General features: G+C 41.9%; 1 protein-coding gene across 1 annotated transcript; it reads left to right on the top strand.

Annotated features, from left to right (window-relative positions):
- The first annotated feature begins 5,506 nt into the window (after positions 1-5,506).
- Positions 5,507-76,795, top strand: KCNK13 (potassium two pore domain channel subfamily K member 13). Its single transcript, XM_054200018.1, has 2 exons — positions 5,507-5,878; positions 71,615-76,795. The coding sequence occupies exons 1-2, from the start codon at positions 5,539-5,541 to the stop codon at positions 72,505-72,507; spliced, it is 1,233 nt and encodes a 410-aa protein (XP_054055993.1). The 5' UTR covers positions 5,507-5,538; the 3' UTR covers positions 72,508-76,795.
- The last annotated feature ends 48,979 nt before the right edge of the window (positions 76,796-125,774 follow it).

Here is a 125,774-nt window from a genome sequence, read left to right as displayed (position 1 = left end):
GATGTGCTTTTTTCAGCAATTAGTGATACGTTATTTCCTTGTACTTTCTTCTGCTAAGGCTTTATCCAGCCTGTCTTCCGGTAAACAAATACGAACAAAGCGACAGAAATAACTGTGCACAAAATTCCAGGTAAATGAAAATTAATAGCGCTCGATACCAAGAACTAGATATTGAGATCAGTAAATTAATGTAATATATAGATAGTCACTGTGACATTATCTGGCTCTCCAATGTGTGTATTTGAAAAAGTTAGAATGGAGATGTAATGTTCTTTATAATGCTAGATGCTACCTAATTCTGTAGATATTCCTGTTGACATCAATAAAGTTTCTGACATCTTACAGCTGTGGAATTAATCACTGTGACCCAGGATGTCAGAACTGTAGCCGAACACTAACAGCAGTCACACTGCTCCCTCTCTCTTATCTCTGAGTTTCTTTTAATCTGAGCAACTGGCATCCTGAAGGGCAAAAGAAAGAAACATAGCAAAAAGTACTGGAGGCTGAAAGGAGCTGTGTAAATCCGGAGAAGTAAGTTCTTATGTTAATCTACAGTCCTTATATCCTTGGCTTTTTTTTTTTTCCTTTTTGTAATAGACTAGCTTTTCTGCTTCTCCATTTATCAAAATTTTATCTCTACTCAAACTAATTCCCAGTTACTGTTTTCTGAATGTTGCTGTAGCGCTTTCAAGGTATTGCGACCCCATTTTATTAATCAGAGTAAAAAGTTCATCCGGAGGTTGAAAGTATTTTCCAGTGCTTAGAATGAAGAAATGCAAGGGGGCTCCTGGAATCTTTTACTAACTCTCTTTTTTGACTCCAATCTGACTTTATACAGGTTGATTCATGTCTCTTGTTTTCTCCCTTAACATACAAACCACCATGGCACACAGTTCTAGTACCAACGTGAATAAGCATTAACAAACAAAAAACTTTGCTCTGAATTGTGGCGCTTTGTTATGCAGTTTGGAAAACTAAGCTATCAACCTGACCGTGGTTTCCTTACCTGTTGAAATGCTAGAAGATAAACAGCATAAAAATGCAAAGTGGCTTCCAAAAGTGGAAGTTGTTCTTGAGGGCAGCTCCTCAGGAGTCCCTTGCAGGGACTTTTAAGCCCAGTCTATCTCTGTCTCACTTTCCCAATTGTAAAATTTAATTTGCAAATATCTTCAAATAAAAATACCCCTATAGGGTATTCTCTAAGTAGAAAAGAAATATTGTCTTCCCCAAGAAGACTGGAACACAATTATCTCTATCAGCCACATTTTAGTAACTGATGCAAAAAATATGGAAAAAGTTTTCACATTTCTCATTCCTGAACGTTTCTTTTATACAGACAGGTTTAGTCATCTTTACTGCTACGCATCTTCTGCTTTGTGAAGGATGAGTACACTAGATAAACGCAAGAAGCGTTCTGGCTGAATATGAGCCAGCAGTGTGCCCAGGTGGCCAAGAAGGCCAGTAGCATCCTGGCTTGTATCAGGAACAGTGTGGCCAGCAGGACTAGGGAAGTGATCGTCCTCCTGTACTTGGCACTGGTGAGGCCCCACCTCGAGTACTGTGTCCAGTTTTGGGCCCCTCACCACAAAAAAGACATTGAGGTGCTGCAGCGTGTTCAGAGAAGGGCAACAACGCTAGTGAGGGGTCTAGAGCACAAGCCTTACGAGGAGCAGCTGAAGGAACTGGGATTGTTTAGTCTGGAGGAGGCTGAGGGGAGACCTTACTGCTCTCTACAACTACCTGGAAGGAGTGTGGCAAGGTAGGGGTCAGTCTCTTCTCCCAAGTAACAAGTGACAGGACGAGAGGAAATGGCCTCAAGTTGCACCAGAGGAGGTTTAGATTGAATATTAGGAAAAATTTCTTCACTGAAAGGGTCATGAAGCATTGGAACAGGCTGCCCAGGGAAGTGGTGGAGTCACCATCCCTGGAGGTATTGAAAAGACGTATAGACGTGGCGCTGAGGGACATGGTTTAGTGGTGGGCTTGGCAGTGCTAGGTTAACGGTTGGACATCATGATCTTAAAAGTCTTTTCCAACCTAGATGATTTTATGATTCCTTACTTCACATTCAGGAGGGCTGCCCCAGATATGCAATCTCTTTGGAACTCTTAGTAAAGCAACATAGATGTTGAAAAGTTTAGCCTATTCTAGATACCCCACGTGTCACGTGTTCATGAAGTTTGGGATTTTTTTTTGTCCAAGTAGTTTGTCAACATCAAGGTTACTAAGTTCCAGAAGAAGTTTTGTTCGGTGTCAAAGGTAATAGAAGGCTGGTTTCTTTGCTCCTCTAGCAAGATGTTTTACTATGTATAAAATTGCTCAGAAGTAAATTGCAGCTCTTCCAGAGCTTCTCCAAGGATAAGCAGTGCATTTTAGTTAAGTGTACCAGCTTATCACTTCCAAAGGAGGTGTTTAATTAAAAAGTACTGACGCTATCAATGAGTGTAACTAAATCTCTGCATGAGTCCTCCAAGTAATTTGCTGATGCATTAATAATAGCTCTGTTCTCACCAGATGTTTGTTGGTAATCGTTACTAGGGTACTCAGTGACTTTAGCTTTCTTAATTACAGGGTTATCATGTAACGTTATCAACAGAACTAGTAAATACATTGACTTTTTTCTATTACTTACAACCATGCTAAGCCTCACCACCACCAATCTTTTTGTCACTAACTACCTGCACGAGGGAGCTGCGTGCTTGCGGTGCAGAGGGGCAGGGCAAACGTGGCAGGTTTCCTGATGGTGATGCCCCAAGTGACCGCACTGAGCTTAATGGCAACGCATTCAGTGTTCGGGCTCACAAGATGTTAACTTCGATTTGGGGTTAATTTAAATATCAGCAACATGTTTAACCATTTATGGTTTTTTACCCGAAACTAAAAGATAACTTTTTTTTTTCCTTATGCCAGCGAGCATGTTGCGTTTCTTCATTCAATTCATTCTTCATTCATTTCTTCAAGCTGAAATGCTCTGAATGGGCAACTGCATCATTACGCTGTTCGTGCTCTCCACACGCTCAGGTTTGTCCAGCTATCTACCCAAGAGCAATGGGAACAGTGACCTCTTTTACAGAAAGTATTCTTTAGGATAAGAACCTTAATTAAAACAGGGGAAGTAAAGGGAGAAAAGGAGCTTAAAACAATAAAAGGTGCCACACCTGTGATAATTTGTCAGCCATCTTCTCATTTTGAACTCACACTTGCTCTATCCCTTAAAAGGGAGCATCTCCTTTAAAAGCCGCTTTCTCAAGAGATTAAATCACTGCACGTCCTTTATAGTGTTTTAGTTTGGTGAAGATCAGATTTGACAGACTAAGAGAACTTGCAATTTTTGATGCCCAGTGACAGCAGTATATTTCATTACCTTTCAAAACCATGCCAGATGTTCCTACCTGCATTAATGTAATGCTCCCTCAACACCAAAGACCAACACAAAAATAACTACTCGTCACTAACAAAATAAATATGTAAATAATAAGAAGGACTCAGTATCTTTGAATAATTTTCCTTGGATAATTCTTTGGATAACGTGATTGTTCTTCACAGTCCTTTGGGCAATCACATCGATGCCATGGCTGCAAGCAGCTAAAGGCTCCCGTTCCCACGGTGCCAATCCAAGCCACCCAAGAACAACTTTGATGGATGGAGACGTCACTGGGGACTGAGGGGGCTCAGTCCGTTCTGCTGCCTCTGCTGGCTGGGAGAGCGCTGATTTAGATCCACCTTCTTTCTGGCTGGCAAAGACTGGCAAAGCAGGGAAAGACAGGGGTTTTCTTCCTCTAAGAGGAACTATCAATAATTTTAAAGATACACCAGCATTTTTTTACGGAAGCGTGTGCTTACCTTTAGCACTTGGCACAGAGTCTGGTTAGTTTGACTGGCGTCTCGTCTTCCTCTTCTTTTGGCTGTTTGTTTCCCAGCATTGCTGCTAATTTTAATTGCCATATGTCAGTCTATGCTGAAGACTAATGAGGAGGGAATAAAATGCTGCAACACGGTGCGTTGCCTATCACCTGTGAACAACAACAACAAATAGGAAAAAACAAAGAGGAAGCGTGAGTCCCGTTCATCCTCGGCTGTTGGTGTACTGTGTAACATGGGAAAAGGACTTGGCTTCTCTCTGTGCCGTGCAGATTCGCTGCCGTGTCGTTGGTGGTCATCTCTTGAACATCAGCGCAGAATTGCCCACAGGCCACCCCCAGGAGTCAGACCAATACCCAAAATACAAACACACCCCAGGCTGTGAGACCATCAGTTGCCCTTACACTAAGTATACGATTATCTACAGTTAAGGGAGATTTGTAATTACTAAGATATTACTGTTAGTTCCCATTGCATTTTAACTGCAACATAATTAATAGAAAATGGGGGGAGGGGAAGTAAATGTTGTAGTAGTACCTCATTAACCTGCTTTCTAAAACAAAATACATGTAGGTTGTCTTTCACTGGAAAGAATGTTTATACACTAATATGTTTTACAGAGCTGAATTCTAGCTCCCAATCATTTTAAAATAGAATTCAGCACTGCAGTGATTGCCAGATATTGTTGAGTTTAGCTTTTTCTTTTTATAGTAACAATGATTTTTCCAGAAGGTTTGGATGGAGAGCTCCTTGACCCTGAAAACAACGCGTTTTTCCACCACATTGCAGCCGGAGAGCCGCCGCTGTCTTCCGCACACAATTCCCCTTCGACTCCCCAGACTTGGAGGGTGGAGATGGTCGAGGCGGCGATCAGCAACCGGACCTGTAGGGAGAGAGGTGCCCTCTTTTGGCAAAAGGGGGTAGTTTTTCTTGCTTCGCCAGCAGGGGCATGTCACCACCTGTAGATTTTGACTCGTTGACTCCTGGTGGCTGCCAGACGCCCCGTCACCTTGGGCGGAGGGGGCCGGGGGCGGACGGCAGCCCCCCGCGGGCGGTCGGGCCTCGGGCCGGCCCTCTGAGGGGTGGAAGCCGCGGGGCAGCCGCCCTCCCCCGTCCCGCCCCGCCCGGAGCCCCGGGAGGACCCTCGGGGGCGGCGGCCGCGCCTCGAGCCGAGCTGCCCTCGGGTGGCCATGGCGCGGCCGGCCCGGGGCGAGAGGAGGGCGGCGGGACGAGCTGCGGCGGGGCGAGCTGCCGCCGGTCCCGCCTCGCCCCCTTCTCCCCCCCCGGCAGGCAGGAGGCGCCTGGCGGTGCCTGTTCCTGCGCCCCGCTCCGACGTGCTCGGGGCGGGGGAAGGAAGGGGGATATGAAACCGGCGGAGACGGCGGGGCTGAGGGGGCTCTGCGGGACGGGACGGGCTGTTCCCTCGCCCGCAGGATGAGCCGCAGTCCCTCCGCCGCGGGGCCGTGCCGGGCGCGGCGGGGCAGCACCCAGCCCCCGGGGCGGAGGTACCGGCCGGCTCCCTGGAGCGCCGCTCGCCGCCGCCGGCCTCGGCGGCACCCTGAGCTCAGCGCCCGCGGCCCCGCGCACGCCTGGCGGGCGGCGCCGTGATGCCCGGCGGCGGCGGGAGGGCCCCGACGTAGGGTGGCGGCGCGGCGTCGCGGTCCCGCGGGGCGGAGGATGGCGTGTGGCGGCGGCTGCTGCTGCTCCAGCGCGGGTCGCCTGAACGCGGACAACGCGCGGTTCCTCCTGCTGGCGGTGCTGATCGTGCTCTACATGCTGTGCGGCGCCGCCGTCTTCTCGGCCATCGAGCTGCCCACGGAGCGGGAGGCCAAGGAGCGCTGGGAGGAGCGGCTGGAGAACTTCACCCGCCGCCACAACCTCAGCCGCGCCGAGCTCCGCCGCTTCCTCCGGGAGTACGAGGAGGCCAGCGTGGCCGGCATCCGCGTCGATGACATCCGACCCCGGTGGGATTTCACCGGCGCTTTCTACTTCGTGGGCACCGTCGTTTCCACGATCGGTGAGCGGCGGGACGCGCTGGCGGCCGCGGAGGGGCGGGCGGGGGTCGGGGCGGCGGCGGCGGGGCGAGGGCGGCCGGGGGTGCGCAGCCCCCTCTCTCCTGCCCGGCTCCCCGCGTTGGCAGAGGGCTTCGTGCCGGTGCCGGGCACGGTCCTGTCTCCTCGCTGCTCCTTTTTCCCCCCTTCCTCCCGTCCAAGAGGGAAGCGCTACGCTTGTGAAAGCGCTCCCCTGTTCAGCGCCCCAGAAGCGCTTGGAAGCCCGAGGGCTGGTAGCCCGGCGGGATGGTCGCCCTCCGGGAGGGCAGGGCAGCGGCTGACAGGCTTTTCCCCGGGAGTTTCGCCTGCCTGAGCGGAGGAACCTGGCTTCGGCGTGCGGTGGCAGACTTTGTGAGAGAACAGTCGCACCCAAAGCCGAAAGCTTTAAACAAACGCTGTATTGTCTTTAAATTCTGGGAAGTCCCTTAGATCTGGAGGTAGGTGGCTTCATAAGGCTGTAAGCTCAGAAGGGACCTTTCTGAGGATCTAGTCTGGTCTTGACAAGAACTGTAAAATAGATTTTGTAGCGTCCAGCTGCAAAGTGTAGAACTTGGAAAGGCTGCGTTTCAAACCACTCACCTTTTCGCTCTTCTGGCTTTCTGAGGCAGAATCAACAAGTCGGCGGGCGCTGCTTATTTCGGTTCTGAAAAAAAAACCCCAAGTTTGTTCAGGTTGAAGGAGCCCTCAGGGGAAGGTGATATTGAATAGACATTCCGGGAGGGGGGGAGTGGACGAGAGTACATGGAGATGAAAAGGGACAAGCACCAGGAACTGACATAAGCACCCCAGAGAGCCCGGGGGTGTCAACAGACAGGCTTCGTTGAGGCGGCTGCGGACAGCTAAAAGCCCCGGAGAAACGGAGATTGCTTTCTTTAAAAGACAGGCAATCTTCTGTGCATTTACCACTGTGACAAATGGGGTCACTAAGTCTTAGTGATGGTATCTCCAATTCACATCAGTCTCCCTCGACGTGTGAAACTAATTACCAACTGCAATTCTTCGGGAAATCTCCGTTGACGCTTGTTGCCTAAAGAGGAGGTTTGAGATGCCTGGCTGTATGTGGGACGTGTGAGAGTTTGTGCTGTCCTGCAGTTTGTAGAATACCTGATGCTTTCCGTTCGTTCTGCTCAACCTCTCCCCAATACTGAGTTTCTTAGGTCTGGAGTTAATTTTCTTGTGAAAGGTGTCATCAGGCTGCTTTTTTATTTCCTCGGGGCATCAAGATTTGTGTGTTTTTATGTCCTTACACCTTAAGTCTGTCAGACTTAAGAACTATGCTTAAAAGTTCTGCTGATCTGGTAATTTAAAGTAACTTATAACTTTGTTTAGCTCATTTTTGCGAACTGCTGTAGTTTGTTTGCCATTGTAACATGGTGTCCTTCTTGTATGATCAAAATACAGCGTTGGTGCTGACATTTGCTACAGCCATAAAATCGTAGTAAAGAGAGCTGGGACCAGATCTCCAAAGTCTACCTGGTCCACCTCTGTTCTTAGAGGAGGTCAATTATATGTGACTTTTTTTTTTTTTTCCTGATAGATGTTTGCCCAAGCTGCCACTTTGAACCTGCACTGTCGGAGATCCCACAACTTCCACAAGGAATCCAGCCTTGTGCATTATTATCCTCACCAGAAAAAAAGGCTTTCCTGCCGTCTACCTGTCCTGGTTTGTCATCGTTTTTATTGTCCTCAAACCAGGACACTACCTTACTGCAGTTCAGTGGCTTGCCTTTTTTTTGTCTTACGATCCTTCATACCTAGAGAAGGGCCTCTTAGGTACTCAAAGGCCGTTGTCCTGTGTCCCTTCAGGCTTCTTTCGATTCAGAAAGCCACAATGTTGTAACCTCCCTTTGCGGTACTTCTCACATGTGTTAACTGGTATCAGTAGTTCTTAGCATTAATATTTATCTTATATACGTGAGATTGTTAAGGGGAGAAGAGTATCTGTGGTCTTATTAACCGTATCTGCTTGCAAACACAAGCAATCCACTTACCCACGCACACTTTCTGGTAATTTCTCTGGTTTTACCGATTTCCGTTGCCCACAATTTAGAGCTTCATCAATGTTTCTGCAGAAAATGTTTTCAAGAACCCTTTTCCCTTCAGTTTGTGTATGGTCTGGAGACTTTGGGGATTTACATCTTGTCCCTTCTTTTGACCTGACCTTGCTCTTTCTTGGCCTTATCAATGGTGTCACTTTCTCAGTGTCTTTTATCAATTCCATCGTGCTTTCTTAATCCCGTCGGTGGCATTGCACATTTTCAATCGCGGCATCCCTCTTCCTTAGTCTCAGTAGTGTTGCTGCTTTGTGGGACTGATTGTGCATTTCGGGTCTTTATCTTGGCGGGCTGGGCCCTCCGGACATTCACAAAACTGCTGTTCTTTGGCCACGTCCCCTCAGCTGTGCCAGGCAGGGGTGTTCTGCAGGCTCTGCAACCACACACTCGTTTTTATCAACCATTCTGAGGTCCTAAGAATAGATTTTGTTTTACACATCTCAAATCAATATTTTTGCTCTCTTCTTGGCCCCTTTCCGAATGGTCCACATCTTCTTTCGTGTCCCAGTACAGTGCCCCAAAATTAATGTATTACTCCAGTTGCGACCTTGCTAGTCCTGAGGAAAGTGGAAGGATTATTTCATGTGTTATTTAGTCAGTACTTCTGGTGGCTATATACATTTCTACAGCTAAAGAAAATTTGGTGCCTTCAATTCAAAGCACTTGTTCAGGAATACGTACTTTTATGACATATTCCTAATATAATCTAACCTTCCACTCTCAATACTATATATTGGTATAGAAGCTTTTGATCTAGCAGCTAAACTGTTGTAAAAGCAGTCATCTTTTATTTCTTCTGTAAAATTTATATTTTTTTTTCTCTTTTACATAGTGGAAATTATTTTGCTACTCTACCAGAGTATTTTTTTTTCCTGCAGTAAATAAGGTGAACTTAACCACTCCGATATACTGCTAAAGCATTACTCAGACATTACCTGTAGCATCAATTGCCTTCTGTACTCTAGCTAGTGAGAAATACTATCACGTATTTTTGGCTTTGGGAGGAAAGAAGAGAGCTTTGCAATACCTAAGGGAATAATACTGTCTTTTTAATCAGGATTCACGTAAAATGTTTGTCACCTAGATATCAGAGCATGATATGAGTGCATCAAGTCAAGAAGTCAAAACTATATATAACCAGCCTATTTTCATTTGTCAAGAGAATACAAAGCTAAACAGAGCTTAACTAACAAAGAAGAAATAACTTGTCTTTTTTTCAGTTCAGTAATTCAGATTTTGTTCCATAAAAGTGTTTATTCCTATCACTGCTCAGTCTGTACGGCCGAATTTAGATGTGCCGTTTGCTTGGTGTGATCCAGCAGTAAGCACTAAGTTTACCTACGATAACTGGAAACATCAGGAATGTAAGAAGGTAGCCACAAATACTACCTGCCCAACCGGGAGACTACCTTGACTAGGTAGTGAACCAAAGGAAGAAGACAGGGTTGAAGCCTCTTCATCCCATGGAGGCAGATGCCTAACTCTAACCCGCAGGGAGGATCTCGATGTGTGTAAGCGGGCTCCTCTGTAAGCCCGCTTTGGTTTCCGATTAGCCCTTCGTCACATAAAATGGTGTCCCTTTTGCGTAGAAATGTGCTCATTGCCTCTTGTGTTTTCTGTGTGAGCTGTTTATAAGCAGTGAGGCAAAGGAGGAAATTCTGCCATCTTTGCAAAACGAGGTACATTTTCTGGAGAAATTATCAACATTTGCATCCTTCTTCTCTGCGGGAAGCTGCAGCATGTTGGGCTGGGGCTATAAAGTCTTGGTGCAAGGTGAGAAAAGAGATTTGTCCACCGATGGACAAATCTGAGGCCCAAGAGGTAAAATTTCCTGGAGCGAAGGGTGAGATTTTTACTGTAGAGCGTGACAAGCAGCCACACGGCGTATTGTACAGAAGGGGCAGAAGGAGTTGCAGCATCTCCTTTAAGCAGCCTGGAGAGGGTTGCTGAGGGGCGCGTCGTTTGCTTACAGGGAATTCTTCACAGGGTGAGGCAGCCGCACTGCCCACGTTACAGCGGTCTGGCGCGGAGCGAAGGAGGGAGCGCTGATCAGTGCCGGAGAAAGGGCCGGTTTCCCTCATTTTCACCTGTGTAAATGCAGTACCTGCTACGGAGTGGAGTTACGGCTTGTGTGGAACAATGCCCAGCAAACCACCAGGGAGCTGGGCTACTGCATGTAGCCTTCATCTCACCTCGTCTTCACCATACGTGGAGTGAACAAAGGGTGGCAGCTGTGCTGAATGTTCCACCCGGGGCCAAGGGCCTGGCTTACTCCTGGTGTCACAGAGACCAAAGGATGAGCCATTACCTAACCGTACCATGCCTGAATTATTTGAACTTGTACAGCACAAACTGCGTTGTTCTCCTAGCTAACATTTTTCTTCTTTAAATATTATTTATGCTGCAAGCAGCCCTAATAATTCAAAACGACCTGCTTTAGCCACTGAGCCATAACCAGGCCTCTGTAATCCCAGGTGGGACAATGAGATAAGCTCCCAGGAGCTAGCATTTTCTTTTTCATGGATTCATTCAGTTGCTGTTTTTTTCTAATCATAGATTCTGGTCTTCTCTTTCCTCTTGGTGAGCTGACACTTCAAGAAGGTCGTACATATGCGGCAAGTGTGTCCTGCCATTTAGAGGAAGGCAATACAAGTCAGTGCTTTTAGTAATGCTTCTAGCTGTGCCCCTCATTCATTAATAAAGTGTAAGTGTCATCTCTCTGCTTTACTTTATCCAGCCCAACAGTGAGAATAAAACTGTTCTTTGACTCAGAGAGGTTAAGCTAATTTTTATGCCCATAAAATGTATTGTCGTTCTTGTCCCTGTCAGTTGCCTCATCGTAAACTTCAGAAGACACCATCAAACCCTGAATCCTGTCCCAGATGCAACCCCCTGTACATTTGTTTTAAAGAGATCCCTCTTTTCCTTAAGAACAGTGGTGTGCAGCTGTTGAATAAAAGCATAGTGCTTGAAGTTCTGCCACAAGAAGGGGAGTTTGGGTTTTGATTCCCTGTAGTGACCACGGCTCTCACATTCTGGTGGTTCTTGATGAAGGCTGCATTTAGTGGAGGGCAATGTGTACATAATGTTCAGTTTTATGGATCCTTTCCTTATGCCAAGATGCTTGTCACCAAGGCTACTCTCAGTGATGGAGACATTCCTGTGAAGACCTCCTTCTGAGGTGCCTCCCTTCTCCCTGGTATGATGTACGGAATCAGAGCACGCAAGGACTGGATCACATTCCTGGAGCCACTAAGCCTCTTGAGTCCTTTCCTGGATATAAAGTCCATTTTGTTGTCTTGCCATACTCATCAGCAGAAGAGCAAAGATTGCACCAGGATGTTCAGATTCTCTTTCAGATAAACAATTAGGAAGAAAACATTTAGTTCCAGCAAGCTCTGTTGGAGGTAACGTATTGATGGTTTCCATGTTTTCTTCTATTGTAAAGTGGCCAAAAGTATAGGAATACCCCAAATATCAATGCACGTCATGACTCCTTGAGTTAGTGTGACACCCACTCTCTCTTTCCCTTTAATGTACCACATCCTGCAGTCTCTGACTTGACAAGCATATTCTACTTGTAGCCTGAAAAAGTGGAATACAGGTTACTGAATGTCATGTCTGCTTTTGGGATACCTTAAAAATGATAATTAGTTTCCACGATGACAAAACATTCAGAGATCTCTAGTTTCAGTGCAGAAGACTAGGAATTCTGATGGGCAGAAATAGTATACAAGAAAACTTCATAAAAATGTCATTGCAGTAATGATGTATCGACAACTGTATGGTGATAACTTAAAAGTGAAAAGTGCATCTGGCTGAGTAACCAACGTTGAGCAAGGAGATGAAATTTAGAAGGGAACATTGTGCTTTGAAATATTTCACAGATATGCAAGAAACAAAATGAAAAAAAAGTATGTTACCCTGATTGCTTTGGAGGCTTTTTTTCAGAAGGTATTGAAACAATCCTGCTGTCCTTCGTTGTGTAAATAGAACAGAACAGGGTTAATTTTTTTTCCAAATAATGTAGCATTTGCCTTAAGAGGACTGCACAGAGGATTTTAATTAAAGATGAAAAAAATATGTCTTATAGGAGAGGAGGAATAGATGTCTTAGGACGTCTGTCTGATGTTCTCCCACAATAGGAGAAATAGATGTCTTAAAAGTGGAGCTAGAAAAGAAAGAGGAACAACAAGGCTTGCCCCGTGCCAACAAGAGGAAACAGACAGCAGCCAGAAACAATGAAATTAGGGGCAGCGAAGAACAAGGAGGTTTATTTGACCTGCAGGGAGCTGGCACAGTGAAAAAAGGAAAAAACGGAAGCATGTTTCCTCTCTCATTTTGATACTTTGATACTGTGTTTGCCAATAAGGGGTGCTTAGGCTGATGCTTTAGGGAAGTTGCAGGTTCACTATAAACTTTACTGAAAGGTTTCTGTAATATATGACAGATCTGTATAAAGCAAAAATGTAGGAAAAAATGCGAAAAGGAGAACGGCGGTTATAATGACCAGATGGCCACCAGTCTCCGCTATACGCAGAATGAAGTAGAAATCTTCAAAGTAAGCCATGTAATAATAAAAAGGAAGTACAGAATTAAATCAACCTGGAAATCCTTTTACAAGCAAGATCTAGAAAAGGTACAGGAGTGATAGCCTAGCATGTTCTCTCTTGGACAGTGGTTAAAACACAAGGTTAAACCACATGGTTGTAACCCACCAGGTTAGGGGAAAGGCCAAGTCAGTTCTCCCATGTAAATTTTATTACTTCTGTTAGTGCAAGAGTCTTCACATCCAATTTTACAGAAGATATCTAAACCAGGTCGGATGAATTCATACATCCTAATGTGTCTGTTCCCCTGCCCTGACCAGAAAAAAAAAAGCTGAGGTGCCAAGTGCAAAGGTAGATGGTTATACTGCTGGTGTCAAAATTTAGGTGAAATAAATCCCACCCTAGAAATCTGGAGGTGGGCACCCAGGCAGTAGCAGAACCAAGTCAGCACAGCACTTTGCAACACTGACTATAACTTCTCTGCCACAGGTTCTCTCTCTCTTAAGTGAGGTCAGTAAGTAATTAAAAGCACTCTGAAGTCTGTAAAGGAAATTATTTTAACAGTTACACCTTCTCAAGAAGATTTGGATTAGGTTTTTTGTGAAGAGCTGGCAAGATTGTCCAGGGCATGACTTGAACATAATAGGGGGTTTATCTATTTACAGGTGTATGCACTGGGAGAGGAGCACAGGTTCTCTAGGAAGTTTTTGAAAAATAAAAGCAACTTCCTTAAAAGGAAACCTTTCTGGATTTGACTCTATCCTAGTTTCAGTGGAAGTGCAGAAGGCAACTTCTGTGACCAGAGAGCGGCAGAGTTCATTATTCTTTAGAAGAGGAGGAAGCACAGAAAACCAGGGGATTTCAAGAGAAAAACTTTTAATCAACTTGGAGATCTGCAGTGTGCCATCTCAGAGGAAGCAAAGCTAAAGAAAAAATTAGTAAAGGCAGGCTAGCAGTTTTCTGGACGAAAGATATGAATGATGCTGGCTCAAGCGATCCAAATGTAGAAGGAGGACAGGAACTGTAACAAAAGACCAACATGTCTAAATTTTAAGTGTTCTTGATTTGAGTCACAAGAAGGAAGCATATAGGAAGTGGATAGAAAATGAGATTGGTGAAGACAAGTGAAAGGAATAATATGGAAATGCAGGAACAGCCTCTCAAAACGTGATGCTATTAGCAAGGGGTTTCAAGGGTGATGTGAACTCACTCATTCATCAGCATAATACTGATGAGAAAGACTAAGAAAAATATTGGTCTGCTGTATAGAAAAGAGGAAGAGCTCTCAACTCCTGATTCCAAGAAGGCTAAAATGTTTAATGCCTTTTTCTGCATCAGTCTCCTTGAGAAGGTCAACTCTGAACTGAGGTGTGGTACAATTAACACTTGTGATAAAGGGGAAAGTAAAAGAGGGGGTTAGAATCCCTAAATCTGTCAGATCTTTTCAAATCATTTAAGCCAACTCAATTGCATTCTGAAATATTCAAAGAAATAACTAAAGCGATAAGGAGCTCTTTGGCAACTCATAGAAGGGGCTGAAATTCCAGGCAACTTACAATGGCAACTGTTTTGCCAGTTTTTCAAAAAGGCATGATGACAGAAGGAATTTAAAAAGAAAACTCTAGCTCAAACAACTTAACCTCAATTCACTGAAAATTACTTGAATGGGTTATCAGATCAACTATTTGTAAACATAAAAATGGAAACAAGGAGTCAAGTAATGATCAACATGAAATTACCAAAAGTAGATCTTGCTAAATTTAGTTTATTTCATTGTATGACAAGGTAACTAGCCCTGTAGATAAGAAATAAGCAACTGATATCAGATATCTTGATTTTAGCCTAACTTTTGACATTGCCTCACATTTGATAAGCAACCTGAGGAGATGCGGTTGTGATGAATTAGCAATGGAACCAGCTGGGAATGGTATTCATTGGCTAGTTTTCACTGGATCTCTGTCAGAATAGAAGGATGTCTCATGGGGTCCTGCAGGGACCTGCCGCCTGTGTCTGGTCCATAACTGTTGCTATGCCTTTGTAAAAAAATTTAAAAAAAACCCACATTGAAATGTATGAGGAAGATTGCAGCTTAGTATTTCCACTGTATGCTGTACTGGGAAGCATTGTCTGGAATACAGTTTTCAGATTTGGGCTGCTTCACTTGTAGAAATGGGGTCTAGAAGGAAATGACTGGTATCATCAGACATCTAGAAAACAGAACTTACGCAGAAATTGGAAAAAAAATCAAGGAACTTGCACAGCTCAAAGAAGGGCATCAGTGAGGGAGAACATAATATATGAAAATACGACGCAGGAGGGATTGAATACACTATTCTCTAAGTGCATGACAGCTAGGACGTAGGTTATTTGGCTTAAATTGCAACAAAGAAGATTCAGGTTGTACATTAGAAGAAGTTTCCTAACACTAAGTAAAGTGAAGCAGTTGTGCAGTCTCCCGAGGAATGCTGTAGAGACTTTATCGTCAGCGTCTTTTACACCCAGGTTAACCAGACCCCCCGCAAGAATGACGCTGGAATCTTTAGTTCCATCACTGGGCAGTGAATGGACAAGACGACGTTTTTTATGCCTCTGTCAGAGCTTTTTTCCCCCAGGCTCTATGGTAGTATGTATTCATTATCCCTGTTATCCTCAAAAAAAATAATAATCCTTCAGCACACTGCATATAGAGTCTTGTTCTTTGGCAATTTTTCACCTGTATTTTTAGAAAACAGATAAAAAAAATTGTGACAAATTTACAGGTAACTTCATAGATTTTATTTTTTTTAAACCTTCAGAAAATCAAAGCAACGCTTTAATATTAGGATGAAACAGGCTTTGACGTGTGCAATTATGTTACCCTGCTTAGCATACATCTCAAATTAAATAAACTTTTAAACAGCCTGAAATAGAAATGATCGTGCACTGAGAAGCAATTAAAGCAGTGAAATCAGATATAACAATATCTTTACTGCCGCTGGAATGAAAAAATACAACGAACAACTGGGTGCCAAAAGATCCATCAAAACCATAGCTAAAAATAAACAGATCTTTACTTTGAAGAACTGTACGGAGATAAGTAAGGAGCTAAGTACTTTGCTGGAAGTGTCTAGTTTGGCAGTTGTAATTAATCGTACCTCCTTCTGCTAGTGTCATATATACCAGTGTGACTTAGACACAAAGAGCAGGAGGGAAGTACTGTTATCCGTCCTCAGCAGATGAAGAATTGAGGCAATGAAATTCCATTTAAACTGGGCAGTGGATATTGTCCACTGTGTCCTCCAGTCCTCCCTTCATCTGACACTTGGTCAAAAGAGAGGCTTCACAAAATAAACCACTGCTCACTTTGGGGCTCTACACTTGGCATTGTTTTCCTGAAAAAACAAGGGGAAGCCATGGGGGGAAATAAAGGGAAGAAGGTGTCCAGGCATGCCCAGACCTTGCCTTCATAAGAGCGGGACGTGTCTGAGACCACTGCTATGAAATCCCACCTTTCAGACACAGATAAGTCTCAAAATTTGAAATTATTGAAAGGCCTAAATTATTTGGATGGCCAAATCCTATATTCAGAAGTGAATTAGCACAAACTTTCTAAAAGTCCATATACTCCCAAGCCAAGGCATTTTTTGCACAAAGCATGGCTGAAAATGGAGCACAGTCCTTCAAGTGGGCACGCAGCAGGGACCTTTGCAGGATATCTGTGTGTCCGAAGGAGATATTTTGAGTTCGCTAGGGGAACATTGGAAGGAACGTCGCAGGCAGTGCTGGACTGCCCAGCATCCATCCCCAAGCTATTTACACTGCAGCCCTTTGCAGAAAGGCGAGTAGATGAGGAAATGCACCGTGCTCATGGCTGCTTTTGCAGCTCCCTGGCAAAGACTGAGCATACAAATACCAGGCAAAGGAAAGCTCTGGTAGATGTTGGCTTTCTCCCAGTGGGATGACTGGCGAATGTGTCTGTTTTCCAGATAGGCCACTCTCCAGTCTGCTCACCTTGTGAAAAGATCTCCTCCTTGGTATAGGTACTAGGTACTTCTGCCTAATACGTACTTCTCATAGAATGGTTTGGGTTGGAAGGGACCTTAAAGATCATCTAGTTCTAACGCCCCTACCATGGGCAGGGACACCTCCCACTAGATCAGGTTGCTCAAAGCCCCATCAACCTGGCTTTGAACACTTCCAGGGATGGGGCATCCACAGCATCTCTGGGCAGCCTGTTCCAGTGTCTCACCACCCTCACAGTACAGAATTTCTTCCTAATACCGAATCTAACTCTGCCTTCTTTCAGTTTGAAACCATTACCCCTCATCCTATCACTACATGCCCTTGTAAAAAGTCCCTCTCCAGCTTTCTTGTAGCCCCCTTCACATACCGGAAGGCCACAATAAGGTCTCCCTGGAGCCTTCTCTTCTCCAGGCTGAACAACCCCAGCTCTCTCAGCCTGTCCTCATAGGAGAGGTGCCCCAGCCCTCTGATCATCTCTAATTTTCCAAGCCAGAAGTTTCCTGAGGAGCGTGCCACAGGCTGAGCTGGAGATTAATTCTGTATGTTAGAGCACAGAGCAAATGAGGGTTTTCTGACTGGTGACACATGCAGTACTAAGATTTCCTATTTCCTGGAGGGAAAATTACTTTTTTTAATTGAAAGCAAAAGCATTATCAGGGCTGAGAACATTAGACGTGCCATGAAGTGGGATAAGTTGGGGGCGGTTAGGCTAGGTGACGTTTAAAGGTCCCTTTCAACCCCAGACTATTCTATGATTCTGTGGTAAGTTGGATGGAGAAAAGGAAAACACTAATTTAAACAAATTAGTTGCTGATTATGGGAGCAGTGTTAGTTTGTCCAGTGGATGAATGCCAGAAGTAAAGAGGGTCCAGGTATACCAAATCGTGAGATTGTTCAAAAAAAAAAAAAAGAGACAGACTATGTTGACTTAAGTGATTAAAAGCTAGTTGGTTCAACTAATGATTTATATTATAGTTATTCATATACAATAATTATTTTAACTTGGATTGGCCCACTTACGTAAAAAGAATGTGAAAGTTTTGCTAATTAAATCATAAACACTGGGATGAAGGGCTGCAAACTTAAATCCCAGTATTAGCTGACTGTCTTAACTGGATTTTAGAATATTGTAGTCAAGATATAAAATACTGAAAATAAAGGCTTTGATTACTGTTTATGTTTGCTCATATGGATAAGAGTATTTATTCAGCGGAATTATTTCAGCTGATAAAGTGAAGCACTTGTTCAGGGGATTGATGCACCATCAGTTAATATATTAGAGCTTTTTCAGCACAGTAAAAGATACTTCAAAACAGAATTGTTTCAATATTAAAAGTAAAAAAAATACTTTTATATATGAACAGTATTCTTTGAAATATTATTGTATTATTTAGATAGACAGAAAAAAAATATTTAGGATTATAAGATTGGGATTTTTAGAGAGTTCATGTGGCGTAAGTGTTCCATTGATTCACACTGCCATCCCTGAAGGAAGAATATAGCCTGTGGAAGTGTTTCGGTCTTCTTGACTTGTGAAAATTCAATATATCAGAAGGCGCTGTCGATTGCAAATATAGCCCAGGCTTCTTGCAACCTCAAACCAATTTTGAGTTTGAGGTGATTTTGTTCTTGCAGTAAGAATGTTAATAAGACCCCCGATGTGATTTTATTCACACAAAAGAAATGATGACTATTTTAAGTGTGACACTTTTTAATAAAAAGTAGTTCTGCTGAAAATCTGATAGTCTTTAGTTATTAGAAAACTAAAGAAGTGGAAAGTATGTATTGCTTCAGTGTAAAACTGTAACATCATAAAAAAGCAAAACAAGTAGCAAAACATTACGTTTAAATGTACTAAAGATGCAGACTAAAAAAGTTTTCTATTTTAAGCATGTATTTGCATCCATTTTGTACTTTTCTGCAACACTCTTTTGCCGTAATTAGTCAGAACTTCACAACAACAGCTGTCCTGCCTTCTTGCTAAAATAGACTGTTCCTTGTGTACATCCGTACTCATGGTTCTCTTATTTATGCCAGCAGTTTATGTGGAGCCTGTACAGACAGCTGAGCTTTGCCCATTCTCTCTGGTAGAGGATCATACTTACCACCAAACAGGCATGATAACTGAATTCCGTGTTCTTAAGCGCATACATAAAGTTACTTGTATAGTCAATCTCAAAAATCTTAAAGGTAGTTAGGGCAAAACTGGCATGTTCCGTGAATTGCTTGGAAAATAAGGAGATGTTCTAGTTCAGTTAGAAGCAGAAACTGATTTTTTTTCTGAAGTTATTTCTGTAAAAATATAAACGGGATAGTGCTGTTAGGGTTGACTCTTCTCTTTAAATGCAACTTTTCTTTCATATTGCGGATTAATTCCTTTCTTTTTTTTTTTTTCTGTTCCTTTCTTTTGTATTCTCCCTACATCACATCTCTTTTTCCATTCCCTGTATGCTGTGCAGTGGCACTGTGGTGCTGTTTCTTGTAAGAAAAATTATATTTTGTAATGGCCAGTTTCTCTCTTTTTCTAAGTAGGAGTTAATTTTGTTATACAGGCTGCCCTTCTTCCTTTCATCTTTTATGTATAATGCTTTAAATAGGAATTTTCATCTGCCCAAAGAACTACAGTGTGCATTGTCCGTCTGAGGCTGTAATATTCCTCGTTCATAGAGTAAACAGGTGCAAGCCTGGTCTGTAGCTTAATGAGAAGGTTCTTAAGACTGTCCTGCGTGCTCCAGGGAGCAGTACTGGCCGTTCCTTCCTCTGAAGTGCTGCCTCACCACAAATTCAAACACCCTTCTGCTGAAAGGGATGCCGCCAGGTGGGCTGTAAACCAAAGCCTCGTGTCATTGGAACCGTCCTGGCACCCTCTGTAAGAGTAAGACTTTAGGCTTGCCCATATTCTAATTTGGATGCTCCCCAGTACAGGTACGTAGAAGGAATTCTCCCCGCATTTGCAGCTGGACGCTGTATTCTGATGCCATTCTCTGATACCTCATGGGTTTTTGTTCACTGTTGCATTACAGCCTTGTTTTATGGCAGGACTGCAATAGTTCAGTGCTGGTGACAATATCCTAGATAATCTAAAAAAAAAAAAAGATTTTGGAAGGAAATGTGTTTCAGAAGTTATTAGTATTAAAGTACTGCAAAGAAATGAAACATTTACTCTTGAGGCTCATTTGCTCTTGAGGGCCATTGGTGACAATTTCAAGTTTCCCCACATTTGCTCCTTCCAGTTTCTTTCTTTGGAATCTAAAAGAGCAGAGGAATAGGAGGTAGCGTGTAACAGTCTTGTCATAACTAGATACTAAATACTTTGTAATTTATGGAGCAAGAGCTGGGTTACTGCTTTGCAAATTGTCCTTTTACAAGAAGACCCGCTCCTGTTTGTTAGCAGTATTTTTTCTCTGTCGCTCCCCCCGAAAGAATTGTCTGCAGCTTAGAGAACTGATTCAGGAGGGTATTGGAAAAAGAAATTAACTGGGTGAGGTTTTATTGCAGAAACTTTGGAACTGCTTTCCTGCTGTATTTGAAGTTGAGCATGGAAATAACAAGGTGGGTGAGTTTGCAATCAGTTTAAAAGCCGTCTTTTGCAGTGTATTTCTCTGTGGATTGTAAAGTGTTTGGCTACTCAAATCAAGGACAAAATACTGTTTTGTGAAATAACATTTTATTTAGTCTACAAGTCTATGTCATAACTTGAAGAGGCTGCTGCACTGAAGGGCGGATAATTTTAAGGTTAATTTTTTGTCTTACTAGCATTCAAGGGGCTGAATTCAATGTTTTATACCACCTGTCCACAGAGCATTCTCACCCTAAAGAAAACACTGGCACAACTCAAAATACACACAGAACAGATCTGCTCTGTTTACCAGGGGATTTCAAAGTCATGTTTCAGAGCAGACTTGCACTTTAAAAATCAACTTTTGCCCCCATTGAATAAAATGCATAAAATATCATCCATTCATACTAGTTTATGTATTTGCTCTTCCTAAAGTTCTTTTCCGTTACTTCCGAGTCTCATTAACCTACATCCCCCATCAGAAAAGAAGATGGAAGGTCCTACATTTAATCTTCCGTCCATGCTGAAAGGCAGAGCTGCAGTCAGCTGGGTATCACCACTCTTCAGAGCAGGTGCCTGGGCAGCAAGAAGGCAGAGATGAGGGGGAGGTGACCAGCAGAAGTGATCAAGGCAACTGCAGAGAAAAAGGACCTCCCCGTAAGGGGCTAGTGGGCTGGCAAGCGTTGAGGATGAGGGTCACAGGCTTAGAGTCACTAGCAGCAGCACAGGTATCACTGCCCCTTGCTCAAACTGAAGCAATCTAGCTGTCTACTAGTGCCACCGACTATTATTCAGGCTAAATGCCTTTGTCCCTTATTTGCAGGCATTCCAGATACTTTGAAGACATCCATCTGGCTAAAGAGCATGTTAAATGTAGACACTTGACTGTCAACAATGAAGCTATGCTCCAAAGTCTTTTGGCTTGCTTGTTCCTGGACTGGCTGCTTTAATGAGTCCTAAGGTAGATTTCGCCCCTTGCACATGACAATTATGGCATCACACAGCTGCTCATTCCTACGCCATTTCATTTCTTCATTAAGGACTTAGAGCTTGAGCCTTTGTTGATAACTGGCATATTTGTAGTTCCTGAAGAGGAAAGACCTTTAGTGTAATGAAAGGGTCCATTCATTAATGCTGTCTGTCTGTTTATTTCACACAGGGAATGCCTGTTTTTCTTCTCACCGCCTCAGTGGAAAGCATTTTAATCACTCTGAGCATTTGTAGAAAATATAGTCACCTGGAGTGGGCACGGTTGGTGTGTTCTTTTGCCTGTGGCAAAGGCTTAAAATTTGCGTAGTCTCATCCTGATCAAGTGCACAGAAGTTAAAACTTCATCTATGTGTATGGATAGGGATGGGACCCATCCTGTGACCATTGTAAGAATTCCCTGAATAAGGAACTAACGTGAACCAGGAACCTAGTTAGAGTAAAAATGATCTCTCTATATACATTGCTTCCCTCTGTCTCAGCTTCAGCCTGGCAGTCCTGCTCAGAACCTTCTCCCATGCTGTCCCAGCATGCCAGGAACCTCCCCAAGGATTTAAAAAGTTACGCAGATTTCTGCAGAATCCTTGCTGCAGAGACCTAGATCACATCTCTATAGCTGCGCCGTGAGTGCCGCTGACAGGACCTACCTTGGTGGCAGAAAATTCTCCTGCAGGATAAGGAGCCACGTTGCTCCGAGAGAGTCAGGTTGGTGATTAAGCAGTCACCAAAGCTGGCTGAGGAAAGGGCAGAACAAGTGTGTTAACTGCCACTGATTCGGCATACTTTTGGGGCATCCTTTCTCATAGTCTCTTGTGCAATCCTAGCTGGAATTCAAAACTGCTCTAATTCAATGGGGTCCCTGGGGTGATCCTGCTGCCGTTCACACACAACTCCCCCCACCCAGTCGCTCAGGAGAATGTTCCCTTGCAGTAGAGCAAGGTCTTTAACTATCTGGGGTATAACTGTCCATACTAGGGTAAATCAAGTGCTGGCTAGAATAAAGTAGTGTTTCTTAATCTATGTTTGGTTTTGGTTTTTTTTTTTTCTTAGAGCAATGCATTATATCAGCACTTTCAGTTGCACATGGATCATTTTTTCCATGACAGAACATGTTGCACAAGAAGAGTGTAATAGGGAGTAGCCCAAATCTAGCATGAAAATGAGCAGCTCAGAAGCATACAAAAATATCGGCTCAGTTTCTGATGTGTTTATTTGCTGCTAGAGCTGTGAGATACAACAGTCTCATACCTAGAATTGCCTCCCCGGCAGATTGAAGGGGGAGCATTGGCAAGTGTTTGCAATCCTGACAAAATCACGTCAACTCCTGACATAATGAGTAATAATAATAATAATAAAAAAAAAAGCACGAAACACATTTAAGTGTTAGTTTGAGATATCTTAGAGTTGACAGAGAATCAGCACCTGATCAGCATAGAGAAAAATCAAAGCAAGAAATCTGGGTGAGAAGAAGAGCTGCTCTGACTTGTTGCCTAGAGAAGTTGTGGATGCCCCACAGTGTTCAAGGCCAGGCTGGATGGGGCTTTGATCAGCCTGGTCTAGTGGGGGGTGTCCCTGGCCAGGGCAGGGGGTTGGAACTAGGCGATCTTGAAGGTCCCTTCCAACTCAGCCATTCTGTGATTCTATAACTTTGTAAAGCACTTCCCAGCATGTGCTCCCAGTGCAGGCCAGTGGTCCGTGGTACGACTATCTGCAGTGAGGAGGCAGTGGGCATCAGAAGCCGGCTTTTTGCCTTGTTGTGGTATTAGAAAGGTTGGGTGACTAAGCTGTACGTTAAAATAGCTATGGAAGAAAGGAATATAAATGTAAAGGGGTATGAATTTACAGGAAAACAGTAAGTATCCACAGCAGGGGAGTCTCATCTGATTGGACTGAAACGTTAAAACCAGATCATTTATTTCCCTTTCATCTTAAACAGCGTCTTGGTTGGAAATGCCATCCCCTTTTCTCTCCCTGTGCTGTTTTGACAGTTACCCTATTAACCAGAACCCTGCCCAAATTCTGTAACTGGAAAAACTGAACCTTTATGCCTTGATTGATGCCTACAATTTGTCAGAAGGAAGATGCTCTCAGCAAAGCAGTAGGTAGAAGCGTTTATCTAATACTGGCTGCTGTAAGAGTCTCCGGTAACCAGGGATGTGGGATCTGTCTTGCTGTCCCACAGTATCGAGCCCACTATTCTGCCACTGCCAGGGGATTGCGCCTCTTGGCCCGTGGAAGGACTTGCTTTCTGCAAAAATATTTTATCCCTCATTCTTCCATTTTGTTCTGCTAGTCTTAGATTCCATGTAATGCCTAGTGAGCCCTAGCCCTGTATCCTGCTGTAATGCCAAAATCATGGAGTGCAGATAACCAGCTACAAAGAGGTGGATATTAAGGGGGCAGTCTCCTCCTGAATCCAGCTGAACTTCAGCTTCTGACCAGGAATAATGTAAATCCAAACATTTGGTCATCATTTTATCTACCCTTAAAAGATAAATTGGTCTGTAGGATATCTGTGACTTCGTTTCTGCAGCGTTACTGCGTAATTCAGAATTACAGACCCAGTTATAAAATAAGAATGTGTTTCTTAGCAGAACTGTTTGCAAAACAGACGCTCAACTTTATTAAGGAAGAAACTAGATAGTAATTGGTGATTGGCCCACTGAATAAATGCTGGAACTCTGGAACTGTCGCAGGACACAGTGTTAGTGCTCGATTAAGAGTGCTAGAGGATGGTTCGCAATAGCAGCATGTTCAAAATAGGGGCAGCAGGTGACCCGGTGCAGCTGGTTCAGGCTCGAGAGACCATTTGCACAGAGACTCCAAAAGTTTCTACAGATCATATACAAAAAGCTGTCTGCAGGAATATTTTTTTTCCCCTCTCGTTTTTCAAAGCAACATGGAGCAGCCAGATATGTAATGTCAGGGATTTCACACCCTGCCAAGTGCACCAAGGACTCCGCTCGCTGAATCTGAAAAGGAGAGTGGTTTCTGGAAAGTTTCTGGCCTTGGGACAGTTGGAGACCTTTTCCCAGAATAAGGGCAGTTCATCCCCATGCGGAAGGGAGCCCGAGAGCCACCAGTACAGCCAGGCTGTCCTCAACCTCTGGCTCCACAACAGGTTGTTTTGGGGTTACAGGTCCCTTGGCACCAGACAACCCACAGCGTGGGGCTGTCTCTCAGCCACATGCAAGGAAACCAGGGCTCTTTGGCAGACCACTGAGGAAGATGGCTTCTCAATTGCCAGAATCCTGTTTCTGTTTTGGGAAAAATATGTAAAAACCATAATGTTTCTGTGGAGTGCTTGGGTTTGATGCTTTGTTAGTTCCCTGTGAAAAAATGTTTTGTTAGAAAATTCCTATTTAATTCAACTACACAGAAACAATTAGAATATAAGTAATTTTCTTTCTTTGTTCCCTTATTGTTTTTCATTTTTTTAAAAGATATTCTATTTTTAAAATTAGAAAAGAATCAAGCATCTGGCAACATGGGCTTTTCTTCATGTCAAGTAACTATTTTGGGACTTGGTAAGCAGTCAGTTTGTTCTGCCTGGTGAAGTTCATCTGCGGTGGCCAACAGAATCTTACTTGAATCCAGAGAAAACAAGCAAACTTTTTTGTTCCATAGAGGATGTCAGAAACCTCTGCCCTAACCACAGAGCCAAATTCAAATTCTTGTTGGCAAAAAATCTGACAGTGCCGATTGATGTGAACGTAAGAAAGTGAAGTGGGCCTTCTCCACCGTTTCCGAGGCTTGTGCTCTTGCAGGGCTCTGACTCAGAGAACAGATAACTCAAATCCGTGAGAAAACGTGGATTTAGCCCTGCAGAGAGGTGTGTAGCTCCCTTTCGTGGCTTTAATGAGGCTTTGTCCATAGCAAAACAGAATCCTAATGCGTTTTCAGTCTTTTGTAGACTTCAATTGGAAGAAGCATCCTGAGAGACTTGAGTTACGCAGACATTTCAGTTCTTCCAATTTAATTGCCACTTAATTAAAACGTTAAAATGGAATAACTTTACTGATTAATGCTCCCAGCAGCAGTAAGGCAGAAAGGCAGAAAATGGTAAGGTTACAACATTGTGTTAACATGCAAGAAAAGTTAAGTGGGTATGACAGCCTTTAACAATATGCTTTGTGTCAGATGTAAATACAATTGGTTGTCATTACTTCATTAATTAGGAAGTGATCAAAAGACTTAATAGATAGAAGCAAAAGCCTCAATTACATAAAATACCACTTTGTAGTACTTAGAATAGGCAAAGAGTTTTGAACCATGTGACTATTGATTTTCTGGTGATTTACTGTCTTTAGCGCTTGCCCTTTCAGAACACATCCAAAAAAGTAAATCTATGCAAGATCCCACAAAGCTAAGCAATGTAATAGAAAAAAGATACTCAACAGAATAGATGGATAATTAAACACTGCACAATTAGTGCTATAAGGTGGGTCAGGCCCTGAAATACCTTGAACTGCTTAGGTTTTGTTTTCTAAAATCATGAATTCAGTTTTGGCCAAATAGAAGCAGTAGCAGTATGGTTTTTAGGTTCAGCAGTTTATTTCTAAAGTGGAGAATGTGGTGTTTACAACTTGTCCATTCAGAGAAGTGTATCTCCCTCAGAGCCTCTCTGGGTCTTGTTTTCTGTTTCAGGACTCCGTAAAGCTGTAGGGTCTGATGACAGCAAGAGTCCAACAGATACCAGTTTCATTTGGATGCTTTTTCCACTTTATATAAAATCGCTTCCAACTGCCACAGACTTTGCACCTGACCTTTCGTGTTTTCCCCCGTTTCTTTCCCTATTGTCTACTTGTTCATTCGTTCCTGACCATTACCTTGTCCCTGATGACAACACAGGCGTGACTGAGGCTTTCAGGCTGCGTTGGGATGGATCTTGTCTTTTCTGAAGAGTGCTCTTCTAGGACAGAGCCCTGGAGAAGCCCCCAGGGGCCTTTACCTGAGCCAACTGTCCAATGTGATAAGCTAAGGGGCTGACAGGAGCAGTTTTTCTGGCAGCAGATTCGTCTAAAGAATCTCATTTTCATAGGGCAGATACGAAAGGTGAGCCCTTAACAGCATTCATAAGTGGTGACAATCAGCGTCAGGACTTTGCTACACTGGTAAAATAAAAAAAGTAGATGTGACACAGTCATTATCTTCCCTGGCAGCGTCTATGTCCACGGCTCTACGCCGTGACCCAGGTTCCCTAAGAAGGGAGAGAAAAGGCTCTGTCTCGGCCTTGTGTTCAAGGTGGTGGTTCAGATACTGCTCTGGGGAATGAGAGCAAGGCATGAAACCTCCCTGTGGCCAAGGAGGACTTAGTGTTGAAGCTTCTGACTTCCCAGGTGATAGGCTACTTCAGTCATATGCAATAGAATTAGGCACCGCCACTAGTGATTTTGAACATAATTCATAATTGCCAGTGCCTATTAAAGTCAGCAAATGTAAGGTGAGAGACGTAAAGAGAGTTCAGACATGTCTTTGCATGACTCCTGGAATGCAAGTGTTGGCTGATCAGGCTGAGTTGCTGTAGAGTGCTCATGGCAAGTCATATTGAGGTGCTTCGGGTACTTTGTGGAGCAACGACGAGGTTGCTGACTCCAATTTTGTAAGTCAGGTATCTGCAAAGGGGAGAGAGTCTGAATAGCGCTCTTGAACTTTTGTGTTGAAAATATGCCTAAAATAGATGGTGCTGTAGACAGGTGTCTGACATACAATCCAGATTTATGCTCATGCTTTATCTTACACATCCTCAGTAATCACCCTGAAGTAATGGAACTACTTACTTTCTTATTCTGGGCAAGTAGTACATATAAACTTGCAGATATGAGTTTTAGATTTTTCTTCTGCAATTACACATAAAACATCTAATGAAGGTATGGGAAATTTCTTTTTTGCCTTTTGATCCCACAGGACAGTGAAGTATAGCTAGTTTTCTTTGTACTGGCATTTGTTACAGCAAGGTGAAACAAGAGCAAGTGAAGTCGTCTGTAAAACCACAAACAATTCTCAGAAGGGCAAAAGGGAGCTATTTTTTAGATTAATTAGATCTCAAGTTTTTAGTATCCATTTAATTTTACATTTTAAATTTTCTTTTTAAGGTATTATGACAAAAATATGTAGGCTTGAAGCTCTGATGTTTGAAGTAAAAGAATAAACCCAATAGTTGCTGTTGAATAAATCCTCCTGCTATTGATCCGAGGACTGCAGAATCTGCCAAAACTTCTCAAAACAGCACCATGGGAACCTCTGAAAACATCAAAGGGTTCAGCAATTACTGTCAAAACTTGCACAAATTAGCAATAAAAAAACAGCAACCCTGCAGCATTTTAGAGATTATTATCTCCTTTGAACCTCTCTGTACTGTAATTGATACCAGTTTAGTTTCACTAAGTTAAGAGCGCTTTGTTGGGAAAGCAATCTTGGTCCCCTTTGACATAACGTACTGAACCATGACAATACCAGTTTCGTGGTCGTTAGTCCACTGTATGCTTGAAGTGTGAAACCTAAACTGCGTGGTTTTTTGCCCTTAAATCACAAGGTCTGGGCACAAGATGCTGCGCTGCCAAGGGCTGCCTTGACGTGCCGCCAGGAACCTGACTGCCAGGGCCATCGTGCCTACGAACTGTGCTAATCCGCGAGTGCAGGGCTGTGATATTACCTTAGACTTGGGTAGAAATTACTTTTTTTGCAGTGCAACGGCACTTAGAAACAAAGGTTTCTAATCTTACAGAATGCTTCCTTTAAAAGGTACGGAGAAGGGCTGTCCAGGCTACTGGGACATCTCTATGTGAACATCTCTGTCTGGTGCAGAACGTGTCACGGAAGACCTGCATTCATTTGCACACTTACACACAAGCACGTGAAATAATAAACAGAAGTTAAACGTATCCGCAGAGTTTTTCGCAAGTGTTTGGTTTGGGATTTTCATCTTTTCACACCAGTAGAAACCACATATAATTTAGCTGACTGTTTATTACTCCTGTAATGAGCATAGGGCTCCGGAGAGACCTTATAGCAGCCTTCCAGTACTTAAAGATGGCCTACAGGAAGGATGGAGAGGGACTTTGTACCAGGGAGTGTAGCAATAGGACGAGGGGTAATGGTTTTAAACTGAAAAAGGGGAAATTTAGATTAGCTATTAGGAAGAAATTCTTTACTGTGAGGGTGGGGAGACACTGAAACAGGTTTCCCAGAGAAGCTGTGGCTGCCCCATCCCTGGAAGTGTTCAAGGCCAGATTGGATGGGGCTTTGATCAGCCTGGTCTAGTGGGAGGTGTCCATGCCCATGGCAGGGGGGTTGGAACTAGATGGTCTTTAGGGTCCCTTTCAACTCAACCATCCTATGATTCTATGATTCTATGATCAAAATTTGTGTATCTAACCAAAGTCATAGAGGAGACCAGTGATGACTGTGAAGTCCAAGTAGAGGAAATGAGTCTAGGGATGGTTTTGGAGATGGTTCTGTCTGTACCTGGTGCGCTCACACATCTGGTAGTAACCTCCAGAAACAAAGCTGAGGTTATAACGGGTTTCAGCTGAACTGTGAGCGTGTAACTTCCCAACTGGCCTAGAAGTTTGTGAGGATCTATTGACACTTTATTAAAATTGTATCCATTATATTTGATTTTTTATTTATTTGATTTTTTTTACTTTAACTCCGTTTCCTTGACTTTGGTCCTTTTATTCCCTCAGCCACCTCGCTCTACAGTAACCGTCGGGTGTCTTCTGATCCCCTTAATCTCACAAAAGTCACCACATGCTGTGTCTTATCAGGAGCTACATTGCTAAATGCTGGGAAATGTGTATGTGCTGATCGCTGTCAAACAAAACATATAGAAGTTTTTTCACGCTGCTCTTGTTTTAGAATAACATGAATTAGCATCTCTCTCTGCTACCCAGACTCTTTTTGTCAGAAAATCTGTAGGGTCATAATTATCTCAGAGGCAGTTCTAACTCTGTTTCAGATATGACAGAGACTGATGAACGGTTCCAAAAACTACTCAAGCAGAATATGACTGACAGACAATCAGAGAGATGGGCAGGTGGGCACATAAGCTCCATTTCATTGCAGAGCCCAACTCAAAACTATATATATGTGCTTATTTCTTCAGTTGCTATCACTACTAGACTTTCTAATGTCAAGCCTTCCTTTAGATTTCTGAAAGCTTTGAGCTTCACAACATGTCTGTGGGTGTAATTGCTTTGCAGTTAATTCCTGGCTAGGCATAGTAAGAATGTTTTTGCATTTGCATGTTTTATGTGTGCATACGTAGGTTCAACAGAAGTACAGAGGGCTTCTCGTAGCAGAATTAGGCAGTCCTGGATCTTTACAAAATAAAGTCTTTGCCTAAAAATGTTTTTGCTTTGTAAATAATCTCTAAATAAACTAGAATGTAAAGGATGAGCTGGAAGGATACAGACCATGGACGTTCACACACTTGGATTAAAACTTAAGCAACTTCCGAGCAGCATATGAAAATGAGTAAGGCAAAACTGAAATCTTTTATGAAAATGAGTAAGACAAAGCCTTACTTTCATCTTTCAAATACTATAATCTGACATCATTATTGTTACATCCGCCGTTTTTTTCTGCTGAAAAATTCCTTTTCTCCTCATTGCTGTGGCAATGAAAGAACTTGCTGGGCAAAAATGGAACAGCCATGTTTCCTCCCCCCCGCCCCTAAAATCCAGTGAATCATCTTTGACTCTTACACAGTGCTTATGATGACATTTAATGAAAATCAGGAGCATGATGGATGTTCCTCAGCAGCCTAAGACAAGAAGAGTTACTGGAGAAAGCAGCCTTTGAGTCAGTTGAAGAAAATTCTGCAGGGGAGATTCTCACTCTTCCATCCCCCAATATAATCCTGGGGCTCATAAATTATCAGAACTTTCAATACCCAGTAAGGAAAATCCAGGATGAATAACCAGCCATGAAATGCAAATAATGGAAACCATCCGCTGATTCACTCAGGTGTTTATAACTTTAAAAATGCGGAACCATCGTTTAGAACCAACATATAGCGCCAACTAGAAAGAGCAGTATCGCAGACACAGGCAAGAAAGCCCGCTGTCCTGATAATGTCTGTTAGTTGCTAGGAACATATGACTGCTAATGCAGTCCTGTACCCATGGCAGTATGAGTTTATGAAACTGAGTTTGCAGCTCTCAGGTTCTTCTGGTTTCCGTATTGAAATGCAAATCACGCTAAGACTTCTGTCCTCACTTCAGGCGGCGTATAGCAATGAAAGTAGTAGCTCTGCCATTAGGAAAAAAAATGGTGATTGCACATTTTACAATGCTAATGTTCTTGCTTAGCACATTGGGATGTGAAACTAGCTGTTACTGTTGATTTTAGTTCCTCGCTGACAGAGGCAGCACCACTGATTATTGCTGGGAGCTGAATGTGCTTTGAGCCACAGGTTTGCTGTCTTAGATTAGAGCCTGGTGGGAATTATCTAAGTCCAGAAAGTCCTGAATTTGGAAACTCAGCAACACTTTTATTTCTTGGTAGTCAATTCGTAATAGGGAAGGAAGAAAGGAAAAGGAAATGTTATCACGGTTTATCACCTACGCAAGTCTGGATTACGTATTTTTTCACTTTTACTGGATACCTCTAAACTTTCTACTACTGGATCTGTTCCTTGAGAAGTGGTGTTTTGTTCTTAAAAATAAATGTGTGATCTGGAAGGAAAAAATGGCTTTAAGTGATGGATGATTTAATGTTTTCGTGGTGATGCATCCAGTTGGGTTAGTCGTAGTGAATGGTATTTAATCCCGTAATATCATAAGATTGGATCAGTGCTTTGGAATGGGAAAAATCAGCAAGCTGTGCTTGCCAGGTAGTGTGGAAAGATCTTTACGATACTTTACAATACTTTACGACTGAGATCTTTACGATACTGCAAACAGTGTCATCTTGCAAAAGTGCCTCCCTTGACAAGGTATTTTAAGTTGAAAATTAGAATAAATTTGTCCTTTTGGACTATATGGGCTTGGTATGAAAGGCTAGACTCTGAAACTAGTTTTCACACTTGGACAGATGTAGCAGCCAAGGTGTTGCTGTCGATTTGTTACAGGTGGTCTTGAACATTAAAATTGAAGTGGACACTGCTGTGATCTGTGTTTCAGACAGCTCAGAGTTCCCATTTGTATAAATTCAAGGATGATTTGCAAGGTACTGAAAGTTAATATTCAGTTAGCTCTGAAGTGATGTCTTCCTGCAGATTTTTCTGTCTTTCTGAATTTGATCTTGTATTGTAGTGATATTCGGGGCTTCCTCTTCTCAGAGTGAAAGGGATCCGTGCCTCGGCAGATGGGAAGGTGGGAATGTGATCAGGATGGCAGGACTTCCCCACGGTTTTTCGATGGTGTGGGATCTTTGCATCCCTCCTCCACAGCAACCATGCATGCATAAAAGAAACACTGGCTTAACGTCTCAGCGTGAGGAGCAGCATTTGTTGCCTTTTGGCCTTACATAAGCTCTGCTCAGTTTTCCTTGCAGGAGTAATTCAAAATAGGAACGGAGGCAGATCGACTTCAGTGGAAGAACATCTTGTTTCCCTAAAGATTTCTTTGTAAAGAACCAAAGCCTGTGAATACCTGCATCACGTAGGAAAGTTGTGCTAGTGACACTCGAACCCAAGATTTTCTGACATCTTTTTCTTCATATTCATCAGCTGAAGAGCGCGGTTAAATCCTGCAAGAGAAACCTGTACTCGCTGTCACAGATTCCACACTACACCATACTTTGCATCGCTGCCTCATTTAAAGCTTGCCAGATTATGCCCTCGTTAATAAGAGTATATGTATTTGGTGTTATTTCAATAGGAAGTTGTTGTTAACTGTATTGCATAAAAAGGAGAGCCTGTCATACAGTTCCAGCTCAGAAATTTCTGTCTTTGCTGCTATATAATGTCAGCTGGCCATACCATAGAGGTCTTGCATGCTGCACTATACAACCTGTCCCTACCCATGTGAGCAGGAAAAGGAAAGAAAATTGAGTTTGTTCATGCAATAATATTGTTGAAACGAAAAGGGCTAAGTTTAGCTCATCTTTTGTGGGCTGACATGCAGCTGAATAAATCTGAGTTTATTAGCAAAACAATCCGTCAATTACAAATGATGACAGAGCCAGCATGTTCAGTAATTATAGCCTGTTAATACCACTGAAACAAAATTTTCAATGCAAAATTTGGCTAGCGTGGGATCCCAAAGGGTTAAATAAACTAAGGAGAAGAAAGTACAAAGTCCACTGTCAGTAGGAGGCAAAGATGAGTATGCAAAAGAAGATGCCATAGAAATTTAAGCAGACATAACAGGCTGTTTTGCTAGAAGTGAAAAGCAGGAACAGGTTTTTTTTGTTTTTGTTTATTTTTATTTTATTTTTATTTTTATTTTTTTGCCCCATATCTCTGCTAAAAATGAAGACAGTAGTTGTGTTTATGGTCTTGACATGCCCCACCATCACCACGGTGTGAACTGGGGGAGTTGCGTTGGTCTCCTGGAGGAGACGGGAGGGCTGTGGCTGAGCCGCAGGCCGGGCAGTGATTCCCACCCGCGGGTGCAGGTCCAGCTCTGCGCTGGGGCAAGACCTGAGCACACCTGAGATGTTACGCCAAGTGCCCAGGGATTGTCAGAGAATGTATTTTATGAATCGGCCAAGTACATAATGCAAATAGAAAGAAAAAAATGCTTACGTGCTTTTAAGGTATAATATATGTATATATATATTGTAAGACATATGTAAGATACGTATACATGTATATGTGTGTATATATCTATATATGGTGTTTATGAAGTATTTGTGAGGGTGAACACATTGGTGTTAGACACACCTTCTTCATGTTGTTTTGCACCATGCATAAATGCTGTTGATTTGAGCTGCTAGGCTTTTCCTGCAATAGGAATAATCATCTGCTGGCATTATCTTTCCCTGCTTCCCTAAGAAGCTCTCTAACCAAAAAGAAATGACTCATGATATTCTGCCAGGGTAAAAAGGAATCAGGAGAAAAACGCTCACCTTCATGCGGTTGCCATCACACATCTTCCCATGCAGCGATGAAGCATTTTGCTTCGCGGTATACCCATAAAGGACAGGTAGGCAAACAAAACGGGAGATTTGGAGGTTTGCGACTCACCAATATTTCTTACCTCTTGTGAAAGCTTTGCTGCTTGCTTTGTATGAAATAACCACGCGTTTGCTTGGAACCTAAAGACAATAGAAAGACAATAAAAGACCGTGAAGTTATCCACTGAAAATGATCAGGGAGAAGTTTAGAAGAACACCAGGGAACTACGGAAAGAATATTTTACAATTGCTTTCCTGGAAGAGGAAGGATGGAGTTTGACTTAAGAAATTGGCAGGGAACAGCTGGGCATAGTTTGTGGAAGGAATCATGAGCTAGTTAAGAGACATACAATGAGCAGCTTAGGTAAATACACAGTGGCAGTTATAAAGAAAGAAAATACCAGAATATTAGTAACAGCTTCAAAGACAGGTTTGAAGTGGACCAGTGACTGCTGTAGTGACAGACAGCCGGAGAGTTACTGTTATCTGAAATACAGCAAGTGGTTACGGATCAGATGGTAACTTCACTAAAAAGGAAGATACCAGAAACAACTAGGCAAGAGATGATTGGCAAATTAAGCTGTGATAAATACAAGTGGACTTCAATTGACCGACTTCTATGAAAATAAAATGTTCTTAATTAAATTAGGATTATTTTATAAAACAGATCATTAAGCACCTAGTTCAGGAGATGTTATATACTGTGCTCTGCTATACTGTGTACTCTTTCATAGTATGTAGCCTGTAGATAAGACTGTATACTGTTAATATATTTGATAATTTTGCCAGATATGGATTATTTAATTTGGAAAAAAAAAAAAAAAAGCTCAAATTTTTATTGCCCCTTTGGAATAAAAAGAAACAAATTCAGTAAAAAGTACATTTTCCAGTTAACAACCAAAAAGTAAACAAAAATGGGCCATTTCAATAAAAAGTCCCAAATTTTCAGGAACATTTTTTAATTGATTGAAAAGATATCTGGAACAAATTGGAGCATGGTCATTGATTCAAATGGCTTGGTTACAGCTATTGAAATGTTACAGCTCTTTATTGCTGGTATTAGATTTTTTCGAAGGAAAATGTTCCACTGAAATAATTAGAAAATATCCTTTTAAAAAATAAGCTGCTTCTGTAGAAAAAAAATTGCTGTGTTTTTGTTTTTTTTTTTAAGAACAATGAATCTCAGGTAGGAAGAAGAAAGGTCTGAGAATCAGACAGGTGAGGGAGGCATGCTGGGTGGCAGTTCATCTAGTTAGCCGTTATTTGTTTTATCATTTGCTTTCTGTGAATAACTATTTTGCTTCTCTGAACTTCCCCCTCTTCCGCCCCCTCCCCCCTGGAAATCCCTGCCTGGTCACCCTTCAGTATTTTTAGGTTTAGATAATGCCAATTTTAGACCATTTCAAGAAAAAACAGATTACGTCAGGTGTGTTGCCAGTTCCTAGTCCGCTGTAATTATAAAGTCAGGGGAAAGGGCAGCCTGACGTTTGGATCCCTGCATCAACAGGGACTACAGGACAGCCAGAATCTTTTCTCTATGCACTGGATGTTTTCTTTCTTCCTCTTTTTGTAATATGGAACAGCAGAAACACATTTCAGACAAAATATATATGTGTGTGTGTGTGTGTGTATATATGCTGATACACTGACAGTAAATGGAAAAGAAAGAAAATCATTTTCTTTCCTATACGCTGAGAAAAACTGAGTAGGAAGGAAATGAGGGGCAAAAACGTGAGAGCTGGTGTATGAGGGGTGGCCTGCGGGAATTCATTTCTTTCCATGACAAAGTAACGGGCCTTTTCAGTGGGCAAACAGAGAGAGGTCAACATTTTAGCATAAATTTTGAGATGGTCTCCCATGGCTGTTGGTGCACATCCTGCATAAACATGGTCTAGGTTAAATTACTGTCGAGTGGGTATAAACTGGTTGCAAAACTCTGTTCAGATGGAAGTCATCGCTGTGAGTGTGCGTACGTATACCAGGTGCTGCTCCTAAGGCAGGGGGACCTGGTCCCAGTGCAATTTTGGAATTCTTGCAACAAAAAAGGAGGTAATTTAGTGATTGAACTCAGAGCTGTCATAGTGGTGGGAGGGGTGTAAGCCTTTTGAATGGCAGGGTGAGAACTCAAATTGGAGGGAAGATCTGCAAGAATGGGGTAAAATCTAATACACGGGAATGCAAAATCCTGCTCTGGAGGATGGCCAAGTGTGCAAGTACAGAAGCCAGACACAAGTACAGAAGCTGGACAACACGTGACATAGAATTTCTTCAGTAACAACACCTGCGCATTATAGAGGATTAATGAACTGAACATGAAAAGCTGGGGAAAAAAAAAAGGAAGATCCCTCTCTGTGGCATATAAGCAAGAATATTGCTTGGAAGTTGTGCAAAGCAACCACTGCCGTGTGTTCAGAGCCTGCTTGCAGTTACTGGTGCACTCCTCAGTTCTGGGCATTGCGTCTCGAGGAAGAAGTGGAAATAAATGGGAGAGAGTCCAGAGGAGATGGCTGAGAATGATCGGAGCCTTAAAACATCATCTGTTAGCAAACCCTGGAGATTTAAGATGGTGCTGAAGAAAGAAAGAGGCAGGAAAATGGGACGAGAATCGTCTGCTACGTGAAAGGAACCTGCAAAGGCAGAGGGAGCAGCCTGCTCTCTGTCCCGTGAGCAAGGCGAGGTGTGTTAGGGGGACTGAGAAAGGTTCAGGCTGGATGTTGGGAGAAACGTTATTTCAGTGCCTTTTGGATCTTACCAAGCAACCAGACAACCTTACTCAGCCTTGCTCTGGGTGGAGTAATAGATGAGATGATCCTTTGGGTCCTTCCAGTCTTATTTTCTCCTCTTCAATGGGTCTATGATTTTGCTTGTTCCTCAAAGCATCGGAATTCATGTGCCCTTCACATTTTTTTACAAACATTTTCATAAGACAGTGTATTTGTTTCAGTAAAAACGTAATTTTTGGTTTCTTGCTGACCTGATGTTATCATAAAGCAGTGGGTATTGCAGCAGTCTTACCAGAGTGACTTATTTATTTTAATGGTATTGCTCTGTAATATATTATTGCTGATTAGGTTTATTCATATTTAAATTGCAGTCGTGTGTAGAGTTTTTACATCCAGAGGATGTACCCACTTCTGGGTTGCTTTATGCAAGTGTGTGGTAAAGGACAGCCCCTGTCTCAGGTGATACATGTAGCGTGAAAATATTTTCTCCTCTTCATCAGTATTTGCATTTAAATAAACACTCTCTTGTTCTTGGGTTAGAAGAAAACATAAGGAAGAATGCTTCACTTTCTTTATACCATTAAGAATTTTTTTTTCATTTTGTCATACTATATCTTCCCTTTAAATTTAATAGCCAGAGCCTTTTCAATCTCTCTTCATTCAGCAGTTTTCCCGTGCTTTTCATCATTATTGTTATTGTTATTACCCCAAATCCTCTTTCTCATACACTGAGAGAAGCCCGAGCTGAGGATAATAACGGCGATGAGATCACACCAGTGATGTGGACTAGGGCTTTGCAGTGCTGCACACTCGGACCCCCAACTCCAGCAATTTACCTAAGTGCTTAACTTTAATTATATATATAGTGCCTTAGCCTGTACTGCATTTTAGGTGAATCTTATCTCCTGTTCTTTATGTTCTAGCATTTGTTAGTTATTTTGATTATCGCTCAGATCTACTCCTTTTTAATGATAATATAGTTTGGTGTGGAAAATCAGGATCTCTTTTTATTGTGGAAGGCTGTGTCCTCTCTCATCATTCCTTCCAGAGGTGTGTATTTGACTAGTATTAGGCAGGTTTGTATTAGACTAATTTAGTTCATTAGCCATTCTTTTCTTATTTTAGTTTATGCCTCTTCTTCTATATATATTTTCCTATTTTTTTTCCGCAGTCTGATGACTTTTTCTGTTTCTTCAGGAGGATTTTTTACTGAACTCCTCTCTCGGTAAAATTCAAGGCCCAATTGTGGTCTTCCTGGCCGAGGATGAAATCAGGAGGAGAACCAGTGCGTGCGCGCAGTTTTAGACAGGACCAGAGCCAGGGGTTGTGCTGAAGCTGCCACGAAAGCCTCAGAGCTGCTACCGATGTGAGGGGACATGGGCTGGCAATGCTTTTCCACAAGAGAGAAGCCAGAGTTGGATGTAGAAGTGATTCGTATATGAAAAAGGGGTTTAAGTATCTCTGGGTTGGTGTCTTCTTACAGAACTGGGAGGATAGCAACATGAGGACTTAACAGCACTGCAAAATCCTGCCTTAAATGCTTTCACACTTGCCATAGTAACAGCAAAATTGCTAGTGGTAAAATTAACTTAGGCTCTGTATATTTCATATTATTGCTGTTTTAGCACTTGGTATGCCTTTTAACTTTGCCCATGGTAGGCTATTTAATGAAATCAGAAAGGCTACAGTCTATTAAAGTAGCCCTTGTCAGTGGTTGTAGCGCATCCGTGTGAATGGTGGTTTAAAATCAATACTTGGAAATAAAGTTTTAATTCAGAACCTGTCTTCATCAGAGAAAACCTGAAAAAATGCCGTTTAATCTAAAACACAGGCCACCTTGAGGGATAAATTTACTGTTAACTGTGCATTTTATTGCGGAGGCTGTGTTTGGATTTTGGAGAGTCACCACAAGCTTTAACAGCTTTAACACACAAACTTGTCTCCTAAGTGCTCGTTAGAGCTGCCCAGAGTTAACTCTGCTAATAGTTCATTGTTCAGAACATGTACATCAGTGGAAACTGAGTTTTAGAGCAAATGATGGTATTAGGTTGCAGACAGCATGAGTTTCCTAATAAACATAGTCATGACATTGTAGGTATGAAGATATCTCACATTTCAGTAATTTTGAAAGAACTGTGAGGAATTTAAGTGACTTTTGCAGACTTTTTAAAATAAACCCTCCCTTTTCTAAGAGAGTATTTCAGCAAGTATTTTCTTTAAAGAACAACTCAACAGTTCCCTTCCCTTTCTGAGTCATGGACACCGAAAGCAGTAATAGCATGGCCTCATGATAAATGCTTTGTTGGCAAGGAAAATACAATTGTTTTTTGCAAGTCAGGTTATGTATTTCCATTGTACTTCTAGAAATCAGAAAACTCGGTTATTGCTTGGTCAGTTCATTGAGTTTTGTGGAGATGATGAGTAAATGAGAGATGTCCTTCTCCTTGCTCTGCAGATGTCTGTAGTCGGGAGCTCTGCCTAGAGCACCTCTTACCCTCCGTTATTTCAGTAGCAAGGTAGCACCAGCTCTCGTGCTGCCTCTTTAGCACGGAGCCTCTTCAGTAAACCCTCAAGCCTCTTGAAGCCTAGAAACTCAAAATTTTTACCCACTAAAGGGAGTTCAGGGGAGAGCCACACAAATTTCCAGGGGGTCAAGGTACAGATGGATGAGAGAGCATAAATAAGGAATGTATTAATCGCAAGATAAGAGGCAGTTAAGTAACAGCCTGTAAATATTTGATAGTACAGGATAAACTGGTGACAATCTATAAATGTTTGACAATATAAACATATGGGAGGAGTGGATTTACTTAGCATGGAGAAGAGTATGATTAATAGTAATGGGCTAAAATTGAGTAAGAAAAAGTTTCAGATGCGTATCAGGGAAAGAAATGGGAAATTTTATTAACCATTAGCTGTCAGATTGTGGTTTTGAATCCGCAGTGGTCTAGATGATGCTTGCTGTTAAGTGTTCTAGCTACTTTGATCTGCTACATTGTGTTCAAGGCAATTAAAAGCCCTGTAAATCTCTTCCTATTATTTCCTTCGAAGTTTGCAATTGTGCCAAGCTGGGCATGGGGATGGACTACGACTGCAGATGCTGAGGGAACTGATGTGCTCAGTCACGAGTAGAAGAGGCACCTATGAAACATCCCTTCTAGTAAGATGTGGTTCTTGCACAGGAAAAGATTTTTGAATCTGTTCTGACTCTATGAGGAATATTTTATTAGAGGTTATGTAGATCCTACTACATGATATATTTTAGCCAATTTAATAACTTCAGTGGGTTAGAAGTCTTGATTTGATAAGGATCCCACTTTAAATTCTGGAATACCGTATAACTTTATTGTAATGGAAAAGCTATGCCCAACAGGTAGCTTTCAGAATACTAACTCTTTGGATTTTTTTCTATGCAACATAAAAGAAATGCAGATGAAATATTATGTGGCTTATTACTCAACTAGGCTATTAAAATTATTTGGGGGTTTTGATGGTTTCCCCCCCCAGTTTTTGTCATCCCTATCAGATAATACTTATTTTGTTTGCTAGGTACTGAGTCATTTGTGCAAAGTTTTACATCTGTTGTTTACAGCGCATTTATATGTCACTGAATTTGCCATCTTGGTGTCTGACTCATCATTGTGTTTCCCCAGCGCAAACAGATTATTTGTAATGGAGTTACAAAGGCGTAAGACAGGAGTAACACAGCACTAGACCAAACTCTTTTGCTAGTGTAAAATTTTCCTTTGTGAATATCTGTGCACGGCTAATAAGAATAAACACAAGTAGAGACAATTTTTTTGAGTTTGTTTTTTAATAAGTTGTGCAAATAGTTACACTTTGGGGTCTAAACTGCTCTCTGACTGACATAGACAGAAGGAAACTTTCCGTGAACAATTTGTCTTATAGTCAGTCAGCAGCAGCCCTTCTCTTTCTGAAGAAGACTAGTTATCTGGCTATTTTCAGAGACTATAATGCCATATGGGACATTCCTCAGGAAACCAAACAGTAGCACAAGAGCGGTGAAACGAACGCAATTTTAAAAACATGCTCTCGCCTTCGTTTAATGCCATTTACAGTCTTTTCCAGCTGGTGAGCCAGTGCGGAGCTCCCATGCCAAGCGTATTGCCTCCTACTGTGTAACAGGCAGAATATTTGAACATCAGTGCCTGGGTCTCTTTTAAAACCACAGGTGGAATTAGGTGATGCTAACACGGGGAACGGCACACAAGGGTGAGGGCAGACACCAAAACTGGCCTCCAGACCTGAATAGGTGGAAATATTAACTGTGCTGCAGGGTTACCGTGCTGCCTTGTCAGGGAGGCTGGAAACGTGGGAATATCACGGTGTAGAGACCAGAAAGATGCGAGGCCACTGCGCTTTGTGGCCTTTTGCAGTTCATCCTTTCTGCCACAGCCACAGTGTGCGGAAGCTTTAGCAATGGGAGTGTACGCGGAGACAAACATAGAATAAATTGTCCATGGGAAGTGAGTTAGCAGTCAGCCGTGCGCTACCATGAGGTGCCTTATGCCAATGTGGTTAATCTCTTAGGTGATATGAATTGCAAAGTTTTTTCGTTGCATATAGTACTTTAATATGTTTTCCTGATAAGCATTCATTTTATACTTGTGGGGCAGCTGCTTAGTCAAGGAGTGAGTGCTGTAAGTTGTTTAAAGAAACGGGAGTCAAAAACTTTTAGCATCTATTTGAGGTTTTGCCACTAAACTGATAGACAGGCTTTGCCTCTGCTGTGCCTCAGCTTAAACACCTGCCAAATTAGGCAAAAATGCTTAATTATCTAATACAACTGCAGCGAGATTCAGTTTAATCACACACTTAATGGAATGTAGTATTTGACTTTATGAGTTATGAAAAGTACAAATAAATACCGGCGTTGAAGCCTTGTTAATCATCATTTTCATTAACTTCCTCGGTTTTCAAGGCGATGCTTTACCATTGATTTCAGCCAAGCTGTGATTTTATTCCAAGTGCAGGGTTTTTTGTACATTTAACCCAACGGAATGGTTTCTTTAGCTTACCCTGTACAGATGCACATTTACAGCGAAACATTTTGTAAATTCTGTGCCTATTGCCTCACCTGGTTCGAGAGTAAGTAGGGTGTGTGATGCTTTTGTGACTGCGTGAGGAACAGAAAACTGATTTTAGAGGTAGCCAGTCTAGCAGATTGGTTTGTATGGTTTGGCCAGCTCAGGCTTTCAATGTTTCATTTTATCTGTTGGAGTTAAGGCAGAATTTGTCCATCAGCATTTACAGTTAGGGTTTCTTTCATTGAGGATTTATGAAGAAGGATTTTTATTTTTTGCCTGCTGAAGATTTCATTACCTTCCCATGTCAAGAAGAATTCACAGCAAGAATGTTGATATAAGTGGAAGTAAACAACTATGTATTATTTTTCTTAATCTAAATAATTATATTGCTTTAAACATAATTTTCTATCTATCTTACATAATATGTTCCCTTTCAGACATGAATAGTTTTTCCTTTTTTTATTTGCCATGGTTTCTCAACTTAATGTGATACATGGGAAAAATAGTGACTCCTCCCATATTTCTCTGCATTCTAGGCATCGAAATACATGAGAAGATGCTCTATGGAAGGTATTTGTCTCCAGGGACAGTCTAAATCATAGAAAGAAAGTTAATTTAATGTTTTCTTCTAGCCTTTAATTACAGTTCCATATGCTGGTGAACAAATTATTGTGGCAGGCATGGTGATTATTTAATGGAAATATTTTAAAATCATTTTTCTGCAGTGTTTGCAGGCAAAATATTATGGCATTATATACCGCTGCCTGAGAATCTGTCTGCCCAGATATAAGAGCAGAACTCATACCTGTTTGCACTAACTGCGAAATAATTGAAAACCCCCTCAGAAGGGCCTCAGATGGCAATTACGGAAATGCTTTGTTGTTGTTTTTCTCACTTTCAATGTTGTCCTGGTTTGAAGACCGTGTTATTAACATTGAAGAAGAAAAAGAAATACTTGATTTTTGAGTTGGTCTTGATTTGAATTTTAGAGACAAAATTTATCTCTGGGAGAACCAATCGTGATTTTATCAGGATCACCTTAAACCATTAAAAAGAAAAAGCACAGAGCATCAGATATTGGTATCGCTGAAAGAAAATTTCAGATTCATCCATTTTGTAACTGAAACGGCGCTAAAAAATCAGTGGGATTGAATGGCCATCCATCGATTTATTCATACAGACCCATGTACTTCAATTTCTCGTGGCTTCAAGCCAGTAATTTCCCACCATAGGATAACTAAGCAAATGTGATAATATTTTTAGTCATTCACCTTTTGTTGAGAAGCCCAAGGGGAAGTCTGTGTGTTTGAGACTCAGCCTCACTGCACACATTGCACACTCACTTCTTATCTGCATGTGCCATCAACAACTGTTTTTCTTTTTAAAATAATTGAAGTTCCTGTTTCCTGTCACCACTTCACTTTTTTCAAGGCATAAGCCCCACCACCATCTGTGCACATTTCATTGCACAGCTCTATTTGTTGAGCTAAAAGGAAGCATCTTTTCGTAGCTCCTCAGTATTGCCCACTGACATTCACTGGAATTCATCCTGGGAGGCTGGAAGGAAAAAACTTTGTCAGAAAAAGAGAAATTTTAAGGTGTGGGAATAAGGCTCAAAATTGTCCATCGTCTATGGAGATATCTTGACTTTCCATGCAGAGCAAATATGTCAGTTTCCTGCATCTTTTTACTTTAAATTGGCAAGACCCATCTTGTATTAATGGAGTTGTTCGCTTGTTCTACAGTGGGAAATGCTAGCAATTCCTTCTTAATTATTGGTGCCAACAATTGCATCTTATCCAGTGTGCTGAAAAACGGTGCTTCATCTGTGGATGCGCCTGTGCTGTACCTCTGCTTTAAAGTGAAATCTTGTCCCGTTCTCTTTTTCCTGTATAAAGCTAGAATTCTTTCTTGCAACATTCCAGTTAGTTTAACGTGCACAGAAATAGCAGGGAAGAGAAGCTTGAAATCTTAAGAAGGTGAGATTATTCATTTCTAGCAGACTAGGCCTGTATCAAAGGTGAGAAGAGAAGAAAATAGGGGCATGAAAGCTGGATGTTTTCTTCAGGTGGAATCACACCTAATTGGAAGATGTCTCAGGTTTTTCCATGAGGTGCTAGCAGACTTCTTACCGTACCTGTTTAATGATGCTAGAAAATAATTGGAGACCTGAGGATGTAACAGTTCCTGATATGATTTAGTTCAATTTATTAAAGTTGGATAAAATCATCCTTCATTGAAAAAAATGGTAATGAAATATAACCTGGCAAGGACTATTTCACTCTGACTTCTTCATAGAGCTTGCTTCTATCCTCCGCAAAATAGAATACTGAAATAAATGATAGGAAATTTAAAAGCTGCTTGCAAATTTCAGGGTAAGTTCTTGTATAACTTTGCAATTGATTTCTTGCCTTAGAAACAAATGTCATAACGTGTGAAACTCAAAGCTGCGCATGAATAGCGTTTGGCTGAATGAGATCCCAGGAGACTTCAGTCTCATTTGAGTTTGTGTTAAAAAGTGAGTAATTTGCCATATTTGAAAAAAAGGTTGGTCTAGCCAAACTGCCTTCGTATAAAACAGAGGTGGAGGGAGTCTCATCTGGCCAGGTGTGTCCCAAAGGAGCCTAGCTGTGTCACGTCCTGGTTCAGCCCCTTCCTCCTGGGCTGGCTGGTCCTCCATCAGCGAAGTGCCTAAGGAAAAGTAAAACAGGCAAGCAAGGTAGTACTTTATCTTGGACCTGGGGAGAGAAAGACAACAGCAACAGGATGGAATATTAAATTAAGAAAAAACAATTACCTGGTTGTCCGGGTGGCCTCTGAGATGGAAGCGGCAGAACTGCACTCCCGACTCCGCTGCGCCAGTGGCCGAGGGTGGGACCAGGGCAGCAGGGGACGGCAAACTGGAGGACGCAGAGGAAAACCAGTTCTGGCATGGGTTTCCAGCAGTAGCATTGACATACCTGATATCTTGGTTTCACGGAGCTTTCTGGCTTGCTGCTATACAGGCATGGGAAGGTTACGAAAGGTGAGGCACGGCGGCATGCATGGAGTTGTCCATCTTAGACTCCTAAATGCAATTGTGAAGCAACTGGAGGTGAAAATCAGCTTTTAAACTCAGGTGTACAGTAGCTGTTTCTGATACTTTCTGTGTTAATGGAAAGAACTAATGCTTTTTTTTTCAATGAAGGGTTGCACAGAAGGTTACCAGCTCTTTTCCTGGGCAGCTAAACTGCTCAGATTAAGCTGGAGTGTACAAGTGCCTGTCAGACACTCTGCAAGTGCCTTTAGAGAAACTCAACAGGAATTTCCCTCATGGTTCCGAAATAAATAAAAAAAGTTTAAAAAATTTGTGGCTAGCTAGGCGTGAGGGAGGTGGTAAACTGATCACAATGGACAACTCTCCTCCCGCAGGCGTCAGCTCCTCCTCATCTTTCAGGAGAGGAGAGGAGAGAGCAGCGGAAGGTGCAGAGCTGCCTGCTTTGCTGTGTCTCTGCACCTCGCCATCTGCTCCCTGTCCTCAGAGGAGCAGGCATCTCTGCCCCCTCATTTTAGGAAGCATAAAAGCTCACATCCTCTGCCAGGAGTGATAACTTTTAGCCCAGTGGTGTATTGGTTGGGATTTTTTGCAATCGCTGGCAGACCGCTTGAGTTGCTGTTGTATCAGGTTTTATACCCATTCTGAGAGTTGTTCCTGCTGGGCTGGTGTTTCTGCTTCATCCCCCTGGCTTTCTGCGCCTCTGCCTACGTTCTTCCATATACAGTTGCCCATAGCAACACCCATTTGAAAAGGCCCCTGGTGTTATCTCTCTGGTCCTCTGGAGGGGAGCTCTGCCAGCGCCAGCAGCAGCACTGGAAGAGCTCAGCAACCTGTGCCTCTGCTGGTGAGCAGGGACCAGAGGAAACATACCTTCAGAAAACAACAGTTTCCAGGAATGAGAAGACAGCATATCCAAAACCAAAAGCATCTGATGAATCACTTACTTACTGAGGAGCTGCTCTGGTGGAAACACCACATCCCTAACGTTGCCCATCTTTCTTCAGAGGCAGCGCTGCACCCCACAGCCCCAAATCCCTTCCACATCCAACGCCCAGCACCACCACGTCTCGCCCACCTGCCTGCTCCTTGGGGGGCTGTGCAATTAGCTGGATAAGGGAACTCAGCTTGTTAAAAAAAAAAAACAACTCTGACAAAAGGGTTATTTTTAACCTCTCCTCTGGATCAATGTGCAGCCACAGACAATTGCACTGGCACGATAAGAAAGCCAACACCAGGGTTAAGTGGGCAAAAGCTGCTTCTGCTGCCATTGCCACTGAGATAAATGCTTATCAAATTTCAGCGTAAATTGAGAAAGCTACGTTTTTTGTCAGTTTAGCTGACAACTTCTGTATTTCTGCTGGCAATGCTGGTGTAGCTGCAGCAACAGGACTCAGACAGAACTTGGTAAGTGGGACCCACTTGCCCTGGAGTCCTGCACTCAAATTTGCCATCACCTGAAAGTATAAAGGATTTGGTAAAAGCTGCCAATGCTGATATAGAGCCAGAATCTCTCAACTCTGTGTTCTGGAGGTCCAAGTCCCAGTCTTTTTCAGCCTTAACGTTGGGATGTTTGGGCTCAGAGCTGAGCTCTCTACATCAGGTCATTTATCCTCATGCCAAGCTCCTTCTGCTTCCTCTTTCTTTCCTGCTTCCCCAACACATGCCACCACCTGCCAGTTATGTGAAACCATGGCTCTGTAGCTTTTAATCATCGGATGACACAAATTCCATTTACTCAAGTAGCAAAACTGCAACAGCATTTAGCAAGGCTCGATGCAGTGAGGTCTCCGAGCAAGAGCTGCTGAAGTTGGTTTGTGTAACTCGGAACAGTGGTGCAGCTCAAAACTGGGCATTGAAGCTTCAAAGTCCTGGAGCCTGCCCCTCACCAGTGCTAATAATGCCTTCCTTTTGTTATTTGGTGTGCATTAGGCTGAATTTATCTTAACAGAAGGGAGTTTTTTATTTCTGTTCTTACAGCGATGGCTGTTCTCATGTCCGAATACAACTTAGAAAAGAAGTGGATGTGGCAGATCTGTAATAAACATGGTATACAGAAGTACATGACAGATTTTCAAACTGAAAGTGGATTTCTATTTATTATGTAAAGCATGTGTTTTAGAGGCACTTGGAAAATACATAGTAGGTATGTAGATCCCGGAGGAGAAGCTTATGGAAACGGTAGTGGGAACCTAGATTTTCCTTAGCCAGTGCGGTGGGTAGAAAAGCTCAGATACTCACAGATACCCTCCTACTCAAAGCCGTCAACCCATGTTTTAAGTTTTTAAATTAGTTCAGCCAGCAAAATTGTTTGTGTGCCTGATCCAGCCCTCTGGGGATCAGTACAGGCAGTGCTGTAATGCTTTGCCTCACTCCAAAGACAGTATTGCTGCAACAAAAGCTTGTGTAAAATGGGGGGTTCAGAAGTTTTTAAATGATGTACTAACATGTTACAAGCCAAAGCAGTGAAGGATGTTTCATTTTAAAGACATCTATGCTCTACCAGTCGGTATCGTTACGTTGTGGAAGACTTGATCCTTGAGCAGGCTGCTTTAGCATGTGCCTACTCCTACAGCACTGGAATAAACCTGTCGTTTCCACGTACTGCTCACAGCATTAAGTTGTGACTGTGCTGAATTGCTGCCCTCACACCACTGAGTTTATAAACAGTCACTTCAGCCTATTTAAATTAGAATTAATTGGAGGATGCCATAATAAAGACTCAGAATTTACTAATCTGAGTAGAACAAGTGAAGCAATATTCATTTGTAGTGTAAGAAGTACAACTGTACAGTCTCCCTAAAAGGATGAACTCAGGTTTTTATCATTTGCTCTTTATGGGGATATATAAAAGGTGGAAGTTTGTTTTTTTTTTAATTTGCATTTTGTCAGGTACCAAAGTTAGAGAACACTGTAGGCATCGATGCTTTCAATAAACCTGCAGTGAGCAAAGTCCCTGAGAAAAGCAGTTACTGTTCCTCACGCTGAACGGGCTGCAAAGCAAATGGTGTCTTTGCCTGAATCATCAGAGATCTCAGACTCAATTGTTCCAAGGTAAAAATAGCAAAGTCTTCAACTGAAACCGTGAATGTTCTGCGAAAAGATAAGAGTGCAAGAACCGTGCATCCTCTTCCTCACAAGCTCCAAGGCTTCGACTGTGGCAAGAGACATAGGAGGTCATCTGCACAGCACTCTGTATTTTCGTAATTGAGTTGTGAACAAAAGCTGGAACACACGTAGTCATGATTATTCTGCATCGAAGGGAAATACGTACCTTAATAATGTATGGAAACACTACAGTGATTTGCAGTTCAAACTATATATTTTTAGCCATAGAATTTTGTACTCAAATTTAAATTGACATGCAGTAAAGTAATCCTGGTTTGCTAATATCCCTTAATAGTTTTATGAAAACAGATTAGTTCTCACATTAAAACTTGTTTGGGAGGAGGTGCCCAAAATTTAATCACGTGCATGATGTCAGTCAGCCCAGCCTCCATCATCTCAGTGTTGTTTTTTATTGTGTCAGTAAGTATATCACATTTGTTGTCTATGAAATGCTGGAAGCTGATTAATTAGATGTTTCTGAGATGTTCATAGTAGCTATTTTCTAAGATATGGGTGCCGGTAACGCACAGGAGGCACGTGTGGGTTTGCCTGCAGCAGCCACCCCGTAAATCCTTTTGAGCAGCATCAGTAGGGGCTCCCTGTCGGGGTGTGCTCCGAGACTATGTGCCAGGCAGAGGAAGAAGGAGCCACAGCTGGGCAATTACAGCGTTCACGGCTTCAGCTGCAAGCTTCTAAGTAGCTGTGCCGGGGCAGGGAGTGCTGGAAAGCAGCTGGGCTGGGATGCCGTGCCTCCCAACACCAGCTTCGCTCCTCTCAGCATGGAGGGGAATCCCATGCCAGGCTTTACACAAGGTCCGTGTACGCTGCTTCCACCCCGGTGCTCTGCAGGACGGAGCGATGTCAAGAGGACTGAATCCCAATCCAACTTCCCGTAAGAGGCAGCCATCGCCTGCTGGGCTAAGGGGAAGCGGCAGTAGCTGTTGTGGTTCGTGCTAAACGCAGCCCTGCTGCCGCGCGTTAGCCACAGTTAGAGTACAGCCAGCGATCCAAGCACTGCGGGGACGTCGGCAGAGATGCCTCACCTCTGCATCCCAGAAACGCTCAGGCCAGTGGAGGTAGCAGCACCAACAGGCACACACGAGCAAAATTAAGCGTCTAGAGAAGCGACAGGAGAGGGAACATAATTACCCACAGACTTTCCAGTACCTGGAGTTTTGTGCAGTTCTTTCTTAAACTTTGTCAGCTAAATTTTTCATGAAGACCACTTTAGGTGCTGATGTACTATTTTTGTTTCGGTTCTTGGTAAGTATTTAAAGATTTGCTTTACAATCAATATATCCTTTTGTCTTCTTCCTTTGACATACGCCCAACTGCTGGGTGCTTTTCACAGCACAGGAGTTTTTACTTCAGCAAGTGGATTCCCAGCTGTGTTTATTTCCAGAGGATGTTAATGAAAAGGTTATGTGCTTTTTTCTTTCTTTTTATTTTTTTTACCAAGAAAAATCATCAGCATGTGTAGTCCCTCTTTTCATGATCTCCTTTGCATTCTCACCAAATTTCTGTGCTTGCACCCAACTTCCTGGGAATTGTGCTTTAGCTTCCTGAGTTTGAAACCTTTTTGGTCTTTGTAGCATGTTTCTAGGAGAGGACTGATTTTTCCCATTTCATGGATCTCACTGTTTGGCTTCCATGGTTTCCAGGACAGATACCAATCCCATAAGACACCTTGTCAGTGTAAGCATCGCCCTTCCCAGAGCTCCGAGCCCAGGGAGCTCTGACATGTGGTTTACCTCTCCAGGACCACATGGTGACCTCCACATCCCTCATAAACTCTTCAAATATTCAAAATCAACCACAGCTCTCTCTGAAGAGCAGAAGAAATATTCAAACTGAGCTGAAATGTCTGTTTGCTAAGGTGGACTATCTTTCCAATATCTTTCATCTTTTAATTTAGACTTCTTTCCTCATCGTGGCTTCTCCTACAGAGAAACATGTCTCCTCCTGCTCCCCAGAAATGCCCGTTCTCTGGGGACTTGAAGACCTTTCTTCTTCTGACGGCCTTTGTCTTTTTCTCTTTAAAACAGTTCTGTTTGTTCCTTTGCAGGACCTGCCATTACACATTGTTCTCAGGGAAGGAATTAAACATTATTTTCTAGCTTTAGACCCTGCTTGGCATCTTCATCAGCTACCCAGAATTTGGTTATTGAAGTCAAGTTCTTTGTTTTATTCTGTTTCCTTATTTACTCCAGAGAGGAACTTGGTACGTGTCGACCCAAAGCTGAGTTCTTACATATCGAGACAGACAATTTTATACAATTGCAAACTTACCTTTGAACTTACTTATCTTGCTTTACACAGAGTCCTCAAATCATCATCAGGTGCCATGTAGCTTTTCCATTCATTCCTCAGAATCAGCTGTCAGGTTTTAAGAAGCTGAGTGATCTTGGCAAGGTTATACGAACCTAGGGAAAGACAAGAGTAGCGTGCAACATCAGTATGTATGGTTCTCGGTCTACGCTCTTCCTTTGCTTTCCATAGTTTGTTTCTGCGATATGATATCTGCTGTCATCACAAAAATTAATGACAAAACTTCACTTCATAAGATGTTAGGAGCAGTTTCCAGCAATTTCACATCAATAGCAGCAGGCAAGCCCCCAATTTCTAGACAAGATAAAATGCTGGAAAAAGTAACCGTTATATTTTTAGCATTTATGCTTCCCTCTACTAAAATATTTTTATTATAAATAGGTAGCTCCCAATGAATCCCAGTGGTGTGGATCAAATTTTACCCTACTCTTAGTGCTGCAAAACCAATATAATTCCATTTATCGTAATAGATTTACGTCTAATTTGTAGAATATGGTTTGTATCAAGGCCAAAATCTGATTGCCCAGTGAATTTCTCTGATATGATGTCATGTACATAGGGTACAGAAATCTGGCTAAAAATACTGTATAATTGCTGCTTGGTCAACTGGATTTTCCTGCCTACTGGAAATTCATGTAACGAGCAGCTAAATTCAAGCATTTAACATATTTTCGGCCCAAACTGATTAGATCCAATTTGATTAACTCCCTCTGACTTTCATCCTACTGAAACGGAAGGGTGTTTCTTGTGAGGACGGGGAGGAGATGGCAAGGACAATTTATATGGAATGGCTTCAATACCGAAGGGGCTGCAAATGTGAAAGGAACTACTAATAATTCAGAATTCTCCTTGGTGTTCAGATTAACACAGAACAAATATTTGCTAATGCCAAAGCGTCTTGTTGAATTGAAAAATTTAACTCGCTTCTTCTCTTACTTACTGCCAGTAAGTTTCTGGGGAAAGGTTTGCATATGCATATAGTTGTATTGACCCGTGCTCTGTCTTCCTATTTAATTCACTTACCTTCCCCATGACATTGACATTTCTATTAAATTAAATCTGGGAAGTGTGTATCTATCACATTACATTCTTTATCTAGAATATAAGAACTCTTTGGGTGTGAGACCTTATGTGCAGTGATTGGAAATGAGGTAGGAATGCCAAATGCATTGTTCTGTCTTCAGACAGTCTTTTAGGTAGGAATAAGGATTAGGTTTGGTTTACAGGAGATGAGAAAATCAATTTTTGTAAGTTCTGGAAAAGAACATATTTTGAAGTTGGCAAACTTGCCCTTCCTTGTGTGTTTACTTGGAAGAGAAGACAGCAGCGGGCTGCTCAGGCTGGGGCTGTACTCAAAAGCAGCCATTTTCAAACAGAAGGATCCTCCCCAGGAGCTGGAATGTAATGTGGAAACGTGGATGTCTAGAAAGCAGTTGCTAAAAACAATTCATGACTTTACCCCAATGAGTCAGTGATGGCTACCCAGACAGCAAGGGGAAAGATCGCTCTTGGTCTGAACCCTTGTTGGAGAAATGTATCCGTGAATCCATATAATGGTTTGAACCAAGGAACAAAGGCACGGGCAAATAGATAACAAACAACAAAAGGGGATAAAAGTGAAAGTGTGCAGCTGGGAGAACAACTGATCAATTGCATGCAAAGCAGCAGCTGTGATATATTCTTATTTCTTCTCTTCATTCTCAGTAGCTGGAGGATGACTTTTAAGGCCTTTCAGAAACTACACACTGGCAGTCCTGCAGAGGCGAATGTATTGCTCACCCTCCATCGTTGGTCATGCCATGTTTAAAAGGACACTCAGAGTATGAAATAAATGATATAAAAATCATTTCAAACACTATATTACCATGGCTTGGAAGGGAGTTGCTTTTACCAAACAGCTGTAAAACACTATATATTATCTCCTCATTTAATAATTTTTTTGTATTATTTAATATTTTTATAATCTATATAACCAATATGTATTCACTAGCCGACAACATTTCAGATCCAGATACATTTATATAGAAAGCATTTTTAAAGAAAATTTACCATTTCTCAGATGAAGTGGAAGTTTTGAAGTAGTGAATGTTTTGGTTTTTTTACAAGCAGCCAAAAAGCACTTACTGTAACAGTAGGCAAGTAACAACTCAGTTTCCGAGCCAGGAGGCTTCCACTGTAAGCACCAACACAAATACACTTGAAAGGAAGAGTGTTTCAGACAAGGATGTTCAGTGACAGGCAGCTATGGTGGCAGCTCACCTAACACAGTCTGAAATGTTGGGTGAAATTTTACATGTTTTCTCTAAGTAACTCAGTCCTTATGTCTTAAAGACAAAAGAGTTGCTGACAAACCCAATTTCTTCAAAGCCCTTATAGAAGAAGACACAGATGCAAAAAATTTTAAACAGAGAGAGAACATTTTTAATAACTTGTGAAGCAAATTTTTAAAGCTTTTGCTTCATCAGTCACAGAAAAAACAAAGCTGAACTTCTAGGATTTAGATGCATTTTCTGATCCACAGCACCTTTTGCTAGGAAGTATTTTGGAGTTTGGAGTTTGAAGATTTTTAATACAAAATTTGTCAAATGTCTGTCATATATGGACTGACATTTCCCTACAAATTTTCTGGTAGAAAGGAAAGAGTCTGTGAGGGCTGTTTGCCCTGTCTGTAACCGTTTTCAAAGGCAGATCATTTGAGGCTTCTTCCTGCAATCAAAGGCGTATTTGAAAGGTTTGTGAACGAATGTTTACTGCTGAACTGTTCATCATGAACGGTATCTTAAGCAAGAGATTGAGTCCTGAATACAGGTATAATGATTATAAAACATATCTTGTTTCTGACTGAAGAACTACTTAGCTCCAAATAGGACAGGGATTCTAATGTTCCAGCTGAGAAGGAAAGACCATTTAAAAGCGCTTCTTAATTAATTACTTTGGATGATCCAATAGATACAACAGTTGTGGGGAAGCCTTTCAACCCTGCATTATTATATCTATGAAAGAAAACACAGAGATCATGAGGTTAGACTTCAATCCTGTGACGCTTTTTATACAACGGGTTGTTAGCTAACAGTTTAGTATTGTCCGTGGATTTTATTCGTAGGGATTATCCAACATCTTCAGTAAAAATGAACGCAGATTTAAACTGGTTGTGTCTGTACATAATCAAGTAACAACCACTTATAGAGGATTATTTTCTGTATGCTACTGCATTGCCTCCCCATCTAAAGGATAAACACGAAGTACATTGCTAGACTGCATGGTAAACCCTTATGGCAAACTGCATTGTGTCTGTAAGTAGACAGGAGCCTGACACAATCACCATTCGGAAAAGAGCAGGACAGGCACATTTGCTTTAGCAAATTTTTGGATTTTAAAACCCAAAGACTTGCGCTCCTAAAAATCTATAGGGATTATACTGCGTGGAAACCTACTGTAAAGTAAAGGCTGGGCACATCCTCCACCTGTTTGACTTTTTTTTTTCTTTTTCCTGGGAATTGCATAAATTACATGGTTTTAAACAGAATGTTGCCATTCTTCCTTTTCTGGATTCTTCTGTGGCCTCTACTGCTCATGCAGTGTCTTTCTAAGACTGATGATTAACTTAAGCAACAGTATTTCACCTATCAGTTTTCTCCTGGCTTATTTTAGAAATATATCTGGGGACACAAAAGAGCAGAAGTGGACGGTAGGAAACAGGATTTAAGAAATAAGTAAGACTCGTTGCCACAGAAAAAAAAAAATAGTTTCTGGGTTACCTGAGCAACCAGGTCTTTTTGATCACAAATTTACTAAATGATATGGGAGTGGAAATTAGAATGACTTGCAATAAGCTCATCTTAGTGAAGATCTAACCAAATGTGGTAAACAACAGGCTGGATCCAGACCAGGATTTGGGAAGGAGATGAAGACATTGCTTAGGCCTTCCTCACTGATAAATACTGCATGGGATATATGGCAATGACAGGCAGATGTTCAAGCAGCTGGACCAGTTACCAGCAGTGCAATTCTTGACGTAGTTGTTTAAGCTAGGTGTCAGGTTTTGGAAGGTTACATCTTCAGGACCAAAATCTGCCAGAACAACTTCAGTTGTGCTGTCAGTTGTGAGGCTTGTAAGTGGATGTTGAAAAGATCCTGATACTCAAAACCACAATTCGAGGTCAGAAGATAGGAGGAAGAGCACATGAATCAGCTATAACGGGCCTATGAAACAGCTGCCATTACTAGCCAATGGCTATCTGAATGTGTGCAGATCATCTGTCTGATTATGCCTTGCCCTCACCATCGCTGTTACATGGGTGACTAACAGATGTTTTACACAAAAGAAATTTCCTTGGGGTGGCAAGTTGTCTTAATGTCCTTGGACTCATCCATCAGTGCACGTTCGCAGAGATGGATGGGGCTTAGTTTGCTATTCGCTTGTCAGGACATCTTCATTCCTCTCTCCCCGAAGAGTACCTGCTGTTCCAGAATAGTCAATAAATGTTCAAGTAAGATGTTAGATGACCTTTAAGGTCCCTTCCAACCCAAACCATTCTGTGATTCTATGATTTTATGTTGTGTTTCGCACTGGATACTTAAAACACCTCTTAACTCATGGGCAGCATTGGATGTTTTTTTCTTACCTCAACCAGAAGGATTTATCATTTGAATACATTTAAAGCTTGTTATTTCAGTGCTTCTGTTAAAAAGGACTTTTAGTGGTGCATTTTGTAAAAGATAAATCATAAAGCCACAAACATGTCAAGATTAGCTAAAAACATGTTTTAGCAAGGCCAGACATGCATCTGGTAAAGATCGTAATTGTCATGTTTTTAAGTAAAACATCACTCTTGGGACTGCAAGACAGCTGGTGGCTGGTTTTATTTTTTGTTAGCTTTGCTTTAACCTCTCTAAGAAAACATTCATTGTAACATTTTTTAAAGTAAAATTTTCTTCAAAGCCAACTTTAAAATATAAAAAAAAATTATATACTGAGCAAAAAATATTTTAGCCAATTTTCACTTTCTAGAAGGCCAGAGAGGAAGGGATAGTGATGTGGTTTTTTTTTCAAATCCAGTGTGTGTGATACGGATTTTCAGGTGTTCCCAGAGATCCTGGAAGGCGGCAACACTCAGCAAAATATGGCATCACTAGGTCAGGCATAGTTTTCATTAAAGCATCAGCACCCCAGGAGCTCTAATAGCCTTCATGAAGTTGACTGCGTTGGAATAATTGCTAACCAAGTTTTGGTCCACAGCTCCCTTTTTTTATTTCAGAAAATATTTTCATACTGGACCAGCTACCTTGGTCTTGCAGCATTTTTATGTTAGTATGTATTCAAACCGTGCTGTACTCCCAACAACAGCATGGTGGTGGTTTTGGTTTTTTTTTCTTCTTTTGCATTTGTGGGAGTTTGTCAGTTATGGTTTGCCTTTTCTGTTGAAATGTGGTGACTTTTCTCTGTCTATATCATTCTGCATCATACACGTTAGAATTTTTTGAAAACACAACAACACAAAAAACCATAAATCTTTTCCCGTTCATTTAAAACTGTCCTTTGGAGAATGTAATTTATTTCTCTACCTGTTAAGAAAGTTGCTGTGACTTTGAAACCATTAATTTCTTCAGCTGCTCGCTGGGTGAAAAAAAATATTTTTTTTTTTCTATGTAGTTCACAAGCCTTGTTTTCAGAAGAAAATGAGCCTCTAATGGAACTCTGGTACACTCCTTCTCTTCAACTACTTCACTGACAGGCTTTTTCTTTTAAAAGAGATTCCTTTGTGACACAGGCTTTTGCACCTGTTTTCCAGCATGTGCATTATATACTGCATCAAAGCACTATTTCCTTTTCGTGTATGGCAAACTGGTTTGGACGTGGCTTCCAGGAGGCCATTATAGAGAGACAAAAGACTGTACAGAGTTCTTTTAGTGCAGAAAGCACTTGATAAATGGCCTCAAACCCTTTGGATTTATTTTCACACAGTTAGCCATGGCACTGGTCACTTAAAAATCCTGAGAAATCCTATTATTTAGTGATGTGCTTTTCCAAAGTAAAACGTGCTGTTCAGCTGGGGAATAAGCACTGTGCATGATGAGGTTAGAAGCATTTAAACCTAATACTAGTACAGGTGACGTCTTCAAAACTCCTAGAAAGAGCCAAGACTACTTTGTCATTTTTTCAAGGGTTTTAAAATGAACCAAGTTTATTGTATTTGGAGTTATTCGTGCATTTCTTCTTCCCCTGGCAGAATACATCATGAACTAAATGGCTGATACTTCAGTTCCTGGGATAAACATATGTACTAAAAGTTTTCTCAGCTTCACCATTTTCGTAAGCAGAATGTGAAAAATAATTTTCATTATATGTAGGCATTCAACTGATCAGCATTAACAGGACCAAGTAAGGCACGGCACATCTTTAAAAAAGGTGTTCACAAAGCAGGGCCTCATACACAGGCTGCCAACAGCCGAACCTCCCTGCTTCCAGGCTTAACAGCTTCTGAAAGCCTGGGAAAAGCTATCTTCCAAAATAATCTGAAATCTCTAGGGCGATTCTTGTGATAACTTTCTCTCTGTGCTTTTTTAAATCTTTCCTTCATTTAACACCAATGTTTGAAATGGTGGGCCTTTCTTAAGTGACTGTTTCTTAGCGCAGAGGCCAGGACGCAGCCCTGGGTTAGAGCTTTCAGACTTCCAGACGGTGAGGTGGTGCCTTGCACTCCCAAGTCCATGTCATCTCTATAAAGTTCAGCCAGGCATTTCCCCCCAAAGTTTTTTTTTACTCTTACATTTTTCAGCCTTACGATTTCAGCTCAGTGATTGTCTTCAAGTAACCGCTCAGAGAAGAGCTCATGTCTCCTGGAAGCTCACAAATAACTGAGCTCTGGTAGGAACCTCCTTTGTTGGGCCTGGCAGCTGCAGGTACCTGTGGGCAGAGGTGAGACCACCTCTGAAACAGCTCACATTCCCAACGGCAGCGCAGTGTTCGCTCACAAACAAAAGCTGTTAATTTAGTTAACAAACTTGCAGAAAGAAATCTCATAAAGCAGAGAGAAAGCAAATAAACGAGTTTTTATGGGTCTCTCAAAGGCTACGGTTGGGTGTTTAATCAAAAGTGTTTCAAAAATGGTTTCACAGTTTTACTTCTGAAAGGATTCACTTCAGCTTTATCTTTGCATATATGAACGTCTCCGTTTCCAAACGTCATTAAAGTATGATTTTATTTCCACAAATCTATAAATATCTGACTGGAAAGCCTGGCATCCCTTTTATTCTCTAGATGAAGTCCCATCCGACTGGACACCTGCTGTGCCTGGGAGACCCTGCTCTGAGCTGGGGGACTGGACTGGCCAGTCTCCGGAGGCCCTCCGCCTGATTCTGGGACATCCTTCCTACATCACTTCACAGGATCACACAGAGTCACAGAATCACAGAATGGTAGGGGTTGGAAGGGACCTCTGGAGATAATCCAGTCCAACCAATCCAGTCCAACCCAGAGCAGGTTCACGTAGAGCAGGTTGCATGGGAACTTGTCCAGTTATATCTGAAAATGCCCAGCTTTGTAGCTTTTGACCATTCTTTATCATCGTGTTATAATCTCATTCAATTCTACCCTCCTCTGCGTGCTTGTCTTGTTCTTGTTTAATTGTGTGGGTAAGGCAGCTGAGGCTGAGATTTTGAGTGTGCCTGAGAGCAGGATGGGTCATCATCCAGATAGGTAAGCAGAGAATCAGTCCTTCCAGTAGGTATTGTGTTGGGCTTTTTTTTAACATTTTCAATGGCACAATACTTTGACAGTGAGCTAAAGTTGCTATGGAGGATTTGGAGTAGCACAGTGTGAACCTCCCTGTCCTAGTTTACATAGAGGTCCTTTTGTTTACATAAATGTTTGGATCTGTAAAATCATACGAGTAGGCTGGGTCACAGATCTTAGGCTTGTCTTACAGACATACGCCACTAGACCTGTCACTCAAAGAGCGTCTCTGGTGTCACAGGAAGGGACACAGGCGGTACATTTAGAATATCCACGAGCCAGGGACTTAGCAAGTCCTTGCATTTTGAAAAAGCAAGGCATTCTTTAAAACAAAACTATACACCTTGTTGTCATGCGGATAGAAGCCAGCACACTGTTTCAGCAAGGACTTACTCTTTTCTCCACGCCAGACTTCACTATGCGCTCTGTTGCTGTCACATTTCATTGATTATTTTTTTTTCCTCCTCTATGGTGTTGTCCTAAGTTTGGGTATTTTTGCATCTGCTAGCAATAACGCTTCTTGTGTAGGTGATGTATTCTTCGGTGTAGCCTGACATTATTCAGGTTGAGCAACCTGATCTAGTGAAAGATGTCCTTGCCCATGGCAGGGGGATCGGACAAGATGATCTTTAAAGGTCCCTTCTAACCCAGACTATTCTGTGATTCTATGATTACTTCACAAATTCAGGTTTTATTCCCAACTGTCCATCTTTCAGCACCCCCCAGCATAAGTTTTTGCTTTCGAAATGTCAAAAAGGGTGAGAAATACCCTTTGTCCCCTTCATAACGCCTAGCTTTTGAGACACAGATTAATGCATAAGAAATTCAAAGTTCATCATCATACACTCATCACAAGCGCTCACCGAATTGTCAGTTCTGACACCAGTTCTCCAATGATAGATATTTGCTGAAATCTCTGATAATGTTTGCCATCAGCATTGTCTACCAGTTTTTGTAATTTTAATCAAAATATTCATATTTGCTTCTGCTTTTATGCAGAATATTTCAAAAGCCTTACTACATACCATACCAAAAGCCTTTTCTATATGATGTGAGCTTATGGTCCTTGCTTTGCATTTGCAGTCCCTGCAGCACCTGCTTGGGAACTGTGAATGTTTTGTCCTTATTCTTAGCTTTTTTGGGGGCTGTCTGCCAGTCTCCAAGGAACTAAAGCAGTGTTTGTGCTGTCTTATGTGCTATGCTCCTTTGATCTGTCCTTCAGTTTGATGTACCCAAGCATCAGGCTAACCTCGTTTTCTGGGTGAGGTTTTCTGTTCCTTGGAGGTCGCAATGCTGAGGCACTTGGCTCCCAACCTTCCTCTCTGCCATCAAGATAAGGCTCAAAATTCCTTAGGAAAATGTAATCACACACCAACACACACACACATACTGTTTTTTCATGTTACCAAAAATTAGCTTTCCTTATCTGTGTCCAGCTTCTCCTTCCCTTCCCTTCCCTTCCCTTCCCTTCCCTTCCCTTCCCTTCCCTTCCCTTCCCTTCCCTTCCCTTCCCTTCCCTTCCCCTATAGCTTAATTAGTACACAACATTATGTTCCTATTCCTCAATAGCCGAAGTAATGATGTTTACGCAGACTGATTGACTGAAAACAAGCCCTTGAAACACTGTTAATTACATTCACAATTCAGACAAAGTATTACCCTGACAAGATGAATTATGGCTTGAAGTTACTGCTTATTGTTAGTAAACTAGACTGTTCAACAGAAAAAAAGGTTTATATACGCATATATGTATTCATCATACATACAAATGCTTATCTGATGCAGATATTTTTTTTTTCACTTTTGTGTATATATATAGAATCATAGGATCATAGAATGGTTTGGGTTGGAAGAGACCTTAAAGATCATCTAGTTCCAACCCCCCTGCCCTGGGCAGGGACACCTACCGCTAGACCAGGCTGATCAAAGCCCCATCCAGCCTGGCCTTGAACACTTCCAGGGATGGGGCACCCACAACCTCCCTGGGCAACCTGTTCCACTGCCTCACCACCCTCACAGTAAAGAATTGCTGCCTAATATCCAACCTGAATCTACCCTCCTTCAGTTTGAAACCGTTACCCTGTGTCCTATCACTACACTCCCTGATAAAGAGTCCCTCCCCATCCTTCCTGTAGGCCCCCTTTAGGTACTGGAAGGCTGCTATAAGGTCTCCGCGGAGCCTTCTCTTCTCCAGGCTGAACAACCCCAACTCTCTCAGCCTGTCCTCAGAGCAGAGGTGCTCCAGCCCTCTGAACATCTTTGTGGCCCTCCGCTGGACTCGTCCCTGTCCTTCTTGTGCTGAGGACTCCAGAGCTGGACGCAGTACTCCAGGTGGGGTCTCACCAGAGTGGAGTACAGGGGTAGAATCACCTCCCTCGCCCTGCTGGCCTCGCTTCTTTTGATGCAGCCCAGGATGCGGTTGGCTTTCTGGGCTGCAAGGGCACATTGCCGGCTCATGTTGAGATTCTTGTCCACCCCTTGTCCTATCACTACATGCCCTTGTAAAAAGTCCCTCTCCAGCTTTCTTGTAGGCCTCCTTCAGGTACTGGAAGGCTGCTATAAGGTCTCCCCGGAGCCTTGCCTTCTCCAGGCTGAACAACCCCAACACTCAGCCTGTCTTCATAGGAGAGGTGCCCCAGCCCTCTGATCATCTCTAACCCCCTGCCATTCTGCGATTCTGTGATCCCTCCAGCACATAGTAATCTAATTATTTTTAATTTATTTACTTTGAACAAGAGAAACACTACTGCTTTAGCATCCTTCTTTGATCAAGGCATCAAACAGAACTTTATTTTTTTAAATTGTAAAATGTAGGGCTTTCATTCCTCTAAAAAGAAATAGCATAAACCTGTTTCCCAAGAGGAAAAGCTGGTTCCCAACAGGCTCAGAGACTGGCCTTAGGGCTGCATCCTCCACCAGAGGCCTGAGCAGGGGGACAGGGGCACTAACAACTTTGCTCGCTGAATTGTAGTTGGTGCTACTTGTCTGTTAGCGCTCTCCGCCACTTTACGCAGAACTAACACTCGCCGTTATTACAGTACCCGTACCAAGGTATGAGCTGCTAAACACATTTCCACATGGGGTTTCAGGTCGTCTTGGGGTGGCACATGTGCAGGTTTGCACCCAAAAGGGGATGGTGGCTTGGTGTCACCACGGTGGCCAGAGGTGTCTATGGAGGAGAGAGGGGGAAGCCGGCCTCTGCAGCGCGCTTGCAAACAGCTGCGGGGGCTGAACCCGGGCTGCCTTCCCCGGGGCTGGGAAGTAGCGGTGTAGATGTAATTGAGCTCTCAAACACTTTTGTAGCCCCAGTGGAGTTATCGATATTATTCTGCCATTTAGAGCCTGCCAGACTATTGATGTCTGGCTCTGATGAGTGGTAAGGCTGGACCAGATGTGGTGTTGCACCCCTGTATAAGGCTCAAGTACCTTTTCATACGAAATATTAATATTCATACTTAATTAAATATTCAATACAAATGTGTCATTAAAATTTAGGTTATTTCATTAGATAGATAAAAAATTCGATGTTTTAAGACTAAATCAAAACTACACAAACCTTTAAATGACTGTTCAACAAGTCACAAAAAAGTTTGAAAACAATAATAAGGTGTTTTCAAAACTGAGTCCTGTTCTATCCCTATAGTACCACAAAAGGTGTACAGACTTGCAGATCTATCTAGGGATGACGGAAAGGCACCGGGCATAGCACCTCAGGCTTCAAAAACAACATAAAAATTACAAAGGGAAACCAGAATGTAGGTGTAAAATATTTATACATTGAATTTATGATAGCACAGGAGCTGTAGCAAGGCTGTGTACATTTCTTACACAAGACCTTGAATGAACTTTAAATAAAATATAACCTTAATTATATAAAGCAGAATGGCAGGGTTCTCATAAATTACCTTATACAAGAAACTTACAGTAATGAAAATTATAGAGGCTCTCTCTCACAAAGAGTTATGTATTATTTAAGGGCTATACAGACTTTATAACAGAGGTGTCAACAGACCCATAAAAATGTTGTCTATTAAAATTGAATTTTTATTATATTTTTCATCCAGTCTTGTCCCTTTAGCATTTTTTTTACTTTCGTCTTCGAGATTTATTAACACTGGAAGCTTTTCTTAAGCTAGGTTTCTGTTCAAGCCACAACATGCGGTTTGTATACTTGAAACGAGAGAAGGGCAGTAACAGGTATCCAGCTCTCCACTCTGGTTTTAACAGTGACTCACTGTGAGCTGAACTTCGCTGTGCTAAATACAGACGTTGCCTCACATCATACACTAAAACAAAACCAGCTTTTCTTACGCTCTCCAAAAAACAAATTGGTGAAAGCCCTGAGATTTTGCTATTTCTACCCTCAAAGTCCCATTCACACACTTGGCATGGCACTAACCTACGTCTGTGTTACACGATTGGGTTCTCAGAAGGCTTTTCTCAGGGGCAAAGCAATCATAGAATCATTTAGGTTGGAAAAGACCCTTGGGATCATTGAGTCCAACGATCATCTCCACTCTACATCATCTCTACTCTACGCTCTTACGCACAATCTCTTACACGGGTCTTTTATATCCCCACGGTGGCACAGACTGTGCACGGGACTGGTGCAGTCCTCAAAGCAGCATCTCCCTCCTGTCCTTCAGCCTCAGTGAAACAGTGGCGAGAGTGCTGTCTGCCAGGTTTGAGAACTCTCCAAACAAGTTCGAGAGGGAAAAAAAATCTCAATATATACAAGAAAGTGTAGAATGTACTTGGGTAACTATACTTATTTTTTCACCAGAACATCTAATATCATTAGTTTCAACATCAGTATTGCCCTTTAGGAATGGACTTAACCCTGCCAGGAGCTCTGCAGAAGGTTACATCTCTCTCAGCCTGGCGGAACACGACATTGCGGGTGCAGACGGGCGCAGAAGGAAGCAGCAGCAATGCTGCTCAAGGCAGGGTCCCAGGTCACCAAGCAGCCGGTCACTCAGCGAAGCAGTGTATCTGCGGCAGTGACTCAGCTCTAATAGCCCTGGAGACATTTCTAGGTTTTACAGCTCCACCGAGTGCTCGGGACGGCCGGGCGGGAGGCACAGAGCTTGGTTGGGCAAGGAGATCTGGAAACAGAAGAGCGTATTGCACAAAGGAGCACTGTTACAGCCCCACATCCCCTGCCTTCCTGGGCAGGCTGAGCCCTTCGCCACCATGTAGCCATCTGCATGAGAAAACAGCATTGCCAATGAAGTAAATGCTGCCACGCACCAGGCTGTCCCTGATAAAATATAATTTTGTCAAATAATTGTTGCAGTAAAGGAGAGTTTCAGGAGGCAGCTAGCTCATTCTGCCCTCGTAGTCAGAGAGAGGGTCGAGACGTTGAAAGGAATGGTTCTGACCACTTCCATGAATGTAAGTTTGTCTCACCAGGCAGCCACACAGTTCAGATGCTGAGCTTCCACTGATGGGAAATCACAGAGGGGTGTGCGTGCATGTGTGTGTGTGATTACTGCATGCACTTAGCAAAACGAACCACACTGGACATTTTTTTTCATATCAGAAATTCAACCCAAGGCCAAGTTTACTGCTGTCAGGTAGCTGTGACAGCACCGTGTCTGCTTCCATGGACATCTGCTCTCACACAGTGAAAGTCGTCTTCACATAAATGTGTCTTTTTCTTCTCTTCCTGGGGAGGACTTAATGTCCCCATTCCTTTCCTGGACAGGACTCTGTTATAAGCTTGCTGACATAGCAGTGTCATAAGGGGAGTGATGTGAGATGATTTGAGAGAGCTTTAGCTCTTCCTACAAGAGTTCCTATGGGTAACAATTACTCCAGCAGAGCTAGAATTTTCCTAGGACTACTTGTTGCGCTCCAACAGCACCAGCATAGTCTATTGTGGCAGAAGTGAATTTTGCCAAATTATTGATGTCTGCACACTGTAGGAACAGTACGCAGTACAGGACATTTTTTCAGTAAGACTTTGAAGTACAGCTTCTCTTAGAGTTGTTTCTTCTGCTTTTAGAAGCACAAAATATGCGTATGTGGGTAGTTCAGTGCAGAATGTATCTGAGGGAAGGAGGGTCAGCATCTTTGCAGGTATCTAAGTCTTTCTGTATTTCTCTTTCCTAATTACTATTTTCTTGATGATCTTTTCACTGCAGTTGAAAGTCTCGGTCCTGTTTAGCTTGGTTCACACCTGTCATTATTCTCAATCATTTTCTAGTGATTGTTCCACTGGTGAAATTCATCATTTCCCCAGTGAGTCATGACCAAAGTAGAGCTGAGAGAGAAAAACAAGGAAAAGAGTTAATCAAATAAATAGAAAATGCATTAGGAATACAGCCACAACATCACAGACAAAGAGCTCTGATCGTAGGTTAAACTGCAAAGCTGTTTCACGGTGATATTTATATTTCTAACATCACAATGATTCATTATTGTTGCTATAGTGTTTCCCCCTCTTTCTACCCACTTCCTCGTTGTGGGAAAAGCAGAAGCAGCAAACTGCAGACATTGAAAAAGGAAACAAAACCTCTCAGAAAAGAGAGATGTTTTGCAGAACAATAGAAAGATCCAATCTCATGATCCAAAATTAACTGTAAAATATATATGTCTGGTCCTAGTCTTCCTACAGACATGTTACACTTGGTGCGCCAGGCTTCATTCATGACGGATTAGGATTGATGAACTGTTTCTCACACTGGTTCACGGCATCAAGCGTACTAGGAAATGAAAAATGAACTAATGTAATCTGTGAATGTCAGGACATCTAGAATTAAAACACTCTGAGCCGTGTGCCACCAGGCAAAGGGACATCAGCGTGGGTAAAGATCCAGGAGAAACACTTACAGCAATTGGTAGTGCTGGAGTAGTTTACAATAGAAAAGATGAAATTATCTAAAACCAGCCTGGAGTAGGCAGCTGGATTCCCTGAGGCTGTGTGTTGTGTGTGTGACATGCCAGGAGTCCCCTGGGCCGTGCCCCCTTGGACGTGTCTGTGGAACGGGGATGTGACGGGGCTGGGGGACCTGGGCAGAGTGAGAAGGGCTGGGCGGGACGGCTGCATAGCCAAGTCCCAGGGGTCTGGCTTTTGGAGGCTGGTGCTCATTTTAATTCAGCTTTTCTGGATTTTCAGAGGCTGATGCATCAAGGTATTGAGAAAAGAAAATAGAGAGACTAGATTGTAGAGTTGCTTAATTATAGAAAAGTGATGCCTGTTTCCTCTTGTTAGATTTCAATATAAGCATGCTACTGGTAGATTGAGACCAATATTTGCTTAATGTTAGTCAATATTTACCTTCTGCTTTAGGAGAACTTCCTGTTGAACATCAGTTCTTCTTATGAAACTGGCTATTGATAAGAATTAACAGCTGCTTGCTTTTCTTTGATTACACCCAGTACTTGCTTCAGGAAATCATGAAGCATGGTTATATTATACTATCAATGTGTTTGCACTTTTTAATTGTTCCTTTGTATAAGTAACCTGTATGCTCTTGGAATATGCACACAATATAACCTGAACACACAGGTGGATTTTAGAGCACTTTGTGGTGAGAGTCTTCATATTAGAAGTGTTGCTGCCAAGACAAAATCTGCAAAATTGTGTTGCGTAGGAGGTGTGCAGCGCTTTAGAAAACTTTTATTGACTCTATTTGGAGTTTAAATTCCTTGCAACGTCTGAAAATGTAGCTCTGCTACAGAGAAATTCAGAGTTAGGATGAATATTCAGCAAACAAATCTGAATTCTTGCTTGAGCTATATATGAAAAAAACCAAACCACAATAGTCGAAGGAAAAATTGAAGCTACAAGGAATGTAGTTGCTCAGTTCAGCTGAATGTTAGGAAAGGTAACACCAGTTTATAGTAGTCAATGGATCATGCGACACAGGCAAATTGTATCATACTGATTTCAGAGTAGAAATCTGAAATTTTTACCAAAAAGGCTTTCTTCATTGCTGGGCTGGTAAATTAGAATTTGTCATGCGTATCTATCAGTGGTGATAATATAGTGCCATATCTGCAGACATATCTAACAAATCAATTGAAACATGTTTCAGTACCTTAAAAACATTCAATTTTCCCAACTCAGAATGATGTGATTCCCACTTGATTAACTATAATCTCAATTTTTACTTGAAATTAGGCTTTTTCCGGAAATGTCACCCAACTTGTAAAAAAAAGTTCACTAAATTTCATCAGCATTCTCTAATACCATAAAAAAAAAACCTGCTAGCTTTTTTTTCCCCTGCAGTTGTTTCCTGTTTTTATTTCTGCATCACAAGAAGAGATCTTGTATTTTCAAATAATCTCCAAGTGTCAGCCACTGCTTTTATTTCCTCTTTTGTACGATTTCATAATTTCATTCTGTGTTTGATTCCCGGGCTGCCAGTTGAACTTGTTTCTCTTTCACTGTTACGCTGTATGGATCAGACTGCTGCGCTAATTGCTCGCTAAGTCATTTCCCTTCTATATATTTGACTGTTGGTTTCTTCTCTATTTCTCATATCTGAGTAATCTCTTTCCAACTGCCAGGACTGAAGTTTTTTGTGCTTTCAAGGACTTATAAAAGAAGTCAAACATGAAACGGCTGCTTAACTTAGTGTGGTTTATAGCCTAAAATAGGGTTTGGTGCAAGGAGAAGGAAAGATAGCAAATGTAGCAACAATTTCTATAAAAGGCTGCAAATATGTTCCTAGAAGCAATAGGCCAGTAAGTCTGTTTTCCACAGAGGCACATTAGGAAAGTGTAAACAAGAATACAATTAGTCGGGATGCTCAAAAAAGTGATACAGCCTTTGTAGAAGGAAGTCACGTCTCACAAAATGACAGCGTACCTGCACATTCAAAAAGCTTTCTCACAAATATCTTCATCAAAGCCTCTAAAGAAATAAAACTCTAATGGGATGAAAAGTGGAGTCCTATTGTTGATAAATAACTGTTTAACAAGAATAGAAGAAAAGTCTAGGTATCAATATTGGGTTTTCAAAATGGAAGCAGATTAGCAACAGGGCCTCTGAGGCTCTTTGCTGACACCTGCACATTTCAGCAGTCACAAACAATGTCAGAAAAGAGCTAAATAAATAGATAACAACATTTCCTTAGGACAGAGAAGTATTCAGGACTATAATGAACTGTAGAAGGATCTCATCTTACTGAATAATTAAGTAAAAAAATGCGATGAAATTCAGTGGTAACAAACGCAAAGTAATGTACACGGAAAAAGACAGATGTAACTACGGTCAGACGTTGAAGAGCTCCAAGACAGCCATCAAGGGAGCTCGGACCGGCTGTGGATAGGTTGCTGAAAATATCAGTTCAGTGGTCAATAGCAATTCCTATGAAAAAGAGAGCAAAGCACAACACATCAGTATGCCCTGCATAAATTCAAAGTACTTTTTCATTGCGAATACTGTATATGGTTCTGGTCCTGCTCCTTTATCTTTGAAAGACTATTAAGGTAGAAAAGAAACAAGAAAGGTAATAGGGCTGGTTAGAAGTATGTCTTAGCAAGCTGAAAACCAGAGAATGAATGTGATAGACTTCCTCAGACTGGGGAAGAAATGAAAGAGAAGGAAATAATACAAGTCTGTAAAATCAGAAGGGGGAAGGTAAAGGGAGAATGTGCGTGGAGAATGATGATTGCTACAGCTAACTGCAAAAAGTGAGAAGTCTGAAATGAATTGTCAGGCAGCAGGTTAGACAAAGGCTTCTTTTTCACAAAGCATAATTACATTGTGGAATTTACTGCCTCAGCTTTAATGGATACCAAGAGTATAAATGATTTGAAAAATGATTTGACAAGATTGATGATCAAATTGTTAAACGTCATGTCCTCAGCGCATCTAAACTGGTGGTTTCTGTGAGCTGGGAGGATACCCCAGGGAAAGATCACTCTGTTTGTATTTTCTTCCCTATTCACATTTTCGCATATTCTTTCACTGTCAAAGACAGCGGTCTGACCCAGTACGGCGATGCTGTGTCCTTGCAGCTTGGTCCTGCTCGCCCGAGGTCTCTAATCCCAGGGCAGCTGACACCCTTCAGCTGGCAGATAGAACCGGGATGACCACGCCTGCAGTAGGTGGAAAGCAAAAAGATGGCAATTGCTTCTAAACCCATCATTTTTGCTGTAAGAAAAGCCAAGCAACTAGGAAGGCTTAGCTACACAACTGTAGTATGCACTGTACAGGTCACGGGTGTGGAAATGGGGGCTGCTGCTCCGGTTCTGAGGTACCCCAACAGGAGGCAGGGGAAGCGCGATTCTCCTGGGATGGTGCAGGGACTGGAGAAAGACACCAATAGACAGAGCAATAGGTGTCCTACCATAGTGCCAAGACTTCAACGGACATATTTGAGCTGCAAATTTAAATATTTTGGATTAAAAATGCATCCTCAATCAAGCATATCAACAGCAATTCAGGTACCTCGTGGCCTGTTGCTCTCTGGTTCAGTTTGTTGGGTAGGCAGCATCTCATGTGGCATGTCAGAGGAACTCTCAGCTGCTACGGAGAGACCTGCCAGGCATTTTTTCACATTACATTTTTGCAAAAAAAAAAAAATATTTAAATGCTGCAATACTTCAGTTTTCAAATGCTGTAGTGGCACCCCAGACTCCATTCTCCCTTTCTATAGTGGAAGGAAAAAAAGGCATTTTACAAGCAAAGTAGGGAATCGACTTTTTTTAGTCCCTTGCCCTGTAGAGTATCTGAAACGGAAGAGAGGGGATAAATACAGCTTTTGATAGTGTCTCATCAATCTTCTGGAAAATACATGGTGAGGCACTAATGCTGTGTCTTGGGGGGGGAACACAGGTGCACTTTGCAGCTACCAGCTCTGGGTGCATGTCTCAGGTTCATGTGGAGATGTCACCCAGCTCTGCGCCAGCCTTCGCTCACGTCATTCCGCGCAAAGGAGCAACCGCAAGCCCTGACCAGGTCCAGGACACAGAGGGGACATGGGGAGATATGTCCATACCTCCAGGACTTACGGAGATACCTGCCCCTAGGACAGACATTGCTGTGCTAAGGGTTGTCTTTGCTCTCAGAGAGAACAGCTCACGGCTCCTCTGATGCTCGAGTAACGTGTGTGATCCCAGCACGGAGAAAACAGGCTTATTTTGGGGTCCTTAGGTTACACAGGAGAGTTTTGGTATGAGAGCTTTCACTGACCTCATGGAAGAATTGGCTTACAGAGCCTCTGTGTTTGCACAGCACAAGATCATCAGTAATTTTACTAAAACAAGAGCAAATCCTATTGCCCTACCTTTTTGTCCATGAATAAGCCACATTTTTCCTTACAGAAATTTGGGGGGAAAAAAGAGGTAGATCCCACCAAAGATAACAATTTACTTCCAGCTAGTGTTCGCAGGGCTGTTGTATGAGAAAGGTTTTTGAAATAATTCACTTTTTAGTAGAAATTAACAAGCAGTGCATTTCTCATTTGATGACCAGTGGGAAAAAACAGAAAAAAAACTTGATTTGAAGTTGTATAGGAACAGAGTTGTTTTAGGTCTTTCAGAAGGATAAAATATAATGAAATTTTTGATAGGTTTGGTTTGATCATTGGTGAAATGTTGTGTTCCACTTCAAGTTTATGAAACTTTAAAAGTCTGAAAGATTTTTCAAAGCATTTTTTTTCCGTTCTTTTTACTTCCAACTGAATTTTTTTTTTAACCAAAAGGTGATTGATAAATCGAAATGAAAAGTTTTATAACAAAAATGCCAAAAGAGAACATTTAGTTTCATTTCAACTGTTTCAGCCTTTTACAAATTTGCCCTCCTGCGTTTCTTGGCTGAAACAATTCACCAAATTTACTTGGATTTATGAATATTTCAAATGTGCCCATTTGGAGAAAAATGTACTTACTGTCAAACAACGCCTATTCTATAATAGAGCATCCCAAATTAATCCCAGGTGTAATACTGTGATGGTGAAAGTTAACCAGGCATAGTGTGGCCCAATACGTGGAAACACAAAGCATTTCAAGAATTTAAATTATTTCTGGAACTAAAAGCTTATAGCTCATTTAAGACAAATAATCTTTGAAGGAAAATACTTGTTAAATTCATATTTTTATGCTGCTTTTAGGCTTTTCATTTTAGTGCTTCTTTGGAAATGTTACTATTGATTACTACATATTGAGATTTGTAAATAGAAAAATGAACAAAAAATTACATTTACTCCAGGAGGTCAAAACAGTGCCTCTGCTGAAGAGGAGGAGCTGACAAGGGGTGGAGACACAGTCAGAGCCTCATTGCCTCTCTGAATCAATGTTTCGCATATTTTGGTATTGATAGCTCATCATGCATTTCCCATCATGCCTGTTTCAAAATCATAGATTCATAGAATCATAGAATAGTTTGGATTGGAAGGGATCTTTAAAGATCATCTAGTCCAACCCCCAATGGGTGCCTTTGTAAAGGCTTTGCTAGTGGGTTTTTACCCACACAACTGAGCTGAAAGACAAAATCCAGTCGACTAAACAAAGGAACGTGAGGAGCTCAGGCTCTGGCCATGATGCCAGCAGCAGGATCCCGAGAGGGGCCTGTGGGAAGCAGCCCAGAGGCATAATGCCACACCAGAGATGTGACCCTGAACTACGTTTCGCTTCCCAAGGCATTTGCTTTATGCTGTGAGAGATGCCCTTTGCCCTTACCCAGCTTTCCGCCTCTGCCCAGCCTGCAGCCACTTCTCTTCTTCAAAGCGCAGGGTGGGACAGGGACATGTCAGCCCCCACCGCCCTCCCCACCGTCTGCTTTGGGCAGATGCCACCAGCTGCAGAGCGGTTCCCATCGTCCGTCAGTCTTTACGGGTCTGTCCACAGGGTGGAGGTCATGACTTGCATATAAACCAGACTGTGCAGAAAATAAGGATCAAAACTAGGATTATAGGGGGATCAGGTCATGGAGCAGAAGGGGAAGGTAGGAAGTGAGTGGGAACATTTGAGTGCCAAGGGGAACAATGGCAAAACATTCTTGTCACAAAGAACGTTTTGTCTATGTGGTTTGTCTCATGGTGCTGTTCCGCACAGGGCAGAGCTGCAGCCCAGCTCTCTCTAGCACAGAAATTTGATGAGGAGGCTTGAGCCTCCTGTAAGTCGTCTGGATGCTGAGGTTTAGCTGTGGATGCAGATGAAGACACGGACACTCTCGAAAGCCCACGCTTGGGGCTGTTGCTACGACGGGGCCATGCCGGAGGGGTGACGGTGAGAGCTGTCACTTAACCATGAGAGGCAAGAGCATTGTTAGAGAGGAATCTGTGCTGGTACCAGGTTTCTAGTGAAGGGAAGATGAGTGCAGGTCAGTGCTGTTGGAAACATGGTCTCTTCACACTGCGGTCTTCCAAGCACAAGGGTATCACACCGCATATTATTTCCTTTATTTCACAGAGCCTAATGCCTCTATTTCATAATTAGCATCTCAGAATTACAAAAAGAGGGAAACAAATAACAGTGTCTTGTGTACAACATGATTTTTCTATCCTCTTGGCAAGATTGCCCTGGCTTAATTGGTCAGTTATGTAACCCCTTATTAATCCTAATAAAACAGCAGCAAAGTTATTTATCATGGGTATTACTGCAATTTGCTCAATGATGTTCTGGACATACTTTTTATTCTTTAGTAATATCTTATTAAAACAAGATTGTCTTATCAATAGTTTTAACCAAAACAAAATTGCTATTTGCAGGCTTTAAGACGGGAGGGATTTGAGAGAAGACTGAAGCACCTCTGACCTGAGAAATCCCACAAGAGGGAATGAGACTGGAGGAGACTTTTGTTAAGACTCACATACAGACTGTGGAATGGGACACAGAGAAATAGGAAAACTTCAGCAATGCTGATTTAAAAGAGGGCTGATAATGGGTGACAGGCATCAGGGTTGGACACAGGGCAGCTCTAACATCTGCTAGGGACCCCCATGAGGGGCTGATTCCTCCGGTAAGCACTTCCAGCCTGGGCTTCCCCAGCCAGGCTGCGGTGGGTGCTGGGTGCTGGCTGATGTGCCACTCACGCTTATGGCAGGAGCTAAGTGAGATTCAGAAAAATTTCACCTTCACCTTCAGGTAACCTTTCAGGGTTACAAAGATCTGGTGGGGACGGAACCCTGCAAGGCAAGAGCCACCCCTGGGGCAGACCCATGATGCAGAACAGCATCAGAGAGAAGGAAGCGGGTGGGATAACCCTGAAGCCTGGAAGTGATCCAAGGCACAAAGGATGATGGAGCGGGCCTAGCAACCAGATCAAAATTCAGACCTCCACTAAACTCTCTTTTCTTTCCAGTGTGGTTTCTTCTGCTTTTTGTTTCATTCTGATGCTGGAGGAAATGCTGGCATGAGTTTCCTTCCCCTTACTGCTGGGACATGGTCAGGCACAAGTGGGTAACAGCTGGGGAGAGTGTCCTCTCTTTTTCCCAGAGCTGAGCTGTACAAGAGGGATTTGCTGCCAGTTCTTCAGTTTTGCATGTGACAAAATTCCTGACACGATAGCTACAGGTTTATTTTTTTCAACTGTTCTGTTTTTTCTTCCAGGGTTTGGCATGACCACCCCAGCCACCGTTGGAGGCAAAATTTTTCTGATATTTTATGGCCTTATAGGATGTGCAGGGACCATTTTGTTCTTTAACCTGTTCCTGGAGCGCTTGATCACTGTCATAGCCTACGTCATGAAGTCCTGCCACGAAAGACAGCTGAGGAGGAAAGGGGTCCTCCCTCACAATGGCCGGCGGGGCTCGGGAACCTCCGAGGTGGATAGCCTGGCAGGCTGGAAGCCCTCCGTGTACTACGTCATGCTGATTTTATGTGTAGCATCGCTCATAATTTCCTGCTGTGCCTCTGCAATGTACACACCGATTGAAGGGTGGAGTTACTTTGACTCGCTTTACTTCTGCTTCGTGGCCTTCAGTACCATTGGTTTTGGTGATCTGGTCAGTAGCCAGAACATGAAATACGAGAGCCAAGGCCTTTACCGCTTTGGCAATTTTGTCTTCATACTCATGGGGGTGTGCTGCATCTATTCCTTATTTAACGTGATCTCTATCGTCATCAAACAATCCATAAACTGGATATTAAAGAAGCTGGACTGCAGGTGCTGTCACAGATGCCAAAGAAAATTATTTCGTTCACGGAGGAACGTGGTAATGCCGGGAAATGTGCGCAGCCGGAGAAACATCTCCATCGAGACTGATGTTGTCAATGAAAGCGACACAGACGGACGCCGGCTGTCAGGCGAGATGATCTCTATGAAAGACTTCCTGGCCTCCAATAAAGTCTCGCTGGCCATCATGCAGAAACAGCTGTCGGAAACGGCTAATGGCTATCCGAGGCAAATGAGCTCTAATTCAAAGCAAAATGGATTCTCTGGTGGGGTTGGAGCCCTAGCAATTATGAATAACAGACTGGCAGAGACAAGTGTGGATAGGTAAAATAATAACAGTAATAACAGTAATAACAGTGAAACAGTGTGAACCATTTCAACAAGTAGAGAAACAACGTGAATCAAGTGGAAATAGCTAGGGAGAGAGTGTCGCCTGAGGGTAGGATGGATGTGAACGGCATGCCTCCTGTTGGAAAACCTCTGAAGCTTTTTTGGGGCTGTCAGTTAGTGTCTTTGATCTTTGAATTACACCAGTCTCAGCCTTCCTTCTTCACCTTCCTTCTGTTCCTCACACAGGTCACTGCAGGAGAAATTTAATTTAGCCTTCCGATCAGTTTTCCATGTCCTGTTCTCCTCCATTTATGTGAAATACAGATTTCGGGATAAGAAGTCTGTGCTATGGGAAAAAACCAAGTGTGTCTACTGAACACATTCTTAATTCAGTGATTGTTCTGAGCTTTCTGTCTTACGCTCCTCATACCTGTTTTTTGAAAGTAGCTAATCTGAGACAAAAAGAGGAATCAGCCTTTCTCTGTGATATTGCAGATCTAATTTAATGGAATTAAACAAACAAACTACTTTCTTTTATATATCACTTCTTAAAATGTATTCCTGTTGTGAAACAGCTAGGCTTGGAAAACCAGCTTCTCCTGACATTAATATTTTGTAAATCTGGAGTAATTCTATGAAAGTTGTTAGGACTGCTCTGGAGCTATTGTGATGTCAATGAGAAGAGAATTTGGTCTTTAGAATTTAATTTAGTCTTCCCTTTAAAAGGATACTGTCAAAAGTGATAGAATAAAAATTTATCCTACTTTTGTTTTCTTCTCTTCATTTGCAAAACGTGAGATTTTTTTTCTAGGTTACTTTTTCTTCTAGAATTGAATCACTGTGGCTTTCTGTTTCAAAAATATCAAATTAAATGGAAAACTGTCCTACTGACGAGTTGTATGAATTATTCCACAATAACAACCAGAGACTTTTCCAAACTTCTATTCATATTATGCTCAGTTGTGACTGATGCAATTGAGCATCATCATTATGTAATGCAACTAGTAACTGAGTTTACGCAACAGGCTTTAGTATGCAATTAGATTGCCATGCCAACATTCAGTGTATTATTATAAGTGACTGTGATCACAAAATCACTTCGGCAGTGTCCTTTTTACCTTTCATGTAATTCTGTCATTCTTCACCTGTTTTTCTGGCTTTCAGTGATGATAATGACAGGGTCTTGATTAGGGAAATAGAAAATGTTTAACTCCTCATTTTTCTCAATGAAATGCTCCAAGTGTTCATTATGACTAGAAAGGAGACTTCGGTGAGAATAATAACAGTGAGAAAAACATGAAAACAGGAAACAACGTGATCTTTAATGACAGTGACTTTGTATTAGATAACTGGAGAAATAAGGGGTTAAATTAACATAAAGTCTAGCAAGAATTGAAGGAAGACTGGGCTTAATTCCTGATTCTCCTTCAACCATGCAGTGCATTAAAGCAAAATGGTATATGAAAGTGTAAATAAGCAGAATTGGTCACAAAGGACCTGATCCAATTCCCCGTCAAGAGAACAGTAGAGACATCAGGATTAAATTTTTTCTCACAGCTAGAAAACCCTGCAGAATACTACAATTTTAGGGAATTTAAAACACCAGTATGCAGTTCCTAATTTCTCTCATTCGGAACAATACAGATAGCCTCTTCAGTATAATTTGTATTAATTAATATCATACCCTGTTTTTTCATTGTGGCCAAAAGTTCTTTTATTTAGGTTCCTGATACTGTAGGATAACTTTTTAATACTCATATTAAGCAATATTTGAATTTGAAAACAAAAACATACCTCTTGGAATCCTTTCATATAATAAAGTAAAACCAGATACTAGATTAAACAACTCTACTTAACTAGTGAAAAGTATTGCAAACTCTCTTTGGCATATTACAGTTAAAATGTCCCAATTAAAAGTCAAACCCGCTGTCCTTAGTTACAAGAAGAGCTCCAAGCTGAAGCCATTAGTCCAAATTTTGATATCAACTCAGCTGTGCAGCAGTGGAATATCCCTAATAGTATCCCTTCATAATTTGCATCCATGTAAAATCCAAATCAGCTCCCAAACCCTAGCTTTGGCGAGAAAAGCAGTCTGACTTGTTTCTGAGGGGGGGTTATGCATTAGCACAAATTGCTACTGAATTATTTTAGGTGATATTATAGTACCCAAGATCCATTGCATTGCTTTTTTTTTTTCTACCAGGACCTTCCCTGTCTCAACCTCACTGAATAAAGATACTTGGATATAAAAAGAGAAAAGTACTGCTGTGAAGCCTTCTTTCCAAATTCGTTCAGCAGTGCCTCTGTTCACTGCCTGTAAGCCCCAGATCTCATCCTTACAGAAGCGTTCCTCATGCTGCCAACTAGCAGAAAGAGTTTAGAACTTGACTTGTTGCTTAAGCAGGGCTCTCATTCTGGTCAGAACAGCCACGATCTTGAAAACTGCAGCTCACTTCTCCATTTATGACAGTTAGTAACTTTTAGTTGCAAATGTCATATTTTGCTGACCGCTGAACACAGAAGTTACTCGACACTGCTCCCTTTTCCACATGATTGAGGCAGTGCACATTATCACCTTAGGCAAATAACCAAAGTAAGCAAGTTTCTTTAGTTCATTTATTATATAGTTCTGTGTCATCATTAATGAAGGATCTGGGTTCCATACAGGATTTTCACTCAAATCCTTCCATATCTAATTAGCTTTCAAAATTTGGTTCTGGAAGTCTAAACACAGGGCAATATTCATAGCAAATAGGTGAGAAAACAAATTGAAGGAGAGAAAAACATATATGCTGAGGGAAATACATAAAACATTACAATCTGTGTAGTCAATTCAACATTGATTATTTAGCTTTTAGAATATGACACATCCCAGTAGCAGATCCTTAAGATGGTCTTCGGATGTTTTCAACTGCTCCCAAGACATGAGAAGGTTACATTGCTCCTTTCCATTCTCTGTTATACCAAGCCTCACTTACTTATCACGACAGAGGAATGTTTATCAGCGACTTTCAATAGATCTGAAAACATCCATGTCTGTGAAAGCAAGGGACTAATATGTAGTCTTGATCAAACAGATTGAGTGAGGCTGTATGAGATCTTTGGTGTACACTAGCTCTGCCTTCGTTGATCAGTCCTGACCCTCTACTCTCTCAAGCAATGGCTTACTCATGACCCAAGCCTGCCAGTTGCAAGGCTCTCTGCAGCGGCTTTGTGATCTGATTTCATATCTGCTGAAGATAAAGAGGGAATAAGTGCACTAATTTTGTCTAATCATCCCTGTTCAGATATGAATTGCCTTTTCAGAGATGAAGGACCAGTACATTCTGTGACTGTGCCATCTTGTATCATGATGTCATCCTGTCCCCAAAAGACCTCTGACTTTGTCATTGAGTTCCCCCTCTGGAAGCCATGCTGAACGTTGAGTGAGGTAGCTTTACCTAGGAGACCAGTAGAATTCTTAGAGAATATTTGCGGATAAATAAGAAGGCCTTTAAGATCGGAAAGGGAAATTTCTGACTCCAGTCCAATGGTACTACTACAGTTGTTTTTTCTAATGGCATTGGACGGAGAAATCCCAAAAAGTTCAGTTCATAATGTAGCATCAGCTTATTAAAGTCATGAAAGATGTGGAGATGTAAACATACACGTGCCAAAATAAACAGAATCTAGCATAGGAGTTAAAAATGCCCATCCTGTGTGAAAAATAAGATACAATAAAAATACAGACAACATCACATTCCTTGTATTACTTAAAGTAGTCATGAGGAATTAGACGAAATAGTGTCAAATAGCCGGGGAATCTATTCTCAAAGATGTGGAATCTAAATTTTAATGACATATTGCTTAGCACTAAAATCTCAGTCAACAAGACAGAAACTTGCTTTCAAAATTACTGACTTTCCCCAATGCCTGCTATGAATTTGCATGACAGCTAATGAGATACAGGTGTGGGGTTTTTAATGCAAAAATGTTTTGGGGAAAACCTTGGGTGTACCGAGCCTCTGAATCTGCACTCAACAGGTCTGGAGGACCCCTAAAATCAGTGGATTAAAATGCAAGTTGCAGCCTGGCAGACTGAAACTGAAAGCACTTAATGGACTAATTTCTTGGAAGTTGGGTTTATAATTATGCCACCCCTTAATAATCTCATTATTGTATAACATAATTATTGCATATTGAAAGGAAATATTTAGTGCTAACCAAAATACAATCAAATAAGTAAAGGTAGCTCTTAGGGTTTTTTTGGCTAGTCTTAGGTTTTGTAAAATTTGTGTATCAGATGCTTTGCTGGGGATGTAGGTGACAGAGGAGTTACATTAATTTATCTCCATGAAGGACATGGTCCTCTGTTTGTGAGGACATGAATAGGCTTTTCAAAGGCATCTAATTCCTGCTGTAAGTCAATTCACTTCCCATCATACATTGACTTTCAGTTGAAGTCAGGTACCTAATTCCCTTAGGCAATTTCAGAATCCCAGCCATGTTTTAAGTTTTGAATCTAAGCTGACCTGACAGTGTCCCTGAAAAGTTCGAACACTTGGAGCAAGGTTTCAGTCCTGCAGTACAATAATCTGAATTCATTTATTTAAAAGCCTTTTACAGTGAAAGCTTTGCATCAACCAAATAGCACAAACAATGTTTACAGTTTGTTTCATTTAATCTTGGCCTCTGCCAGTTTTAATTATATTTGACACATTTATAAATTGAATAACAAAGAGAAGGTTGGGCTGGGCATGAAAAACAAACCAGCTCCATTTCTCAGACTGAATTAATCAAGAGAAAGAGGTCAAGTGGGGGAAGAAGCTTTCTGATTAACATTCTATTTGAATAAAGTTCCTCTGGAGGTGGAGGGTATTCAGTTGTTTGGATGACTCCTCTCCAACAGCTGTGGAAGTGGAGCTGTTTGCTGTGACCTGCCAATGTCTCCGCTCTGGGAAGAGCAGGTCAGTGAACCTTAGCTGAGAGAAGGGTCAGCATTTCAATCAATACAGCTTGCATCGTCTGTTGGTTTGAGTTAGGTTACTAACATTTGGCTAATACTGTAATTCCTTGGACTCTTCAAGAAGTAGTACGGTTCTTTCGCGCAATTTCATGTACAAGCTGCAGAGAATCACCAAGTGTTGTCTTTCCCCTGGGCTAAAAATACTGCCAAATATACCAGTACAATCTGTCTATTTGAGAACTTTCACGGTAGAGTTTTGCTTAATCCAGGAAATAAGAATACAATCCCTTGCCTCTTTCTTATTTTCCAAACATCTCTTGTCAACAATGCCCATGCAATACTCTGTGCTTACTGCTTAAAAGATCACATTTCACTAGGAAAGCTAAAGCCATCAATCATCTAAGTGGACCAACACAGTCCTATTCTTTATCAGATTCAAGAGAAACACAGTGTGAACACAAAGAATGACACTTCAGGTCCAAGTAGTCAAAAGCTTTTTGATATGTCTCATGTTTGTAGAGGTGCTTCACATCAAACCAGAGAAAAACCCTGTCACTGCAGACTTTTAAAAGCATTAGTAAATGTAAGAACAATCTTGTGGAAAAGGTACACTAATTTATATTTTGTTTTTCTACAGTTCCACTCTAACATTTGCCTACAGTTTTCATTATTTGAAGTAATTTGCAATAACAGAATAAAGAATATAAATTTACAGAGATTTTGAGATGCATACTAGCGGGATTTGTTTAAAATGAAGTATCTTTTTCCTCAGCTTTTTTGCCTAGCTTTTTATCAAGGGAAAGTTTGATTAAAATTAGAATTAACGGGCTCTCTTTCCAACCAAGTGTGCCAGTTTCTGGATTCCAAATGGATTTCCTACTAGGTGTCCATGCAGAAGCTCCCAGAGAGAGGCAAGATGGCCTAGTTTTCAAACTTTATCTTTTGAAATGTCTTTCAAAGCTATTCCCCCTGTCAAAGCAATGGAACACTGACAGTGTTTTCTGTTTGTGGTCTTATCTGAGAAAACTTAACCTTGCTTTTTGATATCTTTACAAGAAAAAGATGCACACAAAGGAAAATTAAAATAACGTTACATAATCTTTACACGTACTGCTTGGAGCTGCTAAAATCCTCCTCCTTTTGCTAACTCAAAGTTTGCATCAGAGTTTAATTTCTCCAGCTCACCGAAGAGGTTTGGTCATATTAGTGAATAGTCACAGTTCAAATCAAAGAACTTTAAAATTGGATTTGTTTATCTGTTCTAAGTGCTGGAAATGAGTTGATGGTCTGAAGAGTGGGTGCCGTGCTAAGTCTGTTAGCGTTAAAAAGGCTGGAATCACCATTGCTCTCATTTCTGCAATGGTCGGGGAAACCCTCTGTGACCAGTACAGTCCATATTGCTGCAGTAGCAGCAATTGTTGGCTATTAACCTCTGGGTGTCATGTTGACTGCATGTAGCATACAAAGCCAGAAGTAAAGAGAGATAAAGCTGTCCAGAACCACCGGTTCAGAAATTCACAGAATAATTTACTCTGGAAGAGGCCTCTGGATGCCATCTAGTCTCCAAACCCTTTTCCAAAGCAGGTCCAGCTAGTTCCTGCCCATCTCAGTGCAAATACCTGTAATTTGCTGGGTGATGCAGCTTCTGTGTGTCGCACTCTGTTCTCAGTGTGCTGAAAGTGCCATTTTCATGAAATACTGACCACCAGCCTGTACCAAGAGGAAGTCACAGCACTTTTGCATTTGCATTTGGGCAAATAGTTAGAGCTAAGTTAGACGCATTTCTTTGTAAATAGCATCTAGGCGGCTGCTTTTCTCATAGCAGATGGGTATTTTGATCCCTAGGTATCATTATTGTTGGCGGTCTTATTAGAGATGGCAAGAACTGAAAAGGTCAGCCAGTCTGTCAGGCCTAGGCTCCATCTTGGCTTGGCTCTGCACGTTGGATTTGGGAACTGATTCTGCTTCACTGAAATCAACAGAGACTTGGCTACTGGGCTCTTTATCTGCCATTTTTCACAAGACTTACTTTCACTTCCCAAAATCATCCGAAGAAATGCTGACTAGCCTTTTGCTGTGCTTTTACCACCAGCTGTACAAATGCTAATTCTACTCATGCAGTACTGTGTTCTGCACCAGGGACCATTATTTGGTCTACAAAATAATACTCTACTTATAAGGAAGATTTATTTGAAATTGAAAGTTTCCAGATTATTGTCTCCAGGAATTGTTTGGTAGTCACTCGTTTCCTCAGCTGAAAAACTGACAAATACCACATTTTCCCTGAAACTTCCTGCAGTTTTGCAAGGGCAGGTTTTGCTCTGTGCTGACTGCCTGTGTCAGCTTGTTCTTTCCCTCAACTTTCTTCTCTCAGTCCATACCTGCAAGATTCTCTTCCCTCTTTTTTTTTCTTTCCATTCATCTTTGTCTAAGTTCATCAAATCCGTCTCCTAGTCCGATATACTGTGGTGTTTGCCTCTGTTGAATATTGTGCTTGAAAAGTGGACTCACTGTCAAGAAAGGATTCTTGTAAAACAAACGCCTCTCTACTCAATATGGATTCAGAGCCATAGCACATCAATTAAATGTAATGACAAAGATGTGTTTTTATTATTTTTCATTCTTACTTCCACTAAAAGTAGCAAGACAGTTTTTAGGAAGCTAGAATTAAAGTGTCACATACAGGTACTTAGATGGAGAGCAGCAGAAGTGTCTTTGACTCTTCGGCAGCTGGAAGGGATATTCTACCTCTTTTTGTACATTCAATTGGCCTGCAACTTGCATGGACACTTATGTTCTCTACAGATGCCTTCAGTAAAGGATGGTGAGTGGAATCAGCTTCATGGTATCATTATTTATTGCTTTTGGCTCACTATATTTTTTATAAATACTGCATTGCTCTGTGAGCACAGTAACAATCAGTAACACTCCAGATTTCCACGCATTAGGAAACAATAGTAGTGACTTCAGGTTTCTTCCTTTGATAAGGACTAATCTTCATGGCTACTATAAAATACAACCATAGCATAGATGTAAAGATCTTTATCTCATCAGCTTCTTGGACATGATTTCACTGGCGTTTGAGTAGAATTTCTCCCACCAGTACCAGAGACAGTAGTAAGATGTTCTTAAAGCATTTTTGCCTCATGCCTTGTGGAAACAGAGTGCATGGGATCAGACTGTACATATGTGTCTGTGTGCTTATGCTCTGTTTTAAACATTGCCCAGTTTCAAACAAAATTGCCAAAGGGGGAGAGGTCTCACACAGAATTGACTTCCTACACCTTTTGATAAATGTTAGCACCCAACCTGAGAAGAAGTCTGAGAGGCAGGCTCGCAACTTGTTAGATACAAGAACAGCCACACAAAGCAGGTCAGAGGGAAAGAAAATGAGGCACAAAGAGAGAATGACGTTCTGAATGTCTTGTCAGCCGAGAAAGTGTCAAACAGAGCTTTGATCTCCCCAGACTCGCAGCACAGATCCAAAGGGAAAACAGGCTCATGTGCTCCAGTGATCACAGACCTATGCTTTTGTCTCATAATGTATCTGGCTTTTGGTAAAAGTAGTTGCCTTTGATTGAGAAATTGTTCTTGTATCAGCGGTAAAATCTTCTGACCTTCTTTCTACAAATTCCTGAAATGCCAGTTCCTGCAAAGCATGAAAAAGAGTTTTGCGATATTCTAGCATCGCTAAAAAAAAGATCCCTTTAATCTGCCAGGTTTATAACTTTTTTAATTATAGCTCTGTCAGCTTCTTTGCTAGCTGCCCTGAGCTCTGTTACCTTCTTTGGTTGCCCAAGGCTTAAAGGCCCTGTGCTTGAACAACTGAAACTACAGAAATGCCTCACCATATTTGCAAAAGATTTGGTCCTTGGTTAACACCATCTAACAGGTCTGTGCAATGGCAAGAATTAGTGTCTGCAGACCAGAGTTTATGAAGATAAGAAAATGGAGAACTTTCTTGTGCTCTTAATGAATTTCCACTGAGATTCCATAGTTTTCCCAGGCAACTCATCGCAGAGCATCATTAATTTTACTTTTAAACATTTTTCCAAATGCTTAATTTCACTCCCCCTTTCTACAGCCGAGGCACATTGTTTGCATTGTAGCCATGCAGAGAACAGAATATTCCCTTCCTTTTCCAAAGGAAGGTATTTTTTTACAATATCTCCTCTTGGTCTTTGCTACCCAGACTAGAAAAATCCTTTTCCATATGTGACATTTTCAGTAGTTGCTCTACTGTGCTCCAGACTGTCTGCTTGATCCATTTTTCTTTCTCCTTTGAAGTGTGGTGCTCAAAATCAGATACAGTGACACAGAAAATATTTTATTAATAGAACACGAAGCGGCATGATTATTTTCAACATCTTACATACAACATCCCGTTCATTTCGGTTCTAGGTCAGTGCTTGCTATTTTAAAACACCGTTGATTCATCTTCAGTTCGTTATGTGCTATTAATGCCAATATTCTTTTTTTCAAAACTGTAACCTGTACCTTCTTACATGTATTGTTGTTGAATTGCTTCTATTTTTTCAGATCCCTTTGCCATATCCATTTCAGTTTGAATCCTAGTCCTTCAGCATCTTTGCCACCTCTGACTGCCTGGCATCATCTTCAGACTTAAAAATTATGTTCTCTATTGCATCATCCAAGTTATTAATAAAAATATTGACCCAGAGCCAGTCTTGCAGAAACTAGTAGATCCCTTCTTCCAGTTTGAAACTAAACTATCACTCTGTACATGCTGTTGTCTGAATACTGTTTCCCAATCAATTTTGCACTCCTCTTGTGTTAGTTTCATCAAGTGTAAATGACAACAAGCTGCAACTGCACTATTTTTATTCCAGGCCATGAGATATGAGCCAAAAATTATTAGCTTTCAGATCCAAGTGAGTTTGCACCACTGATCAGTAGGGTAAAAAATAGATAAAATTTAAAATTAAACAAAAGGAACTCTTGATTTACCAAGTCTCCAACACAACACTCCACTCTGTCCTTTTACAGTTACATCTTATAAAATAATTGTGTTCCCAGAGCTACATCAGTAGATGAAACTACTTGAAAGATTACCTGGAAAAATTCAATGTGAAAAATACAAAAGTACTTTGGCAATACATGGTAGTATTTAGGTTGGTTTCTTCCTGCATACCATGTATTTCTGTTCTACTGATTAAAATCCATTAAAAAAAAGTCAAACATCAGCACAGAATATTTTTCTAGAAATATGAGTTCAATTTTAATTTAAGTTTGCTCATCGAATCCTAGTTTAGGTTAAATTATGCTAGACATATTTAACGTGATCGGCTAAAAGTACCGAAACACGGAACGACTTTTTTTTGGTGTGACAAAAAGGTTTTTCAAGAATGATTTTCCTTTGATGTGTCAGGCTGTTGCTTATCTTTCTGAAATGTTGATCTCTGTGAGGAGAGCAGGAATAGAGCCGTGTGACCAGCAGATCATAGGAACTTCCTTGCTTCAATCCCCAAACAAACCTTGTGGATTTATAATGAATGTGCTGCAGGTGAGGGAGTTCCTTATTCATTTGTCTAAGGCATCTTGGCTTATGGTCTGCTGGCAAATGCTTGTCTGACCGAAAAAAAAGGTGTAAAATGTACTCTGCGTTCCCATCAGATACCCATCGTAAGGAAATCTTCCATGCAGGGAAGCTGGCTTGAGCTAAGGCTCGATGGAGGGAAGTCGTGCTGCTCCCTCTCTGAACACCAGAGAGTTACATACCAAATATATAAAATCCGCTTTGTAGGAAGTAGGTCAATAGAGTAAAGCCATCACGCTCTTGATTTTTATAAACTGAATGGGCTCATGAGGGGAGTTTTATCACAACTGTTTGGCAACAGTAATAACCGCAATAAGCACTTTCCAGCACAGAACAGCACAGAGCTAAATGGGGCCTCCAGAAGCAAATATAAGTTAGTAATAATAGCAAACAACAGAGGCAATGTGGAACAGGACCACAGAGAGGAAAATTATCAGAACTCACTAAACATGCTCCCCATGTTCTTACTACTGTTAGGAAGTAACGCTAGATGTTGATGAGGACTGGATGTAGGTTGGGACTTTTAGAAAGGAAGCACTGGTCTCCCCTCAGATGCATAGTAAAGTGGGAAAGTTTTAGGGCTGCTTTTTCAAGAAGTTGCCCCTAAGTGTGTAAGCAAAAGAGCCTGCTGCATGCAGCATCCTGGTAATCCTATTGCCATAGTGAGCTGCAGCAGGGGAATACATGATAATCAAAGCATGTTTGCGTTATTATTACAGGAATGGAGTAGTCTTCCAAAGGGAAGAGGACTTAAGTATCTTAAATGGACAAGGCTATTACCAAATAATACAATTTCCAAAAGACTTAGATGACTTAGGTGGCTGAGCCTCAAATCAGAGCTATTTTCAGTCAGGTTCCGTAGGCCACTTTAAAACAGCGGCTGTGTTTCCAACACCAGCCTGCTTTGACAGTCCCCTTATACCACAGCTCCACAAAGAGTGGTCAATGTGGTCATGTCAGCCCAAAATGCCTCCTTCGGCATGAACATGGCCAGCACTCGCTGCCTGCTCCGCACGTTGAGCTGGGACCCCTCCATGCCCGGAGGGTTCAAAACACCCAGCCCCATCCCATGAGGATTGCTGTGTTTGCAGTAGCAAGGTATTTCCCCGGCTCTTGCGGTGTGTTTTCATGGTTATCCAGCTTTGATTTCCCCGGGAAGCAGGCTGGCCGGGAGCAGGCTGGCTGGGGGCCACCCAGGCACCATGTCCACAGGTGCCCACCCACAGCCCCGTGTTCAGGCACGGTGGCGGCAGCAGAAAGGGCTGTGCCTCAGGCTCTGCCCGGTCTCCAAAGGAGGTTTCGCTGCTCAGACACCAGTTTGGGTGCCCAGACCCCCTGCATGTTGCTGGGGCAGATGTTCACAGGGGATGGGCAGTTTTGGGAGAGCTTTATGATGAAACTGTAAGATTCTGCTCAGATGTTCCTTTACTTAAAAAGTCTCTCTACTAACATAGCTAGCAAAAATCACCATAAGCAAGTTTCCCTGTGAGCAGCAGAACTAACAATGCCTGTTTGCATACAAATTTATGTCTGATGTCCCCTATACTTGTTCCCTGCAATGACTGTAACATCCACATATTCCCTATATGATCAGCAAAGCAATCTAGCCCCTTTCTTTCTATTCCCAATGAAACCCTAATCCAATACCCCTGTTGGATATCCAATATCCAATATTCAGATAGTCTTAGCTCATTCCTGTAGCCATAGCAAGCTCACTGTGATATCCTAATTATTTTCCACATTTTTACTACCCCTGTCTCCTGCATCGCCCCCTGGCCAGCCCATCCTGCACTGGCGGTGGCTGGGCAAGCTGCTAACAGGTCAGGCAACAGCTTGCCCCGCCGTTCCCTCAGGCACACTTCTCTCCTAGGCACTTATATTCACAAAATTTGTAGACATTTAATATTTCTATCCCTGCATCAAACGTCATTGAAAATAACCAAGAGGTTAAAAGGCTTTCAAAGAGTCCAAACTTTGTTGTGTTCCTAGCTCATTATCAACAAAAGGTTTGAGCAGGAGGCTGTAACCATGACAAACCTCTACCACTAAACAGGTATTGTGGTGGAGGGAAAGGAATCTGCATTTGACTCAGTCCAGCTGCCAGCGCAAATACTGTAATAACTAATCAGAATGAGAGTATTCCAGGAAAGAATATCAGAATGTTTCAGGGTCAGGGGAAAAATCTGAACAAAGAATAATATTTCACACGCATACAGCTAGAGATAACTCTGAGGCACTCCAGAAACACTGTGTTATTAGCAGATGTAATACCACAAACCTCTTGAGTATATTCCATTTTAAAGGGAAAACATTAAACTGCCTCAAATGGGTTCTGAATGATATTTATAGAGACAAGTAGCAAAGCTATTGCCTGTATCTACAGAGGCAGCTGAACGATGACATCTGCTCAAGGTGCAAAGCAAGTGAAAAACAAGTAGCATGTTAAACTGTATTAAGAAGATGTATTATTGTGCTGTATAGATTGGATATATGTCCTCATCCTGGTTACTATTGTAATAGCTCAACAAAAAGATGATTACAAAAATAAAAAAATAAAGCCCAAGATAAAGCAATTAAAAACATTCAAATCAGACGTCCCTAAATACTTCCTTCCAAAGCACGCGCATAGGAAAACAAAAAGTCGAGAGACTATTTGCAGATCTGAGTCATGAAAGAAGTGTGAGTCTTGCTTATACTGTGTCTAATAAGAAGAGGAAACACAAGGGGCACAGGGCACGACTGAAAAAAGCCAGTCCTTAGCACAAGCTCCACGGGGTGCTCAGGAGGGCAGCTCTTCCCTCCTGTGCAGCTACAACAGGAGCAAGGCTCACGCGTCTCACTCCAGTCCCAGGGTGCCCAGCAGAGTTACCACTTGCAGAATAGAAGGAACAGAATAAATATTGGGACCCATCTGGTTATTTCTACTGAAAGAATTAAAAAGGATTGAATTGGACTAAAATGCAAAAAAAAAAAAAAAAAGGCAAATAAAAAGATTTTTGTCTTTCAGGATTGTGTTTGGTTAATACAGAACAATAATCATGTAAATAATGCAGCAGAATTTAAAAAATGGATGTTTACCTAAATAGTAATTGTGCTATCTGATACAAAATATTGTTTCTGAATCATTTTTCTTCCAGGCAGATAATGTTAAGAAAAAATTGCCCTCTCCTGCAAAACATAAATTTTTATAAAAACTGCATGTGAAGGTTTTACACTTTTCTCTTTAGCAGGTGGCATTAAGGACTTGCAATCAGACCAATAAACCTCTCCAGTTCTTCTGAACAGTTTCCCATGTTACTACTCAGGAAGTACATGAGCAAAGCAAATTTACTTTAGAAATATATCTGTGCTAAAAGCAATAGAGATCCCGTAACAGAACATCTATTGAAAAAGCAAAATGTATGTTTATATACTGCAACCATATCATACATACAAAGATTTTCTTCTCCACCGATGAATGCTCAGGAAAGCAACAGGTTTGTTACAGATGGATGCAAACTACCAAGTTCCTTTTCAGCTTTATTAAATGCTGTGAACTCTTTAACGGCAAAGCAGTTATATGAACAGATTTTTCAGATTGGGGTAAACTAACAGATTTACACCAAAGAGAGACTTGCCCCTTAGCACTGTGGTGCCTAAATATTAGGGCAGTTCTTTCCCATTAAAATAATGTACTGCTCTCTCTAAAGCCTTCTGGAGTGCCCACATTTCTGATTCTTGCAGCAGTTAGATTATTAGAATAAACACTAGGGGTACAGTGTAGAAGTATATTTATGTTAAAAGACCTGTAAGGAAATGAATACTAGTGTGACTTATATATGTAGCTGTATACATCTTTTAGATGGCATTTTAAGTGCCATATTCCATATTCTATTTTATCATAGTCTACTTTAACATCTATTTGCTTTTTGCAGAGGTTGGGAATTGGTACATAAGCTTAGCATCAGGGATTAAGTTCATGTTCAATGAAGATCGGCAACTGTGATAATATATCATTCAAAACTCACATTTTATGAAATTCAAGCCTTTTGAAGTGTTTTTCCTATTATTTCTTGAATTACCTATTCATTTGATGACACTTTCTCATTGAGAGGTATTCAGTTATTGACCAGAAAGATTGCTGCAGCATGCTGAAAGCAATAAGGAGGTATAAAATCTGACCCTGTAAAAGCACTATCGTCACGAAGTTTGGCTCCCACAAACGAGAAGCTATCAGAGTATTAACAGCATGCAATCCATTTATTTTCGTGACCAGAAATGGTTTGTAAGTTATTTAAAAATTAAGATACTGGTATTTTTCTATTCAATAAAAGATCGCAATGTTATTGTACGTGCATGGATTAATTTTTTTCAGGTAACACTGACCAAAATGACTACTTGCTTAATATTACAAACCAGGAGACATTAGGAAACATGTTGTTTTTTTCCTAAACACCTTTTCAGAGGGTGTGAGGGCAGGATTAGCGGCACTGCTACAAGGCACAGAGACTTACAGCTGGTGGTTTGGGGTGATGCTGGGATTTGGCACTTTGCAACACGAAAGAGAAGCATTTGCAGAGGTCAAAAGGCTGCTGTATAAGCAGAGATTCCAAGCCTTTCAAGCGAGAGGGCTTTTTGTTGCTCCTGTCATATGACGGGACACAGCCTGGCCCCCTAGCAGCCCCCCACGGAGAGGTCTGCTCTCAGCCCCACATGCAGGCCTGTTCTCCCCCCTCACAGCTGCCAGCCATTTTGGGAAGGCACCAGGTGATCCCCGCGATGCTCAGGATGAAAGCCAGTGGTGAGTTGGTCCCTTAGGGCAGCAGTGTGCCTTGGTTTGTGCCCTGCAGGGCTGTGCTTAGCGGGGAGGGCTGGGGAGAAAACCTGGCTTGTGAGGCACTATGACAGACCCCTGCCTGACATCTTGCTGAGGGTGAGTCTGGATCAGCCCCTGCTGAGGGGAACCGGGGTCAGATACAGGCCTGGAATGGCCAGGCAGGGCCGTGGGGCTGGGACTGGGCCAAAGCTGGGCCAGGATGTAGGCCCATGGCTGGGCAGGGCAGGGCTGTGGGGATCTGGAGACCAGCCCTGCTGTGGTGTCACTGGGGCAGGGGCTGGTGGCCCTGGGGGGCTGACATGGGGTTCTGGGCTGCAGGCAGAATGGGGGAGGCCGCTCAGGGCCACTGAGGCCCTCAGAGCCCTGACTTGTGTGGGGTTTGCCCTGGCAAGGGCAAGAGCTCGGGCTCAGATGGCCAGGGCTGCCCCTAGGCGTGGGACTCTCAGGTAGTACAGCTGAGGAACAGCCATTTTAGGCAGGAGCTTCTCGAGGCGCAGTGAGAGCATGATGAGGTTCATGGTTTGCTTCATCTCAGCTGCAGTTCCCCGGAGAAGCCCCAGCAGTGATTCCCCCCCATACCCTGACAGCCATTTGCTCAGCATGGCACAGCACGACATGGCTGCTCCCTCGCAGCGCTGTGAGGCCCCACCATGTCCTGTGACAGGAGGGACGGTCAGTGCTCACTGCCAAAACGAGAGCCTGTCAATTAAATGCACTCTAATCTAATTTGCCTGTCACGGACCCGGGCTGTTTTGTGCAACAGTGTCCCTAACCCTGTCTGTTAGCGTGTTAGCACAGCTTGTCAAAATGCTGTCATGGTCTCAGCAAACAGCTAAATGAAATACTTGTCCCTTCTTATGCGATGTAGCAAATCCACACATACAGCTCCTGCGCATGCTGTTTGCCAAAAGGCAGATGTTTCTGTTCATTGAAACTCACTTGCTATAATTAAGACAATTCTTATTTCTTCAGTATTACTTCTTAAAAGTTATTCTTGTGGCTTAGTTTGTGCTCCTGACAAATACAGTATCAGTGGTGAGTCGGGGGAGAACACAGTTCCCACATAAGAAGTAAATGATCTACGTTGCTTTCAGAGCATAACCCAAGGCTTATGTTTTACAGATTCCTGAAGGCCTCTCCTCCTGCTTTGCTTGGTGTAAGATAACAAATGCTGCAGGAAAATGCATTGGCTTTGTGTAAGTGGAGAACAAATATTCAGATTGAAATACCTGTTGGAAACAAATGATAAGACCTGAGTTTTGCTCTTCTAAAGAGCAGACTCCTGTATCCCAAGTTAGTGTCTCAGTCATAGGGTCATGGACTGCTTTCTTTGGGTTATATCTGTCTTAGAAAAATGTTACTACAGGCCTGAAAAGTTCTCCAATTAGTAAGTGACAAAAAAATTCAAACTGTTTCAAAGGAGAATTAGGCAAACTGGTGGGAAAAGGTCTGTTAAGGGTGCTTCCAGGTACTTATTTATCTGAAAATTAACCTCTGTGATACTGCTGTGATCATTGTTGAGGCTGAGTCTACATGGTGGGATAAGAGCTCTCCCTAGTATGTCCCACAGTTCAGGTTGCCCTTCCCTCCACACCAGGCTTTCCTTGAGGCTTGTTGGAGAGCAGCTCAGATCACTCCCTTCACTTATGCCACCACTTCCTATTGAAGAAAACTTGGAGGTAAGTGTAGATCTCAAGCCCAGTCTCTGGGTGTGCCACTCATGCATGGCCAAAGAAAGCTGGGGGACCGGAGCTATAGCATAGGTCATGGAAGAGCTCAGTCCTGTAGCCTCTGCTTAGCATATTTCACACCTTCGATTTCTTTATCTTTCCAGCACAATTATACAGAGGAAAGGCAATGTCACAGCAGAGACATTATTCCACTGCCTTTTTCTTATCTTTTTTTTTTTTTTTTTTTTTTACCAAGAGATGGTTTGTTCTAAGGCATAAAATTCTACATGATCTGTTTTAGTGAATAGCTGAAGTGGCAAAAGACTCTGCTGTGCTAGATGATAAAAAAACCCCCCACCATTTTCATCTTGACTGTAGCGTATTGTCTATGGCACAATGGACTGATGATGGAGCAGATAAATACTTACTGTGCTGAGACAGGACAAATGCTTGTAAATGTTGGTGTGAATCCGGTTTTTCGTTATTCGTTGCCTTTCAGTACCTTTGAACTTAATATTATTTTCACTTCCTCTCCCTGTTCCTCATTTCCAGTGCAATCGATACCAACCAAAAAGTAGTCTGAAGAATGTGTTGTGCTTTACATTGAGCAGCAGGCTTGTATGATGGTAATAGCTTTGAGTACATGACACTAGCTTGTCATTAGCTGATGTTACCCTTCCCTCATATCAATGGTAATAAGACTAGAGGAGCTTCTGGGAAGCTCTAGGTATTGATGATTCATGCTCTGCCCCTTTACTCTTTTTGGTATGGTCAAATACTAAATTTAGGATCCTGCCTCACAGACACTGAATCTTCATAAATTCCAGTGAACTTTAGAGTTGGAATTGTAACCCTATCCAAAATATTAGATCTTCAGCCAAGGCCAGTGCACTAGCATGATAATGGAAGATAATATAAGAGGCTATGCAATGGCTTTTGTACTCTTCATTTGTTTGCATTCTAACTTGGCTTCCTTTAGTGAATAACCTTTTTTGTTGTTGTTTTTTCCCCCAGTCTTTCGGGTTCTAAGAATCTCAGTCTTCAGATGAAATAACCACAAGTTCTGTCATTTTTTTCCAACTAAAAGTGTTACTTCTGACATTTATTGGGTGACTGGTTTCTCTTAGTGCTTATTAGCATAGTCTTAATGAAGCAGTGAGGCAGATTTTGGATGTTGTTTTTTTCAGTTTGTATGTTTTCTACGTTGCCTGGTTACTCTAATCACATCTGAAAGCCTTATTCTTACTTTAAGGGGTAGTCAAATAGATTAAACTAACTTTTGACAATGGATTTGTTTTTACCAACGCTGAGAGCAGCTGGGAGGAGAATTGTCCTTCATGTCAAGTTTCATGGACCTTTCTGCTAAACTTGTCCTCTTTTTTACTTTTAAGACTCCCACAATTTACTGGTTACTTTCTGTTACTTCCTGATTGACTCAGAGATTTTTTCATAGCATGCCAGTGCCACAGTGATAATTTAAAACCACTTGTTGCTGATGAAAATAGATGTAAGTGGTCTCATTTACCTTTCTTGACCATTATTTTTTGATCTGAATGTCAGAAGCTGTGCTCAGAGGAAATCTGCATATGCAGATTGATAGAAATCAGTGGACACTCATGGAAATTTGCTACTTAGTACACTGGCAGTTTCCTCTGCATTTATGGCACTCCCTCTTCCCGCTGCATATAGCAGATGTAGCACCCTTATGAATTAATTATCTGATATACAGGAGCAGAATGAGTTTCCATATCTTTCTGTACTGCGGTCTTCTGCTTCTAAATTAAAATGTTTGATTGAAAAGGAGATGATTGAAGGTTCCATTTGTCCCTGATTATTACACCGGGGTTATTGTAGCCTGTTTAAATGGAATTTGTGATGGGATACGTGACCTCAAAAAGAACAAGGAAACATTTTTCTCCTTTCCATTCTTTATTTGTAGAAAATACAGAATACTTCATTCTGTCTTCTCTGGGAACAGCTACAGGAAAAAGTTATATTGAGTCATGTGATTTTTACCTCAAGTCTTTAGCCTCAGACACCATGGATATTTTTTCTTGCCCTCCAAGAAGAAGTAACTGTAAAAGTAACAACACTGAGGATATCTGCAGTATGTTCAGATGCGAAGTTTCAGGCATGACTGCAGGATTCTGTTGTGAGCCAAGAACCAGAGTACAAAGTGCCCAGGGGTTCTGCCCATGCAATTGCTGTATGTACATGCAATCTGCTAAAGGGTTGTGTTTTCATTGCCGTTGTTGTAAAGATAGCTAATTTAAAAACTAGCAGTGGGTTTATTTGCACATGGTACTGTCATACCTACAGTAAAAACATCAGCTTATTCCTAGATGTTAGAGTTGCTTGAATTTATGCAAGTGGATTTTCTAAGATTCCTGCAGAAAAGAATCCAGTTTAGCTTATTTGAATTAACTCCTCCAAGGCTTCTCTTCTTCTTTTATTTTGCAAATGTTTCCCTTATCTGTGTGCTTTTCCTGGGATGGTAGCCAAAAGTTAAGAGAATGGTAATACATAGTGCTGCCATTCAATCTATTTAGTAAGACAATGCTTTTTTCATATTGTATCTGTAGCAGTCTAGGAAATGAGGCTGAACTGAAATCCCCAGTTTAAGCTCATAGCCCAGACTGTGCAAGAAGGATTGAGATGATATGTTTCAGAGACATATTCAGCTAAACTTCCTTTGAAAACTGCATGATTTATCTCTTGCATGTATGCGTGTGCCTTATGTTAGCTCTAAACAAATCTTAAGATGTTCACCATGCATAATCCTTTTCCATGCATTCACTGTTTTTACTTCTGTGTAGCTCTCCTCCAAACTTTCAGAATTGTTTGCCTCTCAATGACTTGGCTGCAGACAAATTTTATGGTAAAAATATGTAAAATTATTTACTCTACCGTTTCATGTCCTGGAGATAGAAGTAACAGATGTATCTGTAGTAGAAAAAAGGATGACAATTTCATTTAACTGTAAGCCTTTCGAGAAACCTGTGTCCACCTAGCACTTTGTGGTTATCACCATGCACCATGTCATGGTTATCTGAAATTTCTCAGTGACAGTGGAAAAAAATCTGATCCTCCTGCTTCTAAAGCACTTACCTTTCATTCAAGCAATGGGATTAAACTTTGCTGCAGCTTTAGAAATGTAGCACAACAACAGGTAACTTTGCTCCGGCTTTAGCAATATAGCACAAATTCGAGCAATTCCAATTGCAGCAAAAATGTAAAAGCAAGCCAAATACACTTTCCAATATTAAAAGAATACCTGTATCTTGCCATTAAGTGTATAATCAGACACTTATTGTACTTGCACAATTATCCCCAAAGCAGCACTACTTTAAGCACACATTTTATTAAAATAGCTTTGATGTATAACAGCTCTGATATTCTGAGAATATGCCACAAAGCTGCAAGGTAATTTTTAGATATTCTGCTTCTTGACAAGTTGTTTTAGACACCTTACTAGCGCTTGCTTTAATAACGCACCACAGTGCGGGTGGTTCCCTCGTGTATTTAAGACATTTCTCTTTTGTTGTCACTAGCAATTATCTTGATGAATCTATTCTGAGAACATTGCCTTTCAGGCCACTCTACCTCACTCTTTTCAGGGAGGAGAATTAAATTTAAGCATGTGCAATAATGGGTTGCATCCATACTTGGATAAAGTATATTAAGTATTCTGTATTTACATCATACTTATTGGTGTTTCTCTGGAGTTTCCTGTGTTCGTACTTGGTAAGGAATCATTCAAGCCAACAAAATGACACATCTGAGAGAAATTAAATCAAACTCCAGTTCTAGCAGATATACTGGGCTATGGGTAGGGATGCTAGACAAGGTTCTGGGTGTTGAGTTGTGGGGAGGGAAGAGGAAGATCCTTCTAAGACATTAAAAGTAAAGGTCATGTCTGCAAGGATCAGAACTCGAAACAGCCAAGTGGCTCTGTGCTAATCATTACGCTAGTAATGATTTATTGTGGTAAAGACAGAGACTGGTTAGACATCCTTAGGCTTTGCCAGGCCATCTCTTCTGAATGTGAAACAAGTGAAACAAGTGAAATTCAAAACTGTATTTATTAATGAAGCATTTTGAAGACAATGAGCTGTAGAAATTATTTTTTTCCCCAGCAGCCGGGACTGTCTTTGCTTATCAAAGTAAGACCCTGCAATTTCAGTTCACCAACTATAGAAGCTACATCTCTTCCTGACACGACTCTGAAATCTCATCAATCTCAAGTGGCTCAACGGAATATTTTCTTGGCAAAAATTATCTGAGACTAGAGGAAAAGACACGATGGTACTTCGGGCCTTCAGAGAGCAGCCTGGCTCTGACAATTACAAAATGGGGCCCATAAGGGGAGGGAGGCAATTCCATCTCTTACTAAATCACTCATTTGTGTTCTCTGCTCCTCAGATAAACTCTTCAGAAGGAAACTGTTGCTTCCCTCTTCCTCTTGCTTATGGATGTCCCATTAACTAACTGGAGTCTTCAAATGTGTATTCGTATAGAGGCAGCTGAAGTATAGCGGCAAGTGCTACATTGCCTATGGTCAACACAGGCTACTTGGAACTGTGAGTTTGAAAATCTGTTTTACTGAACAACAACATTTCTTCTCTGACGTCACTTGGAGACACTCTTTTCTGCTAACTGTGGTGAAACAGCGGCCACTGTCTGCTTCAGTTCCATTTTGCTCCAATGGACAGATGTGCCATCTCCTTCTCTCCTTCAAGTGCTCTACACTTGTGCCAACATTTCATAATGGATGTGGAAACACTTCTGCAACGTTTGGGCTTAGTGAGACATTTCTGAGCTAGGGATTATGCAGAACTAAACAAACCTTCCCTGGTCCTGACAACTATATCTAGACTAGCCCTTTAGTCCAGCTCTGTTCTCACCATGTAACTTCCAATCCTTTCTCTGTCCCTCCTTGTTTGGATTAGGATGTTGCTAAGCCAGACTTAAATGTCATGTTCACAGCAGTAAAGTGTATTACATTGCCCTCATTTGTCATGTGCAGCTTTCAACCCTACCAGCTTGGCTGTCCATTTGGGCACCTCTGCAGCTGTGTTTGTGCTCTCACTGTACAGCTCCAACTGGGTGAGAATGCTCTTCCTAGGCCTTCCTCTGCTCAGAGCCAACTCCTGGTATCATAGTGATCTATTGCTTAGTACTTCACTTTTTTCCTTAATTACCTGAGAATTAAACGGGAGATTAAGAGAACAGCACATTGACGAGAAAAGTTGCGCCTGTACCCGAGTGTTCAAGCTGGTTTCTCCCAAGGAGTATCTTGTGACAGTACAGTTTTCATATATAGACACTTATTTCCACAGGAACTGGGTCTGAATATCTGCTAGGTTACCTAAAAGGTCAAGTTATTGCACTGTGACTGTTCAAATATTCTATACAAATATTAATATATATAATATGTAATACAGCTGCAATAAAAGAGAGAGAGAAAAAGACCTACCCTAGAGTAGCCTGTCATCTGGTAATTAGATTACGCTCCAACAGATGGGATATCTCAGGCCTCTGATTCTTCAGAACCATCGCTTCTTTCTGAATTGTTCTTCAGCTAGTTATTGAACGGTGAAAAAGGCTGATTTACATTTTGTCTGTGCTTTGTTTTTTCTCTCATTCACTGCTGGACATGATGAGATCATGCTTAAAGGGCTGTAGTTCACTGATTCTGAGGTCTGCTACCAATTCTGTCATTGCAGCCACTGTAGTGACGCCTTTTCCCCTCAGTCCAGTGAGTTTGAAAAACAATTTCAGTATAAACATTGTGGCATGCCTGAGATGCAAGAGTTAATATCAAAGTTTTCTGGCAGGCTTGTGCAGTTATTGCTGGTGCCTGTCATAGCTTCGCTTCTGTTGTTACTCAATTAAGCTGTATAAAGGCATCCTGGGTATGATGATCCTATCCAACTCCAACATATGTGTGTCTGGCTCCAAAATCTGTTGTCATGTCAGTCTCTCTTTTAAAATAATGCCTTTCAGAATCAATATTGTAAAGAATGTCAAGACTTGCATAGGTAAAATGTTATCGCAATGTAATAATTTTCTTTTCTTTTGCTGTACCTAAATTCCAAATTCCAATGACTTTAACAGTTGAAATACTTTGGATTTGGTGATAATTTTCTTTTGTTTTTCCCCTGAAGTGCAGCTAAACTATTTCTATTATAAATGTAATGCATTTGAAGTTAAGAGATAGTAGGGAGCAGCCTGAGGCAAAAACTTCGAAACCATAAATCCTCCAACTCCTTGTCTCATTACATGCACACGTCATAAGAATCCCAGAATAAACATCTAGGACTTTCATTTATCTTTATGGGGAGAGAAGAATATAATACTGGATCACATGAATGGTGTATTCAGATCTAAGCCTGGCAGCAACCAGTGCAAGATGCCTTAGAGAAGACTGTCTGAATTCTATTAATGGATAACTATGAAATAATCTGCTTATCTGGGAAACTTGTCTTTAATGTCTTTCACTTAGAATGTAGCTTTATGTCCAGAAACAGTACAGTTTATATTGCTTAGCAAATTGTCATGTCTAATATTGAATGTTCCCGTTCAGATGGATGTTACTATCTTATTTTGTTCCGTGTAAAAGAAACCATGCACTGGAGTTCTATGGGTTGAGTGCACCATTTTAAACATCTACACAAAGTGCATAAGAGAAAAGCAGTGGAGGATAAGGCCAGTGCTACTTAAACTGGGATGTTTCTGTGGAAAAACTTCCTGATCAGAACTCTCCAAGACCTTAAGCACTGAACCATCTTCACTCTTATTATCCGATATTGTAGCTGGTCCAAAAAAGTCTCACTGATTTACTTGTTTCCCCATCATCCAAATTTCCAGGTAGAACACATTTTTCATTTCTAATAAATCATTTTCTATTACACCTACAAAAACACCTGTATCCCTTTCAGCTACACACTTTGCAAAGCTGGTGGCAAAGTACTCATTTTTCTTATAAGGCAAGATGACATATGATACTACTTCAATAAGGTGATAGCAGCAGTAGTAAAAAGAACAAAGATATTTCATTGTCTTCTGATAAAACATCCTTCATATGAAAAACTAAATTTTATGAACTCTGACTAAATTATTAATCATTTCATTTTAAGGTGTCTGACAGTACAGTGGATTTCAGTTATTGCTTTCTGATTTCTCATAGTATAATAGACGCACATCCTTCATCCAAAGGATAGTTTTATTGCTTTGAAACAGTGACTTCTGCATGTTACCATTCTGCCACAGCTCAGCTCATTTAGGGGTGCTAGCGGGCCTAAAATTGATAGTACGGTGGGCATGAAACCATTAGATTCAAGTATAAGGGGAAGCAGCAATATACTAATTTATGTAATCTTTTAAGTGGCTAGGAAAAGCTGGAACTGATTTTGATGTTTATGCGCTTTCCCCCTGGTTTGGTTTCTTGGTAACAGTTGCCATCACAGCATTTGAGAGGGGAAAGAAGCATCATCTTCTATGGCCGTGAACAGGACCTTCAGTGCACTGATGAGCTGCCCAGGGTCCCATGCAATCTGAGGCTATCAGTTCTTGAACCTGCAAAACGTTCATCTTAAAAACTGTTCTTTGCACTACAGAGCTGTATAGCAAAGCCATACATTGCGTAGCAGTAGGACACTGCTCCACATATACAAAAAGGGTGCAGGTGGCCCATTCAGCAGGATGTGAAGGTGTCCGTTGCTCCTGGAGGAACCCATAGTAACCTGCCACAGAACAAAAGCTGTATTTTTGTCCTCCCCAGTGTTACCCTGGTGTCGTAAAAAAACCAAAGAGGTAATTTCTGAGTACTGTCAAGAAGTACAGAAATGTGAACACACATACACACTATATGGGTAATTTAGGGGCTGAAGGGCTGATGCTGTAGTATGAGACACTTCAAGGCAGCACAAGATTGCTTTGGCACAGGCACTCGCAATGTTGGTGTGCTCCAGTCAGTCTGCCATCACTACTTGGTTTCAAGCAAGTTTTCTCAGCTTTGGCTCTTGTTCTAAAAAGTTCTTGGTAAAAATACTTGTAGTTTAATACTGCATTGTTTGTTCGATGCTACAAAGTCTCCTTATATTAATGCCCTAACTACACACACAATTCCAAGTTTTCCTCATGGGTAACGAAATTGGCAGATGACTAATGCTAAGTCGAATAAGAAGAATTTAAGCTCATGTGACAGTGTCTGGGAAAGGCATATTTCCCCTGAGCTCCAGCAATTATATAGTCAGTGCTTACCACTTCAGCTTTCCAGTTTTAACATGTGGGAAGGGGGAGTTTTTGGCACTTGTTCATTAAAATTTAATCCCATGTTTGCAGTATGTCATAGTTTACTGTAGGCAAAATGATGAGTGAGAAGTGTTAATGAGCATCATTAGTGTTACAGACTGTTACTCTGGACTTTAACTCCTTAATTTTACACCAGGGGTTCCCAAACTGTCTTAGCTATGTACCATCACAAACAGGAGCTCTGCAGTGTAGGGCAAGTTATGTACCACCGTGAAATGTTCTGCATACTATTAATGTTACATGCACAGCTCCATGTGCAGTATAAACCTGGCACTCCAAAACTGTACTAGGATACTGTTAGTTAATATAGTCTAATTTAAAGATATTTGGCTAGGTCCCAAACCCCGAAGTTTAAGGAATACAGTTACATAGAATATTAGCTATGTTTTTGAAGACGGATGGAGGAAAATTAGGTTCAAAATTTATTCCATTTAATCAGTAAGCTGCTGTGAGGGTTTGCAATCATTGATCTGACCTAATCATTCATCTAATTAACGTAATCACTCCTGACATCTGATGCATACTTTTTCTTGTATTCAAAGGAAAGTATAAAATAATGGTCTTAGAATTATTTCTGCAATCCAGATTTGTCCTGGTTGGGCAACAGCTACCTTTGCTCTCCATAAGACAGAAAGCCTCATGATGCCGTTTCCAGAGAATTTAGGGTGAGGGAGCCGCAGTTTGACCCCTCTCAATGCCTCTGCCCTCAGCTCCTGGTTGCTTCTGCCATGCTTCTGCCATTCAGAAACATCCCATGACATCTGTAGTGCTCATCTCAGAAAAGGGAGTAATAACTCTGATCTCTTCACTGGGGACAACGTGGAATTATACCAAGCCCCTTTTCCTGCATTTTGATGGTGAACCATGTCTCTGACACAATTTTCAGTCAGTTCTGATTCATCTTTAAGTAGTCTCATTTGGGCCACATTTCCCTAGATTGCTTATGAAAATATTGTGTAAAGATGGCATCAGAGCTTTGCAAAGATGTATGGTCTCTACCCCTTCTCCCTTAGCTAGAAGGTCCCCTCTTGTAGAAAGGAATTGCACTGGTTTGCCCTAATTAGTTGTTGACATACCCATGTAGGTATGCTTCATCTTCTTGGAGACTGGGACTGGCTTGCTCTTTGCTTGTTTTTATAAGTACTTATAGACAGTTTGGATGTTTATTTGCAGAGGTAGGACTTTATTGGGCTCTGACTGGGTCTATTGAACTCTTCCAAAACTCATATAAAATCAAAAATTGTAGCCTAATGCACCTGAATGAGGAGACAAAATCATGATCAGATAGCCTAGAATTTCTGACAGTTCTATGCTTGGCTTAGCAGGTTCAGTAGGTATTCAGTTAGGTATTTTTAAATGGAACTTGCATTAGACATTCTGCTTTAAAAGATACTCCAAGGCACAAAAAATGGGAAAATTTTCTTAGAATTTACAGTGTGATTGCCCTTACAATCTGAATGCCCTTTCTGTGATTTTTTGTAATTTGTCTCAAGAAAATTAGAACAATATTAGGACAAAGGTATGTTCTCTTCTCCAAGTTCTTCACTGGGTGTTTCCCAGGCTCATTATTGGGGCCTGTTCTCTTTAGTATCTTTATCAATGACCTAGACAAGGGGATTGAGCGCGCCCTCAGTAAGTTTGCAGATGACACCAAGCTGGGCAGGAGTGTTGATCTGCTTGAGGGTAGGAAGGCTTTGCAGAGGGATCTGGACAGGCTAGATTGATGGGCCAAAGCCAATTGTATGAGGTTCAACAAGGCCAAGTGCTGGGTCCTGCACTTGGGTCAAAACGACCCCATACAGCGCTACAGGCTTGGGGAAGAGTGACTGGAAAGGTGCCCAGCGGAAAAGGACCTGGGGGTGTTGGCTGACAGTCAGCTGAATATGAGCCAGCAGCGTGCCCAGGTGGCCAAGAAGGCACACGGCATCTTAGCCTGTATCAAGAATAGTGTGGCCAGCAGGGCTAGGGAAGTGATTGTCCCCTTGTACTTAGCACTGGTGAGGCGGCACCTTAAATACTGTGTTCAGTTTTGGGCTTCTCACTACAAAAAAAGACATTGAGGTGCCGGAGCGTGTTCAGAGAAGTGCAACAAAGCTGGTGAGGGGTCTAGAGCACAAGTCTTATGAGGAGAAGCTGAAGGAAATGGAGTTATTTAGCCTGGAGAAGAGGAGGCTGAGGGGAGACCTTATTGCTCACTACAACTACCTGAAAGGAGATTGTGGTGAGGTGGGGGTCAGTCTCTTTTCCCCAGTGCTGCCCAGGGAAGTGGTGGAGTCACCATCCCTGGAGGTATTTAAAAGACGTGTAGATGTGGTGCTCAGGGAAATGGTTTAGTGGTGGAGTTGGCAGTGCTAGATTAATGGTTGGACTTGATGATCTTAAAGGTCTCTTCCAACCAAAATGATTCTGTGATTCTATGATTCACGGGTTGCCTAATAAAAATAGTTGCAAGTTACACTTGTGTTATTTTCTCTGAACAGAGTATTAGCCCAGACTTTCCTATTTACAAGTAAATCAGACAGCCTAGGCGAGATGATGATTACATTAGTAAAAGCATTAACAAATTAATCCAAAATGGGACTGTTCACTTGTACATACCAAAGCAGGTGTGTTTTATAAAATGAGCTGGGCAACTACCAACCATACGAAATTTAGCCAGATTCTGCACCTGGGATGAGTTAATCCTGCTAACACATACAAACTGCAGAGAACAATGTTACACTGAGTGCTGCCCGTCTGTGTCCTGTAGGATGGGAAGTTCTGAATTGCTCAGATGAACATCCCAGCCTTTAGGGGATATTGAAAGCTGTCCCTAGTCTCACTTCATGAGCTACTGTTTGGTTTGTAAACACCTCCAAGAGGTGGAAAGGCCTCCTCCAGCTCTGACAGATAAGGTAAACCTCTTCCTCTGCTCCATGGCTTGCTCATTCTGCTGCATCCAGCCCCTGCTGCACACACACCCTGTCCCAGCAGCAGACAACGCATGGAGGAGGTAGGGCAAGAAGTGTCTTGGCCAGGGCCACACAACAGGTGAATTGCGGCAAGCAGCACCTGGCTCTCCTGGCTCATGGACTGCTGCCCTGTCTGCTCTGCCACTGCCAGAAACCTTCTGGCTGTGTTGGGCACATTGTGACTCAGAAAGACATAGACGGGAAAGACTTTTTAGAGAGCCCTGGGGCAACCTTGCTCCAGCTGCAGATGATGCTTCCAACTATTTCCTTTTGAGCCTACTTAAGTGAACTATTCACCCTGCTGGGTGTGAATAAACAGGATGAGTGGTTTTTTACACTAGGAAGTATTTTGATTCGAGTTGAGAAGCTGTTAATTTAAGGAAGGCAAGTAGGCAGGTCCAGAGGCAGAAAATCACTTTAGTTGTTTGCTGGATAGTTACCCAATAAAAATTATTTTCCCCTGTGGTAACTTTAATATCCTTGAACTAGAACTTTAAAAAAAATACACTGCTATCCTAGGAATAACTAGTGAAAGAACTAAATTTAAGAAAGAGCACACCCTTCCCCTGCAGCCCGATTATACCAGCCCTTCCTGAGAGGGGGCCAGAAAACGGATTTTCACTTTTTGCTAGCAATAGTCAGGCTTCTATGGAGACTATGTGCCTGGATGTAGCTGTGATTAAATTGGATTTTTAATAAAACACTATAAAAGGTTGTAGAACAGAAAAAAACTGGCTTTTCCCTCCCTAACTGAAGGTGCTAGGAAATTAATTTATCCAAAATCAGGGTTACATTCTGCTCTATTTCATCATCCTGCACAAATTTAATATTAGTTATGCTTCAAATAGTAATGTAAACAGTTTTAAAGCATCTTCTGCCTATTTATTTTACATACAGTGATGAAATTTAACAAAATGTGCAGGAAAGAAGTCTGAGTGTGTGACAAGCAAGCTTTTTGGCACTAAGCAGGCAATTGGGGGCCCAATCCTTTAAAACATTTTTGCAGGGATTTATACAACTCAGCAGCTGCTTACATCGGTAGTCACTTGTGCTATAAAATTTGTGCAACTCTTAGGACCCAGAGCCTGCTATTCGGTCATCCTATTGATTTTTTGTCTTCTGCGACATTGATTCTTGAGGCTGAAATGGTGTATCTCGCCCTGTGAGCAGGGGACAGCCTCACACTTCGATTCTCGAAGGTATTTGGGCAGGCACAGATGCAAATAGCAGCTTGCAAATTCCCCTCAGCATCCACAACCCTAATGCCTGTTTGTCAGCCTTGTCTTAAAAGTTAGATTTGGTGGGGACAGGATGCGGCACAGGAGCAGCCCCAAGTTCAGATCATGGCCCCATGCAGGGCTGACACTCTGGGGTAGCCATCACAGCAGCTGGTGAGGAGCACAGGAATCACCAGAAACACCAGGCAATGTCTTGGGAGTGCTTGGCAGTTTTGGTGCAGATGTTCCCATGTGCTTTATACCTTGTGTAAGTACACTCTCAAAGGATGTAGCAAATCTTTATGGAGACTGCCCTAAGCATTGCCCAAAAAGGATGGCACTATTTTTTCCCATTTGTGTGGTGTTTTGACATTGTAATGCTCCTAGCTTGTTGGATGAAGGTTCTGCAAGCGGTGTGAGTCAGAGAGTGCTCAGTGTACCACCAGTTCGTAGGCTTGAAGAGGCTGGGTGCCACTCAGACCATGGTTGTTGTCCATGTGGCCATAGGCTGTGTGTTTACTGGATCTGTTTTGTATGTCCTCAAAGGCTGGTTAGTAACAGAACATTCACTTTGAGAATCTAAATTTTTTATATAGTTGTCTAAAACTAACATTAACTATGCTTTGTGAGTCTACACTCAAGTCCCTCCTTTGTTTTTGCAGTTCTTTTTAATGGTTCTGAGGCTTTCTAAGGATAACTTTAAAAAATACCCTAAATTTTGGAAAATCTTAGTTACTCATTGTATCTGACAATGTTTGTATCTACTAAAACAACTTCATTGCTCACACACAATGTGTCATAAATCTTGTCTGCTGTTCATGCATTTTGCAGTCTGGTGAAATGATTCTGCCTCTCAACAACACTGTTTGGAGAGTAGGCTGCCATCAGGATCATTAGAAATCAATCCCAGGATCTCCCACAACCTACTCGCTCATTTTGGGGTCTCTGAGGCTGTAAGGAAAGCACCATGCACGCTCCTCCTTGCGGCTCCCAGCCATGCTGCCTCATTACAAGACGCCTCACGCTCAGTTTTGATTCATAATCTTGATACCACGGATGAAGAAAAGGACACACACAGACACCTCTGCCTCTGCTCCGTGTCACTGACATCAAGGGCTATCAGTGGTGCTAAGAGAGAGTACACAGCCTTCGTGATATTACCAATAAACACTGGCAGGCCCTTTCGCATCAGGGATCAGCTAGTTTAGACAATATCTCTTCATATCGCATAAAGTGGCTAAGACTGGCTGAGACATTTGTGCTGTCAATATAGAAGACTAAACCTCCCAATATCAGCAGCTGGAAGTTGTCAACTGAAAGATGAATCACGCCCTGTAAAATCTGGCCCAATCTCTCAGGATTTGGGGCTTGTCAGTCTGCTGATTTTTAAACTGGGGATGCAGTGCTCAGATGCCGTGGCAATGGGCAACCTGCCATACAAGCAACTAAAGCAGCTAAATAAATGGTGAGTCAAAGATTCTCAATAAAAATGAAACATAATGGCTTAAATCAAATTTAACATCCAAATACTTCCTGCAAACTGGAGCAATTGAAGCATGACATAGAAACAGGAATGACTTTGTCGGATATGGGATATATCAGGTTCTGAAACAACACAGACTGGATTGTAGGAAACTAATTAGGCGATGCAGGTAAAAGCTACGTGTGCTTGACAAGAAGCAAGTCTTCCTTTTCCGAGTAAAGCCTCCAAACCCCCTTGTTTAGTGCGGGCAATTTGTTCTATGGCAATTTGAAAAAGGGGAAGTCTTGTCCTTATACAAATACACCGAAATGCCCTACACTGGTGACAGCATTGACCCCATTCCCTTCAGTGAGGTGCTTTGACCAGTACCTCTAACAGCTGCAGGTCCCTGACTTTGCTGTAGGTGCACCTCCGCTTCCCCGCTCAGGCCCTTCCCTGCAGTAGCCTTTCTGCTGCTCTGGCAGTGCCCTGCAAGGCACAGCTTCCTCACTGGGACACAGCAAAAGCTGGCTTTGCTTTGCCTCTTACTTTCTTCCCTCACTGTCCTGAGAGGTGAGTGAGTGACGGCAGCAGCAGCAGCAGCATGGTGGCCTCTTCTGCTGTGAGTCTTTGTGGTGAGACATGAGCAGGGTGACCTGCACTGAAAGGCATATTGCGGGGAGGGAAAAATGTATCACTTTTACGGGTTACTCCTGGCACAACCAGTTCCTCAAAGCAGCCTATGTGTGCCGCAGGCTCTGCGTCATGAGCAAGTCCCACAGTCCCTTTTGACTCTTAGCTGAGGAAGACCTCTCTCCTAAAACGTACCATGAGAACAAAAGCGAGGCTGATGGTCTAAAAAGTACACGAACACCTGTGCTGTGCGAGCTGGGGAACGGAGGCAGTCTGCGACACGGGGGCAGATTTTGTGCAGTGCAGGGAGGGAGGCAGCAGGAGCAGGAGCTGAATTGTGCAGGTGGGATGGTGCAGCACTGGTGGAGTGTGAGAGCAGCATCTCATGCGGGTTCAGGCGAGAGGCCACAGTGCAGCAGCTGTGTTCTGTTCGGGCAGAAACCTTAACTTGATACAAAAAGCAAGCATACTTGGGCTTGTGAAAAAAGGGACAACAGGGTTTGCTGGCAGCGTGTATGGTAAGGAGAAGAGAGACTTTGAGAGATCTCGTTATATGTAGGTAGCTTTGATCAGGATGATGGGGTGGGGGGGATGAGACTCTAGCCACTGTTTAAATATAGAATAATTACAGAATGTACCCAGTGATATACTGGCTGTTGCATTGATCCAAACCACTGGGCCTGTCTGGGCAATTATTTCCTACAATACCAAGAATACTGGATGTTCTTTAAACAGAAATGTTCGATTTTTTCTAACAAATACACAAATGAGTCACCTGTTGGGTCCCATTTTATAAGCCTTAGAATCCTCTTCTCAGGGTCTATATTTGGGCATATTTGTGACTGGGTCAAGATTTTATTGTGACTGACACAGTTAATCTTCAATTGTAAAAACAAGTGTTGCCCAACAAGATGTTTCTAATCAAGCCAATAACCTTGGAATTGACATCTTACTTGTGTAGCCAAAACATATTTATCCCATTAACTGTACCTCCATCTCCCGCAAGTACCACAGGGGGAAGCAGAGAGGTGCATGGCCAGTGGCAGTGGGTGGCTGTCTCGCCATAATCACTGGCTCACGCAGAGAGTGGTTGGTTGGTTGGTTGGTTGGTTGGTTGCCTCCGCAGGGAAGGAAAACAACCATAGTTGCTTTCCAATCACTGTTGCCCTTTGCAATGGTTTGCTGTAACTGAGGGATTCCTGACCCTCCACCATCAGAGCAACATTCAGAAACAAAAATTCCTGCCATCTGTTGAGGAATGAGCCATATGCCGTAAATGATTTCAAACAAATACAGAAATAATAGCACCAAATACCAGAATATATCGCAGCATTTCAATAACTTAAGATCACAGCTAATATTTCCCTTCAGCAATTTAAAGGTGATACGTTTTGTTGGAAAAACAATAATAAAATCATAAGTTAATTCCCAATTAGTCATCAGAGAATATGATCATGATTAATTATAGCTTTGCTGACTGACAATGGCCTTTACACCTCCCTTGATGTACACTGACTCTTTTTGAGTCTACAGCTTGCTATAAACTGTGTATAGACTTCTAATGAGGCTTGTTGTACTTGAGGTGTAAAAGCAGATGAGTGTTTATCTTCCCAGTGTACGATGAATAAGTCAGTGTACATGTTTTGGCTGTGTGGCTTTTTCATGGTTCTCTTTTGTGAGTTATTTGACTTCTTTCTTCAGTGAGGATGCAGCAATATGTTATGTTTTTGTGGTTATCTGAGTTTGTAATAGCTGTCCTATTTTAACAGGTTAGCTGTTGAATACCCTTGCAGCTGTAAGAGACTGTAGGAAGCATTCTTGTAATCATACCCACTATCATGGTCTGTGATCATTAACAGCAGAACCATATATCACACAATAATACTTCAGCCCTGGACTGACCAACAATACATGCAACTGCATTTTTATGAAATCAGCCAGAGCACAGAATACGGAGTTTACACCAGCTTCATGACTTCACAGAGATGAAAATACAAGGTTGGCAAGCCTGCCAGTGCAAATTTATTTATGAAAATACTTTGAAGGAACTTCAGCTACTTGAGTAAATTCTTACCAGATTGGTGATTTGCTTCATGCTTGATTCTGCATTATGAGACAATATAGCCAGCTCTAGAGATCCTCAAACCATCGTCAGTCAAAGTGCAAGCTGTCTCAGGACACAGCTTGACAAGACCACTCAGACCAGAACAGCAGCTTGCTGCCAGAGGAAGGGAGGGCTCCTGGCCACACTCCAAGCACTGGAGAAAGGAAAGATCTGTTCAACAGAGCAGCAGAAATCCCAGCTGACCCTCACCAAAAGGCCCTGTGGGTGCCAGAGAAGGTGCAAAACCACACCCTTAGATGTATCTTCTGATGCCAGCACACTTTCAGTCCAGATGAATCTCGAGTCTTTAGATGCTTTAATCGATCATTTCTAGATGTGCAGACCCAAATCAGACTACCAGTTTCACTCTCATTTTCCTTTGGACCTTGGAAAAATTCAGACCTTGGCACCCCAGCTGCACTGAATTTTGCATTTCGTGGCCTTCGGTTGGGAAATTCCAGCATACCTGCACGCACAAACACACCAGTGCACCCGAGGCTTGGGAAATGGGTAGGCTGGGCTCCAAACTGAGATGTGAAATCTGTGGCTTGCAGCACAACTTTATTGCTTTTCTATATGTGATTAGTACTTCATGCACTGTGGTGCATCAGCTATGGAATTATAAAGCCTGGCCTTTGTCTGGATGATGTTGGTTCAGAGCAGTAGTTTGGAAAGGTAGCTTAAGCTCTCTATAATTCAGTTTTCTCACCTGTAGAATGGATTACAGTAGCTTACTTTTGTAAGATGCACTGAGACGTACGGAAGAAAAGCACTGGTAATAACCAGCATTTATGCACTGCAGTTGTGCATTAAGTACTTTTGATTTATCTTTATGGACCTGAAAGTAACTAAAAATTGTCTTCCCAAATGAGTATAATTATTGAGACAGTATATTAACTTCTACTCCGTTCCAGTGGGTTCTTGTGCTGTCCAATGATTTGAAGACTTTGAGACTCTTAAGACTAATAAATGTAAAAGCTGAAGAGAGTAGGAAATGCAGCCTCATCCAGGAGAAACCCTGGTAATACAGCCTACGTGATTCAACAGCAGTGAGTGCATTTCACTCAGGAATCAGTGTGCTTAGTTGTTGAAGCATCGGGGGCGCAAACTCTTCTCATAGTAGCTGTTACTTTAGCAACAGTTTAGTTTTGAAAGTCTCTGAACAAAAGTAAAAGCCCTCCATTCTGGAGCTGTTCAGAATGGCAGGAGCAGCACACTGACCTGTCGACCGTAACCAAACAGAAGTCAGAGCACTTTGCTCCCAGCCGGTTATTCCCAAGTACATCTCACAGCTTTGGTGGCACTGTGCCAGGACTCCTCTATGAAGTGGATGCTCTGATTCGTTAAATGAGGGGAGGTAAGTCAGACCAATGAAGCCAAGACCTGCAAAAGGCTCACAGTGGACTACAAATAACCAGACTTTTTTTTTCCTAAATTTGCAGCTGTCGTATGATTCCATTGAGAGATTTACAAAACGAGAATCTCAGCAAGCTGTGGGGGCACGTGGTGTACTTGCAGGATCTGGCTCAGGATACAGTATGTTAAATAAGCATTTTCTGCACCTGACTGTAATCTTCAAGGCACAAGTACACCACATGGGAGCAACAAGCTCCCAGACAAAGCACACAGTGATCCTTGGAGCTGACAGAATTTCACAAGAAAGGTCAAGCTGAAATTCACAGGGATGAAATCACCGACTGACCCATATCTTGATACAGATTAAGTGTTTAAATAAGTCTTTGTGCCAGTGGGTCATCTGCTTTTATACCCACAGTAAGTCATACCACTAACAAATGAGTGAAGGGGAAAAAAAGTACAGTTTCCATTCTTGATAGGACATTTACCCATGGTCTGAAGAACTGGAGACAACTTATCAAATACAAGCTGATTTCATAATGCTATACTGACACAGAACCTCCTGGCAAGGTTGAATGAGGATTTCCCTGAGAAAAAAAGTTAGAACTTTGTATTACAGGCAGAAAAAAAACAACCCACAAACAAAGCAAAAAACATTTTTGTCATCCTCTCAGAAGAAAACTTTTTATGTCTGTCTTCTTTGGTCCAAAGGAGAGAGTTGCAGGGTTTGGTAGATCTGGTTGTCTGTTCCCAGGTTTGCTCCCATGACATGAGCGTCACAGTTGCTCCTTCACAGCTCAGCCGGTGCAGAGCAGGCGGATTACCAGGGAGTATGCTGGGGTATGAACACGCAGCCATGCAGCTCTCCATTCCAGCTGCCGAGCCTGCAGACTGCAACATCATTTAAACCTGCCATTGAGGAACCAGCTCCCCAACACTTACACGTTGTAAACTCACATGTTATCTTGCTTTGCATACTGTAGAAAAGGAATATGGGGATTTTAATTTGATTATAGCATTTTAGCCTACTAACTACAAGATACTGAATAAGTTCCAAGGATTATAATTGTTAATAAAACAGTGAGTTAATTTGGGTGGCATCCTTTGTGTCTTTTACAGGTTGCCACAGTCAGATATAGGTTTTGAATTTGGTACCTTTTGGCATAGATGAGTTTTCACAGACTTTGCCAGTCCTCAGCAGATCCCCTGCACTCCGAGATCCACATTGGCAGTTGCCATGGTACATCTCACTTGGATAAAACGATGCTGTGGACGGTACACACAAAGCAGCTTTTAATGGCTCTCCCTTCTTCCTTTGAACAGAAGCTAGCAAAGAAACAAATATTTTTCTGAAAAAAAATGTGTTAAGATTGTCAGCCTCAGAGTAGGAGTGAGCCACTACAGCACTACAGGGCTCCAGTAGCTCCCACTGAAGTGAACAGGAGGGGTCACACACAGCCCTGCAGGGCTGCAGTGGGAGGCAGGAATACCAGCAAGCGCGTACCCTCAGGTTGGCATGGATTTCAGCCCAATTATCTGCAGCGAGATTTAAGCATGTGTTCTTGCTGCGCTGACCTGGGGCCAAGACCCTCAGAAACATGAATCAGACAAAAATGCTGCTGCTGACTCTACCGGCATCCCCTAACTCCTGCAGAGAGCATCTGTGTAATACTTGTAAGATAAGCAGCTTTGCTGGAGGTGCATCGCAGCTCTCCTGTGTGGCGTCTGCTGTAAGGGGCTGATACACTGTTTTGATACAGCTGAGCTCTTTCAGGTCCTTCTCTGGCACAGCAATGCATCATTCATTTGCTGAAACACATGCTGAGTCCTGGTGACCTCCTAACCCAGGAGTGTGGGCTTAAATGGTCAGTTGAACTGGGACAAAAATGATGTCGTTTATACACAAAATGCTTTCTTTTCCTGCTGGTTATTGAAATGATTGAGCCTCAAGTGACAGATGCAACACAGTGATGCACAGTCAATCTATAATAATCAGACCTTACGGGAATTCTGTACTGTAAAACTAATTGAGTGGTTTGCCACCCTGATAAAAGGAGAAATTGAAAATGTGATTTGTAATTCAGAAAATAATGGGATTAATTAAATAGTCATGAAAAACCAAAGATTCCTTGAGTAATAAGGAACTGAACAGAGACCCATAACTATAACAGAAGGGAAAAAGCTGACTTTTTCATCTACTACATTCATTACTACTACATTATCATCTACTGTTCCAAAATCTACTTGAATGGTACAGTGAAAAAATGCACTGAGGAACAAGTCCTTGTAGTGAGCCATGATACAAACCCAGATGATAGCTATGTTATTTCCTCCAAAAACAGTCCAAATCATGTGGTTTGATTCCAGCTGCTCAATTCTGGAAGATGACCAGAGGCTAATGTCTATTTTGCATTCCGTTTGGGGTGTTTCCTGCCCTGTACCAACATCACTACTGATCTAGCCCATGTACGTGGCACTAAAAGCAAGGCCACAATTGCTAATTGGGCTACGACGGATTTTGATCAAGGGGAGCAACAGCATATCCATAATCTGCAGACGATAAATACCAGGATTTGGGGTAACTTTTATGTTCTTACCCATCATCTCCTCTGCGAGTACAGATTTGTTTATGCTTTTGGGGGTAGGCAGAAAAAGAGCATGTCTGCTTGACATCCAAGGCAAACCAGTGTTAACAACATCTGTGCAAAGTGCAGTTTTCCACTGTGCTTCAGTCCAATGCAGACTGTGTATGGGAATGGAAAAGGAAAATTCATACTTACCCCTCTGACCAGAGAATCCAAACAACAATGAACAACAATGTATTAACCTATTCATTTTAAAAGTTCTGAATTTTTAGGAGAGAAGTTGTTTTGCTGGGAAGGTTAATTTTACCAAACCCACACAACAAAGGCTCTGTAAAGGAATGACACTGGAAGAAAAGAGAAATCACGAAGGAGAGGAGAGATAACCAGAGCTATGCATGCCTGTTGGGCTGTGCTGGCGGGGGAGCCAGTCACTCTGCCTTTGCTCAGCTCCCCCAGGGAATTTATGTAAATATCAATCCCATGTTCACTTTTGCAACGCACAAAATAACCACAGTTCTGTGATTAAGCTCTCAGCATCTATAGTCTTGTTCTTCCCATGAGGCTGCTACAATGTAAAATGTGTGTCTCTCTCTCCTCCCACTGCTGTAAGACTATTTTATTTCAGCAGAAGTCACACATTCAGCTCCATTAAACATAACGACATCATATTGACATGAATGCTCTTTTTAGTTATCTAAGTGAGTGTTTTTGCCTTTGAGCAGGGAAATCCTCTCTAAAAGCCCCCATTCTCCACACTGTGCCAATGGATGGCACCATTAGCTACCAATTTCAATGTACACTTTGGGGGTGGGGGGGTTGCATCCTGATGATCCCTTTTTGGCATTCTTGTCCACACCCCAGCTCCAGAGCTCTGCACCTGTACGTAAAATTTCCTCCAATGTTTAAGGACATCCACAAACTTGGTGAAATTATACAAAACAGAACTGTTTTTCCAGCATCGGTCACCCATTCTTCAAGCTGTTTATCCCTGTAAAAACAAAGCAATAAAAATCGACACTATAGCATGTTGTGAGAATTAACAGATGTTGCAGAGCATCTGGGGACCTGGGGTGCAAGATGTTCATGACACGGCTGTCCCAGTTTTGTGAGGCAGTTCAGCCCTTCCTCAGCGTTTCAGATCCAAATGCTCTCCCCAGCTGGCATCATGAACAGTAGTAGCACATACGCATGCTGGGATGTACTTGTGCTAACTTCTCGGAGTCATTTCTAGAGGTATGGAAAAGACACAACGTGGTTCACCACAGTTAACCCCAAAGCACTCTCACATCTCCCACGGACAGGCAGACGCACTGATATCTTCTACTACAAAATCCTGGGACCCGCTCTCCTGTGGCGTGCTCCTTCCTTCGTGCCTCACTCCACACTGAAGACTTGGAGATTGCTGCTACAGAAATGAGTTATTTCTTCAGCTTGTGTCTCTAGCTCAGAGTTTGCACCTTGGTGCTATGGCAGTAGCAGCAGCTGCAAAGTCAGGGGTCAACAAAATATAGAAGCACAGTTGTGCTTTTCATCCTAATGAGAAGAAGACACCCAGCCACTGCAGGGGGAGAGCTGGCTGCCCTGACCCCAGCTGTGGGAAAGAGCGTGTTACCTGGGAAGCTCAGGCTGATCTCTCTGGGGCTAATGTATAAAGCATAAAGGCAACCCAAAGGTTGGGAGTGTTGTGACTGTCCTTGTTAGGCTTCATCATTGTCTTGTAGTTTCCTCTGGGTGGTCTTTTTTACAGACACTTCTGCTCGTGACAGGCTCTTTGCTCTCCACACATGTGCATTCTAGCACAGCCTCTGCCAAAAGACCAGCGTTAGCTGCCTGGGCAACGGCTGCCCCTGTGGTTTGCTTGCAGCGCCGGGGAACACGGGGGCTGACGCTCATCTGGCCATCATTTTGTCTTTCCACAGACCAGTTTCCCCCTGACAGACTTCAGATCCACTCCGTGCTGCAGCATAGGCATGCTTCATGCACTCTAGATCAATCAATAGGAACAATGTGCTGTTAAGTGTGACAAAGGGCCTCAGAGCATCTTTGACATATGCTTTAATTTTAATTTTCCCCTTTTTGAAAGAGAGCGGCTGTAGTTTCCATTTGATCTCTTGGGCAAATTTAGAGTGTAACATGTAGCCACTTGTGCCAGGAGCTTAGGCTCGGTAAAATATGATAAATTGGCGGGGCGCTAATTAGTAACACAGCTCTGTTCTCTCATTTGTGGATGTGGTTTCTAGCTGTGGCTTTGTGTAAGAAACCAAATCAAATGCAAGTAAACAATCTGGAATTTGCAAGCAGCAGTGCTTGGGTAAGAAGCTGTTTGACAGCTTCTAACCAGAGGCACAAAGATGGCATCAGGCACAGTAATAAAACCATCCATGCAATTTACAGGGAGAAGAGTCACTGAAATTCCTTGTCCCCGTGTGACAAAAGGAAGAATTTGTAGATTAAAACCCAAACTGAAGGGCAGATGAGCTGCCATCAGTTTCTAGATCAGATTGGCATGTTCACCCAATAAAGCCCCACTGCCGCAGGGACCTCAGGCTGTGGTGGCTCTCTCCGTATCTCCTGTGCCTTTTTGCCATGGCACGTTACAGTCTTGTGGACTTTTGGTAGTGTGTACAAAAGAAGTTACACTTATCACAGGAAATGGGGAAATATTTCCAGCCCAGAGCTATGGTGTGGAGGGGATGCTCTGGAGAATGCAGTGCATGAAATGCCTATTGTGTGGTTACCTGGGATTGTAGGCATTGAGTTTCATGACCCAAACGGCCCCTTCCAGATTTTTGAACTTGTTGGAATATGTTATGTGCTTGGTAGCTCTTTGATTCTGAAGCACAAGGTAAAGTTTTTCTTGACTCCAGTATTAAATTTCCTGAGGACAGAGGCAGCCGAGCCCTGGCCATGCCTGGCTCAGGACAGACGGGTGCTGTGGCTGCCAGCCCAGGAGACAGGAACGTGGCTCTGCTCTGAGCAGACTCTGGCGAGTTAAGTGAGCACAGGCTTCACTCACCAGTGCCAGCCAGGGAGAGGATTAGATTACTTAAACCCATTCTCCTCCCCCTCATAAGCCTGCATGGTATGGGCAGGTGGTGTTTTCCCTCCTTTCTCCTGTGTTCGTATAATCTTTTTGTAGGAAACTAAGCCATCGGGCACATTCTGCAAACATACTACTTTGTCTCCTGTCCCGCAAATTGTCTTCTGCTCCCCAGAAACAGCCTGCAAACCAGAGACCTCTTGAGACAGGGTTTGGTCATTCCTGGGCATCCCTTCACTAAAGAGGTGCTACCCCAACACATTTCTAAAACAAAGTTGTTAATGGAACAAAAAGGCTTTTTCATTGCATGGTGCTGTGCTTTCTGTGGCTAGGAATGAGCTGTTATTTCTCAGGAAGCACAGATGAATAGATATGGGTGTCTTTGGGGTAGCAGTATATGCTCATTTCAAAATTTTCCTGTATACAAACGAGCCTCTATATTACAATGCACTAAAAGCTAAGAAAAAAAACATCCATGGAAGATGCCTTAATGAAGCTGTGCCACATCAGGTCAAAGGTCTAGTTGCGTTTCCAACAGCAGCCAGTAGCAGAAATCCAGGGGACTTCAGGCAATAGTGTCTCCATACAGCCTTTCATCCTCCAGGGATTTTTCTACTTCAGGATTTTCCACACAGATTTTGAGGGAACAGAAACTACAAAGAGACACCCCGTGTCCCAGTAATTTGGAAAAGGAGCAAAGAAAATGAGTCCAAGAGTGTAACTTAGAGGGAGAGTGGAAAGGAGGAAAGGAGTGGAAAGGAGAGTGACAAACGGTATATTCTGGCTTGCAGATCGGCGTCAGTCCTGCAAATCCTCACGTAGTTCCCAAACATTGTGCCATCCTGCATTCAGGAGAAACAACAGTATTGATGCTAACTCCAGGCTCGAAGCTAACTTGGTATTTTCCTTCTCTGAAGAGGCTGCTAATGAAGGTACTCGCTGCGCTGGTGCTTGCCGGGCGGCACCAGGTTGGATGCAGGGAAGGCAGGGAAAGGAGTGTCTAGCACCTCGTAATGTGGGGTCACCAGTGTTTGCGTGCACCTGCGCTCCCAGCTGCAGAGGAGTGTGTAGGCAATCCAGGCAAGTAAATTAATGAGCTTTGCTTAACAGACTGCCCCAAGTGAATTCCTGAAGCAATTTACATGTTAGGTATATAGCAATAAGAATGTAAAAATTCCGATTAGCTCTTTATAAGGGATAAAATAGCAGGGGATTTGTAATGAAGAGGAAATATGACTTGGTAATTAGATAGGAAATGAATAACTGAGGTAAAGGCAGAGTTCAGAAAAAACTGAAATATGCTTTCAGGAGGATTTTTCTATTAAGGCTAATTGTAACAATAGCTGTTCAACAACATAATCCTTAAGCAGCATGAAATGTTTCTGGTCCCAGGCACCTAAGCTAACCTAAAAGAATTTACTGTAACAAAGCTCTACTTTTTTAGTGAGAAAACTTCCAATATTTGTATTATTGCTGCTTCTGGACTTTCACCTGAACTCTTAGCCCTGGCCACTGCTTACTTCAGGCAGACTCTTACAGTCAGCCCTGGTGTTTATTTACTTTCAGACAGCTGAATTAGTCTAATGACCAAATCCAGTTCTGGTCCTGAGCGTTTCATTCATGCTTAGACAGTGGTGGTTTATTTTCACTTAGCTATGTAGACAAAGGACTTGAGACCTTCTCCGCAGTGCCAGGGGTAACATGGAGTTACCTTCTATGTTTGGACTCTGCAAACCATCAGGAACAGAAGATACCCGGTGCTATGAACATGCAGATCCTCAAGTGAATGGTGCTGGCTGCCTCCCCAGGGGCTGCACTGCCTTCAGTCAAAACCCTTGCTTGCTTGGCATGGGACATTGGTGACTTCTGACACTGCAATTCAAACCTGTCTGCTGCCCAGACCAGCCCAGCCCATGAACCAGCCTCCTGCTGCTTGTCCAGAACCTGCGTGAGTTGCCCTGCTCCACATTCAGATGAGATACCTCGCCTAGAAGTGATCCACCTCTGCTACCTTCCCTGCCAGGTCTGGATCACTCGTCAAACCTGGCTCCCATTCCACACTGCGCGAGTAGTTTATAGAACAAACTGAGAGGAACATCAGACATTGACCTATTCAGAGAAAGAAAAATAGATGAAATTATAGTTTTCTTAGAACTGCTATTTCAGGATGTCTTGTGGCCTTTTCATTTGGCAAGCTTAATAACGAATGTCTTATGTCGTACAGGAAATCTGGTTAGTCTCCATGAGAGGACTTCTCAATTGTTAATCTCATTTCTGCCAGAGACTAAAATCTGGCTACCATGACTATTGTCAGCCTGTTGATCTAATATTCATAATCATATCCGTAATTACATAGCCAGTCACTTTTTAACTGGCAGTAGGATCTCTGAAAAATACATCTGGTTGGGGTAGTAAATCCACCTGCGCTAGACATTCCTGCTTCTAGTTTGTCTTGCTTAAGATATTGAACAATTTGCAGACTTTCAATGAAGTCCACTCAAGCCATAATTGTCAGTGCTGCCATTCACTCTACAAAGGCATCATTTGTGTACCGTTTATTTTGACACCATTTATCCTGTTGTGATATAACCAATAACTAATCATGAGGTGAAAGTCAGATCAACTGCTCCAAATACCTCGGGGAGACACAGATGGCAGTTAGTTAATATAAAGAGAGTTTCCTTACAAGGCAATGAGTCATATTAGATTATTTTTAAATTCCCTTATATTTTAAAGACAGCATATTAATAGTTTGGTATCTAGCATAAGTGAAAAGGACCATAGCTATACAGGCTACAGATTTTTTTGGCTAAAGAACAGATATTTTATATTAAGACTTTTCGACAGTTATCATAATTACTTGAAGTAACATGCCAACTTCTCCTCTGCCTGAGTATGATTCGTACTAGTACAGGGCAACTTACAGTTAGTATAGAGATAAAGGCCATCAATCTAGATCCTCAAATAAGTAAATGCCAAGTTGGGCTTCAGACACCCACCAAAATCCTCTGGAATCACATGACTGTGAATTCTTTCCCTTGTCATCTCTTGGAAATCATGACCTTGAATTGAGTGTGTGGGCTCCCCTGGGAAATGCATAGAAAAAGTCAGGACCTCCAGAACAAGATTCACAGGTGGTGTGCTGTGTTTAAGATATGCTGTGTACTACTTGTTATACAAGTCTGGCATCTTTAAAAAATAGACCAGGATAAAAAATTGAGAATTTTTCACACCCCGTGATCAGAGCTGATTCCTGAGACTTACTGGCTTTCTGGGAATACACGGTTGGTGTCTAGGTTTTAGAGAAGTGCCCTGCTTAGCCACCTCTGCTGTGAAATCAATTCGTTTTTAGATCATACAGTTTGCATTTACCCAAGTCCTGCCTCAGGGATCTCACCTTTGTTGGGATGCTCGCTTCCAAGGACTCAGGTGTTGCTCAGAGGAACAATGCTTCAGGGGAAAAAAAAGGCAAAGAGTGTCTCATTATCAAGGCGACGTAACGAAGAGACAAAAGAATGTTACTTGTCACTCATGTTGTAGAGAAGAAAACCATTTCATCTCCACATGAAGTCCCACATTCAGAGCAGAGTGGAGGTGAGGTGACAGTGGAAATCAAAACCAATGGGAGAGAGTTCTTGTCTAGCTTCTAGGGAAACAGTGATAATTCCCATTTAATTGCTGTAACATAAATTTGAACACAATTCTAATTCACAAAGTAAAGCCTGAACTTTGTATAGTAGGAAAATACACTGAAGTCCTGACTAACACCCTGAAACTTCAAAGCTTAAATTGGACAGAGAATGAACTATGAAACAGGTTGACAGTGCTCTTAAGGAACAAACAGCAAATTTGGCAGGTTCCCCTCGACTGTTTTCCATAACCTTTTCTGCAACCCTGCCCCACAGAAGCCAGCAAGGCTCTTCCCCCATCAGAGCTGCTGCATGGCTGGGGCCAGCTCCAAGCAGCTGGGCAGAGACTCTTCTGTCTGGCCACAGCCCCATACCTGTGGGCCCAGCCGGCCGGCTGCAAGATAGGAGGATGGAGGGAGAGCGCCCTGAGGGGTACTTATGAGTTTTGTGTAAACAAAATGACACCACCCCTTGACAGATCCATTTTTGACAGTTCTTCCTTTGTGCACTTTTGCATCACATGAGAAGCTGAAGTGATGTTTGGAGTCAGTCAGAGGCAACATGAGGAGAGATTTTCATGTTCAGAGGGCACTTCCTGAGAAAACTCCACAGTCACCGTGTAAATAGCTATAGTCAGAGTCATTAATAATTGTTTTTAGGGAGTTTACAGAGCCGTAGGCAATGCAGTTGCCCAGCATAACTATAATATAGTACCAACAAATGGTTTCCAACAACCACCTAAATGCAGAAGAGGGGGGAGAACTGTGGGACTGTGTGGCACAAACCATGCAGCATTCCCAGCTGTTGGAGGCTGAACTGGATTTATTTCATTGCAACAGTGCTGTATTCAGTCTCAATTAAATGTGCTCAAGAGATCCATTTTCAAACGTTTTTCATACATGTATGACCAATTCTTTATTTACAAAAGGAGCATCCTGAGCTGCAAAGACCATGAAGTGAGTAATTCCTGTTGACAAGGAGGTCTCAAGAACGCAGGCTTCGGCAGAAGGAAACGACGTGTCACATAGTGCTGGGAAGCAGAAAGTCCCTGCCCCATACCCAGAGCCCCTCACGGCCAGGGCGGGACATCGCCAGCGGTGTGTGCCCAAACATCTGGCTCATTGTCCATTTAAATGTCTTTATTCCAATACTCTGTTTAGAAGACTAATCCACAGACTCACCTCTGAGCAGCTTTTTCTGTAAAGTAACATTATGTTTTGCTTCTTTCTGTCATCCCAGTATTCCTATTTACCTCTCACTTCTTAGTGGTTATATTCTTCTATTATTCATTCTTCCCAACCCTTGCCATATATATACCCTGACGTACGTTTAAATACCACCTAGATCTTTTTTTCTTTTCTACTTATAATTGGTTTTGCAATGTTAAATATTTCCTCCTTGGTGATTTGTACCATCACACCCCATTTTGTCACTGTTTCGTCTCTCACCTTCTTATGTACCAGGATCGACCTAACCTGGCCTATAAGCGTCTCCCTTATTTTTCTCTGCAGCTGTGACCTTTCTGCGTAGGGAGACTGTTTACTTCGATTGTATGACCACTGCATGGATGTGCGTGTCAATAAGAGCAACAGCAAACAATAAATGAGTACCAAAAGGGAAAAAGATGATAACCTACAGCAAAAAGTGCATCTCTTCATGAAGACAGAAGCACACATACACGTGAAGACCTCTGCTGGCAAGCTCTATTTGCGAATCGCTGAGAGTCTAAAAATGTTAAACTGCTTAATGAATTTTACTTCTAACCATGAAGTATCACTTGGGCATTTGTGGAGGAATATCATCATGTTGTCATGGCATTCTTTCTTACAATGCATGATTTGTTCTTAATGTGTGTTTTCTACTAAATATACCACTAATGTAGTTTGAAAGGTCCAGGCAGTTGTTTTCCATCATTTCCCTTGCAATACTTGCCTGGGCACTGCTACCTTTCCTCCCCGACTGGTCCCACCATAAGCTCCTCTCAGATTCCATCCCTGGACCTAGAGTGGCACAGCTACTTTATCCTTTGCACGTGCAGACACACTCCTACCACATCTAGATGAACCGAGCTGTTAATCTTTCTTCAAATCAAGCATATTTTTTTCCACCGGTCAGAAACATCTTTAGTAAGCTAACTACATGTTAAACCATGTTTTTGTCTTTCAAATTTACCTGATGAAAGTATAAAACTAATCTTACAGGCAGACCCTGTCTTTGATACTTCCAGATCCGTTGTTTGCTGTTGCTTTTTTCCACAGAATACACAGTCTGGGTTTGGGAGACAAGCACAGAAACATGCTACTTATTTTACTTTTAGCCCTGAGCTGAACCAGGGACTTCCAGGAAATTAATTAGAAACAATTTAAATCTGACACCAGCACCAGACAGTTTCTCAAATGGCAAATGCTTTTCTACCCTGAATCCTGGCAATATTTGGTAAACACCAGGTTATCTCTAAAGCTGATCCCAGCAAAGCACAGGTGGATGGAGCACATACGTTCACAAAGATAGATATTGATAATAAAAGTACATTCAGTCATGGGAAGACATTGCTTTCTCTAAATTAAATTATACTCCTAGATCCAATGATAGATACAGTCCTGCATAATTATTGCCAATGGTGCACTGTGTTTCACATACTATTTTAGCTGGAATTCTTTCAACTTTGCAAAGTACCATTGTTTCTCTGAGTGGCCATCTGCCTTTTTCATTCTCAGGCTGGGGAGGTTTGGTTTACCACGAGCTAAAGAGTTCTCCTTTTAAGAGGTGACAGCAGAATATGTTGGCGTTGTTGTGACTACTATCCCTCTTTCATATTTAATTAACTGGAACACTTCTATGAAGTTCCTGAAGCTACGATTGTGCCATGATGCAATTATTTCATATATAAATATGTGTGAGCTGGATCATTATTTGGATGTGAGACCTGCCAGCAATATACTGCTGCTGCAGAAAGCTGTCTTTAGGTGTTAAGAGTGATGAAAGCAGGATAATGGACTAGACAATTTTGCATCTTGCTGTTGATTCACATGTAGCCTGTGCCAGACAGGTCACTTCAGACTCAGCTTGGGGGTACTCTCATAGCTTACATCAGTTTTTTCTGCAGATTGAGAAATGCGTTCTGCAAAAAGTAATGTCTCTTCTACCTCTAGCTTGTAAACGTCTATATATCTTTGGTGAAAGCCTTTCTCTTGTGTTAGAGGGGATACGGACAAATCCTACCAAATGTTCAGAGCACAGAGCCATCCTTGCACTGATGCTGTGTAATACTTTTGATGTGAAGAACCGCACACATCAGCTTGTCGCCAAAGCATTACAACTTCATCGTGTTGCCATTCAAGAAATCACTAACACAACAGATGATTTTATATGTTTCAAATGCAGTTAAGAGTAAATAGCATAGCTTCTAAAACAGAAGATTATGAAAGAAGAGGTGACACCCAAAATGTCATAGCATGACCTCAGTGCAGTTTGATGTTATTGAAAAGCAGTATAATCCTACAAATCGAACTCGTATGGTCTCTAAACACTTCACACTAGAATATGAAATATATTATCCTGATAGATGTAACATATGAGTAAATAGAGTATGAAGGAAACTGCTGTGAATGAAAAAGAAGGAAATTGAAGTAGAGAGTTATTTTTAAAGCAGGGAATACGGACAATTTCACAAGCTATAAACCCATATCTGAAAACCTTTGACAAAGCTGACTTTATATGGGATTGGGGGCCAGGGGTGGTGGGGAAAGAACCTGTACCAGGGAGGGACAAAGCTTTTCAACAGGTATCTTTGTAGAAGATAAAATACAGCTTCAGAGCCATGGCACCTGCATGGCTCCAGAAGAGAGTGGCATCTCCAAATACTCCTGAATTCATCACCCTGCCCATTGTTAGAAAAGCCCATATGAAGCAATACCCAAAGCAAACAGGAATTAATGCATTTTGCATTTCTCACTTCGCATGCCAGCACCACACTTATTCCACTGAACTTGGGGCCTTCTCCAGCTGTTTTGGATAGACAAGATTTCTGCACAGCCTCTACAGTAAGTGCTGACACTTCCACAGTGGGGCTTTGGTTCTTATTTTCAGAGTTATCTTTCAATAAGAGTACCTTTTGCTTGAATGAGCAAAGTAGAACTAGAAAAAACAGTCCCGCAGCCACTGAAGAAATCATCTATAGAAACCGCTGCATGCAAGTGAGGATGACTGATTTGACTAACTCAACAGATTCAATTTGCACTATTAACAGTAAACATAATTACATAGGTATATCAACCATACCTCCAGAGAGCGCTGCAATTACAGGCTGATTGAACAGACTACGCATCATGAAACTGAAGCCACGATTATTCAATAGAGGATGTGAACATGGCGAGGTGCTTGTGCAGTATTAGATTACAGTGCTGCAGGAAATGACAGCGGGGAGTGATTACATTATTGCCAACAGATTAATGCATCCCCAGTACCACAGCAATTAAAACCAACGTATCTTCATCTCCATTCCAGTGGCAAGGGGGCGAGCTAGGGACTCGTAGGTTACTAGGAACATTAAGATTTTTCCACTTGTCTTTCTGATGTCTCAGGCAATGACTTTCCATTCTCCTGCACTGAGGATAGCGCTCTCCCTTCTCTCTACTTTCTGCTTCCCTTTAACGCTCCGGTGCATTCAGTCCACTTACACTGTTCATCGTCAGATTCAGCCTTTCTTTCCATCTGCTTCGGTGGGCTTCGGGACTATCCCTAAGTGCTTTCTGACTTCAAGTCTCTCCTCAAAACTACTGTCCTTAACGAACCCTTGGCTGGTGTATCTGCGCTGGTGTGCTTTGCCTTCTGGCCTCCCTCCTGCATGGCGCTGAGAGAAGCCCCGCGGAGCAGACACAACGCCTTCCTTGGGTTTTGTAAAGCATGAGCACTTGCAGCGTTAGATAAATAATTATAACAACTCTGCCCTTGCATGAGGAAAAATATACGAAACATTAGCAGTTAATAATTCAATCAAGTACGCAGACTTGGCAAACACCTGGTACTGTCCAAGAATTTCAGACTCACAGCCCAATCAGTAGTTAGTATCATCTTTAGAAAGCCTTCATACGTGTCTTTAGAAATATTACCTTCTGCGAAATGAGGGGGAAAGCCTATTGCATGTTTTCCTCTTTCCATGAAAATTATTTCAGTGTCTCTTCATTAATTGACTGGGTCCTGCAAAGTGGCTCTGCAACAAACTAAATTTATGTGATTAGTGATGTAATTAATGATGAAGTATTCAGTTTGTTAAAACCATCCTAGACTATTAGTATATCAACGGGTTGACCTTGAGGAGCACCGGGTGATGGCACCTTTTCAACATCAGCAACTATTAATTGGCAGGTGAAGAACTCTGTATTCCGTTTAGATGATATCTCCATAATTCACCACTTTTTCTCTTTTCCCCAACCTTAGCAATTTTTCTCATCAGGCAGTCTTTTGTATCAGCTTTCATAAAGCTACCAAAAGCCCTATAAAATACAGCCTGGCTAATATGTTAGATCTTACGAACAAATCAAATGATTACTACATTTGCCTGCCACGCAACAAAAAGTCACCGTAGCAACATCGTTCTTCACTCACTGCTGAAGTACCACAGGCTCTTTTCTTACAGAAATACGAGAACTAGTAAGCCACACTACCTAGCATTTTGCCAACCACTGTTTCAAAAACAGGGAGAAAGGCATTTTCTTCTTACGCTCACTTTCAGTTGGGTTTAGGATGCCACTTTGCTCTCATGCTGCTTTCACTCACTGGAATCCTTTGGGCCAAACTTTGCCATCACTTATGGGAATGTATTTGCCAGCAGGTGAATGAGGTGAATCTGATACTGCTTACACTTACGGAGAAGTAATTTCACTTCAGCTGTTGGATGATAAGACTGAGACAGTCTCCTTCACCTCCTGCCTGCCTGCAAGACTTACAAAGTTCAACTTAGGGGAATCGCCTGTTGCTTTGAGACTTCCAAATGAGACCATATGAAGACACAGTATATTACAAGCATAACTTTTAATATAATGATGTGTTCTGCAGTATTCCGAAAACATGTATGAGTCAGTCTTCAAGGTGTCAGACTTTGCTACAGCACTGAAAGATTTCCAAGACTTTTATTATCAAAATTTTTGAAAGCATCCATTCACTTCAGATGTTTTGAATTCTGCTTGTCCGGTTCCAAATGATTCCTGCTCCAAGAAGTCTGCTTTTCAGTGGTGCTCAGACTTCACAACACCAACATGTTATCAGCAGGAGCTGTAGTACAGAGGAACAAGTACTTGAAGATAAAGCAATGCAGATGAGTCAGTAGCTGGAAACTCAGGTGAGCGATCCAAATGAATAGATACCGCAGAAAAATAGGTTTAAACGTATCATTTGTGGCACTAATCAACCCCCAGCACAGCCAGCAGGGAAATGGGATGGGACAGGTATTTTACAACACGCTGTCACACTTCAACTCCTAGAACAGAAAGGGGAAGTAAAAATTATGGCATCCTGTTTACACTGCAGTTAAGTGCAGTGTAATTAATCCAGCTCCGGAGAGTGAACACTTGCTATACAGCTCAGCTGTCCCCTTAATAATTATTAACCTAAAAAAGAAAAATATATTTATATTTCTTTATGGTTCTTGCTTCAGCAGTTGATCCTTATTTCCTGATCTCCATCTCTCAAATATAGACATTTAAGTGGAATACCTTCCTCCAACTGTATGCCCTTTGCATATAGAAATTTTTTCCTCCATTCAACGTGGCATCATTTGCCCTTCAAATAAATCTTTGATGTATTAAACTTGATCTTTTTGGCTAGAGGACCAAAACCAGCTTGCTCAGCTTTATTTAAAGTTGTTGTTGATCTGGAAAATGAACAAACTAGTCACTTCTTCCCAAACCTAATTAGGAATATTTGGTTAGACATTTTTCTTTGGGAAGTGTTTGGTTTGTGTTGTGGTTTTGTTTTTTTGTTGTTTTGGGTTTTTTTCCCAAAAGTAAGACTATAGAAAGAGTTTGTTACAATTAATTTCTTTACTCAAGAAAAGCTTGTGGATAAAATTCAACATTTTCAACCCATTCTACTTGCTTTTTTAAACAAAGAGGGTTTTGTTAATGCCTTTCTGGTTATAAATTTTAGCTTATATTTAAAAAGTGGAAAATAAACATGTCAAAATGAAATAAATACTTAAGAATTTTTCTAAATTTTCTTCTACTTTTCTAATTTATTCTTTATCATCACTTTTGTTGGAAGCACGAAATAATCTGAAACTTCTCCTATTTCAAAAACACAAGCAACTTGGAAATTTAAATTGTTAACTAGGTCCTTAGACTTCATGACTAATAAAAAGAGTTTTTTTAAGAAGTGATTTAAAACTTCTTAATGAAGAGGAAGCTCTGAAGTTCTGCCGAAGCTCCACGTTTTGGGAATAGCCCTTCCTGTATCCACTCAGCTCTGCAGCCCTGCAGCCTTCCAGAGACCTGCGTATTCCAGCCCGGTGGCAGAGTGTGGTCCAAAGTGTATGACCAAAGAAACCAAAGAAACGCGTGCAGCACTATTAGTGTTTTTACACAATCTGTTTAGGTGCCTGCTGAAGTTTAACACACAGTCTGTTAATGACCCTCCCTTTCGGTGGAGGGTTAAGATCCGTGTGGCCAGTAAGATATTTCTTTTCCATGAGGATTAAAAAAACCTTAATTCTGTGTTCACAGAAAATCCTACAGTATACTCCAAGCTTCAGAACTAAACCTCTTAAGCTAGTTATTGCAAAAATTAAGTGCATAAAACCTTATCAGCTGCTTTTAAAGAATGGTCCCAGTAACCTTTCTTATCTGACCGTCTTCTGAACAAAACTTTAGTAATCAAAGCTTCAAAGCAAGTCTATATGTAATGCTGTCAAGACATATAATTTTTAGTATATCTAAATATTTCTTTAATGTGGTTGCAGTCAAGAAATAAAATTTCACAACAGAAAACAAAGATAAGGATGTTTAGGAATATAATAAATGCCAACCCAGGCTGTGTGAATGGATGGCTTCATATGCAAGAACATGAAGTTCACACAGATTATTCCTAACCATGCAGAGAAAATGTGGTTTTTCTAATTCTTCAGGAAATCAGACTGTAAGGATTTCTTCTCTATTTTACCATCTCCTTTCCAACACACAGTAGAATCTATCCAATTCAGCATTTGCTTCAATTTGAGCAGGTAAACGGTCTCACTGGAATCTTTGGTACCACAGGTGGGAACACATTAACATTTTGGAGGGACAAGCCCACAGTGACAGTCCTAATCCTCCATTCTGTTGCAGCCGCTTGGTGCTAAGTCACTACCATAAACCTGCACTAAAGCTGGGGATCCATCTCGGGGCTCCACACTGAATTGGCAAGTTGCCTTCTGTTCCCGTTTACTCTTTTCTCTTGAGTAATAGCACGGGGATTATGTGCAGGGAAAGAAAGGCAGGGCAAGAGCTCTTTGTGCCTTGGGGATTGTTATGGTTTGAGAAAACCCGTAACAATTTATTGTCATTTAGACAATCATTTTATGACCCGATGACCCTCCCCACCCAGAAAGCGGAACTGGGGAGAACAAGGAAACACGAAGGTTGAAATATAAATAGATTTAATAGGATAAGACTAAATAAATAACAATAATACTAAAGAACCAGTATTGATCCTGATACTAATATAAGATATACAAGGATTATACTCAGCCAAGTCTATCAGTAGGAAGCTGTGCACTCCCAGCAGTGGACAGCAAATGTTGGATACTGTGAGTGCAACAGCTTTGGGAGGAAGGGAAGGGAAGGGCTCAAGGCTCCGGCACTGGGGCAAGGAGTTCTCTGGACCGCTGCCATCAAGGGAAAGACAGACTATGCAGCAAACTTTCTAATTTATATTGAATGTGACATTCATGGTCTGAAATAATCCTGTTGGCCAGCCCGGGTCAAGCGCCTGGGTCTTGCTCCTCCTTATCC

The sequence above is a fragment of the Rissa tridactyla genome, chromosome 4 (assembly GCF_028500815.1).
Source record: "Rissa tridactyla isolate bRisTri1 chromosome 4, bRisTri1.patW.cur.20221130, whole genome shotgun sequence".
Classification (NCBI taxonomy): domain Eukaryota; kingdom Metazoa; phylum Chordata; class Aves; order Charadriiformes; family Laridae; genus Rissa; species Rissa tridactyla.
Note: the sequence above shows the minus strand (reverse complement) of the source record. Positions and strands in the feature narration are given on the sequence as shown.

Excerpts from the sequence above, each read along its gene's own strand:
- KCNK13 (XM_054200018.1), top strand. The coding sequence starts at position 5,539 with ATGGCGTGTGGCGGCGGCTGCTGCTGCTCCAGCGCGGGTCGCCTGAAC. Across the intron at positions 5,879-71,614 it reads CACCGTCGTTTCCACGATCG|GGTTTGGCATGACCACCCCA; the intron begins GTGAGCGGCGGG and ends TTTTTCTTCCAG.